General features: G+C 42.0%; 3 protein-coding genes across 11 annotated transcripts; 1 reads left to right on the top strand and 2 right to left on the bottom strand.

Moving 5' to 3' along the window:
- The first annotated feature begins 24066 nt into the window (after nt 1–24066).
- On the top strand, nt 24067–84593 carry ZNRF2 (zinc and ring finger 2). 2 transcript variants are annotated; one of them, XR_008448712.1, is made up of 6 exons: nt 24067–24958; nt 57183–57278; nt 76451–76556; nt 77277–77354; nt 78719–79348; nt 84263–84593. XR_008448712.1 is itself a non-coding variant. In XM_054059549.1 (5 exons), the coding sequence occupies exons 1-4, from the start codon at nt 24514–24516 to the stop codon at nt 77332–77334; spliced, it is 705 nt and encodes a 234-aa protein (XP_053915524.1). In that variant the 5' UTR covers nt 24067–24513; the 3' UTR covers nt 77335–77354; nt 78719–84593. The 2 variants fall into 2 exon arrangements, 1 of the variants encoding a protein (XP_053915524.1); XM_054059549.1 differs by having other exon boundaries at nt 78719–84593.
- A 7203-nt stretch (nt 84594–91796) lies between these two features.
- NOD1 (nucleotide binding oligomerization domain containing 1) lies at nt 91797–119283 on the bottom strand. 8 transcript variants are annotated; one of them, XM_054059542.1, is made up of 12 exons: nt 119164–119283; nt 112117–112455; nt 110079–110253; nt 107053–108856; nt 104542–104625; nt 103427–103510; nt 101790–101873; nt 99707–99790; nt 97485–97568; nt 96774–96857; nt 94629–94712; nt 91797–93191 (listed from the first exon to the last, which is right to left on the bottom strand). In XM_054059542.1, exons 2-12 carry the CDS (start codon nt 112330–112332, stop codon nt 93119–93121), a joined length of 2856 nt encoding a protein of 951 aa, XP_053915517.1. In that variant the 5' UTR covers nt 112333–112455; nt 119164–119283; the 3' UTR covers nt 91797–93118. The 8 variants fall into 8 exon arrangements, 3 of the variants coding, with proteins under 3 accessions (XP_053915517.1, XP_053915518.1, XP_053915519.1); XM_054059543.1 differs by lacking the exon at nt 99707–99790; XR_008448707.1 differs by lacking the exon at nt 91797–93191 and having other exon boundaries at nt 94648–94712; nt 96774–97022.
- Nucleotides 119284–121112: 1829 nt separating this feature from the next.
- Nucleotides 121113–132583, bottom strand: GGCT (gamma-glutamylcyclotransferase). The gene is made up of 4 exons (XM_054059550.1): nt 132389–132583; nt 127798–127943; nt 124545–124680; nt 121113–122593 (listed from the first exon to the last, which is right to left on the bottom strand). The coding sequence occupies exons 1-4, from the start codon at nt 132527–132529 to the stop codon at nt 122444–122446; spliced, it is 573 nt and encodes a 190-aa protein (XP_053915525.1). The 5' UTR covers nt 132530–132583; the 3' UTR covers nt 121113–122443.
- Between the last annotated feature and the right edge of the window lie 11233 nt (nt 132584–143816).

Here is a 143816-nt window from a genome sequence, read left to right as displayed (position 1 = left end):
GTTATAACCATAGCAAGGAGAACCTTGCTACAAAGGGCTACGAAGACAACCAGAGAGCTGGAGCACCTCCTGTATGAGGACAGGCTGAGACAATTGGGGTTGTTAAGCCTGGAGACGAGAAGGCTCCAAGGAAACATAGCGACTTCCAATACCTGAAGGGGCTACAAGAAAGCCAGGGAGAGACTATTTACAAAGGCTTGTAGTGATAGGATGAGGGAGAATGGCTTTAACTTGGAGAGGGGAAGTTTTGGACTAGACATAAGGAAGAAATTCTTCATGAGGGTGGTGAGGCACTGGCACAGGTTACCCATGGAAGTTTTGGATGCCCCATCCCTGGAGGTGTTCAAAGCTAGGTTGGATGGGGCTTGGAGCACCCTGATCTAGTTGGAGGTGTCCCTGCCCAAGTCAGGGGGGTTGGAACTGGATCGGCTTAAAGGTCCCTTCCAACTCAAACCATTCTATGATTCTGTGATTCTATTCTGAGTAGGTAATAAATCTTTGGGGGAAAAAATGCAGAGAGAAAAACAAAAGAACCAAGCATTTAACTTGATAAACATATCGGGAGGCTTGCCTGAGATTAGTTGATGAATGGTTAGTGCTGTGCTTACGTCAAACTCTACTTTTCTTCTAGGGCTCTTCCTCTTAACCCATAATATGATGGTGTCGTATTTATTTAGAGTTGTCCACAAGGCTAAAGGGCATTTACTGATGGAAAAAAAAAAAAATTGAGAGAAAAACTCAGGAAATGCCATGTGCAATTAGAGGAAGAAAATAACAGTGACTCACTTTGAGAAAAGTGAACTTTCTGAGCCACTACATGATTATCTCTAGCCATTTACCCAGAGGTCTGATGTAGTTGGTCATTACTACAAAATTTTGCCTATGGAGCATTCTCACTTGCAGAGGTTCAGAACAATGCATTGGAGGGAAAACCAAATCAGGTGGTGTATTCGCTTCCATCCACGCTGCAAAAACGAAATATCAGTGAAACATGCAAAACCTCATTGGACCCCCCTTGGGTTCCCTACAAATGGCTTTGTGCTTAGCACCAGTGATGTCCTGCAACTCCTCTGTTGTACGTAATTTGGTGCTTTCATCACAAGCATGTATACTACATGCTATAGAATATAATTTTTAGTTTCCTCAAAACTCCTTCCTGTTGAAGGCTTTGCTTTTTCTTTAGAATTGCTTACAGGCTTTGAATGCACAGTGTACCATGAGTTTGACTTCACTGCTGCATTAGACGTAGTCAGGGCAGATCTAGGGATGGAATGGGACAGCAGATTGACTGGTATGTGTGCAGATTTGCAATTGCTCTGGAAAACAATGGAGGAGCAGAAGCAGCTGGTATGCAGAGACGAAGTGTGACATCTTTCTAGGAGAGCTGACTGCCTCAGTACCTCTGGTCCTGCTAGTCCTGGGCTGTACGCTGGAGCAGGTAAACTCAGATGTCTGTTGTTGAGGCTATAGTCTATTCCCATCTTTATACTACTTGTTAGTACTGCCCAGCATGGGCATCTTGCTTTGATCCAGAGGGTGTTGTTTGCTGTGCGTTGCAGCGCTTCTCCATGTGTTGGATCTGAAAGTGGTAGCAATGACGCTGATAAGATTGGGTGTCATAAGCTGCTTGACAACCTTGTAAGCCAAATTTGGCCCTTGGCATGTTACAAGGGGAAGACAAACAGCATGGAAATCACCAAAGTGCTGTTTATACTAAAAGGCTCAATACAGAAAAACCTTTCTCAGGTTCTCAGCTGGACTTGGTGTCTTCATTGACTTTAATGGAGTTATTCTAGCCTATACCAGCTGAAAATACAGACCGTTAGACTATGCATTGCCATATAAAATTCCTGTGAGTGGTATAGTTTATTTTCTCATTTGTTGATTCTGCCATCTAGCACAACCTACCTATATCCTTCTCCACTTGCTATCCTCTGAAAACATCTTTTGTGTTGCCCATAGATGTGTCACTTTTCCCTTGCCAAATATTACCTTTATGACTGAACACCTCTTCTGGTTCATTTTGAAATCACTTCACAATCCACATCACATTTTCCTTCTGACAACACCCTCAGGTGTCTATTAAGCAATGATGTATTGTGTTTTCAAGTGCAGTATGGGTTAAAAGAATACAGCTCCATTTTTGTAAACATTTCTGCAGCCTTGCAGCTTTAATGGATCCCAGTGACCACAAAAAATAGAGGGAAACTAAACAATGCACTCTTTCCTGTGAGTCACATGCAGGTTCGCTACATTTCTGAATTTACCTGGTGAAAAAAGCAGCTTTCTCTCCATCATAAGACAGATGCATATCAGCTTGTGATGGCACCGCAGGGTCAGACTGTAGCTGATGAAGTGTCGTGGATGCCATATGTACCATAACGAGATGTATAAACAGAAAACTCTTGCGATTGATACAAAACGCAGTCTCCCACCAGGGCCTGTGCTCATCTGCTGAACGATGGGATGAGGAATTCTCCTGCAGAAATTCTCAAACTTAATTTCCTTTGACTGGATAACTACAGGATGTTGTTCCTGAAGACCTAGATGCAGAATTCTAGGAAATTTCCTGGCCTTGCCTCAGTTCTCTCAGTTCTTCTCAGTGCCTCTGACTTCGGAGGCGCTTATGGTTGTCCACTCCTCTCAGGAGTCAGTGGCTTTGGACTTTGGGCTTTCAGGCTTTGGCCTTTCAGCTTGATAAGTATGCTAGATGATAGCCTTCCTCCCTCAGAGTGAATTGTAACCTGCTCCACAAATGGCTCTGCTGATGTCAGTGAGAGTACCTCAGAACTAGTAACCCCTTTGCAGTGATGGAGGGCACCAGATTCTGATGAAAAATTAAATCAGATTAAATTTTCTTCATTTTGAAGAGAAATAATTATCTCCCTCCTTCTCACAGGGGCTCTGTGGACTATGGACAAAGATAAAAGCTTTTCAGACAACATACAAACACCATCTCAACCACTTAATTTTATAATACTCATCTCACTGAAACTACTACAGCACTTTTAACAGGACTGCACGAATTGGCCTTCATGGCTTTTTTTTTCACGGCCACCAGGATCCTGCACACAAGTCTGGAAGAATGATTAGAATGGAAGGAAACATGCAGCCACAACCCAGTTCTGAAGCCCTCGAACACTGAAGTTAGAGAGAGTTTTGCTTCCATCAGGCATAAATCTTTGTCCAGGAAGAACTTGTCAGCTAATGATTTCATAAGTGAGAGAAAGGTAATCTAAAACAAATCTCTGAAAACTGATCTCTTCTGCCAAAAAACATTTATTGTTCCTGGAACAGATACTATTTCCTGCCATCATGAAGGACTTGTAAACAAGAATTATCAGGTATGGCAGCTCTTCAGAAAGAGGTCATTTACTGGTAATTTCAGTCAGTACTGCTTGTTGTTTCCTGTGTGATATTGCTTGCCTTTTTTGGCTGACTTGTGACCCCTGGGAAGAGAAGGCAGCAACCCCAGATTGCTCTCCAGGCCCCGAGTGCCAGAGTACGGAGCAGTGAAGGAATAGCCAATTCTTAATGGTACCTGCATCACTTACCACTGCAGTAACAGGTTTACTTTTTCCTTTAGATGCCAGAGTGGATAGAAAACACACGAGAAAGGTCTCTGTATCCAAAAGTGCTGCCGAGTTCTTCTCTCTTCATGATACACCTGAAGAATTGCATTGCTCTGATCAATCAGCTCTATCAGCTGATGGTTTGCAAACAGCAAAGATGGAAAGCAGATGCATTTGGGTAAAGGTTTTCAGCGCTGCTCTGGCTCCAAGAGCTAAGGCACAGCATAGAGAGTTACTTTGAACCTTCAGTTTTCATGGGAGTATGAAATGTTCAGCAGCCCCTTGAGTGGTCCTCCGCATGTTTCAAGATCAGGGCATTTTTTAGGATAAAATGTAGGGGTTGAACCGCTTATAGGAAATAAGCAGCAACCAAAAATAAATTGTGAATGTAATGTGTAGGGTAGGTGACCTATAACAGCAAACAAGACAGAACTTCTAGTCTTAAGGCAACTTGTTTCTCCTCTGAGGGTGTCCTTTGATTCAGTCTGTGTTTGTAAAATGATTAAGGAAAATGACATCTATTGCAAAAGATCAAGAGCAGCAAGAATGAAACAAAAGAAAACACATAAACACAAAGGCTTTGCTGGCAGAGGGGCCATAAGGAGAGAAAGCTCTTCTTTCTCACTTTTTAGTACACTGCTGGGAGATTAACTGAATGAAGTGTAAACGGGGGAAGGACGTAAAAGAAGATCTGTAACTTATTTCTGTGACTCCCTAATAACTGATTGGCAAGCTGGCATAGTGGATCACTAAAAGCCATGAAACCTTTTCTTAGTAAAGAGACTATAGTGCAAGTAGTTGGGCATTTGTGCAAAGCTTTGAAAAAACATTGGTTTTTCTCTTCTCACCTCTAACATCTTTTCACCTCTGTTTCCTTCTAGATTCAGTTATTTACTTCTTAGCCTACCCTTAGTTCTTACTTCATCACATTAACCAAGGAGCAGAATTTCAGCTCATTTGGAATTATTTTTACCTAGAAGAAATCAAGCTTTACCTAGAGGAAATCAAGGTTTCTATTGTTTGTTCCTTTTCTTCCAAGTGCTGAGCCTTATATTGAGTGAAATAACAAAAAAAAAAAAATCCTCTCAGGTAAAATAAGGATTAGCTGGCCCTGTACCTGATCCTGTTTCATATTTTGCCTCCTTCTGAATATAGTGTCTTGTAATTGGAAGATCTATAGAACCAGCAATCAAATTATTCCAGTGTATAAGCAGTTCAGATCTAAATAGCTAGATATGGCATCCCATAAAAATAAATCAAATAAATCTGTACAGCAGGAGAAATTTGTCTTACCCAGATATCCAGAGCTGTCAAAATATGTCTGAGACCTCTACTAAAATGAAGGTACGATGCATAGCAAATAGCTTGGAGAAATAGTAGCAATCGATACATTAAAGACAAGAAATGGAAAACAGAGCTGTAAATTTAAACATCCCTAATCCCACAATACTTCTGAAGTAAGTTTGACAGACCTGTGGTGCTTTTATGGATACAGCACAGTCATATCTGAGGTTTTCAAAATCTCCACCGAAGCTGCAATGGTGTTGGAGTCTAAACTGACCTAGATTGCCGTTATCTCTTGACTACCTGCCCCTCTGCCCTACAAAACCACTGGCTGGATTTTCCAGTTCTCCCACACACTGGCATCACACACCTAATCCTACAGTTAGTTGATTCAGAGAGCTAAATTGGAAGAAAATGCTTCCCTTTTTCAGTAAAATGAATTTCTCTCCCTTAAGAGGCTCACTATATGATCAGATAAATGTCAACGAAGAGAAGAATGGGAAAGTGCATCTAAGGAAAGGCGGAGGGCAGCCCCATCCGAGATCATACAAAACTAGTGTGGAATTGCACCTTTAAGAAAGCAATCCCAGTCCAAATCATGCCTATATGCGTATATGTGAATGTTTCAAAAGACTTACACATTCACTTTAGTGCAATTGCATACGATTACTTTGATACAGGATTCTTGAAACACTGAGCCCACTTGCTTCATGAGTTGACTGCATGGAAACACTACACTCTATGGCATTTAAACTTCTGTTAAAGAACAAAATATGCCCCTACCCATCATGGTTGTTCATGAAATCTTCCCAGTAGGACCCAACTGTGCAGTTTCCTTTATTCAGTCTGAAAATAGCCTAAAACAATACTGACGAGAGAGGTAAACACTACCCAAAATGCTTGTCTCCATTCAGTCTTTGAATCAAAACCTTATTTACACCATTATAAATGTCAATGTTTGATACCTAATACATGAATACATTTTAGCAGATGGAGAGGAATGGAAATGAAAACAACATGTAATTGGGGCTGGGTTTGGAATTGATAGGAAAAGGAGGAGGAGGAAGAAAGGAGAGATGCCAGGAAGGAAGTAGAACAGAAACAGAGAAAGGAAGAGGGGACAGAAAGGAAGAAAAATCACGCCTACCGAGTTCTGGTGATTCAAGCCTAACAGAGTGAAAGAATAATAAACAGTGCATTACCTTCTGCAGCAAAATCTGAGGCTGTGCCAGTTGTGCTGTAGACAGAATGCAATATGCTTGCCACATCCTCCCAGAGCTTGCTCTCCACAGGATGAACAAGTTATGCTCCTCAGTCAGAAACAGGGTAACTAAAACAGCCCATTAAGCACCTATTTTAGATTAACAAGAGTAATCCACTGTCTAAAACCAATAGCTATATCAATGACACACATTGCACTTAACTTCTGAAAGGGTTTTGTCATAACTCTAAAACTATGATAATTCTAGACTATCTCTAGATAGGATATAAGCACTCAAGCTGCAAAGAAATTTATACTTTTTTAAAAAGCTCATCGCTATGCAGCAAAAACTCACACAGTAGGGATGAACTGCCTGCAAAATAGTCCTTCCGATCTGCCAGTGACTACATTATTAGAGTCTAATCAAGAGATTCCAGAGGACAAGATGAGAAAAAACGTGTGAACAAAAGGTAAACTTAAGATTTTGCACCCTGGGGACCAAGTCACCAAAAATAACTATCATTACTCGTGTATCAAACGGGCACAAAATGCAATTTTCAGAAATCCCTTCACATCTTTTCAGGAGGAGCTTCTAGGAATCTCCTCCTTTCTTCCAATTACTATATTGTTTACATGCTGAATATTCACACTTCTTTTCCTAGAAACATGTTAATTTATCCCAAAGTATCTGCATTTAAATGATAAGTATTAATTCATGATATTCACTATTCACACGCTTTTCTTTCTCAAAATATAACCACAACTCAATACTTAAAGCAAATTTCCCTGGGAAAACAAGGTGTCCTTTCTATTTCAGATCCTTGTTAGCTCCCATTTCATAGAGTGGATCAGTTTGTCTGCTTTCAGTCTCAGAATTGCTTATCTAGCCTTCAGCAAGTGTTATGCACAAGCGTAAGTCTGACAAACTTGATTTATGTTAAGAAATTATTTTTCTGTTGTCATAGAAACCACTGCAAGATGATCCAGGCATGAGTAAAAAGTAACAAAGGTAAGCGGGTTGCTGGTTTCACCAGTGAAAGTTCCCTTTTTGTTGATGTCCGATCAGTAATATCCTTGCATCCAGGGCAAACAGAGCAAAAGGTGGTATTTGGAAGGAAGGCTGAAAGGGAAAATTTGCCTCAAGAATAGCTTGTAATATATGTAATATGGAAGGCACATTTTCCAGTCCAGAAGAGAATGCACAGCCAGCACCACTACTCCTGCCAGGCTGCAACATGGGGAGCAAAGTAAATGTTTCTTTTGAATAGGAAGCAAAAGCAGACTAGAAATCCCTGTTACAGAAACCTCCATGCCACGGTAGAGAGAGAAACGGAATAATTTGCTTCTCTTATGCTAGGAGTTTTCTTCCACCAGCACGAATGAATCATATCCACGTTTTAGTGCTTGCACAGCGCTATCCACTGTGCTGCATATAAACAATTCTTGCTTCAGAAAGATGAACCAGCCAGCTGGACAGTAACAAATATAAGGGAGTAAAAGTATCAGTGAACACTCACAAGTCACAACATTTTCATGCAGAAGCATCTTTACCCGCTCCAGCGCTGCCTGCCCATGAGCTCCGTGCCCTAGTGTAGGTAATTATACTCTACCCAATATAAGTGATCATTCATCACCATTTTAATGTAACAAGAGCACAGGAATGTATATCATGTACTACAACACACTCTATTCAATCTCCACCATCAGTCATTGACATTTTAGGGACGTTTCTCCCCAAGATTTACAAGAGCAATGAACACTGCTAGTACATGCCACTACAGCTGTCAGACTGACTTTACATTCTTTCCCAAGGGAAATCTGTTTCTGCATCTGCATCTGCTGTTCGGTTTACAACAGGCTTTCAGCTAAAGGATTATTGCTGTGGATCCATGGACTCACAAAAAAAAAAAAAAAAGCAAGAGGACAAAAGTGTTACTGCAAAAAAGTCAGAAAATCTGTAACTTTCTGTGTGGCCTTAGAGTTCCTCTAAGCAATGAGTGGAAAAGCCAGAGGATTCCAGACTGGAATGATCCTCTCCAGCAATTAGTACTGGAAACAGTCCAAAAAGAGGAGGACTTGGATAGATTACAACTTCTTTTTGCCTTTAATGCTGATTAGTTGCAATATGTCAATAATTAGAAGATAATTTAGTGAACAAATACTGCCTCTTTTTCTGATGGTGCACTGTCCAAGCTGTTTTATTTCCTCCTTATTATCTATCATTTGAAAATATTTGCCAGACAATCTCTTCAAGTCCTTTCTAATCCAAAGCTTGCTGATATTACTTTTGCAAGCATTAGATATAGAGGCAAGTCTGGCGTTGCTTCTGATTCCTGATAAGGTGAAAGCAGCTTTTATCTCTAGGTGTGCCATGGATTGTGAAAAGTGAACACCAAACTGATATTTTCCAATATTCTCTGTAAAGTGCATACTTGTAAGCTTTCCGTGCAACTTTCTCCTTATTAATAAAGGAAAAAAACACAGAATACAAGGGGCAGGAAGACAAGCTGAAGTAAACTTGCCCTATGATTTAAACGGATATTAGTGGGTATTTTTGGCAGTGCTCGCTGGAGCCTAGCTACAGGAATTTGAATAGGAAGCTTGGTTATTTGTTTCTTTTTTTTTCCAGATATCCAAAGGTGCATGGGGGATGGAAAATGAAAGCAGAAGTTAATTATTGACATAAATTATAAGAAAGTGCCTATCTCCGCTTCTTCCCTATGTGCACATGTACACATCTCTTTTTATGTTCACTGCCTGTCCGCAGCTTGTCTTAGACATGCATCTCATTATGTCTCATTATCACATCTCATTCCCATGCTCTTTATAGTGCAAAACAAGGTGTGTATTTGGTTATGAAAATGCTGGAGGGGGTGAGTGTATTTTTGCATGGGAGATGCCATATTACTATGTCAATCATTGCTCCTTCTCTTTTTTTAGTCTGCAGATTAATTCTGGATGAGCCCCAACTGGGATGCTTCTGGCACTGGGGAAGAAAGATTTAGATAGCAAATTCTCAGCCCAGGTCCACTGGCGTGTGATTGACACACTGTTATCAAACTTGCACTGAGGGGCCTAAATCTTTCCTCCCACCGTGCTGAAAATCTGCTTTAGAGCTAAGCATAACTTTTGGGTTGCTGAGGGAAGATTGTCTTTCCCAGTTGAACTCTTTCACTCAGGGCCTACATATAATCCCTCTTCTTATTTTTTTTTCCCCCCCAGAAGAAGGGCTGTTGTCTATTAAGCTGCTTAGCTACCAAAAAAGGAGTGGAGGAGGGAGAATGTAGGTGTCTTCTCCAGCATTACAGCGCACACTGATGCTGGTTGGGCATGCCATTTCTGCAGGTCATCCAAGCTCCCGCTACAGTTTGTAGAACTTTCTGCTGTTGCAGCCTTCTGCTGAGATGCTTCTCTCTTTCTCATTTGAGGTGAGCTGCGAATTTTGCTCTACGTTCAGCAGGAGCTACCATTGAACATTGGGACCTGAAGGGTGCCAGCGTCTCTTGGAGGAAGCTTTCTTTCCTTGGAGGCAGTGGGACATGCAGATGGACTGTACTGAGAAAGATCTAGGCATCTTGCCCCTGAGACAGGAGTAAGAATGGGTGGAAGCAGAACAAGAGCAAAAGCAGCGTGGCAGCATGCCTACTCAGAAACTGTAAACCAAACACCATTCAACTGGAATAGTGATGGCTGCCGATCAGTGATGGTTGCTGCGACTTGAGGTTCGGCTGCATAACCTATACTCCCCAAAAGGCAGTGATCCCTGAAAACAAGCGCTTAAGTCACTTACATGCTCATATAGCACTGCCTTGTCTGCTGCATCCTGGGGCAGTTGCAGGTCCAATATATTCATCAGCTGTTGGTAGAAGATCTGTTGTGGATTAACAAGGAGGAGGTGGAACAGGATAAGGGTGGGATTAGGAAGAGTCACAGCAGCAGGCAGGTCTGTGGCAAAGAAAGGATGTTGCATTTGCTGGGACGTGAATATAAACCACTCTGCTGCCAAATCAAACTGTTCCCCTTGGTTGTTTCCTTTTTTTTACCTATAACCAGTGAGTTGAAGACAGAAAGAGATAATAGTATGCCCTCCTTTATATTCTAGAGCACCACCCTTCTCCTTGCTGTTTGGCACCTTGCCCATTTGCAGCAGGCACTTTCAGATGCAGATTTTTTCGCTCAATAGGTATGGCAGGGCTCTTTGTCCTCATCCTCCCCAGTCTTCATTAGCTGATCTGTTGTTGGGGGTCTTGCTCAGATTTCAGGGGACAGGGCTGGGTAAGAAGCAGCACAGAAAAGGTCCCCTGAATGCTAATTCATTACCATGCAAATGGAGGAACAGCCTAGCTTTGCAGAGGATGGTATCTTTATAAAGCATGCCTAAATACCACACAAAACAATAATTACACAGTCCTTATGCACCCGTTAAAATTCATCCTGGTCAGACTGGATAACACATATCCATATACCCTAAATTGGATTCGGTTAGGATCTGCAAATGGTTTATAGATTTCTCCTGAGATAAAGGCATTGCCTTTGGCATGGTGGACATATCTGCACAGTATCGGCAAGCTGTGACAAGAAGACAGATGAGGACAGGCAACTCCAGACGATTCCCATTTGTCTGTGCATGTGGGGCTCAAAGGCCAGCTGTCCCTGAGGATGCACTCGTGGTCCTAGCTGGATGCTATGCCCAAATCTCTGGTGTGTTCATAATTCCGGATCAGTTCATCTGAGCCTTTCCTTTGCATTGCAGTAGGCTGGGTTATAACCCTAAATCCTTGTGCTGACAACAGCCACACTGGCAACCTGGGGGTTACATTTTGCAGGAAAATTATTTTGATATCTTTAGTGCTAGTTATGGCCTGTAGCTCATTGGAAAGGAATGACAGAGCAGCTTGGGTTAGTATAATGCTGAGAGTCGTGGGATATACCCACAGCAGCTCCAAAACCACATACAAATGACAACGAAAGTGCTTGTACAGTTCTTCGACCTCTGTTCACCCATCCTCCTCTCCTACAGGAAGGCGAACTAGGATAAAGATGAGTGATGGTACTTGAATGCAATCCTGCAGCACCGCTGCACATGCTCTGGCTGGGTCTGCTGCTTGCTGGAGTAAAACCTACAGTGGAGACAGATCCTGAGGTGCTGAGCCTGAGCAATTTGGCCTTGGAAAACTTGGTTCATCAGTTCCAACTTCTTTCTTGCCACTGTGGCAACACTTTCTGGAAGCATTGTATATCTACCTACACAAATAGCCATACAACATGCTGGATTTGCAACCATAAAATTACATCTTCCAAAATAATATATTGCAGCCCCCTAAGGAGCCGAACAGGTAGGTAACAAGTACTTTGATGACAAGTACTCTGGAAGAACGTCAAAAGCACTGCCTACTGTGGGGGGTGAAGAAGAACTATTCACCCTTTCTTGATCCTCTTTGATTCGTGTAAAAGAAAACATATCTCCGTATTTCTTTGAAAATCAGCATAGGCAATACTGCTTTCTGCCTTTTCAGGTTCTCACTTTTCAGAAATATCCATTCGCTGGTATGTAAAACACATGTGGGCCTCCCAGTAACAACTATGTTTTCAGACCCTTATTAACCAGTAGATCTGGTAGGTGGGCATATCCCAGATCTGGAAGAGGAATATAGGGAAAAGATCTTCTGAGCTCCTTGAGAACGAAAATTTGGAATATAATTCAGGATTTCTTGCAAAAGTTGACCGCTTGACCTGCTCATTGGACACATGCCAGTTTGTAGCCTCATTAGAAGATTCCAAATTAATCATACGCCTCTTAGAAGAGGCTTAGTGAGCTTTTGCTGCAAAGACTATTAACGTAGTTGCAGTTATGTTGGACTCTGGTAAGCATAACGGCAGATTTTCAGAAGAAAGAGGTGAAAAGGTATGTCAGGCTAGTTTGACCACAATTTCAGCACCAGTCTTGCTGCGTCTGATTCTAAATGAATCTAGTCCTGCTACCTTCCTGATCAAGCCATGCACAGTAAGGCCTTAAGAACTGAAATGATAAAATCCAAAGGAACAGCAAGTTATAATGGAAACAACAAGGCCGATAATTACATTTCCACCAATGGTCTGAGTTGGCAGTCAGCTCAGTTAGCAAACAGTAATAGAGTGAAACAGTCCAAATTCTTCACTCTGTCTGTGGGACTGATCAGCCTTGACAGTGTTTGACTCTACCTCCCTAAAATGAGGTGAAAGGCTCTATTCAGGCAACAGGCAAAGCTGTTTCCATCTGGCATACTCCTCTTTTCTCATGACTTTACCCCAGGTGATTATTATGGAGCTGTTGTATATAAACCCCTCCAACCCATTTGCTTCTGGATTCCCAGCTCATTCTTGTCTTGTAACTTCGGTTTTCATGATTGCAAGACATTTTAATAAGAATTAATTTCCTACACAAGAAAGCCCTAATGTGCACCACACAGTGATGTTAATGAAAAAACTGTAGGTGCTATAGAACCTGATTCTTGGGATTTTGTGATTAATTGTGACAATAGCATTAACAGTGAACATATTTCTTTTCTGTCAGCTGCTGATTGACAAAATATTCATCTATTATATTCCAGTATAGGGTATATCTATAAATCTCCAGGTGAACTCAGTAGTTGCTTCTCTAGCCACTACAGTCTCTACATGATAAAGTATTCCTGTGACCATTTTTAAGATATATCCTCCTCTATATGATTTTACAGGGGATTTTTGCAGAAATGTTTATTGCATGTTCTGCATTTCACAGCTGTGCTTAGCAGGCTAGCATTAATGGCAAATTATTTGTGACTGCCATTTGTATAACTTGGGTACCGTGGCTGCTGTATGACTTCTATGTTTTCAAAGCTCTTCTTGTCATAGGAATCTAGTATAAAATATATTGACCTTCTGAGCTTATAAAGGTCCTTTTACTTGTTTGAGCTTCTTGCAGTTTGTGATGTGCTTTATCCTGACAAAATGATAAAGAGGCAGAGACTAGAAAGGGAGGAATTGAATCAACAAGAGACAAAGTGACTTACAATTTGCCCAAAGAATCAAGCCAGATAGCTGATAAACATTGACAAGTTTCCCTGTGACTTATGCTGCTTCTCTCCAAGCACTGCATCCTCCCTCCAGTTTCTGCCGCTGTAAAAAAAAATTCTTCATGTGAATAATTTTGGATTTAATGACACATTTAAAATTGTTTTTAGAATGCTTATTCAGTTTAACTTTTTCTCTTTCCTTTGCAAAATGTCCTTCACAGAAATGGAACTGCATTAAGATTTCTCCTTTAGTCTCCATTGCGAATAGGGACCTGAATCAAAGACCTGGTTTGAGCGCTTTCAGTAGAAGCACATCAGATTAAGTAAGTTACAGCTGATGAAAACTGCGTTGCAATATTCTCAGACAGAGCAAACTATCAGATGATCAAATATGATTTTAATTGAAGTATGAAGTCTAGAAGTATTCTGGAAAGAACCATTTTCAGATAAAGGCAAGAATTACTCAAAATATAAGGAGGGGGCTATGAAAAAAACCCAAACCTCTTCAGTTTCTTTAGCTCAAGGGTTTTTATGTATTTGTGAATTTTATAAAGCATTATTTTCCTCCGGTATTGCTGTCTGAAATACTGGACTGCCCTCCATAACTGTCGTGGTGCATTTACATTTTTCTTTGTCGCTGAAGACAGCCAGTTTGAATTAGAAGCTGTTCATAGCCAAATTCATAGCCATAGCTGTTCATAGCCATCAGGATATCAGCTCAGATGCAGCAAGGGATTAAAGCAAGGCAGCTCCACCCCTTCTCCTAGTCTGGCAGGGGAGGGAATTGAAGGGCCATGCAGCATCTCCTGAACCACCACTGTTCCTGATTGACAGCCTTTTCCCTTTACTCTAACACGTCAAGCTGTCTGTATCTCTCTGTCAGCTCCAGGCAAAGATGGTAGCCTCTAAGATAAGGGCAGTACATTCAGGCAAGGCTGATAGTTGCGTCAGCCACCCCAACTTTGTATGTTGCCCTGGATCTGTACACTGCCAAAACTCTGTCATTCCTGTCCCACGGGCAGCGGTTGTTCATAAAACCAGTCTGCAATAGCACTGACTCCTTTATAAAAGTTATTCCTTCATGCTAACTTGGAGATTTGTCAAAGTCCTGAGTCACTGAGTCACGACAAGGCCCCACAAAAGCTCTCTGACTCGAGTTGTGATCCCACAACGCTTGCTGACAAGTAGCCCTGACTCACACTCTCTGCATATACAGCAGTGTTCCTTTCTTAAACCACACTCCTAAACACAAGGCAAAGATCCAGTGGGGAATTTAATATTAAGCACAGAACACTAAATTATTACCATTCAACCTAAGTCACTGCTTCCCGAAATATATTTGAAATTTCATTAAAGCAGATTGTGTTCTGCACAAAGCAAATCGCTTCTCTTAGTCAGGATTATATCCGTTATTGCCTAGCACTGTACCGAAAAGAACCATTGCTTTTAATACACTCTACTATGTTCCTGAAGGCTTAAGAACCAATGTCAGTTGAATAGATTCATACTGCACATTCATTCGCTGCACCAAATATGCTCTGCAAACCAGTGACCGTTAAAATGTTAGTGGCACCCTCTTGAATAATTTGCTATCACCACATTGCATGTCCTTTGAATCCAATAAAAAGCTGAAAGGACTGACAAAAACATGATATGATCACACCAATATTGAAGAGATTTAAGTCAACGTTATCACTACACATGTGGATTTTTTCCTCATGTTTTTAAATTTCACAAGGCAATTTTCCTAAGTTCCTGCATTCTTTTCTTGGCATTTCTTTGAGTCTTTCATTTTCTGTTCCTTTCTTCTCTTTTTCCTCTTTCTTGTTGCCCTTCTTTTCCTTCTTCTTTACCTTTTCCTTGTTTTTCTATGCAGCTCTAGTCTAGTCTACATTTTTAGTTTTTTACTATTCCAGTACTTTTTATTTCAGAAAAATTCCAGACATGTGATACAGTTTTGCATGCTTTTACTCCTAATAATAATTACGGGTCAAATTTTGCACCCTATAAACCTGGGTGGATAAATTTGGTGTAACTCCACTGATAATAGTGGAATTTAAACTGACATCAGACTCTAACCCTACATTTTAATGACTGATTTGCATGGTCTCAGCTGTGAGACAATTTGTCTTAAGCCTCCATTAAATCAGAAAATGAGTGTTTCTGACTGAGTACGCCAATCATTCTTGCTTATCTAGTGAGAGATGCCACATGCTTTCTCGTGCTCTAGCCCTATTTTTTGACAGCTACTTATGCTACTCTTTGTCTAATTGGGCCTGCCAATCCTCCCTGCACATCCCAATCTGTCCAGCCCAGACACAAGAGTCTGAAACATTTTTAAAATCTGTGTATGATTGTTGATTACAAAAGATGGGGGTGGGAGAATACAGCCTAGATGTGACAACACACTTGCTTCTATATGACTATTGTTCAGGAAAAAAAAAAGAAATGCAAAGACTAAAAGAAGAAATTTTACCTGAGTACTTGGGCTTTCTGATTGTGAGGGGAGCAAGGGTACTATGGTCAGGACGAAATCCACATTTTCATCTGAGGCTTTCACACTTGCAAGGCAGTAAGGGCTAAATCCCACCATTCGTTGCTTGCTATGCTGTGAAAAAGGAGCAGGTAAGAGATATTCCCAGGTGGTACCAAATGACAGGAGAAACTGCCAACGCGCCCCAGTGCACAGCGTAGAGTTTCTGGAGGAAGAGGATGTCCTCACACGTAGCAATGGCTAATAGGTTAGGACCTGCTTTGCCTCCATGCAGATAAACAAGAAGTACCCCATGCTGGATCCCACTGTGAAATCCTGCTTGTCAACACCAGGGTTCCCTCCACGGAGGATACATCTGCCAACCTCTTCTTAACCTTACAGTTATGACTTGCCAAACAGCACGCCAGCATTTGGACTACAGTTTCTCAGTAGGTCTGGCAGAGGTCTGACATCTGCTGGGACCTGATCCAAAGCTCATGGGATTCAATGGGGAAAAAAAAGTCCATTGATCTCAGAGGCTTTGGATCTGTTCTTTGCTCATCTCCTTTGATGATTTATACAACACTGATGTGCATATCTCTGTTCTGAAGCACATGGTTTTAATCTCACCATTTCCCTGGTGACCAGGAAGGAAGTGTGCTGGCAGCCAAGACACTAGAAAACACCCGTTATTCTGTACGTTGTTATCATTATTTTTCACTTCCACATAGAAGACAGAAATTACAAAGAAAATCACAAATGTTTTGTTTTACAGCCTTTGCCTGCCCTTAAAAGCATTGTAAAATATCACAAAGTGCAAATTCGCTTGTGTGTGTAAAAATGATGAGAATGATTTGTAGTGAAATGAGAGGTAAAGAGAACGTTAACAACTAAACGTCACTGCTAAACGAATGACCCCTTTCCCTAGGAAAAGCTTAGAGAAGAAATATTTCCAATGTACCAGGGAATTTTCTTCTCAGATTGGAAGGTGAGAATATCTCCTCCTTGTGAAGTCTTCGTATGTAAGACCAAGATTATAGGGCTATTGTTAGCAGTGCTCTATGAGTTATGCTCCTTCGGACTAAGTCCTACAGTAACAGTGGCTACAAAACAAAGTTAAAACCTAAGTCACAGCTCAAGATTCCTCCTGTCCTGAAAAGCAGTTTTGAGGGGCAGTCAGGGGTTGCTCCACTGCGTGTCTCTCTGGCAGGCTTGGTACCCCATGCAGTTTTCCAAGAGGTACCTCCACAGCATGCAAGTTCATGGAGCCTCCTGCCCATCAGAGAGTTTCACAAACCACCAGTCTCTTTTATAAAGCAGGGGTGATGATTTGCTATATTTTTAGATTTTTTCATTCCAATCCAACACCTTTTCCCTTCTTTGTTTCCTCACTGGCTAGTGCAATTTTTTCAGCACTAGATGTCAGTGTGGACTTGCAATACCAGATTGCACTGTATGGTTTTCCTTTTAACAAGAGAGGAAGAATTGCCATCCAGAGTGAATCCAAGTCTCTCCAGCATCATGATGTACTTCATACAAAACAGGTCTTTTACTTACTGCTCGAACTCCATGTGGAAAGTGTAGAACTGCATTCTGTCCTTCATTGGGATTCATATGACTGTAAAAGGGTCCTGTCCATTCTGTAATCACACCATGTCTGCGATAAAGAGGAGCTACTATGACTCTGGCAGAAAAGCTTTGTTAAGAAAAATAATAGAGAAAAACAAATGGTTCTGATTTTTCTTGGGAAGTTGTGACCCTGCTAAGATAGCATTGGACCCTGATGCTCCACAGGGATGATTAATCCTTTAGCTAATAGTACTCATCTCAATGAGAACTTACTGACAAGAGGGAGTCTTTGCATTCCTTCTTTCTAGAAAGACATTGGTTGCATCATCTCCAAATGTTTTGCTACACCAGCTTGTTACAAGGACTGCTCTAACTTGAACCTGATTTATTATTTGCCTGGTATTTTCTGAATACTGAACTGAAACCAGCTTGGGGCAGAGCAACCCACCAGGAAGCGTATACTGGCTTTCTGAAGTGGTGAAATGACTGGTTTATATCACTCTTCAGAAAAAAAAAACAAAACTGTTTCTTTAGAAAATTTAAGTTCCCTAGTTTAAATTGTGAGTGGTCCCTCTGATGATATGGGAGGGCTGAGGAAGATGCATGAAGCACCCTGAATCCCCTTGTTTTGCAAGCTGCAATCTAGAATAAGACACTACTCCTGGAGAAGTACAAACAGGGGAGGGGCAGAGCAGGGAGAGTAGGAAGCACACTTCTCATTTCCCATCTTTTACTCTCGTGGGTTCTGTCGTCTGTCAAGTGGATCTGATCCAACACAACAGATGGAGCCTTTTACACCACCCTCATGCTTGGTTTACACCAGGCAGGATGCACAGAAGCCGAGGCAGAAAATGCTTCTGGCAGAAGAACGCGACGCGAAACTCTCTGACATTCCACCTGACTCGGTATAGTTGTGGCTGTGATCTAGGTCTTCAGAAAAATCCAGTTACACGATTTTATATTCTTCACTATGCTTTAGTTAATAGCCCAATACATACAATAGTACACCCTGCTTTTATTACACTTTAGGGTTGTTACTGTCCCTTTGACTTCTGTTTCAAGAAGCCACAGCCACACATGTGACTGTCCAAGCAGCTAAATTTAAAAGTCCTATGAGTAACAACGTAGTGTGGTTTTGTTTCTTATTATTAGGCTCATCAGTAGCAGACTGTAAGTAGGAGGCTATAGAGTACTAAAAGAATAGTGCTTAAGACTATCAATTGAAAATATTAGCAAATACTGTGCAAAAATAAGGACAAAGGTATTTTTTCTCCTGGATTCTGAGAAGGTAAGGTAATATTTGGCAGATAGTACAGAACCTGAGAGAATACAAATTGTACTTGGCAAATCTACTGTCACATGGCTCTACCACTTGCTGTCACTCCTACATATTCCACTTTGTTATTGTTTCTGAAATAGTGCTTTCCATTTACTCACTTATTTCTATAGTTGTCTAGCATTCAAGCAATTAACACTGGTAATGTGAGGTATGCTGTAAAAGAGCTTGCCTGCAATCAGCTTTGAAGACTGATTTACCTAAGTAATATTCACTGCATCAAAACTTGAAGTGTCTTCTTTGTTAATTACCAGGAACTGTTGAGATAAGGCTTTCTATAAAGCCTGTTGCCTCTGTGGGTGCAGAGGGCTTTCGTGGTCTCGCAGCATATTGCACAGCAAAACAATGTCACTCAGGAATATACCTTGAAAGACTACTATTATTTCCTTCTGCAGAAGTAAAGGGAGCTAAGGCACTCAACAGTCCTCCCCGACTCCTGAATCCATATTCAGCTGGCATTGGTGGGTGCTGATACACGAGATCTGGAAACAAGGGAGAGTAAACACATTTCCCATCTGTCAGTTTGTTCTCAACCTCCTCTTCTTAGAAATCACAGAAACAGAAAAATTAGCTGGATGGGACCTTATATGTTAACTCATCTACCCCCGGACTCTCACACCCACAGATCCGTGTATTATGCCTGGCCCAGATAAACACGTGTTGACGTCACTTCATTTATGAATTGGTGTAAATGCCTTTTATGAATTGGTGTAAAAGCGTAGATATGGGCATAGCCTAAGATGCCACTTGTCTTCTGTTATTGCTTGAGGATGGCCTGCACAGTAGCTTCTGAAGAAAGATAGCACTGAGGGGGCTATAGATGCATGAAAGATCAGTGAGCTACACGATGGGATAATTCATGCAAAGCTGATAACAACAAAACCACCAACAAATAAAACTAACACAGTTTATTAGAGAACCAGTAGCAACACTAGCCTGATTATGCACTAAAACGGCAAAATCATATGAATGGCAGTTGGTATTGCATCTGGTCATCAAAAAAAGTACTCGGTTGCTACGATAATATAACTGTGAATGAAGAACAGCTTAGAAATTGTTATAGTGAATACTCTTTCCTTTTATATTACAATTGTTAGACTAAAGTCTGTTTCTTATATAGCATGTAGTAATGGAGTGCACAGCACAAATTGCCATTTCTTCAAATGAGTTATTTTCAAGTATTTCTTCTTGTACAAAATGCTCAATCAATAAGCCCAGTCAAAATGCCAGTTTATTTTTAAGAGCATGTTATCTTTTCTGTGAACATCAGTTTTCCCTGTGGGTAACACCAGTGAACACAATACAGCATATTGTTTACAGTGTGACAGAAACTTCAGAAAAGCATAAACTTCAAACAAAAGATAGATCTTTTTAAAAAGAATTTTTATAAAGTAAGGATAAACTTCCTTATCCTTGTAAGCATCACCACACATTTCCAGCATAATCTTAGGAACCAAACCTCAGACTTACTGAGCTGCTTAGTTTTTTCACTCCGTGAAGGCTGATTACAACATGTTGCAGAACCGTTTTTACATGCTTCAGCATAAGCACATGCATAAATCTTCATAGGATTAAAGTCAATATGTACAAAGACTTATTCAAAGCAAAAAAAATTATATCTAAGATACTGGATAATATGGTCTACATCTTTCAAAATACCAGTTACCAGCTGAAGATACATTGGTACCAAAATATATCCCCAAAGATGCCTACAATAGGTTTATGTATAATTCATAGTCACATTGACAGGGGTAATATGGGACCTATTTCCCTTACCATACAGATGCGAACGTGTATAAGTTAACAGTCCCATCTGCTGGATGGCTTACTCTAGCTGCAGATGCAAGGCATGTCTATTTTACACATCTTATTTTAGAGGACAAACCAGTTCTGTTTTGGTTTCTCTATGAGCAGCTGAACACTGCAGGAGTCTCTGTTTTCAGCATCTGTGAAGAAACGGCGTGCCCTGCTACTTATTTTAAACAGCTGAAATAGAAAGTCATGTAAAAACTGCACTGGTCTCATTCAACAGCAATGTGTACCTCTGGTTAGTTATCTGATCAGAAAATCCAGTTGGCCAAACCTTATTAGGAACCCACACTATCTATTATAAAATTGTTATATACTGTGAGTGTGTGCCATTGTTTTTTAAACCTTTCTCCTCTAGAAAGGAGTGCCTGACCAGTTCTGAACAGAATGTACACCTCTGGCTGGCTCTATTAGTTCAAGGTCAATGCTTTTGTCAGAAACAAAACCTTGATTGAAATCTTGTTTTTTCAGCATCCTTGTAAAAGCCACCAAAGAAGGGGGCATGAGCTGAGAGGGAAGATGATCTGCCTGCATAGTTCACTGTTGAGCAAAATTCAGAGCCCTATTCTGTTAATCGGCACACACTCTCCAAAACATACAACATCATGAATTTACAGCTATTTTTCTATGCTTAGGGCATACTTGCCACCTGGTATTTTCAAGCAAACTGATCAAGAAAATAGTTCATTATTTTCACTTGCTGATGGACAAGGTAGTGTAACCAGAACTGAAGTGGAGGTATGCAGCTTATAACAAAGAACAGCAAGAATATTTGCCTGTCTAAACCAGTTTTTTTCCACTCTTCAGGACAAGGAACAAAAAGGTTAGTTCTTATTTCATGCTTATTTAATTATGAATAAGTTTCCCTAGATATGTTTCTACAGGAATAACGAAAGCATTCACCCCTATGGGCCTGTAGAAGTAAATTTTTATATAACTATCTGCTTTCCACTGAGTCCTTGAGATTTGTGGAAATATAGTCAGCAGCAAGATGTTCTACTTTCTGTACTGTTTCCCCTTGTCACTGGTTATTTTCTACACTGGGTAGGAAATCGAAATTTTGATGCAAATGACTTCTGGACTGTATTAATGAACAAATGGGTGGAGGACACAGTGCCAAGTACTTGCCTCTACAAGACTTAACGGTTAGCAGACAGTCATTTGTTAGAAGAAATATGAGTGTGAAAACCTAACTGTACTGTTGGCTATGTAAAGCAAATTTCCATGTGCAGAAAAATTTCTGTTCAGCTGTTTGTAAGAGGGACTGGGAAGGACAGAGGGGAGAAAGCTTGCTCAGAAGCATGTCACCATTGCTTTTCAGAGGACATAGGTGTTCTTCGAGGTATGTGTCCTGTTTAGACTCACCTGTGATAGTAAGCGACCTGCAAATATATGTCCTAGATGCAAAACAACAAAAAAAAATATGAAGCCCCTCCACCCAAAAAAGAAAAAAGAACATCACATCACACTGAGAACAGCCACACTCTCCAAGAAGGTAACACAGGCTGTCCTGTTGTTGTCACTTCTTTTCTCTGAAATATTCTATGCCATTGAAGGTAATGTTCTTCTTGTAAGACCGAGCAACTGCTTGGATGTCTTGAGGGCTTTTTTTCCCCTCACAGGCTATAATTTAACCCTAAAGTGGGAAAAAAAAAAAAAAAAAAGTTTATTCACAGCCAAGTATAATCTGCATTTAATACTTTTTCAACTCTTAGATCCATCGTAAAGAAATAACAGAGAGGACCAAGGTAGCGAGCAGCAATGTACTATTTTAAAAATGCTGTTTATTCTAGCAGCTGACCAGCTCCCCTAGTACTCAGTAGTGGAAATTTTAAAAACTCCATAGAACACTGAGCGTGCTGTCCTCTGAACCTGCTTCAATAAGGCTGAACATGCCACAGGCATTCTGCGAGCAGCAGAAATTATGAGTCATGTCTGCAACATCCTTTGCCCGTGCAGATTCTTGGAATCTAGCAAGAGAGGAATTCTTACGGTACCTTTTCCTTCTGTGGGAATGTTAACAGGATCTCTGTCTTCTACATAACTGCTTCTTTTCTATACTGTGTCTCTGAGAGATTTGGCTGAAGCTGGGCAAGGCTCTCAAAAGTAGCTGGTGGCAGAGCAGAGAGCATAAGCCCTCTGGTTTTCTTTCTGCGGGAAATCAAAGTAGAAAGAGCTCATGCTTGATCTGCCTTGAGGTATCTACCACTGGTAAGAGAGACTGCAGCTTATAATTCACAAGTGGGGATGGCATAGCTTGGGACGGCAGATTATCAACCCCAGCTGTCTGCCCGGCACCCAGCACACAAAAGACCAAGCTGTTCATGAGACAGCTGGGGAATCACTGTCTCTTACTGAAACTGGCAATGGTTTACAGCAGCATCCTCTAAATGGGGTTCAGATTATTTGCAGAATGTCTCAGCTATCCAGAAAAGCGGTGTTAGAACAAAGAGTTAGGGCCGGTAACCTCCTCTGCCATTCCCAGCTACGGCACCTCTTCTTGCAAACTGAACTGTGAGCTACGCTGATGCCAGAAAGGAACCACATGCAGTTGTAATGCAGATGGCAAAAGGAGGAGGAAGGGGAGGCCTTCACACCTATTTGCATCTAAGGACGAGTATCAAAGATACCATTACATGTAAAGGTTACATTTGTGCATTATGTATACATAATATACATAACAATGTAGATGTGCTAATTACATGCACATGTATAGTACAAATGATACATAATACTTTGCATATTAATTAAGGATTGGATCTGTTTTATCGTATTAACTGTAAAACAGCTTAGGTACTATGCCATTGTGACATAGGCATGAATGTAGTTGGAATCTCTGCCTAGTCAGTAAGATGGAGGGTCTGGAGATGGTGTATAGCACTGCTTCATGGTGATATCCCTTGGTTTAGAGCATCCTTAAAAACAACCAGTTTACCTCAAATGACTGATTGTAGAAATCATGTTCATATAAATTCAACATGCACGACAACCAATACCACATACCTTTCAAGAACAAAACAATTTTATGCCTCCGATCATTTTGCCATGAGCAAGCTGAGCCTGTTATCCACATCAGCACCATTCACCGGGCCAAATTTTTCAGCCGTCAATCAATCCTTGCGTAAAGCTCTCACCAATAATAACAGGAGGTTTTCTCCTGTATCGCCTGTGAAGCAAAGAATCACAGAATGGTTTGGGTTGCAAGGGACCTTAAAGATCATCTAGTCCCAACCCCACTGCCATGAAGACACAAGATGTTCATACTTCTTGCCCAGCATCTGCCTTTCAATCCCCCTGCCATGGAGACAGAAGAAGTCTGTCTTTCTTGTCCAGCATTTTCCCCCCAAAACCCCTGCCACGGAGACAGGAGATGTTCGTCCTTCTTGCCCAGCTCCATCCCCCCAACCCCCTGCCATGGAGACAGGAGATGGTTGTCCCTCTTGCCCAGCACTGGCCCCTCCAAAAACCCGAGACTTCCCACCCGCGAAGGCTCCCGCGGGAGGCAGGTGCCCCCGACGCCGACCCCCTGCCAAAACCCGGGCATCCTCGGCCCCATCTCCAGACTCTCCCGGAGGACCCTGGGGCTCTGCCGGGCCGCGAGGGCAAAGCGGGGGGCGGCGGACTTCGGTGACCGAGGGCAGCGCTGCCGGTCCCCGCGGGGCTGCGGCGGGGAGAAGGAAGGGCGCCGCTATGCCCGCTCCCCCCCCCCCGCCCGGCGGTGCCGCCCCCAGCATGGCGACACGGGAAAGGAGCGGCTGCGCCGGGGCGACCGCCCCCTCCCGCCTACCCCGGCACAGCGCGGCGCGGGCGAGCGGCCTCGGCGGCGCTGCTGCCGCCGCTGCCCCCGGCTCAGCGCGGCGGAGGAGGAGGAGGAGGATGGCGGCGGGCACGGCGGGCAGGACGGCGGCGCGGAGCGGCCCCGCGGCGGGAGGCAGCACCGAGCCCAGCAGCTCGCGGCGCCGCGCACCGGGCAGCAGCGGCCGCGCCGGGGCCGCCAGCTGAGCCCGAGCCTGGCGGGCGCCTCTCCCTTCTCTCCACACCCAGCGACACCTTCGCCCTCCTCTTCCCTCGCTTCGCACCCGCCCCGGGAGACGCGGGGAACGCGCCGGGCGGCGAAGGGCGCCGGGAGGCAAAGGGCACCGTGCGGAGAAAGGCACCGGGAGGCGAAAGGCAGCAGGAGGCGAAGGGCACCGCGCATCACCGTGCAGCGAAAGGCACCGGGCATCCCCGGGACGATGGGCGCGAAGCAGAGCAGCCCCACGGCCGCCAATGGCCGCACCCGGGCGTACTCGGGCGGGGATTTGCCTTCGTCCAGCAGCGGCGGCGGCGGCGCTAACGGGACCGGCGGGCGCTCGGCGGGCGGGCGCTACGCGCACCTGGCGGCGGCGCCTCCGGGCGCTCCCGGCGCTGCGGCGGCCGCGGCAGAAGGAGCAGCGGCGGCCGCGGCGGGGTCGGCGCCCCGCAGCCGGTCCTTGGGGGGAGCCGGCGCCTCCGGGGCGCGGGCGGCGCAGTCCGCCTTCAACATCCCCCACAGCAGCGGCCCCTACGGCTCGCAGGACTCGGTGAGCAGCACCCCGGAGGAGGGCGGCCGCGAACGGCCCCCGGGCGGTGGCTCCTCCGGCGGGCCCCGGCTCGTCATCGGCTCGCTGCCCGCACACCTCTCGCCGCACCTGTTCGGAGGTGAGGGACAAGCGCGGGGGGGGGTGGGGCGGGGGGATGGGGAGGTCCTTCCCGGGATGGGGGCTCGGGGAGGTGATGGGTTCCCTTCCCCGGCTCCCGGGATGGGTAGGAGCGGTGATGGGTTTCCTTTCCTGGCTCCCGGGATTGGGGGCTCGGGATGGGTACGGGTGGTGTTGGGGTGTTTGTGTCCTTCCCGGCTCTCGGGATGGATACTGGTGGCGATGGGGTGTTTGTGTCCTTCCCCGGCTCCCGGGATGGGTACGGATGGCGATGGGTAGAGGTCGTGACGGGTTTCCATCCCCGGCCCCCGGGATTTAGGCTTGAGGAGGATAGGAGCGGTGATGGGGAGTTTCCTTTCCCGGCTCTCGGGATGGGTAGGGATGGTGATGGGGGGGTATGTGTACTTTCCCGGCTCCCGGGATGGGTAGAGGTGGTGGCGGGTTTTCTTCCCCGGCTCCCGGAATGGGTACGGGTGCTGATGGAGGTGTTTGTGTCCTTTCCCGGCTCCCGGGATGGTGGCTCGAGGGGCGGTAGGGGTGGTGATGAGTTTCTTATCCCGGCTCCTGGGATAGGGGCTCGGGATGGGTATGGGTGGTGATCGGGGGTTTCCTTTCCCGGCTCCCGGGATGGGTACGGGTGCTGGTGGGTTTCCTTCCCCGGCTCCCGGGAGTCGGGGCTCGGGATGGGTACGGGTGCGGATGGGGTCTCGGGGACACAGAAAGGGGCACGGGAGGTGATGGGGATGTTTGTGACCTTCTCGGAGTCAGGGCTCCAGGAGGATAGGGGTGGTGATGGGGGCTTTCCTTCCCCGCCTCGGGGGGGTGGGGGTCTCCTTCCTCGACTCCCGGGACTGGGGGCTCGGGGACGGAGGCTGTAGGGGTGGTGATGGAGGGGGTTCCCTTCCCCGGCTCCCGGGACGGGTGATGAATCATCACTTTGGGGAGAGCGGAGGATCTTCCAGGGGGGGAAGAAACACGGTTTGGGGACGGTTTTTTTCAGGCCAGCGCATGCCGGTGTTTGCAAGGAGGGCGATGGAAGGAGGAGGTTAAAAATGAACCGGACCCCGCGGCGGTGCGGGCGGAGGGGAAGCGGAGCCTCCCCGGCCGGCGACTTTAGACTCTAATAGCCGTAATCGGTGCCTGTGTAAATACTCTTGCCTGCTACTTACATAATTAGAATTTAATTGGATCATGTGCCTCCGCCGTTTATTCTAAAATCGGACCAAGCCCCTCTTTAGGTACTGATTAACACGTGGCTGATGCTTGTTCCTCTTTCCGAGTTCTCCGGCTCCCGCTTCTGAAAGTCGATTAAGAAAAACAGAAGTTAAAGGAAAGTTTCTTTGCTTATTTTCCCCCGAGACATGCAAAGAGCCGCAGAGCTGCCCGTCCCACCGGTACCGTATAGTCTTGAGGGTGGATGTGTTCCTGGGGCAGGAGAAACGCTCAGCTGAACTCTGAATTAGCCAAGAAGCTGAGGCCCTTTAAGAGGCACATTAAACGTGGAGCGAGCTGTCATGGTGTTTGGTGTCTACTGCGATCTTGAGATGAATAGGGCTGATATAGGGCTTGGGCTTTGCTGCCTGTGTTCTTTACCTTAAAGTTAAAACTCTGCCTGTAAGTTGCCAGCTGCTTTCAGAGTTGCTAACCACTGTCAGTACTGCTTATTCATAAGGTCGTGGTTTGTATAAGTCAAATATTATGGTACAAAGTGACTTTTAAGATGGATTCATTCCCTTGATAGTTCTAATATATATATATATAAAATATATACACATATATATATATATATGTATGTATTAGAATCATTCTGAATACTAACCAACTTCCCCAAAAGCTTTCTTTTGGGAAAGAGGAGGCTACTGTAAAACTCATGCGTTTCTGTTTTCTACTTAATCTGGTCATAAATACTATTTGTAGCGGGCTGGATTTTCTTCTTTTCTGTAGTGTGACCTGCAAGGCTTCTTCAGTCTGATCCTCGCAGGATGCACAAGGTGTCCGTCTCACGGCCTGCCACCTTTATGCCGTTGGTGTGTTGTGAAGATAGCATAGCTGTTACTTCCTAGATCTAAAACTGCCTCCTCCCAGCACAGTGGTTGAACATTAACCAAAAGCTGTCAAACCCTATTATAACAGAGGAATATTTGCCCTTAAGAAAGAAAACATAACTATTCTCACGGTACCAAGCTGCTCAATAGGAGTGCTTTGTTGCGAAGGTGCTCATTATACGTCAGGATAGCTTTTGGGGGAAGAAGGTACATGCCTTTCTCTTGGTGATGAAAGGATGCCCTATCCCGGAGTATTGAGCAGTTTATGCTAAGCTCAAGGGAACCATTAAAACAGGTAGCCAGTAAAAAAAAAGGTAAAACTTCTTTTTTTTTGCCCTCCTTGCTTAAACATTGTCTTGCAGCCTGCTTTGCTGCCAGGAGGGAGTGGATTAAATGTTAATGCAGTGATGAAGATCAATAACCTAGAAAACTGTTCGCAGGCAGGAAGGTCTCTTCAGAATAACTGAGTTTGAGCATACTTTTCTGTGACACGTAGTAACCTATTAATTGCTGTACTACACTGTATTTTGTCTTTTGCAAATCTCTGAAATTGGCATGTAAGGAGGATATAGGCTGTAATGATGCAAAGCTTATTGCATTTCCCAGTGCAGGAAAAGTGCCAGGAGGGGTGCTCTCTCTTCATCTACTGACTAATAAAAAAGGAATGTCGTATGTTAGGAGTTTTAGTAGCAAATTTCAAAGTACACTGTCCTTATGTGGTCACAGGGTGGTCATGCATCTACTTGCTTCTTCTCTTCTAAAAATCTTAGTATTTCTTATTGGGATGAATAACTGTTTAATCATAACACTGCCACACCTTTGAGGAAGGCCTCATGAAAACATAATTCTTTTTTTTGCAATTTAAATATTCTGTGATATCAGTGATGCATTACTCCACATCATATTGAATGTCGACCTGATTGTTGCAGTCTCTGTGTTTTCTCGATTCCTTGTAGTAACTAAATGCTTGGAGCAAGTAGCCGCGCTGGAGATCATCCATTAGTACCATCAGCATGGTGAAAAATAATTTGAAGCATTGTTTTTGTCCTGATCATAACTAGCTCAAGCTTGTCTAGGTGTGGTATCTAGCATTTATCTTGTGTATCATAAGCATGCTTGAAGTCCCCTCCCTTGTTTTGTAACTTGCAAATTAGCTGAATTGTTTATTTTTATTTTGAAAACTGCTGAAATTAATTTTGAGGATTAGCATAGCAATTCTATGAAAATCGAAATAAAAAATAGCAAGAATAACTTCCATAAGTTGAACTAAGTCTCCAACTGTTTGTGTTTTTAGGCATACTACTTGGCTTCATCGATCAGTGACACATGGGTGTTGCATTTGTTAAATTACTATAATTAATTTGCCATTAGTGAGTTACATTCTATTGTCACTTTTACTGAGCAGCTTTGTATGCTGAAATAATGTAGGAATTTTAACTGTCTCATGTAACAAACTTAAATCTGTGCTGTGCTTGCTAATAGGCCATTTGAACAGGAATATAGAAAGTGCTATGTTATTGTATGTTAATGTATTGGAAAGCATGATCATTAGTTCTCTGTGTTCCTTTAATGGGAACGGTAGTAACAGCAGCCTTTCCTGAGTGTGAGGGTCTGATGCTCCTGTCTGACCTCAGGCTACTGCACCTTTATGATCAAAGTATAGCAGAGTAAATATTGCTATGTAACCTTATATCTAATCTCAGGGAGAGTTCCATTCAGTGAATGACTGGGGCCTTGGTTTCATGTAAAAATAAATATATATGTGTTTAACTTTGTGCTGCAAGCATGCCTGCAGTAGGCTTAGAGCATTAAGCAGAGCGAGACCCACATTCCATGAGATCTTATGGCACTCCCAGATGCAGAGGCCAAACCTGTGTGTGACATTCAAGCGTTTTCTTGCAACACAGCACTGAGATCCAGCTTCCTTTAAGGTGATAACCCTGTTATTGGGAATTTTGAGCAGTACTTTCCTGCTCTGTTCCTCAGTGAGTGGGACTTCCCCTCTCTCCCAGCCCCAACGTAAATATTCTTACCTACTGTGAAGAACAGCATGTAAAAGAGTTGGCCCCAAGATCCACAATTAGTTTTTCCGTGGTGTTTTCAGACAGCGAGTATTCCTGCCTAGACTATGAGCACTGCAGAAAAGCTACTGCTGTAGTTACAATATAGCCTGCTTTTCCAGGATGCTTGTGGCAATAGGATCAGCTGAAAATGAGCAGTCTTTGGGAATGTTCTTTGCTTTGGATAGCTGCTGATGTGTTACTTCCTTCACATAAAATGTAGACAGCTCTTCAGAACCCACTTTGTGGTTTTGATCCTATTTCTGGGTGGTCACAACAGGGAGAATTCTTGGTGAAGGGTCCTAGTATGACTATCCTGGTGTTCAAATTTAAATCTCTTATTAGGAAATTTGCTATAAGATGCAGATAAAGCCTTTAAATATTTGGGTTTGTTGTTTTTAAAAGTCTCTTAGGGAAGTATATGTAAAAAGTCAACCAAAGACAGCAGAAATGTTACATGTTGAGTCTTTTAAGTTTGCACATCGACTCTTCATTCAAGTTCATTGAGCAGAGATTGTACGTGTGTTATGCAAAATCTCAGATTATGTTAAATATGGTCATATACAATTTTTTACGTTGTATTTATAGATGGCTTTTTAAATATATGGTATTGTTGGATACAACTGTTGACAGCTTTCAGGCCTATGTCAAGACTTGGAGTAATAATTTGGAGATCGAGTTACATCTGTTTAACTTTATTAGGAAGAAGAAGTTTGTTATGTCCATCTCAAGCCAAATAATAATCAGGCTTTTTATGAAGTACTTTACGGTGCAGGATTTATCGACAGCTACTGAATGCATTCAACACAGTATGGGTAGAACATTATAGCTAAGTTGTAGTAGCATTTGTTTGTAATAATAGCTGGTAGAATTAATGAATGAATTCTTCATTCAGTAGAAGAAAGTTCACAAAACTCTCAGGTTGTAACCTGAATAACTTGTTGGATTGTGAGAAGCAGATATCAGAAGAATGAGGTGAAGTCTTAGAAAAGAAGTTTTTTAGATGTCTTTCGAACTGTCTAGAAAGCTGCATTTGTTTTGTTTACCATTTGATCCATTGAGTTATACGGTACATTTGAACTGGTTCTTGAGGATTTCTTCATCTTTATAACAATTTTTTTTGGGGGGAGGCGTATTACTATCCTTTGTTCATTTAATTGCACTTCTCTCCCAGTGTCACACTAGTGCTATTGCTTTGAAAAATTGTGAAACTCTTGAACACTTCAGGCTCCAATGCTGTTGCTTTCACTGCCAGCCAGAGTTGTAGCCCTGGGGTCTTTGCTTCCTGACTTGGGAGAAGTGATGGGAAGGGAGTTTTGCAGTGAGACTGTTGGGATCACCTGTGTGTGAGAGTCATGTTAGAAGCAGTGAACTTGCCGTTGCTGTTTCAGCCTGTATGTCTTGGTACCGCCTGACATACCTTCTCTTCCTGGCAGTTGGAAGGTTTGTTTGAAGTTTGAGGAAAGCCAGTGAATCTTTGATAATATATATATATTTCTCTAAATGTCTTCCTAGCCATTCAGAGTGAGGAGGGTGTGTAAGGTTTTAGGCTACTAAAAGCTGCAACTTCTCCATGCACTTTCTGCCTTGTTTTAAAGGTATGTTAACACTGCTGTTTGCTGCTGTTGCACTAAAAAAAAATTCCCATGTGCGTTTTCAGATAGTTTTGCTGCTGTACTTCTGCTTGTTGCAGAACAGTGAAAGCTGAGAGGCTGTCTCTGCTTTGGTGTTTTGATTTGTTTTTATTCACTTGGCTGCAGCAGTGAAACACAATCATATGCACGTTTGTCCACTTTGGAAAAATGAGAGCAACAACGAGAGGCTGGCTGAGTGAAGTCTGGTGATGGTAGAAGAACATTAAAGTGGAGACCAGTCTGAAAGCTGAGAGAAATACAAATGTGTCTGTACTCATAACTTCACATCGACCACAGATTAGGGGGGAGATAGGTATGTGCCTTGTTTTCTCTTCAGTTATACCAATGCGTTGACTCCAAAGTGAATCACTTTTGCAGTCTGAAGATAATAGGGAGGTTTGGAAATGTGTTAGCAGTCCATTAACCAAAAGAAAAAAACCAAATTGAAGATTTCAATGTGCTAGGAAAGCAGTACAAGGAGAAGTCTATTGATAAGGGCTTTCAGAAGAGCTGTTTTGACAGATGGATTTGAAGAATCTGATTGCTGTTCAGGTTCTCACTTTTCATGTGTTTCGTGGGCTCTCCTGCATGTGAACAGTGGGCAGCATACAGTTCCTGGGCAGCAGCAGAGATGTAAATTCCCGTAAGGGAGGGGACAAGAAAAAGTAGCAAAGTCCAACACTACCATCCATCTGCTCCACCTCAGTCAGGAAAGTGCTTTTAGTCTCAAATGTCAAGTGGTTGGACACATGATTCATAAGAACTGTTTGGATATTCTGGTAGTGCTAGTGAAGCCCCTGGGAGCTATGTTCTGTTTCCTTCAATCGAAAACATGTCTCTGTGATGATGAGAGGCTTGGGGCACTGGACTAAAGACTGAGGTGAGTGATAGATGATCTCTGGAGAGCTTCTTTTGCTTCTCATCCTGCTTGGTAAAGAAAAAGAGTTAACAGAAACCAAATCATAAAATCTGCAGCATTTGAGGAAGAAATGCGAATAGTTAACAGTCTGAAGAAAAGGAAACAGCCTCATTATAATGGCATATATAAATATTTCTTTTGGCTATCTAGACAGCAATAATACGTGATTGAGTCTTTGCAGCGCCACTTCAAATAGAGGCCCTCCTCTTTAATGTCTTCTGAATACCTGTCCAACCCTGGTATCCTGACAGTGTTCCTCTCCTTGTGTTCTTTCACTTAATTGTACACCAGTCGCCAACAACGTCTCACGCAGTTTCTTTGTCTTATAAAGAAAGACTTTTTGTCACTGCTAGAAATTCAAAACTATTTTTAAATCACATTGCCTACCCATCTGTTTGGGCAAGTTCTCCTCTCTTGTTCTTGCCAGCTGTTCATGGAAAAATGTCATCGTGTAAATGTTCTTGTTATACTGTCTTAGTCTTGCCTGAGACTTCTAAGTTTTGAATAATGTTGTGAAGATTTTTGGGTAGGTTTTCCCTGCTATTTGCAGATGCATGAATCAAATTTGTATTATTTTCCAGATTTTTCTCCAGTGTGTCTACTGCTCATGAATGGTTTAATTAGTTTCAGGAGAGACGTATGGTCTTTTTTTACAGATTGTGTTCATTTACTGTGGTAATGGAACGTGTTGCTCTTGCGGATGTTTAACCCATGAAAAGAAACAGTGAGAAACCCTTGAGTGCTCTGAGTTTTTATTGTGGAATATTTTTAAGGACATGCATCTTATAAATAAATAGTGTTAAACCCACCCCACAATTACCTGAGTAAGACCAGGATAGCACTTCATAGGCATTCAGGAGAGTTTTTTTGCTGTCTACTCTCTGGTTAGGTATTTCCTAACCAAGTGCCTGTGTTCCCAAGGCCACCTTTCCGTTGTAAATCATCATTGTGACTTTCATATGGATGCCTCAGTGCGTATCCAGAGCTATTTGGCACCTGTTATTTGGTAGCCTTCAAATTCCTGATGCTTGTAAAAATGGGAGGGTAAGCTATAGCGTGAATGGGGCTGGTTCTCACTTTCACTCAGCACGTGCTTCTGTTCCCTGCATGGAAATTTCCTGCTGTTGACCCGGAGTGATCAAGAAGCACGTGGGAAAATGCACAGAGCTCAAGCTGTCTGACTACCTGACAAAGGGAATGCAAATTGTTGTATGAGATTCAACTCCATTTCTCTTAGTCATCTTTAGGAACTGACCTACCTGGGTGTTTTCTTCTTCCTTGTGTGCTCTGTCTAAAAATCAGACCACCAATTCAGCCTTTGAATAGTCCCCAAAGGGTGGGTGTGCTGCATACCATTGTGGATATTTTTAGTAGATTCTGTTTGCTGACTGACTTAATGTGCTATAAATACAGAGTTCTCATCTGGTATGCGCTTTGCATGTCTTCTAGTAACTTATAATAAATTCACCTAAGCATAATGGCAAGAAAAAATGAGCTGTTATAATTTATTTGGCTTTCCATATGAAGTGTCACTTATATAAAGCAATTATTTAGCAACGTTTTAACTTTAAATGGCTTTTAAAACTAGTGGTGTCCCAAAACACTTCCTAGTCTGGCTACCATAATTACTCTGTGTTAGATTGATTTACACTGTGATTTCACTATGTTTTTAAAAATTGAGGGTGGAGTTTTCAGATGTGAGAGGTTAGTTTAGCATCTGGAGTGTTATCAATGCTAGTAAATGACTTTGTTATATCATCACCAGTACGTTGCCTGATGCATGAAGGCTGTTCTGAGGTGAAAAATGAAGCTTTAGTTATGATTCTTCTGGATTTTTTTTTTTTCCATAAAGTATAGGTGCATATACATTTGCTTGAGTTGAAGTAAAGTTAAAGCACTTACCACGCATTTGAAATTATAAGGACTCAATGCAAATAGGAGGAGGACTCGTATCTTATTAAAATGCATCTGTCTTTGAGTACTGCGTTTGAAACAAAAATGAAGGATGAGTTCCTCCTGAACTGCGCTAAGTGTAACCTAAATGCAGTTCTTCTGTGCTGCAAAAATAAAAACTGTCATAGTGTACGACTAACAGATGTAGCCTTCACAAAAGAAATTTAAGACTGGTGAAGTTTTCCGTGTGCAGCAAAAGAAAGGTCTGCTTAGAAGTGCTTCCTGCAGATTGCCTTGACAGACATTGTTTTGAGAATCTTAAAATATTTTCTTTTATAATGAAATCCGGACCAATCTGATGATAGTCTTTTAGAAAAGTTAAAAAAGAAACTGTCTCCCTGTCAAGAATTCTAGATGATTCACTGAAAATCATGCCACTTTTGAAGCCTAACTTCCTGCAGCTATCAGGAATTTTGCTTCTTCTGAACTGAAGAACATCACTTCTCCTTGATTATTGAGCATGAATATGGATAGACGTTCCAGTACATGGGAGAATCTTTTCTGTCTTGAGAAAATGCTGTGACCCTACCAGATAGAGCAGAGCATCATCAATTAAGTGAGTTTTAGAGAGGCAATGATGGATGGCCTCCAGAATAAAGAACAGCGACAACAGTAAAATGTGGTTCTCTCTGGTCATTTAACTGCTTTCACCTTGAGGCAGTCTTCTTTCTTCTCATTATGTTTGCTTCATCAGCAAGGATGAGTAGAGTAGCCTAGAGCAAGGATGACTGACATAATCTGAGATGTCAGACTTGAGGATTTGCTCTCCTTTGGGAAGAATAAGTTTAAAATCACACACCTACATTCTGAATGTCGGAAGGCGTATTGTGCTTGTGCAGCAAGTGGCTCAGGGTTCCTATAGTCTCAGACCGGATAAGCACGATTATCTTCAGAGGTGATTTTGATGAAGTGTCCTGAGAGATAGTATTGCTGGGTTCAAGCGTGAAGTGCCCAAATACAGGGTTACCTATGCAACTTTATTTGAGAGCTTTTTAATTTTTCAGTGTTGTGATTTTGCAACCATAATGGTCAATTAAGGTTGGTTTGAGTGTTTTGGTTTGGGTTTTTCCTCCCTCTTGTCCATATGGATATAGTTGTTAGAGGTAGTCAGGTCAGTGTGGATAGATACTCATTTGAGAGTAGTACTAAATATGTGACAAGTAGATTGTTTGTCTGAGTTGAGAATGAAGACGACCTTACTTTTTGCTAAAGGTCTTAGCAATCTGTTAAGAAATTACAATTACGTAATTGTAAAACTATTCCCATATTTTTCAAGGTTTGTATAAAGAAATAAAATACCTGTTCTGCCCATGCAGTAGAGCCATAAGGCTGTTGCTGGCTGAAGAGAAATGATTCACTGGAATGAATGAAAACGCGTGAATGAAAACAGCATGAAATTCACAAATGTAAAAGGGCTGCATGGTATCAAAAAAACACCCTTTGAATATCTAATTTAGCTCTCCTAACATTTGAATGCTAGATGATTAACATTTAGATACTAGATGACAAGCGTACAGGCTTTACCTCATTTCTTAAGGACTGAATTATATTACTTTTAATTTAGCTTTAAATGTATGTTTGCTATGGCTCAGCCTTGAATTAGTTTACATCCGAATGTCTCATATCCGCGATTTTGTGTGTTTTGAAAGTGATAACATTTTCAAAGACAGATGATACCAGGCATTTTTGTAACCATGGATGTGAAAAACCAAAATGCTTAAAATGCTTTAGAAGTAAAATACAATACTGAAATAGCTTCCAGTTTGGAGGAAATATAGATTCCATTCATAGCATAATGAACCATCTGCTAAAATAAACTTTGTTTTCACACATATGGTAAGACCAAGATCCAGTGACAGCATACAGCTAGGAAGCAAAGGAAATGTTCCTTGGAAATCTGAGACTAGTTCTGCTGCAAACAAAGAAATAAGAAGGCTAACACAAATAATGTGTTTTGTGTTGAGCAAGTGTGGGGGCGACATGTTCAGCTCAGGTTGTTCTCCTTTGTGTTCAGCTGATCAAGTCAAATGGAGATGATGAACACATCTGGAGCTGGAGGGCAAGGGTTCTTTCTAGAGTGTTGGGTTCGTATATATGTCTTCACTCTATGGGTATGCAGGCAACCAACATTTTCAGTATATTTAATGATTGTACATTTTGCATTAAAGCTTTATTCACAAGAAATGTTCAAAAGCATTTTAAGCTTGGATGATTTAATTTCTTGACATTAAACAGTTTAATATGTTGGGGAAATGTGTTCATTTGTGAAACGTGGACTAGAATTAAGGTTTAAGACGACTGCTTGGGCTGACAGCAGTGTTCAGATTGTTCCTATCCACACAGATAAGGCAAGTTGTTGTTGTAGTGGAACCTGAGACCATGAAGCCAATGTCAAACGCATTCTAGTTTTTGAATTCTGGTCAGTATTGATTCTCTCTTAGGGCCTTTGTAGCTGTAATTTTTGATCAAGGTTATTTTGATCACTGGTTAAGTAATTTTGTTTTTAAATTGTTAAATATTTCACTGGTTTTTATTATTATTAAGTGACAGAGCAAATAATTCCAGGACCTCTTCTGCAGCCCTCACTTTTAGTAGTGCCAGAAAAGTCAGTGGGAGTTAATTTCTGTAAGGTTTTTTCAACTGTTAGGAAAAATTATCCTCTGAACAGTCTTTATCAACGATAAGTATGACTTGCCTTATATTTGCTGTAACAAACATGGCAGTCTTTCTTTGCAAAATACTTGCTTATCTATGGCTGCTGCCTGATTTTTAATAGTGGATTAATGATGTTGGCATCCATTTTTGCTGAGTTTTAATTTACTGATGATGATACTGGTATACAGATTTTGTATTTTATCCTGTTTTTTTTAATTTTTTTTTAATTGATAAAAGACATGCTTAACAGCAAAGCTAGAAGTAGCCAAAAGCATCCAAAAAATGAAGTGGATCCGTATTGAAGTGTACTGGAGAAATGGTTCTTGTATTTTGCTATTTGCAGGTTGGTGTTCCATCTCTGCTATTCTATCAATTGTTCTTTAGTTTAAACTAATGAAAATGGCAGGTATAGTGTGTAGGATGTAGTGTGGTATTGAATGAGAGCGTAGCATGGTATTGAATGTTGTTGGCTTTTTGAGTCTGAAAAGCTGTACAGCTCTGTTGGTGGTGGTGCGTCTGGATTGCTAATTATGATGAGAGGTTGCTGGGCTAATGTAGCTGTACTGCCTTGTAATAATGGATATTACTCTAGCTACAGCTCTGTTATAATGAGCTGAGAATGGGAGAGACCTGCAGGTATTCTGGTTTAGATGAGAGAGATACAAATTAGGGGTTATTCTGATTTTCACCTTGTTTTGCTCAACAAATACCTTAGCCTGCAGGTTAAGTATGCAAAAGTGATGCATGATTTGTTAACATCAGGAAGGAAGTAGTCTGAAGTCTCTCCTTTTGTTTAGCTGTAATACTTTTAAAACGTTCTGCATTTTACAGATTGCTGCAAAATACTAATTAGAATATGCAGTTCTAAGGAATCTTATTTTTCTTCCTTTTCCCATCATGGATTTGGGCTATTTTCTGGGCTGTTTAACAGCTGTATCCAATGGCAGCCAGTTCTTAACTGTAAAACTGTTAGCTGCAGTATGCAAGCATTCTTTGCAATATGTTAAAAAGCAAATGTTCATGGTCAACATGTGCCTGACTTGATACTATCCACAGAAATGCAGAATTAAAATGGGAGAAAAATCATAAGCACCGCAGGAAATAGTAGCCTCAAAGGAAATCCACAGAAAAGGGCACCAAATTAGTGGGTAAGAGAGAAAAGGGGGAAAAAGTCTGTATGCAATGGTGACGTTTGTTATATTACTGCTACTTAGAGTCAGGATGCACGGATATGTGTGCTGGTACAGTTATTTTCTAGTCTCTTTAGCTGTGATCCCGTGACATGCTAAAGCCTATCGAAAGCCTCTTCTTTTTCCTTCCTTTTCTCTGGCCTCTTGCTGTTTTCTGTGCAGATGAATCATCTTACTTGCAACACCTGTACTAGTAATGTAGATGCTATTAGGAACAAAAATAACCAACAGAAATACTGCTTTAGCTGTATCTTAAAAATATTCTTGTTGAAAAAAAAAATCACTGTCTTAGTTTAGGACTTTTTTCTTTTTTTTCTAGAAAGACATAATTGAGTATTACGTTTAATTTGGATTTTAACTTAGCTATCCTAACTTTATCTAGCAATATTTAAATTTATAGTGTTAATGGAGGAGTAACACTGGAGGAATGCACTGAAATAGATACTTAGCTCTATATCAAAGAGAAGAGAGGCCATTTTGATGAAATTCTTTGTTTTAGCATATCTATTTTTTGGTATTTTCTCATCTCCAATTTTTCTGACTTGTATTTCCCCAAACTTGAAAATTATGATGTAACTTTTTCCATCAGCAGCATTTTGACATGCACACAAATTAGAACAGATCAAACTTGCTTCCTCAAAATCTGACTGGGTAGATGTGCTATAGCGCAAGGCATTAAAGCTCAGAACTTAAATGTCAACACATTAAATTCTAATCCTAACAGTTTTCTGTTTATTCTTTACAGATTTGTACATTTACAAAATTACACACTTGTAATTCAATTTCAAACAAGTGAAATTTCATATAGAAATAGGAAAGGAAGAAAAGCCTCAAGTCAGTACCTTTGATTTATACCTGCTATTTTTCTTGCATTTTCCCTACTCTAGTTTTTCTCCGACATACTTAGCCTTGTGCTTCTTCAGGCAATGATGATAAATGTACTGGAAAACAACGTTTTAAGCTACTAGTACAGCTTAAACACTGAGGACAGCTTTATTCAAGTCACTGAGTCTTGCTGGTGCAGAACTTTTGGTATATTTGCAAATCTGCCTTGAAGAGCATGATCCCATTTGCCAGGAATTGTCATATATAACTAACAAGAATTCCTTTGTCTGCTGGAGGAAAGGAGCTCTTATCTGCTTTTTTTAAAGATTCACATCTTTAAATTGTTAGTTTTATAGTCCTTTGCAGAAACTCTTAAACTCTAAGCTATTTTTAACGGTGTTTTCCTATGAAAGTGAGTGAATGGTGTGACAGTTGAACCCTATAACTTAGGATTTGGAATATCACCACAAGTACTTGTACATAGGGGGGTAATTACAGACGAGAGATTCTTTGTCAGCTATTACAGTAAGTTACTCTTGTATGCAACATTTAAACATTGCATTTTCCTTTCTCACACAGTGTGTTGGTAAACAATGGGCCTTGCTCTCAACATTATAAATGGATTTTCTTTATTATTTTTAGGTTAGTAGGCATACAAAGTCTTTTCCCCAAAAACTTTACACAAAAGGGGTTACAAGAACAGATTTAATACTAATGAGTGACTTGCGGGTGAAAGTCTCTTCATTTATGATCATAGCACTTGAAGGTACCTTGAGGTTAGCAGGTCCTTCCCAGCACTGGAATGCAGGATCAGCTGAGTTCAGCCCATTCCGAGCAGATGGTGTTTATCTAGTTTTTCTGAATTTCTTAATGGAAAACCATCTATTTCCTTGAGTATTTTATTAGACAACTGATTTTGCTGTTGGAACACTTCCTAATAAGCAAATTATTCTTACTGTTTCACAACTGATGCCCAGTTTTGAATGCAGAACTGTGCTATTGATGCATTTTTATTAAGGGTTAGTTCTTTCTTCATTATAAATATGAAGGGCTCATTTTTCTTCTTTAATTGTGCTTCACTCCTTCTAGCTTCTAGATACAATTTCAACAATGTATTGCTGAAGTTTAACTGGAAGTTAAACCTTGAAGTTTAACGGAAAGGGCATTTATTGCACGGTTATGGTTTAGTATCTCTAAATTTCTGTATCCACTTACTTTGAATTAGGCTTGTAGAAAGCTCTAATTTGCTAGATGTGTCGGGAAAAAAAGGACCAGGGTAGTAATAAGGCAGACAAGATTTAACAATAAAGTAACTGTCTTAAAAGATTCAAGCTGCTCTTTCTGTCAGTGACAGTCTGCCTATCCAAATTTAGGAGGATAGACAGATAACAGTATTCATTAAAAATAGACATGCAGAGAGTTAACTGGTATTACTATTTGTGTTAGCTAGAAAACTAGAATCTACTCCTCCTTGTATAAGGAAGGAAGCTAGTTGCAGTTATTCTTTAAAATTAAAAGCATCTGGCAGGGCTGTAAAAAACCTTTCCATAACATGGACAGAAGTGCAATTGTCATTCTGCATACAAATTTGCACTAGTACACTAAAAACTGAGGGATGTTTCAATGCTTTTACATCCACATATGCCTTATCATCCTTTACACAAACTGAAATGAGCATCTGTGCAATTTTAAGCCATGAATCTTGTCCAAAGACCAAGAGTAAAAAAAAAAAAACCCAACATTAAAAGAGCTTGATTCTGGTCTGGCTGCAGAAGACAGAGCTCACACATTGATATGTCTATTGGTGTCATTGTTGCAGTATTTGGCTAACTGCGCTTAACAACTGGATGAACAAAAGACTACTAATCAAGGGTGAATTGTTCAGGAGGGTTTAACACACCGAAGGTAGGAGCCAAAAGGAAGAAAACCCACCAGCCCAGCGAAAGCCCTCGAGGTTGGAGACCCGTTCAGCACCCGTGCTCTGGACAGCTCAAGCGAAGCCCCTTCGAGGCTGTTCCCCTCCACGTGCTCCTCCTGCCCCACGAGGTGCCATAGGTTCTTTTGCTAGGAGGTAAAAGAAGGTACTTTTCAAGAATAGTACGTTTCATACTGGCCCAAAGCTTTCTGGTTGGACCACTGGATTGTATTTAATCGACCCAAGAATTTGTGGTAGACTCTTATTTGTCCCAGTTCCTTGGGGTACAGAAAGCTGCTCTGGCAGCTAGAGATTAGACCAGATAGACTTCCCTGGAATTCTGACTCACATACCTACAGTTCCTCTGTGTTTGATTTTTGTTTGTGGTTTTTTTTGTTTGGGTTTTTTTTCTTTGTTTTCTTTTTAAATCTAATTTGGTTTTTAGAAGTTCAATCTTCATCTGTTATCCTAGAAAACAGATTTCTTGTCATAGCTTTCTCAAATGCTGGTAAGCTGGCTTCCTTGTTCTTAGTTTCATATCTCTTGTTTGTTTTTCACGTGGTTCAAGGACTTTCTGTTGCTAGTTCTTTTTTTCTGCTAAAAGTTTTGTTAGTCTTGTAGTTTCGACTGGACTTCCCTGCTTGGTTCCTTCCAGTAACTGGAAGCAGACAAAGAAAATGCAGGTTTTACAGAACCTTTTTGTTATCACACTGTCTTTGATACTATGTGACACCACAGTTTCGGGGTTTTTTAAAATGAGGTGATTGAAATATTTGGCCTTAAATGTTTAAAAACCTGGAGAAACTTCTATTGTGTTTTGAATTAGTATTAGAAGGTGCCTTCAGCAGTAGGACCCTTACTGAAAGATTAACCTTTCCAAGTAACATTCGTTTTTTTTGACAAGAGGTTAAAATCTAGAAGGTGGTATTCTGAAATATTTACTTTTGAAATTGATAGTTTTCAACTAGTAATGCTGAAGTAACAAGATAAGGTCCAACTTTTGTTGGGGGGGGAGAAAAGAACAAAACATGTAAATATTTAATTTCACCTAATGTCTTTCAAAGCCAAGATGGAAAACACAGTAATACTTTGATTCATGTGTGAAAACAGGGTTTGTAAATACTGTAGTGACCTTTCTCATTTGTTTTTATGACCCTGCTGCTATGTGGTTTGAATATTTTTTCCCTTATTGTTAGGTGCAGTTTATTTAAGATAGTATGTGCTTTTTTTCCCTACTTACTGTTATCTTTTCACAAATGTCTTGCAGGATTTTCCTTAGGGGTAGGAATCTTAAGTACTTATTATTTCATTTTTACACTGAAGACCTTTCAGAGTACTACTATACCATTACGCTAGCTTCTGCGAGAACATCAGCTGTATTCATTTTACTACTAAACGAATAAAAAAGGAAGCCACATGCATTTCTTGCACTCCCTCTCTACTAGAAGATATAAGGTGAATTTCAGGAGGAAAAGAATAGAAACTGGGTTTGCTATTTTGGTTGTTGGAATATGTGTACTTCAAATTCTAAGTGAAAAATGGAAATGCTATCTTTAAACAAAATTAGTATTACAATTTCCTCAAGGTCCTGGAAAAGTTATGGTTCCAAAGCAGTTGTCCCTCACTTACGAGTAACTTTACTTTGTTTAGGTTGGTGCTCTGCCACGTATCTGGGAACTGTGGCAAACTGTTGGGTAATTCCAGGGTTGCATTCCACGTTTCCCCACCCTTAAACTTGCTTCATTGGAGAGGTGATATATAACATGGTTTTACTTATAAGCTGAAGGTCTTTATGAAAGTTGCATTCTCGAAGTTTTCCCTGGTATTATGATTTTGTAGGTTTGGTATTGGAACAGTTCCTTCCTTGATTAATTATAGGAACATACGGAGATTGGATAGTGAACGAAACACTGCGTGTGTTTGCTTGGATGGGGGAGGACATGGTTGGGGATGGAACCCACCATGTACATTTACATTTAAATAAATTTAAAACCTACTTTAACAGATTAGCCAGTGCATGACAAAAGCTAATAGTTTTCCAAGACCTTTTTTTCCTTGCCATGCTTTCAGTTTATTTCTGTAAAACACTCCCTGCGGGAACAGGGATTGATAATAAAAGTTGTTGTAACTAGTACTTTAGAAGAGGTTCCTGTATCTTTTATGAATTTCTTGTATACAAGACACTTGTCTACTAAAAAACCCCAAAACTTTGTAGCTCTCCATATTAATTAACACATTTGAGATCAGAATTTTTATCTAAGTGGGTTTTAAAGACTCATATTTGTGTATACGCTTTCTTGCTAGAATATTAGTAAATGAGAAGACTGGGTTGTCCTTTTAGTACTTTGAATTTATTCCTAAAGGCTTGCTGTTTTATTTTCCTGGTTGCTACTGCCCTGAACTTTGTGAGATACTAGGGTAGGTCAAGAGCAATAATAAAATACTGCAGGATTTATAATCCCACCTATGCTGTAAGTTGAATAACACGCTGAATTGGCATAAATGCATCTGAAACATATAATGTATTTATTTAAGAGCTTTTCCCTTTTGAAGCTGTTGCTGTATGGTTCTAGACTTTCTTGAAGCATATACATGTGTGTAAAATATTTATATTCCTATATTTGTAAAATAATCATTCTACTGCATCTGGTTGTTCTGGGTTTTTTCTTCCCTTTTGGTCGTGTTTAGGCTAGCTTCTTAACAGTTTTGCTACTGTTTTAGCTAAGGACTGGTTTTATACCAAGGGCAGAATTTCAGTCTGTCCTACAGTGTTCTGCAGAAAGTATGATACCAGACAGACAGTATATCACGCCAAAGTCTTCTGTTCACAGAACAGATTCAACATTCACTTGCTTTTCAACCTATAGCTGGAGGATCTCCCTGAAAGGTTAGACAGCTGTTAGTCTTCTGTAGTCTGCCTGCTGCCCTGGAGAGATGTTTTCCAAACCAAAAACTGCTGTTGTAGATTATAGGATTAATAAAATGAATGGTACAATGTCTACACATTTCTGGAAAGCAAAGGCATGAGTTTAAACACTTAAAGGGCATTCTTGCTGCACAGGAATTGTATTGAGTGTTGCTGCTTCTCAAAGAAAAAATAATAAAAGTAGATTTCTGTTACTGACACGTCTCCCCGTTTACTGATTTCTGATTTGGTACAACTGTTGTAAAGGGCACATATGGCGAGACCTCTGCGAGAGAGGAAAATTGTACTTTTTTGATGACTGATGGGAATATCAAGCTCCCTTTGGAAGCTTTCGTTAGGTGTTCCTGAAAATGGCAGTTAATAGCAATTTCTAAAAGAAATTACTTGATGAAACAAGAATGCCTGGAGGCTGAGGCTGTCCTTAACATGCCTGTGCCTTACTTCTCGGTAGTCTTTAATATAGCTAGAGTTTACTGGAACAAATCTGTCTTTTCACCAGAGCTGAGGACTTGGGCCTGGCTTAATCTCACTGAGTTGTTGGTGGACATACTGTGAAATTTATCACAGTTGCTGTGACTGCACTCACCTGTGTGCGGTGGTCTTGCCTTCTGAGGGCTTCTGCTACAACAAAAGGGGTGGATTTTAGCAGGTGTCTGTGTGGGAAACAGCTATTTTGACCTTCCCTAAAATCCAGAATGAGAAAGCCTTCTAGAAAACTGGTAATGAGGTTTAAGTGTGAGAGGGTTACCCTTTGAGAGCGTCTTGGATATTTTTATTTTATAAGATATAGGAAGTAGAGCTTCTCTCTACTGAAATGGAAGTCTTTTTGACGGACTAATGCTCCTTAGGTAAAGGAGGAGATATAATTTGAAACAGACAAATGCCTGTAAATTATGTTCTTTGCAGTTTTTAAAACCTGGTCTGTGAAAAGTAATAATGTGGTGTTTTAATAGCCAAGTACTTGGCAGTATAAAATCTTTCTTGCTTGCAGCATGGTTTGTTTAATTGAAAGTGCCTTTCAAGAACTGTTTTTCTTTCAAAGAAGATTTTGGGAAGTTGCGAATTTCTTTTCAACCTAGAATGGAAGGCTACAATGGGAACAAAGATATAAATCTGTGTATCTAATCTTTTAGCATTGACGTGGTGGTAGAAGTAGTAGCAGTCCTGAGTAGTCCTATGTCAGCATTTTAGACGTCTAAGGTGATGGAAGATTCATAAATTGTTCTTAATGAGTGCCTTACACTTAAAAAAAAGTGGGAATTGTAAGAGAATTAGATCTTAGTTGTTTGAAAAGGGCTAGGTGTTGGGTTATTTAACATGCATCATGGAAGTTTTTCTTCTTTAAATAAGTAGTTTGCTGCTGAAGCATGAATATAGCACAAATTTGGGCTGCATCCTTCACTAGCTTGTTTCTTGTTATACAAGTCCACAGGTTTTTTTGTTGGTTTATTGGTGTCTTTTTGTTTATTTTGCCTTTTTTAATATCATGGAAGGGTTTACTTTAAAGCACCTTACTTGTCTTTGCTCTAGCTGCTGTTTTGATCGTATCTGAATTGTTTTATATGCTACTGGCAGGCTGTCTAGTACAGCAAGGTGCAGTCAGCTGCTCCAGTCTGTCACTCGGAAATCTCGGAGTCCTGCTTGCTTGGGCTGGTCCTCACCAGCTGACACACACAGGCAGGAGGAGACAGCAAGAGCAAAGGAGGTAGTGCTGCCAAGAGAGGGAAGGTGAGAAATGAACATGTGAATGAACAGAGAGGAGTGCAGGTTCAGACTCTGGTGTTCTGTATGCTGCCCTCAAGAGCTGTTCTAAAGAGATTTCTTCTTTAAAAAAAAAACAGATTTTTTTTTTTGTTAGAGCATTTTATTCTTTATATTTTAGCTGCTCAGTTACTGATTTTAAGGATCTTAAATAGAGCCTTGCTAACTTATCAGGTAAGGCTCTGGTTAAGAAGGCAGCGCTGCATGGAAAAGCAGAGCAAGTTTATGTCGTGATTTACTTTTTCTGTGACTCTTTTTTCAATGTCATTGTGGACAAATAGCATTTTTACATGAGGTGACGCCTAAAGACTTATGCGAATTGTCTTTCTGTGTGAGCTAGGGCAAGTTTCTAACTGCTTTTTTTAAAGTATATAATGGAGACATTGCTCCCATAGCCTTTTCTTGTCTGTTTTAGAATATGTGCAATTTAGATTTAGTCCCTGTTTCGAAGAGGGACTAATACATATATGCTAACAAATGTACTTGCAGCACTTGCCACGCTGTGATCCTGATTTATAAGGGTGTTTCTGAAATAGGAATACTAACTATGATCACTCTTTAGTCAGTTGTTTAAAAAAGCAAACAAAACCAAACCACAAAAAAAAACAAACTAACACCCCTGTCTTGTTATACACGTTGCAGGTTCATGCTATCTCAGTATTCAGACTCAAGACTGCCTCTCATTTTTCTGTGTATAATGCTTATATATATAAAAATTGACAGGTCATGATTTTGTTTGAACAGCGAAGAACAAAATATTCTTCTTAAATAGTTGCAGCTTCTATTACATTCAGTAGTGTTACGGATGAGTAAAGCAATGAAAGCATATACTTCTTTAAATGAAAGCCATAATTATATAAGTAAAAGCATTTGAGTTACAATGTAAGTTTTCAAACTGCTGAAAAGTCAAAATATCTGTCACTTAACTAATTTGTTCGAACTTCATATCCCTGTTAAAACTTATTTACAATCTATGCTCAGTGTGTGTATGTATGCATGCATATATGCATCTTATTAGCATGATTTGGTTAATATAAACAAAGTGTTTTTTCCTAAGTGTAGATGTTTAAAAAAGATAACTAGTCAAATTTCCCAACAATCTGGCTGATAGACCAATGCAGCAGTTGTAAACAGAGAAATATAGAAAATACCCAGTAGCATTCTCTACAAAGCGCATTTAGAATGTGAGTGATACACAAAGTATCTCTTAACAGTTTGTTCAAACAGTGGCGTCTTAACTATGAAAAAAGCAAGAATTACATCACTAATGTAGTTGTTGTGGAGGAAATAAATGTGCACGTCATTTGAAAGTTTGTTTGGTTTGTGATTGGTGGATGTTCTGTAAGCTTTTGCAGGATATGACATGGGTGTGAGGTATTCTCTCTTAAAAGAGGTGAAAGACTAAATATAGATGAATCTGTTATGATTTATACATTTAAAGCATGTAAGTCAATAGTTTGATTTTCTTCAGCTTTTACTGACAATAGTTAAGAAAACTTGGTTTAGGTTTGTTTATGGGTTCAGTTCTATATTTTTCTGAACCAATTACACATCTTCTTTACTGTTCCTCTTATTGGGCATTTTGCAGGCTTTCTTCACTATTGTACCTCCACAAATGTTAATAAAAGGTTCTGCCTTAGAAATAGAAGCCTTTGCAAAACTTTTGCATTATAATACATAATTGTGTATCCTTCCAACCGTTCTCACATTTTATCAAGATATGTACATAATTCAAGTTGAACACTTAAACTCTGTTAATATTGAAGGATTTAATGATCAAATTCCAGTGTACACCTTTCTGAAATTATGTATTCTGGAACCCTTGGTCTCTTCCCCCTTTTTTAAGGTTCTCCAATTATTCTGTTAGAAGTCTAGCTTTTTATGAACGTGCATCATAGCTTCTGCAATAGTCCATATGCTGAGGTAAATATTTTCCAAACTGGAATAATAGAGGGGTCAATGCAGAGCGAATTTCTTAGTTGAATTTTCCATTTAAAACCAAAAGGCTGCTTTACGATAAGCAGAGATGTCAGTGATTAAAAGTTATTCCTTAAACAAAATTCCTTTGTGCTAAGAATGAATGATACTTTTCAGCCCAGCCTTTTCTATTAAGCTCAGACCTTATTCAGAAGTCATTCCTTTATTCTGGGCAAAAAAACCAACAAACCCAAATACAAAAACAACCATTCTTGCTCTGCTCTCACCAGTTTCAAGTGAATGACAGTAAACTAGTCCATAGGTTCGATGTTTTCCTGCAGATTTAAGAAGTCGGTGCCTTCTCTGGGGTACTGCTATTTTCAGAGCTTAATGCAATAAAGTCTGCTGTTGTGCTTACATAATAAAAACTCTTGTGTGTGTCATGAAAGAATAAGATGAAAAGCACAAGAAAACAAGTATGCTTTGAAACATTTTTCCTTGACTTTCTTGTAACTGTACTTTTTAGTAGGCATAATTTTTCTGCTATACTGAATGATAAATGTAACTTTAATTACTTTTAATATGTCATTTAATGGTGCTGTGGAAAATTGAAACAATATTATGGTTAGAATTAATATCTAAACTCCTGAGAACTCCCCTCATAATAATTTAACTTCTTACTTACATATATTCCTCCCAGTTGTAATCTTTAGTATTTTGTACTTTGACTTTTTTGTCATTGATTCGTTTTCCCCTTTTTTCTTTGTCACTGCTACCTCTATTTCTGCAGGAACAAGTAGGTTATTGGTAAGTATTTCAACTAAATCAGACTTTACAAAGTTTTGCCTTAGTGAGGATTTTTTCTTACCCTCACTTACTTTGGTAAAAACTTTGTAGACAACAGACCAATTGTCTGTAAATGCTGTGCTATCTCAGGTCTCCATTATCGCCTTGTTTGTGTAGTAGATTAATAGTTTTCAGATTCTCGAGAGACTTTGTCTTCTGCATGCTTTCAAGCAGCATCACTTTCTGTGCTGTCTTCTAAGATGCTGCCTTCTCCTGGGGCTTGCTCCTTTGTTCCTGTCTGCTGCGTTTCAAGTGCAGTGTTTACTTTGTCTCTCCCATTTCTTTTTTTTCATAAGACCTTTTATGCATTTTGGCCAGTTTGCTCAGAAGACTTCTCTGCGTCCAACAAGATGCTCTGTTTCACGTGTTCAGTTTAGTCATCCTTGTCAACCATTATTCAGCCGTTTTCACATCATACCTCTTCCCTGTTAGCTATCATTAAATATACTCTCAGCATGATATAGCCACCCTCTCCTCTCTTATTATCATGCTTTGTGTAATTTTAATCAGATTTGTTGCATTGTACAGTACAAGTTTTCAAGATACCGATGTCTGTGCATTTTAAAAAAATAGGACTTCATTCTTTCTTCTGATCTTTGTGCAGCTCTTCCTAAGCTTCCTTTTTAGATGTTGTGGTTTCTAATGGAAACATCTTCTGTAGCTCTAGCATATATTTGGAAGTAGGGGCTTTACTGACAGTGTGAAAAAGGGGGGGGAGAGGCATAGAAAAACTGATTCCTTGTACTTAAAAATATGTAGCTGTCTTGCCAAATTACTCAGTGACTCCAGAAGGCCCTACTTCTGACAGTAGAACACTGTTACCTGTCCTCCCCAACTTTCATTGTGAAATGATAAGTGGAAAGACCTTTTTCTGATGTTTGAGGAAAATACCGCTACAAGCAATAAGAAAATATTGAGGGAGTAGGAAGAGTACAGAAGAAAGGAAAAATATGAATTTATAGCTTCAGAGAGACTAGGAATGAGAGAAAAGAATTCTTCCTCCTTAAACTTTGATCAGTTAAGAAGGAAAAAAGCAATGGGAATATGCAGGATCTCAAAAGTAAGAGTTTAAGGGATTTCATTTACAAGTTTTCAGACCTCTGAGTCAACTTGCAGTGAATTATTTGTCATCATCTGGTAATGCAAGAATTAAGCTTGTTTGAGAGGTTAACCTTGCCTTCTATGTGTAAATAAAATACATTTGTGCCCAAAACTGCTGGCCATGCTCTCTGGCTAGTTGCTTTCTGAATAAGATAGTTGATTCGGCTCCAAAATGTGTCCAGCCTGGCCTAACAGCATTTTCAGAAAACTTTTGTCATCATCCACACAGCTCCACACAATTTCTCCGAAGTGGCAAGAGCCCACTTGGGTACAGAAGCCTCTGAAACGGAGATTGGGCTTGTTACTTCCCATACTAATGGTATTGCTCTGCCAGTATGGCTAGAAAGGCCCTGGCTCTTATTTTCAGAGATCTGATGATGAGTAGATATGAGAGAGAGGAAGAATTTCCTTCTTTTGTTGCTCTTTATTTGGATTTTGGAAGGGATTCATCATACCTATATGAAAGAGAGAGAGAAAGCATGTTTCCTTGGGTTCTCTCCCCCTCCCTTAGGAAAGATGCTGTGGAAATTCATGGTACTGAGAAACTTGTGGTGTGGATCTTAGCTGATGGGGTGACACATCTGGAATGCAGTTAATGAAGCAGTAAGGTAAAGAGTGAATTAATAGCTTACAAGTCACTTTATAAATTGGTTTTGTGTTCTTGTCAATTTGAAAGTGCAATGACTCTAGGAGTTTGGATGAAGGAGACTTGAGCAGTCTCTCATCTGCCTTGACTGCAGATTCCTGTGGATGATAGGATGGAGGGGTAACACCCACCCACAAACACAGTTCTAGCTAAGATCTCTCGTCCTCCCTTTGAATGCTTCCATTGGTCTAAAATATCACTCTTGAAAAGCTATTCATCTGATAACAGCAGTTCTTATTTTATATTAAGAGGTGAAATCAGTCTTTCCAGAGGTCTTTCCCACTTGTAAGTTCATCTTCTGGTTTGCAGGATATTTTAACATGTTTACTTTTTTTTCTCTTTTAATGGTTGCATTTATTGTTCTTCAGTTTCTAAAAATGTGTAGCTGTCAATTATAATCATAATTAGATGTCTTTTTACATTGGTATTAGACACCTGAAGTTGTGCAGTTGATAAAAGCTTTATTTATGAATAAGAAAATGTCTTGTTCAATTTATCGTCTTCATTCTGTACTGCATTATTTTTCAGTCATTGCTACTGAAGATCTCACTTTGCCAGTTACCAAGATGAAGGGAGCTACAGAATTTTAGTAAGAATCTTGTTTTTTGTTAGTTTTTCTTTAGGAGACGTAGGATTATTCAAACACATCTTCTCTAATTATTTCATGGGCTCCTTAACGGAAATAAAGTTTCAAGTTTGGCTTTATTCTGCATTTGATATATCGTTTCCTTTCCCACCCAGTGCTGTGGGAGATGTAAATAAGAAAATGTAAGAGAAAATCCCTTGTTTCCCTCAAGGAATTCACAAGCATGTTTACTTCAGTTTTATGGCACAAAAGTGGGGAAGAAAACACCTCTAGGTTTTGAGCACTAAATCTGTATGTGCTGAGAAGAAAATACTTATGCTTGCCCTGGTTCGGTTTTCTTGGAAATGTCAACAGTTTAAAACTTCTGTATTGTGCTCTTTATTTATATTTGACTTCCTATTCTCTCCCAAATTGAGGGGAATATTATTTTGTTTCTTTTCATCTCCCAAACTCTTTCGGGATGGTGCTGTGTTCTCCCAACTAAGGCCATTGACAGCATAAGGAAGGACAGAAACTATGTAACGAGGTGTATCTTTTCAATGATTTGCTCTCTCCTTTAGTAAAGAACTTCTCTACCTAAAATGGCAAACTTTCTCCAAGTAGCCACTTGTGTTTGGAGCTATAGCACCTAGAAATTCTCCTACAGAGGGTTCCTAGGGAATTGGTAATGGACTTTTTTCTTTTACTGTCTAACTTAAAGACATTTTTTAAATGTCAGTTCTCTGTTCTTGAATTTGGTGTGAAATAATCTCATATCCTCTTCGATGGAAGGGTGAAGTTGCCAGGTGAGATGTTAGCTGTGTTAAAGCAATATGCTTTCATGTACAAAGCTTCACGGTTTTGAGCTTAAGGAATTATTCATTCTTTCTTTCCATTTCAGCTCTCTGAGGAGAAGAGAAAATTCCGTGGCCACGTAACTCTGTTAGACCATGTAGTCTCTACTGGAGCTATTTTTTTTTCGTCTTTTAAGTTTTGCAAATTAGTTTACAGAAAGAGGGAGTAATACAAATTTGACTTGACCAGGACTATTGTTGCTTCACTGAGAATCTGAATTATTTCCATCTTTTTCTGCTGTTCTTACAATCTTACTTCATAGGCTTCTACACAGTTGGAATATAAAAGGAAGAAGCGGAGACATTATGCTGTGACTTGCATGAAATTTTTATACTATTCTACTTTATATTCTTATTAGCAAACTTAAAATGTGGTCTGTAGGTAGATGATGAAATAGTTGGAAAAAAATCCTGTACCTGTTCTAGGAGTGCAATTCAAATTAAGTATCACAGTGGTCTACTTTGGGTCTGTTTTCGATCATCTTTTTTTTGGACGGTGAGCACTTTAAAAAAGGAAATACAATGCCAAACTTGTAAGGTCTGAAAGCACTATGGAGGGCAAAATTGAAGTCCTTGATTTTAACGTGTTAGGAAGGTGATCAAAATTGAGTAAGAGAGACAAGTGAGAATTACTTAATATGAGGAGAAATAAAACACACCACTACAAAGCAAGACCTGGCTAGCAACCATTCTGCTGAAGATTTAGGGATTGTTATAGGTCACAACCGGAACGAGCTAATAATCTGTTGAACTGTTTAAAATGTACATGTACCTAGATACACACACATAAAGGAGATATCTGTACGTATAGATATACCTATACGTACAGATATATATATATATAGAGAGAGAGAGATCTGGTGTAACAGAACGGTGTGATAGGTAGCTATTAATTTCTGCTTAGGACTTTTGAAGTCTCTGGCTGTAAGCTCTGCCCAGTTCTTGGCAATGCAATATGTTAAGGTTGGAGAGAGTCCAAAGGACAGCAATAGGAATAAAAGGTTTAGGCATCAGGGCTTACGAGGAAAGATTAGAGTAACTCTTTTTTTTTCAGGCTAGGGGGGAAAAAGGTGAAGGGCACGCATTTTCCAGTTTGAACATGTTTGTTCTACTGAGGACAGTTATGGACTGCTTTCTGTGCCTACTGAACACACAAGAAGTAACTTTTTTTTTTTTTTTTTGGTAAGTGAAAGCTACCAGATTAGAGATAGGGGAAGATTTTTCTGACTCCCTAGGAATAGCCAGTCAGCATTGTAAGTTGTCTAGATGTCTGTAACATCTTTCACTAGTTGATTTTTTAAGGCCAGATTAAATCCTCTAAGTGTGTTTAACCCAGTTTCCCAGTATGGGATAGACTTGGTGACCTCTTGAGGTCTTTCTAACATGTTTCTCTGATTATGTGAGGTGTCTTCTGTTTATTGAGGGGAGGGGATTATTTGTATTCTTTTTGTTTTATTGTCATTATGCAGACTTTATTTGTGTGACAGTAATCTTTTATACCACCCTTATACCATCATATTTACTGGATGCTATGCTTCCAGATTATCTATACTTAGAAAAATAAGTACTGAGAAACAAGTATAAGTAACATTTGTCAGGCTTCTTATTGTCAAATACATTTTAGAAAAGCACATGTATGCAAGGATTTATCATTTCTTATGACTTCTTTAAATGTAAACCAGCACGAATTTATATCCATTGTGTTTGAAAACACAAGGATGCAAAACCATAAAATGCTGATAAGTTGCATACTTGTTTTAAGAGAACAGATGGTCTTGTTATATTTTTAATTTGGTTCTAGTTGTGTTGCAATTGAGATATTTTCTACTGAAAAGTTACTCTGATCAGGCTGATGCAGTCTTTTGTGTTGGTACCAGTTTTATTTGTGATTGTTTCTTGCTACGACTGTTTAATATTGACCAACAGGGTCATCCGTTCTTCTATGCAAGTCTAATAATGCTTTAATGTATTTCCTTTATGTGCAGTTCTGTGATACTTAGCACTGCATTGTCTGGAAGCTCTTAGTTCCATTTTTTCCCATGACAAAGTAGGTATTCCAGAAAGAGTGCCAACATGATTGTACAAAAAATTATAGAGGTCCAGGAGTTTAATTGTTGGATGGTTTTTGTTTGCTTTGCCATGAAGTGAACTGCAAGTTAAACAGTCTGATGTTTGCGAAGCAAGGCAAACACAGTATGATATCAATAAGAGGTTGAAATCAGTATGGATAGCCTGTCCCTGTGGATAGTTTTCAAGCCTGCCAGAGTTCAGTAGATGGATGTGAGATAAGTTGGCATTCTTGGCCAACCGGACACTTATTTGCAAAAAGATCGTGGAGTCTGAAGAAAATGGTACATTCAGGAGAGAATGAGAGCGCGAATTCACCTCTGAAGATTTGAGTCCTGCTACTTGTGCAGGTTCAGTTATTTCAAATTTTTCTGCCACTTTGGGATTTTCTATTAGCTGTGCTGCAACTTTCTGTTCTGCCTCTCTTTTCTTGTAATTGTGCGTTTTTCCAGGATTATTGTTTCATTTTAAGTAATATGTTACTTCCAGTTTTGTAGTCAGGGTTGTGCAACCAGATGATGGGAGCTTGTAAGAATTTGTCTCTTAAGCAGACAGTTGTGAAGGTCAGCTAGAGGCATGTGCTTGCTCAGTTTTTGTGCTCAGTTCTTTCCTGCAGTGCTGAGAGAGAATGAGGTGAGAGGTGGGTCTTCCCCTGGCTTAGATTTTTATCAGAGACAATGTCCTCTCTACTATGGGAGAAGGAAGGACCACTTTGCAGTGACCTAATACAAAGGTATTAGGTTCCTGATCTTGGATGAGGATAAAAGATGCTGTGAAACCAATGCTTTCGTAAGAGCTGAGGTTTTACCTAGAACTATATGATATTTCTGTGATTTTGTAACATATGATTTGGGTTGGAAGAGACCTTTAAAGGTCCTCTAGTCCAACCCCCTGCAATACGGGGACATCTTCAACTAGATCAGATTGCTCAGAACCCTGTCCAACCTGACCTTGAATGTTTCCAGGGGTGAGGTATCTACCTCCTCTCTGGGCAGCCTGTTCCAGTGTTTCACCACCCTCATTGCTATATCTTGTGTGCTCCTTGTAAAGGTAGCGAGAAATTAGTTAACTGAGTTTCGTAGTTTTTCATTTCACCTGATACCACCTCATCTGATGACCGCTTCCACTTTGTTGTCCAAAAGTCCGTGCATGCATTGTTCATCTGCAAAATGCAGTAAAACAAGTCATGTAGAGACCAAGCTATTTTTGACCTGTTGCTAATTGTTAAAGTCATGTGAAACTTTAAGAAAGTTATCAGAGTTGTTCCTTGAGACTGGTAAAAACAAACATAGTCTATAAATGTTGTTAGCCTGCTGGGCAGTGGTACAATAGAGCCTTTGTTCTTGTGGAGTAGTTAATTGTAAACTAGGTCATGAAACTATTGCCTCCTCATTTGAGGAAAGGTGGGAAAACAGCTTTTTTTAAGGACCCTTGACTGGCCTGTGGACAGTGTTGATTGATCACTTACTCATATTTTTCAAATACAGTTAAAAATAAAGTAAATATTGCATCTGCAGTTAAAATAATTTGTTCTTTGGGGTTACCAAAGGAGTTGGAAATAGTGATTTCCTTCACGTAAATCATATACTGTGCATCTCTTGGGTAAGATGGCTAAATCCAGGAACTGGTAATTGCAACAGAACGTTGTGAAGGAGTAAGAAGCAGATTTGGTGGTTGAACATTTTTTCAGCAGGTAGTGCAAACTCAAGGCACTTCTTCATCTGTAATGCGAGTCTTTGGCCTGAGCTGGTGCTAGTCACTGGAAAAACATCTTTTTCACAAAGATACCTTTACCACTGGCTGCTGATTTGGTCCATAAGGCTTAGTTAAGTGTAGTGCCCTCTGCTTGGATTCTTTAATGCACTGTTCTGTGTGCTGAGTAGAGCTGTAGCAGTCAGGCACCCCAGACTTGCTGTCTCAGGAGGATATTCCTAGTTGCATAACTTACCTTCAGATACCCCTTGACAGTGGACAAGCCACAAGATACCATATTGTTAAAATGTGGACTTAATATGTTGCTAAAATATGAGCTGTTTATTAGATTTAGGGGCAGGCACATGGTAGTGTAAACACATTTGGCTAAATACTCCAGGTAGATAACCAGAAGGATTTTTCACAGCTGCATATCTTTAAGCATGGTTTTAGGTAAAAGCATTATTATTCTTACTAACACATCAACATCTGCATACTGCTTAATTTGGATTTAAGTATTTCCTCCAAGCAGTCCTGGGATATATACCTTCTTAATAACACTGTTAACTTTAGCAGTGGGTTCTAAAGATCTATTCATGGTTTTCCCTGCCTCCCTGTCACTCCCAATTAGATGTACTGATGACCCTAGGGAATAAGCTAGAGAGGTTCTGTCCAGAAAGCACAAGGAACCTGTTAATGACTATCCCAGTGCCTAACTAGCCGTGACCATAATTGCTAACTTGCTGTGATGCAAACACTCCCTTCTGGCACAGCAGGATTCAGTCTGCAGTGTCTGAGGAAGTTAATGTGGGTTTTTACATCAAAATATGTTGTCAGTGATGCCTTATAGAAGCACATAAATGAGAGTAATGCATGGGTCTAAGGAAGTTTTGACTAGACTTACGAGTAATCAGCTGCATTAGGCTGATAAAGGTTGATAGACAATTTACTCTGAGTCAGTTTTGAAGTTATGAGTGGTTGGGTGTTCAGAGGACTGAGATACTAATTTCTGTTTTAGGCATGTTGAGATGCAGTCTCGGGGAAGGAGGCTACATGGTGGTTGAAGGGTCACTGACAAAGCTTTCTACAAGTAAATTAATCCTTTCAACTTGTTTTTTTCTCAAAATATATGTTTGGCTGTTGTATGCTTATTAACCTGTGGTTGTAACCGTTATTTGTAAAGATGTGAGTTGGAGGAAGAGGATTAAAAAGGAGAGAAGAGCGATATTTAAACTGAAGTGTAAGATTGGCATAAAAAGAAATAGATGTGAACTGCTTGTGACTAAAATGGGAAGAATGAGAACTGTACTTTGTCTCAGGAAGTGGTTTCCAGTACGTTCTGCTGCTGTTCAGAGGTCCTTATGGGTGTTACCAATTGTCTGCTTTGATTTGCTTCCTCTTAGCTACACTAATGAAATAAAAATAATTGTCTTGACAAATGAAGTGCGTTATTTCTATCAAGCGCAAATGCTTCAAGTTAGTTGCTTGATTTGTATCCAGATAATAATTAACAGGAATTCTCAGTCATCTGTAACTTGGAAGTGCAGCATCAAGTCACTTGTCATCCTTGACTGACTTGGTTCCTTGTGGATTCCCAAGGTTAGCAGTACAAAAGTGAGAGAGAGCAAACTAAAACATGTGGGAGCAGGCTCAGACGTGGTTGTTGGTGGAAGTTGCAGTGACCTTTTATGCATGCCTGCGTCATTACTTTTCAACAGCATCAAAGAAGAAGTTGCTCCTTTGCACTTGAACGTGGATTTAGATATTTTTTCCACGTGTTGTCCTGTAGGTGTATTCCTTAACAGCTGTTACACGTCAAGATCCCTGTTGGTGGCTTTTTGTCTGTCACTTGTGTGTTAATTATTCAGCACAATAAAAAAAAGTCAGACTTTCTCAGAATTTTTTGTGGACTGTAAAACTTGTCCAACCAATCTTTTCCCTTAACTGGAAGACTGCTATCTTTGGTAATGACAGAAATTAAAGTAATTATCAGTTTTGTCGTGCACTACTGTGAAGTTGCATCCCAATCCAGACTGTCGTAATTATTCTTTACCCCCTGTTGTCTCAGTCTGTGACCTTACAAGCTAAACAAGGCTTGGCTAAGATGAGAGAAGTCAAACAAATTCAGCACTACAGGAAATATTAATGATTCTGTAGGTGGGGCAACACCCCTGAGTTAAAGTTCTCCCTGTGCCCCAGTCTGGTAAAAGATGCTGCAGCTTGTGATGAGATGTGAAACTAAGATCTTTTGTTAACATTTCAGTGCTATTCCTGGTAAAAATGAAGATGTTAATTCAGGACTCCTGCCCAGCTTCAGGTTTTAATGGCTGTATTCTCTATACATTCCTAATTCCTAGTGTAATATTATCCTCTTGTTCCTATGTTAAACATTCTTAGTGTTGCTGGGGAAGTTTGCATTGCAGAGGTGCCGACATGTTTGCAGTTGGCAACAGATCAGTTTGCAGAAACAGTGGTCCATTTTGAGAGCTTTTGTAATCAAGGGAATTATATTAATGTAAATATGTCATGTCAAAACTGGAAAGCTGCCAGATATTTATTTTCTTTTATGTGTGCAGAATAGATTTTTGGCCTCAATATACATATTTGCAATGTAGTTGAGTGTACTCACACTTATATATTTTTATTTTCCATAGGATTCAAGTGCCCTGTATGTTCAAAATTTGTATCTTCTGACGAAATGGATTTACATCTTGTGATGTGTTTGACAAAACCAAGGATAACCTACAATGGTAAGAAAGAAGTAAGCTGATAATTATTTATTCATTTTAAACTTCAATGTGTGATAATAATTCTTTATTTAATAAGGTACTCTGGTAACTAGTTCAGTAGACTCAGAAATTACGTGTGACTTTTGCTTGTATTTTATTTTTTCAAAATAATTCCTAAGGAACTGGTCTTTCTTTTATATACTGCATCCAGATATAATTTGCACTGTTGACTTGTTCTGCAAATATAAAATTATTCTTATTTGAGTGTGTTTATTGACCACAAGGTCAGATACTGATCAGTGTGCATTTATTGCCCACTTGAGGTATTTGTAGCTTAAACATCCTCTCATCTAATGACATCAAGCAGTAAGGTAGGGCAATCAAGTCTCCTTCTGGGAACATTATTAAGGACTGTTAGTTGACACGCTATGCATTTGTACTTCATTTAAGAAAATTACTCTTTCTTGAAGGAGCTGAAGAACTTTCTTCTTCGGCAGCTTGCGTATGTGATACTTCAGAGGGACTGGTAGATATGTATGATTCTGTGATTTTAGTGAGACTCGCCGATGTCAAATGAATCAGCTGTGGTAGCTTGTTTTTTCCCCTACTACTAAACCTCTTTCAAGGCAACCTTTGATGCAAAGCAAACAGGACTTTTGCCACTGTTGGATCAAGCCTTTCTGTCACTAGGCTGACACTCAGTTCTATGGCATGCATACAAAACAGTTTCAGAAAACTAGGAATTAGAAAATCCTACTGAACCTTACTGCTACCAGGAAATCTTACAGTGCCTCCTGAATGAGCTTATTGCTTATCAGCCATCAGATGTGGAAGGCAATTAAAAAGAAATTGTAGAGGAGAGGGAATCTGTCTTTTTTTATAGGTGCGCAGCAAAAAGTTCAGAGTCAATGGCCACAAGCTGCATCAGGAAAAAATCCGATTCAATGCAAAGAAGAAATGCCTCATAATGAGGGTAGTCAAACACGGTAGCAGGCACCTGAAGAGGTTGTCCAACCTCTATCCTTGGAGATGATCAGAAATTGACTGGACAAGAGCCTGAGCAACTTAGTCTAGTTTGGTCCTGCATTGAGTCAGGGGCTGTACGAGAAGACCTCAAGAGATCCCTTTCAACATAATTTACTTATTGTATAAATAACGTGCATTATGGGTTCTTTGGGGCTCCTGGCATCCTTGCTATTATGGTATCCTAGACTGGATTTTTTTTTATAGGAACAAGTCTTGAAGGATGATTGGGCCCACCTTAATCTGTCTGGATAGCATAATGGTCACCGTTAATTGCAAAAATTATTTGAAATCATACACTTACAGTTGCGAAATACATTTCAAAGCATAGCACTCAGGAAGAGTAAATATTTTTTTTCCTCCTGGTGTTACCACACATATGTTTGAAAAGGTTGACTTCATCTAACAGAGGGGGCTTTGTTTCTCTTTGTTTTGCCTTTTTTTAATTTAGAATTGAGCGTTTTCCAAGAGAAGTTGGTAGAAATCTGTGTGCTGAGGGATGTTGAACATCAGGGAGAAGCGCAGGCTACTTCCCCAGTCAGGGAGGGGTAATGTACCTGGGATCAGTTAGGTTGGAGAAGGCAGAGGCACACTGGCAGAGGACAAACTCTGGTGGTAGCCCAGCTAGTGGGATGTGTACAGGATGTGTACAAATTACGAGTTGATCTATTGAAATCCTTTGCCCTTGCTGCTTCTTTACATGTACATATGGGCACACTCGGCTAACTTTTTTCAGGGAAACGGTAACTACATAAAGTAAACCTCACAGTATTGTTTGTGATGTTCGTTTGTATCACAATGGTGCCGTATTCAATGTCTTTTTTTTTCCCTGCACTGTTTCTCACAGGTGGCACACTGCTTGGTTTTGCTCCTTTAGGCCATCTTGTTACCTTTGTGCAATCCATTATGTCAAAGTACTTCCATATAAATGACCAGAAGTAAAACCTGATTGTGGCGCCTGAAGCTACTCCCTTGATAATCTGCAACACAACAAAAGCAGTTGTGGACAATGCAATATGATTTATTACCAGCAGCATGGAGGAGTGTGTCTGCTGTATAGAGAGCCTCGGGAACTCATTTTACAAAATGATTGTATAAGTTTGAATGAAGAAAACTAGTGAATTACGTAGGCTGGTTTGAGAGCAACTCTCCACTAGAGGTATGGTCTCATTCCTTCAAACGCTTAAAAGAAGCATGCATCGATCCTTGTAACTCCAGTTGCTTAGCCTCTGGAGTTGTGGACTAAATCTTAGATTATAACCTGCCGCTGGTTATTTAAATTTCTGCAGCGCAAAGAAATTGAGGATATGGCTTCAGAGTTGTGCAGCACTAAGTTATTAAAGGGATCGCAATCACACCACAAAGTAATAAGGCTAACAAAAGAGAATTAACTAGCAGATTGGTAACTTAATGTTGCTATGATTTCAGGCCCAGAATTGCGTATGAATGTCCATATGCATGGTGGGGCTTTTCTTGTGCGTTTGCTATTTGCCGTGATGAGGAGATCAGTGATGGGTCTCCCTTTCCGTCGTAAGCCATAAGAAGGGCATCTCAAGCTTTGCCTTTTCTTATTGTTACCTTGGTCTTATGCCACACATATTCAAATAAAGCCAAGTAGGCATCATTTGCTTCTGTGGTCACTGCTGGTTCCCAGTTTTCTTACCGCTACAAGGAAAATATCTTTTTGATTTTCTTCTCTCCCCTGCCCCCGACTTCTTTTCTCTGTGAATACTATGTTGCAAGTAGCTGAAGGGAGTCTTAGACTTTGCAGATGCCAAGATGTTTAAAAGTTGAGCAATTGGATTAAACTGTGCTTATGGCTATTCTGGTTTAGGTGTGTTTCTTCATGATACTGTATTAGTTGTTCTTTCTAAGAAACTGCATGGAGCGAATTGTATATATTTTGTCATTCTGAGAAGACTGTGAATTTATTTTAACTGTGAATCTGAGGCATACAGTCTTCCCCAGGGAAATGTTATAAGACTGTTTAGTTGTGATTTGAAGTTTAAAAAAATTAATGAGTCCTCCCAGCCAGTCTCTAATTGCTTTCTGAGCTACCTTTGTGCATTGCATTTGGCAATAGGAAGGGTCAGTGAACTGCAAACTCTGGCAGATATCTGATTTACACGTGTTTTCTGAAAGACAGTGATCACAAATTTGTCCCAGTTCTATGCTGGAAGTTGTGCTGACGTTCATATAAATAAATCAGTATATTTTATTAGCCATATTTTTTCAAAATCCTGTGACTTGCCTGCAACAGACATCTCATTGCTGACTCAATTTGACATGTAAAGAGAGCTCTTTCTGTTTTCTGTGGGACTTTGTTCCAGTTCTCTTAACCTGTTTATGGTGCTCACACGTGAACCACTATCTAGGCATTTTGATACAAAATGAATGGAGTTGTGCAAAAATATTGTGGTGTGACTGTCTTAAATAGCCTTGCTTTTTTTAGCAATTAAAAAATCTTTTCATAGTGTTACTGGCCGAGCTGCTGCGAAGCAACAGGAGGTCACATGTGCTGGTTAGCCACAGGTTGCCAAAAGCCAGCGTTATGAGGAAAGTGGGTTGCTTGCTAGCTAACAGACTTTTTTTGAACACTACTGCTAAAGTATTATTTGGCATCCCAATTCCAGTGAGCTTCTCCAAAGCATTAAATGAGGCCCCTCACACCATCTCATTCGAGTTTGCCATGGCGAGTTATGCAGGGAGCCCACTTAGGGACTGCTCTGTGAAAGATGTTGCTTACAAGGTAGTCCTGTGTTTTGGTCAGGCAGAGGCATTTACTCATATTTACTCAGTGCTTTGGAAGCAACTTGTCTTCAACACCTTACTGATAATTAGACCTATCTGGTCAAGTTTAGATTTGGAATATAATTATTGCTCATTTTGTATTGTTAGAGTATTGGTGCTTTTTCTTCCTGGAAGGTGTCTGATAAAAATTGAGAAGACGCAGGAGAGACTCATGTCTTTAGGGGCACAAGTTTTAGATGCTTTGCAACAAATGCAACCAATCCCTCTTGAAGAAACTTTCTGGTTGGTTCCAAAGTAATTCTGGTTTTCATTTTGAAATTCCTTTGTTTGTTTCTTGGAAGGCTGTGTAAGACTTTTTATTATTATTTTAGAATTATTATTACTATTATTATTATTACTACTACTACTGGGAGAAGGGACTAACAGCCTGGCTCCTGGCCAGATGGGGAAGCCAGTCACCATGGAGAGCTGGGGAGAGCCAGTCAGCTCACTAGACTGGTTAGCAGGCTTGGCGAGCCGGCCTGTCCTCTTTCAAAAGTTTTGATTGAATTAGCACATTCCTGTGGAATATTTTGGGTTTCATCAAGTCAGCACTTTTGTGTTGGAACGCTGTTCTACTGGAAACTTTCTAAGCGGGTCTCTTCAAAGCCGCTTGCCCAAGGGTGGTGCTGCTTTGACATCAGTGCTGCTTTCACTCGGATCGCTCTGCATTTAATTCAGATATGGCAGTAGGTCTCATGGTTGGCCAATATATTTACTGAGGTTCATTTTAAGGGGAAAAGCTTTTGCTAGTGTAATTTCAGAGACAAGGAATGCTGAGACACCCAGTGTGTGAGCTTCTGGAGGTTTTTTCCTTACTCAAGATAACGACTTTTTAATTGTTCTTTTTAAATTGCAGTAAGTGATATTTTTTTTTTTTAGCCCTATCACACCAAAAGAGAGGGAGGATAAAGCATCACAGATAGCAGGAATTACATATACGTTTTAATATTTAAAGCTTATCCAGCTCTGTTTTGCATAGAAGGTTAGTGTGGAAAGATTCTTACAGACAGAATATGAAAAATTAAGGTAGGTGTACTGGAGGGGAAACATGAGTGAAACTCAGTGTGCTCTTCCTGTCTGGCAACGTACTTTGTCTTCCTGGAGTATTTGAATCTAATGCAGTGATGGCTAGCCAAATACTCCTGTGCCATCTCACTGAATTCAGAGTGACCTGGGCCACAACTGATGCAGATTAACAAGGATGCAAAGCAGCATTGTCACAAGGATTTAAATACATTTTTTATTTTAAATCATTCTGAGGTATTGGAGTAAGTTTTGTCTTGTGAGGAAAGAGAAATGCTGGTACTGCCACATCCTGAGGCCTGAGAGTCAGAATCCTGAGCTGGAATCTGTGTAAGCAATAATCCTGGAGTTGTCAACAGCTGAATGTTAACATTTTGATCAAAAGTAGAGACTTGAAGATTGGCAGTCACCTAAAGGACTAAACAGAAATATTTTTTGAACTTTTTTTTTTTTTAATTAATGAGACTGATCTATTTTTTGCTGACATAAGTTAGAAGCTTTGTTCATTGGTGACTGTTTCAACATCTTCTGGAAAGCTACTTGTGTCAGAACTTACTTAGTTTATATTTCTCAGTAGAAGGGAATAAAAATGTCATACATTAACCTAATGTCTGGACCACTGAGATGTGTGATTCTGGTAGTTCTGCCCCCTGCAGTAACTTCATTTCCTTGGTCATTTCTGTGCACAAAGAAAGGGACGGTATTTTACTCAGCGGGGCTGATGCTGTAAGCTGTTTTGACTGATGCACTCAAAATTTCAGTCTGAAATTAAAAGAATTGCTAACTTCAAGTTTACTTCTCTGCCAGGGTTCCTGAGATCATACCCCAAAAGACCTTGCGAGAGGGCATCTTGCCAGTCTGCCGGGAAAAGCTTAAGCCTTCCTCCTTGTCCTCATCCTTTAATAGGACTAGACTTTCAGCAAAGTAGTAAAAATAATACTAAGGCGAGTCAGTTCTTTCATTCTACTTTATGTGAGGTATAAACTTCTCCATAGAATTTCTCTGGTTTTCCATTTTTGAAATTTAACAGGATTCTTGGCTAAAAGTTTCTACTTTCTTGTTCTGCCCTGTATGGTTCTGTACTCCCAGGGATGCTGGGAAGGGAGAAGAGCGTACTTAATAAAGTAGCTTACCAGGACAAAGAGACAGTTATCCTGTGCTTGCAGTTAAAACAGTGACGTTTACTCTTATTTTGATCTTGTGTACTCATGAACATCCTCCAGAGTATGTAGGAAGCTCATTCAGTTTCCGTGATGCTTTAAAACAGTTTTATTCAGTATTGCTTGAAAATAATTAGAACTGCTGCGTATCTGTTGAACTTTGAGATTTTACTTAACATGGGGACCGTACAACATTACTACAGTAAGTACAATTTTATTCTGATACAGCTGTAATTCTGTGAATTGTTATAATATCAGCTCAAGACTTTTAATCATCGTTGCCGTTTCGAAGAACACAATTTGATGTTTGTACTGCTTCCCTTTGAGAATTGTCAGTAACATTTGAGCAAGGAAGAAACTTTCACTGATGTTCTCCAGTGTTGGACATGTATAGCGACTTGTCCAAGCCAGACTGCCAAGAGGAACAGTGGCAATCTTTAGCTCTTCCTCCCTTTTGTTCTGTAAAGCTGTATTTCTTTCCAACCACCCCAAATCTCTCCTTCAGCAGTTGCTGATACATCATAGACGAGCGTGACTACAAAAACAGCCTTTTACGGTTCAGGTTCACTAAGGAGGAGGTTGTTCATTTTAAAGAGTAATGCTGACAAATATCACTAAATAAAACCACACTCAAGTTCAACGTGTGCCTGAAAGAGGGGTAGCGCCTGCTCTGGTTGACCCCATTTCAGCCTCGGTCAGTGGATGAATTGGGTCAGTCCGTGATAGCATGGAGTTGCAGCACTTTTAGAGGATGCAGCCTCTTATCTTTACTTCACACCCACCAACTGTCAACCCTTTGCTACAGAATCATAAAAGCAAGCTGTGTATTTCTAATGGTGTGGCTGTGAAGAAAGCTCCTGAAATGTGAACACAGTGTAACTGAGAGGGAAATGCTTCAAACTTCTGGAACAGCAGTTCCTAGAACTGCAGACTACCCCTTTTATCTTGGTAAGATGTATCTTGGAGTTTTAGTGGTGGTAATAATAAGCAATAATAATATTGCTTATTATTTTTTTTCTCATGTAAGAGAAAGGGAGGCATGGGTTTGTAAAGAACCTATGGCAGCTCACTTTGATGGTTCAGGTTGGTCATGCTCAATAGATGACGCCGAATTTTCTTGCTGTAATGAAGTAAAGTCAACATGCTGAGATCCTGCTGAGAAGGGGGCACTGCAGAGATCACGTCCATTCACGTCTTAAACTTTTATCTGTTTTGTTGTAAATGGGACTGGCTCTTACAATGAGCCTTTGGAGAGAAGATTATTTGGTGAGTGATTCTCTGCATACTTTCCCTTGCCAGGCCTAAATCTGCTAGACTGAACTTTCTGTGATGGAGCCATCGCGAATCACTCCTGGCCAAAATAGTGGCAATGTCACCTCTTTCTTAACTTCAGTTGTAAACAGTGGGGCAACATCTTTTTTTCCTTAGTACATTGGAATTGCCTTTATATAAATGCATACATGTCCCACAGGAATAGTTTATGTGCAGCACTGGATAAATACAGTAAAGCTTTTGACAACTATAGAACAAGCCTGCTTGTTTCTGAAAGAAATAGAGAAAATAGGATCATTCATGTGCCGAATAGCTTAAGTTGTTTCCTTTCCTTATAAGCCACTCCTAACGTCAGATGCGGCCATTGTCTTGCTTTGGTACTGACAGTACTGCTAAAGTCAAGTGACAATTCTTGTCCTAGAAAATTACAGATACACCTGTGAACCCGTACCGCAAAGAACATCTGCAGGTGACGGGAGTGATTCAGATATGGTTAGAAGAGGACCCGGTATATTGCACTGTATGACATTGTGTTTCTCTTATATAATGCAGTGCAGTGCTGCATGCAGTAGAAAGCTAAGGGACAGTTTTGATTGCTTGGTAGCAAATGCTCACTGTGCTGTGACTCTGCATCATGTGATGCGGGCAGATAGGAGCTACCTTGCATGTCTTACACTTAATCAGTCTTTAGCTTTGAGAGGTCATTCGGAGGATGTCATAAATCGTGTCTGCAACTGCTGCAGTCTTGTGACTGCTGGGAATTTAGCTTTAGGGGAAATAATGCTCCTACTTTTGTATGGTAATTCTGCAGTCTTTCAAGCTGATTCCTCTGAAACCTTGAGATTTGACTCACTTGTTAGCAGCAAACTGACTTATTTTTTGTAGTTGCTTTGTGGAAACAAACCCCTTGAAAACACAGCTTTTCTTGATGTTGGAGAATAGTCTTCATTGGCTGGATTTTGAAATAAAACTACTTGGAATCTTGGGGTTTAAGAATAAGTGCTAAACTATTCCTCACTGAGATTGAGTGATCTGTGTAGGAATTTCACGGTATTTCCTTCCCTAAGTTTGCAGGAACTAGAGCAGATTATTTTCAGATCAGGATTTTGATCTAAAGAAATATAAAAGAATAAAAGGCCCATCCTCTTGCTCAGAAACTAACCCCAGGGTAGGTCAATTGAAAGAATTGCCTGAAGTGTCATTTGCATTTTTTTCAGATTAAAATGTTGCTTTAAAACATGCTAACCCTTGAGTGTTTAAACTGTCTCGTGCTTCTGAGTTGCAGATCCAACCCTTCAATGACAGAAGAAGTCAGCTCAGCCTTTGCAGGGGTTTTCAGTGGTAGAACAACTCTAACTCTTCTGAAACAACCTGGAGGCAAACACTGTTAATGTGATAAGAGTACTCTCCCATCTAAATTGAGGATTATTATCACTGCTTACATGGGAGAAAAATATTACCAAAGTGCTGTGTGTCTTAGTGGGATAGTAAAAACCTGTAGGTACCTGTTACCATCAGAAATATTGTATGTCTGTTCTTGCTGGTATAAGTTATAATGCTGGATTATGGATAAGTGTAGAGCAGAAAAAATGAGATAGCTTTGAAAACTCCAACTAAATATTTGATGTTATCGGAAGTATTTGCATTCAGAAATGTTTTGCATTCCATCTATATCGCAAGGATAATTGTATTTAAAATAGGAATAGCTTGTAAAAAGCAGTCTGTCTGCTGTGAACAGAAAGGACAGACAAGTAAAAATTATGCGGTGATTTATATCCCTGTCCTCTATATGCATGTTGATGCCAGACATTGAATTTTAGCTTGGAGAAGACTGATCTCAAGCCTGCTGGGAAAAGCACCCTGTAGGCCCAGCACCTGGCACTGGGGTTAATAAGCCAGACTTTATGCACACTGAGTTTTGGCACCGGTGTTTTCATTGTGTGTTGCTCAGTAATGCATTGTATCTTCCCTACAAATAGCATCTTAGTCAGACACACCTGCTTTTCTCCCCTCCTCCTGTTTCGAGCTTAGGCTCATGGTTTCGTCTTTCATGCCATCTTCCTTAGTGGTCCCTTTGCACTCATTTTGCATCAGATCAAACCAAACTCCTCTACAAGGTCACAGAGAAATGAGTCAGTTATTTGGCCAATGTTAAAAGACTGGAAAAAAGACTTGGCAAAACCCGTTGTGCTTGGGGCACCTGTAAGAAGCTTGAAATAGGATCTTGAAAAAGGGTAAAGAGAACAAAACACTCAATCAGATCCTACATCCAACTTCAAAACAAATTGAAGTTGAAGTAACCCACGTTGCCCAGAGTAATAGAATAGATAACTACATCTGAGTTTCTCTTCATTCTCTGTGCTTCTGCTCTTCAGGGACACTGTTGCCGCACCCTTTCCTTCTGTGAAGGTTTCTAGTGGGCCTTTCTCACCTATGTTGTATTACATGAGAGTTCTCACAGATTTCATTAGACCAGCATGTCCCCATCGCACACTCAGTTTGTTGCAGAGCATCACTAGAATGAAACTTAACTGATAATTGTTACAAAGCAATTTCTCCATGGTTTCAATGATGATGAATGTTGAAGCCTTGCCATTTGGAAAAACTGTGTTCTGCAATGTGTTTGGTATCCTTTCGTGTTGGAGATAAAACATGCTTAGTTACCTTAAAAAGCTGCCAAAGCAAGAGGGGTTTTCTAACCTCCTTTTGTACAGTTACACTAACATCCTGCACTTACAAGGTCTTTTCCAGTTTACATCTTTCTTTCATCTTAATCGTAGACAACCATCTTCTGTAATGCTTGCTCTGCCAAGTCCACACTCTGCTTTACTTTTGCAGTCTTTGTGAACACTGGTGGTGATTGCATCCACTCTTGACTTGGAAAAGTTGCTCCTTTTAGCAGGTTTACAGCGTCATAATTAAGTGTTCCTTCTGACCATAAAGCAGTTTGAAGACCACGATCTCTGCATGGTATATGAAAGGAACTCTTCACCCTCCTCCTAACCACAACGGTATCTTCTTCTCATTAAATCATTAACTCAGATTCCCTTGGTTTTGATTTGTGATTTTTGATTTGTTCTTTTTTTTATCTTTGGTAAAGGAATCATCTGCTATACAAGGCAAGTTGGACTTTAGGCTTCTCTCATTTTTCTTAGGTGTGCTCCCTTTGGTGACAAGACTTAATTTCTTCCTGTTGCTCAGAGGGAAATGGTATGATTCAGCCATATTTGGACTGACTCTCTGGATTGCAATCCCCAGTTCTCAACAAGCCTAAATCAACTTTTCATCTATTGTAGCAGGTTTTTTGTGCTGGTACAAATTAGCAGGTAAATATAGGTAGCCCTTAAATATCTTGCTTTGTTTTATTCCTCAAAGACAAGATGCATTGTTTAGCAAAGAATAAAAATGATAAAAGCTCTGCATGCCTGGATCACTCACTGGTATTCTTTCTTGCCTGCTTCTGTAAGTTTCCATCGCCCCAGCTCTCTCCAGTTCCCTGTAAGAAAACAATCCTCTCTAACTGCAGCAGACTCTTTGTCCGCGATATGTGCTTATTGCCCTTGGCCATTTACTCAGCCGCTCCTTCTTTTGTAGCATATTTGCGGTGTAAGATCCTCTTTGATGGTAAACTCAGCCTAGAGAAGAGTAAATCATTCTTACCTGATTGAGGCAAGGAGGAGACATTCCCTAAGTGATAGTTCCTTACATTGTTTCCTAAGGAGTTTTATATTGCTGCTGGTTTGTTTCTTGTGAGTTTGCCCCTTTACATGCTACTTTTGGTTTAGCTTCAGGCATTTAAGGTTAATACCCATTAACCTGAGACGTCATGTAATATTGATTAAAACCCAAGAAAATAGTCTTACAGGTAGCTTGCTTGTTCCATGCGCTGCAACAAGCAGCTGTTGTTTCAGATGGTATGTATCAGGGTACGCTATTCATGATGGGGTTTCAGTGTTTGGTACTGCTGCATTCAAGGCTTTTTCACCCCTTTTTGGCCTCCTGTTGGGATAACATTTAAAAGTATTTTCATTGCCCAGGAATGGTGTTTCTGAAGGAAGCAGGGGAAGCCTTGGGACAGATACGGCATGCCAAGGAAACTATTGAAGAACAAGCTACCCTTTGGATCATTCAAAACATACATATACATCAATTGAGTTGGAATGGGGACTTATTGCAGGATGGGTAAGGTTGACACAAAGTCTCTTTACATCCTGTTCTGGAGGACAAAACTGTTTGTGGTTCACTTGTGAACAGGTGCAGCTGTTTGGCCTAAAATTTGACAGTTTAAGAATATGATACTTAGAAATGCGGTGAACAAAACTTATCCTTAGAAGTCAGTGCAACCGGAGAAAGATGTTTGGCTATGTTGAGATGATTTAACATTCAAGGGCATCTCAAAGAGCAAGCAGACTGATTAAACAGAGGTTGGAAAGACTGTAGCTTAAGCAGAAGCTTCGGAGTCAATCAGATAATTGTCTCTGTATCGAAAGCAAATCTTGAATCAGTGGAAATGCATAGTCACTATGGCAATAAATCTCAAGACAGGAGCACAAGATGTTTTGTGTCCAACTGAGTTCATAAATTTTACCTTGTATAAATAACTGTTGCACCCCAATGCTTTCTACCAGAAGCATGAAGGTGGACTGAGAAGGTTGGTGCACTGATCACGATAGCTTAGGAATGGCTGTGGATGTTGTTGCTTGGAAATGAGGAATTGTATTTCTCAGACTGTTTGGCCCTTTTTCAAAGTCTGTCTCTTCCCTGGAAGTCCTGGGATGCAAACTTGAGTTTGTCTATGTGCAAGATATCTTAATTGGACTTGATACAAAAGCTGTGTTTTTAAAGTTGGAATGTATATTTTTTTTTTTGTAGAACTGTAGCTTGTATTGCCACCATGTATCTTAAAGTTGCACACAGATATCCATTGTAGCCGCTGAAGCAAACCTCTTTATAAAAGAACTATTTCCCTCAGTGTGCAAAGCCTTTTCCTCTCTATGTTATTTAGTTTACCAAATTAGAATTGTATCCAGGTAGCTAGGATTATGCAGGCTTGTATACTCATCCTGCTCCCTAAAATGTATTTCTGTCGCTGCTGTTTCAGTTTTCATCTTTATTCAACAAAAAGTAAGCATTTTTTTCTCTACCTCACGCGATTGTTATCTGGAAGCATCTAGCTGTTTCTCAGAATTCGCTTCTGAAAGCTGAGAATGACCCACAAAAATCTAAATCCAGGTGGGTTAGCTGAAAAACAATGACATTTCTGCTGCTACCTCCTCCTAGCTCAGCATGCTGTTGCAATATGAGTATTACCACATAGGCCTTATTCTGCAAATATTTTTCTTGTACAACTTTCACTTTGTTTGGCCTCTTTCCTCCCCTTTACCTTTGTGTTTTAAGAGAAGGGAGTACCAAGGGATGTAGGCAATGTTTGTGCAGGAAGTCTTTCATGATGGGTGTCTGTTTGTATATAAATATCTCAGTCTTAGACCAACGCTGAGCAAGGTGAGAGAGAAGGGGAAAACAAGGGTAACGCTTGGACTTTGAACATTGCAAGGGGTGAAGAGTGAGATGTCAAACAAAGCCCTCCAAAATTCACCAAAAGCTTTGTCAGTGTTTGAGGAAGTGTCACATTTGTCATAGCTGTTTAGCTCATAATAGAGGGGGTATGTTTTTGTGTATTGTGGTGGTGAAGGTGTTATTAGATTGGTTAAGTTCTAGGTATTACCGCACAAGTCACGTGCTGGTGTTTGGAGTTACTGTGCCTGTCAGAAGCACATGAAAAGTTGCAAGATGTAGGCTTGATTAGTGTATCAGTATTACTTTGTTCAGCATTATAAAAGGAAATTTAGGTTGAAGTTACTCAGGAGACCTGAATTCTTGATTTCTATAAGCTTACCTTTCTGGTATTGTGGATCTCCAAAACCACTTAGCTGTGGTCCAGGTAAAAACACTGGATGTCAAAAGTGTTCCCTTTTGCATCTGATCTGCAGGAGGCTGCTTGTATTAGAACAATAAGAAATATTTCTGGTCAGGAACCCACTGTTTCTTCAGAAGATATGTTCCTTACTGAGGGCAGTGCAATTTTAACTTATGGATGTGAAGGTTCAGCCTTCATAGGTCAACAAAGCTCATGGCTTAACACTGCCTTGCTAAATCTGCTGACAGACCCTGTAGCTTGGAAAGCGCTGAGTGTCAAGAAAGTATCTTCTGCAGTGACAACTGGATGTCTTCTCTTGCTGTTGAGGGCACTGAGCACCAAAGAATTGGGTCCCTTTCAGAGTGCCTTTCTGCATCAGTTTTTGAGCAGCAGCAGAGGGCTGACCTGGTCATCCAAGAATGAACTGTAGCTGGAGTATGCTGAATCAAGGATGTTCCTTTTGTGTCAGCCAGAATACTGAAAAAAGCAGGTAGAATGCCAAAGAAACTGCTTGTTCTCCTAGTGCTTGGGATGGACCAGGATGGACGGCTTTTGCTTGCAGCCAGTATCAAGCTGGAAAGACGAATTACTGAGCTACATGAGAGAAGTGTGTCCTGCATAGTGGTCCCTTTTCCTTCCATTCCTATGTCTACTTCTCCCAGAGATATTAACCCAAGTAAGAAGGCTGTCCATTATTATTATTATTCGTACTGAATTCATAGTGGCTAAAAATGTTAATGTCTTCCTCCTTTCTCCAATGCCTGCGTTGCAACAGTAAATGAAATAAGATGAGGAGGGGTAGGAGGAGGGGTAGAAAACGTACATCTAGAGAGGATTATCTTTTTGGGAAAATGGGTTTGAAGAGGGGGAGAGCGTAGTAGGAAATATCTGTAATGGAATGGAGAGGGAGAAAAAGATGTGACAGAAGCTGGAAAGATTTAGTAAGTCACGCCAGTAATATTTAATAAGAGTATGTTAATCACACACGCACATACTTGCTGGCTACCAAATAATTACCTATGGAACATGCAAGTCCTCGTCTCCTTGTTTTTGTAGCAATGTAAGAAAAAATTTGGATTGTCACAGAAGGCAATGTCAGTAAAAGTGTATAATAAATTCTGGAACATATATTAATTCATACCGTACTTGTGAAGAAATATGTTGGCTTCTAGGTGCCTAGAACTTAATGTACTCTTTAAAAACAAGCAAAGACAATCTTTAGTACTTAAATGAGAGAACAATAGAATAACAAAAATTAATGAATGTGTAACAGATATATGGTAATATGTACTGTCTAATGAAGTTCATCACCCTTTTTTAACCTCTTATGACTTGTTTTACCAGTTTTAGTGTTGATAAGATACGTTTCAGAAGGTGTGTTCTGATAAAGTTTCAGTCACAGTCCTGAAAGGGTGAACTTTTGTCGCGTCCTTCACTATTAGGCTCTCTGCAGTGGCACCTTCCACAGACAATTAGGCTTTTAAGTTTTAGAAAAATGCCAGTATTTCGAAAAACTGTCATACTGGATTAGATCAAAGGTCTTTCTAACTTGATGTTCTGTTTTCCAGTGAATGCCTAGAGAGAAATAAAATACTGCATCTATAAGGTGATATCTCCCCAAATACTATTGCCGTCTCCATGATTTGTGTCTTGGGGTTTCCTGAGCCTAGGGCTATATCTATCTATGTTTTTAAAAGAGAAACAAAAAACAAGTAGCAGAGATTTTAGTGACTTAATCCATAAGGTATGTATTGCACGTGCTCTTGCAGTCTTCAGTTTGAGGACAGACTATTTTATCACAGGCACCTATATTTTTAACCATGGCTGAGTCGATGGCTTTGATAGTTGTTGGATATATTTTCAAAAGTTCTAGACAAAGTTTTTAGTTGGTAAAGTATGTGCAAAATTGCCAGGATGATCGTATTTTTAATTACACTACCTATTTGCTATAAAAATGGAGAAGTGGTGTAGAATTTATTTTTTGGTAAAGATAAAAGCAGAATATTACGAGGAAAAATTACTGGCAGCCAGAAGTTAAGATGGTTTTATGAGGAGGAGAGGAGAGGAGAGGAGAGGAGAGGAGAGGAGAGGAGAGGAGAGGAGAGGAGAGGAGAGGAGAGGAGAGGAGAGGAGAGGAGAGGAGAGGAGAGGAGAGGAGAGGAGAGGAGATACAGAGGAGAGGAGAGGAGAGGAGAGGAGAGGAGAGGAGAGGAGAGGAGAGGAGAGGAGAGGAGAGGAGAGGAGATACAGAGGAGAGGAGATACAGAAGGGAAATACTACTCTGTTTTGGAAGATTTCATCTTCGACACAAGTCTTTGGCCAGTGAGTGCTTGATCAAATGGCTGGGAAGGTGGAGGAGTGTTTATCTCCTGTTTGGTGCAAAGCGGATGGATGTAGGGGTGTGGTGAGTGTTTGTGTACGTACCCATGTGTGGGCAAAATGGAAAAATGTGACCTCTTCTTATTTCCTCTTGCCACTTCCATTTAGGTAATACATTCAAATAAATGTTTTAATCATAACATTGAAGAAATCTCAAATTGTTCTTTTTTTTTTTTCTTTAAAGAGAAAAAGAATGATACGTATCTGCTGAATCGCTCTACTGCAGGGAAATAGGAAAACAAAACAAACGCTCAGACTGCAGCGGTTCTGTGTAAAATGATTTACACACTTTTCCGTAACAGATATGTTTAAAAGTCAGTGATAAATGGCCCTTAAACTGACTTCCATCTGGTGTAAGCCAGTGTTGGTACATGCTCTACGAAACAATGACAGAACAAATTCTGAATGGATCCAGGTCTAGCAGGCTTTTTCACTCTTTTTTTCTTTATCAGGGATTGATGATCCAAGTCACCTGAAATGGTCAAAAGGGAGTCAGACCCAAGTGTAGACTGGTGAAGGATTTGATTTTGCTGTCGTCATTCTACTTGTGTAATGAATTATGAGCATAATTACATGGCTTTGGAGTCTTGTTCATGTTCAGCATCAAGTGCGCGTAGGCATTTAGCAGTTGGGTATTTTGTACTAATTCCTACCGTATTTATGCTTTTTCTCTTGCTCAAGAGCCTGGTAGGACTCATAAGGTTAACACAAGAAGCAGGGAATGCCAACCCCTTGTTATTTCAGAGGAAGAGCATTGAAACCTATTACTGAAATCTCTTGTGCAGGGGTGGCCGAACTCCACCACATTTCTGAGGCCCCGTCTATGCCAGCTGTCATCAACGTTCCCTCTGGCATGACTAGGCAGAGCCCGGTGTGTGCCCAGCAGCTCATCCCAGTGGGAAAGCCTGGGATGAAGCCAGGGAGAGTGGCAGGCTGTTCACTAGAGACTTGCGCAGCAGGGCCAGTATTGGCAAGAATCATAGAGGGGGGCTGGTGGCAGTTGGGGAGAGTACAGGGGGTACTGGGGGGAAGAAAAAGCATCTCAGGCACTTACGCCAGGGCTGGTGGGAGATACAAATGTTTGAATTGGTATCTTGCCCAAACGTTAGCCAAAAGGTGCAGAACCTTGTTAAATTGCTCGGCAGGAGTTCAGACCCGAGTGTTTTTCAGTCTGGGGAGCACACAATAAGCCAGACACGTACAATAGAGAATGATGAGAAAGCAGTTCGCAGGAATGTTTTCTTTCATAAATTGTATTTTTATTGGACAGATTTTTAAATTTTGTCATCAAAGCTTGACTGAGTGCTTCCTTCTTCACAGCGCTGCAGGAGGGAGGCTGGGGTGTAATTCACTGGAGGTATCTTAGTGCCATTTTGTTTTGGGTACCAGCTGCTGATCTGATAAAGTGACTGCATGGAAAAAATGACTTTTATTAAGTTTGCTCTGTGTATGATACAAGCTTGAATTATTATAGTGCTTCTTCCTGCAACCCAACTCTGGGAAGAGAGTAGATCTGCTCACAAGACTTCTGGCCAAATACTTGTGCAAAGAGACAGTCTAGGAAAGTGGTGTCTGAGAGCCTCAGGCAAAGATTAATATCTCTGTAGCAGAACAATACTGTCTGGAGAGTCTTTGCCTCCTGGTGTCAGATATTAAAGTATCCTTTAATTAAAGGGGGGGAAAAAAAAAACCAAAACACCAAACCAACCTCAAGGAAGTATTTATCCTTAGCACCCTCTTCTGGGCAAGTTCTTAGTGTCAGGATTTTGTAAGGACAGATAAGAGTTCTTAAAATCTTTTATATTGTTTTAAATTGCTTTTGCTCTTAGGTACCTCTGATGTTCTTGGAGGCTTACAGCTTCTGATAAAACAACAGGAGCAATTTCTTAATGCGATGCCTACCAAGAATGTTACAATATTCAAAAAACTTTTTTTTTTTTAATTTTCTTCATTATGATGTATATATATTGTTTTTTATTTTGGTTTGAGTGTTTTTCTTTGTAACAGTTCAGCTCATGTTAGATGGCCTTCATGTATCCTCATGAAAATGCCACACGTGGCATTACACAGTATTTTTAGCATAAACAATGGATATAGCAGAAACTGAGATAAACGCTGTTTTAGAAACCCAAGCACCTGCAAAACAGCTTGCTGCCATTTGGAGGAAAACAATGTATACCTAATTTCATTTCACTTTTTGCTGCCATGATAACCTTTTAGTTGTCTGCTTGTCACTTCCTATGTGTTTGGAATGCCATAGCGATGAGTATTGGAGCCACTAGAGAGAATAGCATAGAGCTGGTGGTTTCTCAGTCCTACCTGGAAAACATACTCTCCATGAACAGTCCCATTAGGCTACTTTTGGTTAAAAAGGGGATGCTGTTCCCATGGAAATTTTTGAACACATGGGCTTTACTTTGCCAACTGTGCACCTTTCTGTTCCGTCAGAGATTGCCAAGCTTGGTTGCTACGTGGTCTCTTGTTGGGAATGCTCTGTGCGCTGTGTGAGGTCATGTCTGACTGAGTCTTTTAACCTGCTTCTGGCAAACAGGGCCTTACGTGATCTCCTGTTCTGCTTTGTGCTAAGACTGAATTCTGCATCCCATGTTCTGCCCAAAGGAAGTGTCCAAGAGAGAAGGTTTTTATTAAAAATAATATATTTTCCCAGGAAAGTCCATGTGAAAGCTGGCTCTTGTGCATTCCTGGTAACTTACTTTCTCCTCCTTTGTTATGGGACTCAGTAACGTTGCAAAAAAATTAGCGTCTCCAGGAGTTTAGGGTCATTTGAGCTGATCTTTCCCTGATGGAAAACTCCCACTCCTATTGCTAACAGCTGCATACTTTACATTGAGGAAAAGGTGGTTGGGATGTAGTAGAACATGCTGACATGGTCAGAAGAAGGGGTTGAAGATGTGAAATATTGAGTACTGTTAAGGCTGGTAAAAGAAACCCAGATGCCTAGAAGAGAGGTGAGTAGGAAAGTAGAAAAAGCAAATTATAGGCGCAGTGTTTAGAAATTAATGAGATCTTTACCTAGTTAATTACCTGCAGTGCCCTGTCCAGAGAAATGTTATATTTGGGCTTGAACTTAACCTCCATAATGAAAACTGAGCACAGGGAAGACCAGCTACAAAAACCCTACCCAGCATGAATCCTGAAAAACCTGGAGACAATATGTGCCATCTGTATGAAGAATCCAGCTTCTCCAATGCTCTTGGGGTTGGCAGCACAGCGTGTGGCTGCGTGGTTCAGAGTGCAGGTTTCTGAGGTCAGATCAGAGCAGCCATGAGATGGGGTATGGATCTACTGAGAGATCCAAAGGGATACTGGCTGTTGATTATGTCTACCCCTCTTCTCCCTATGAGCATCTTCCTACAGGACTTCATTTTGAGCTATGGCTGTGTTGTTCAGGCAAGAAACGGAATTTCAACCATATTTTGATTTGAGCTTCTAAGAGGTCTCCCATCAGGAATCTTCAGTCAGGTGGTGTGTGACTGATCCTCACCTTGACAGGGCTTTCTGCAGGACAAGAAGTCTCTTCTGTAGCTGTCCTCAAGGTACTGAATAAAGAACGTTTTGCCAGTCATAGTTTGCTTTTTAACTATTTAACTGTGCTCTTTCTTCAGAGGATGTGCTGAGTAAAGATGCTGGGGAGTGTGCAATATGCCTGGAAGAGCTGCAGCAAGGAGATACTATAGCACGGCTGCCTTGCCTCTGCATATATCATAAAGGGCAAGTATTCCTCAGGATTCGTATGAAGTTCCAGAAGGTTGCATTTATTGTGTTACTCCTTTAAGGATTCCTAAAATTTAGTTGCTTTTTACATTTAAAAAAAACCCCAACAAATAAAGAAACAACAGCATCAACCCTAAAGACATTTTTTAAATGACATCTTTCTGCATCTTCTCCAAATGTATTTTAGGTCAGTTTTCCTTACTCTGTAGTCTTTCTCAAGAGCCCACAGGATCTATAAGACAAATTCACCTGTATGGGGAAGGAACACACATCATGTCATGGCTAAGGAGCTTAGGTTGTATGTACTGAAGTTTTGTCAAATGCTAATAGACTTGAGGGGAAGAAGGAAGAACATTTTTTAACCCTATTTTGTATTTGTTTACAGAAATGTCTGTAAGTCCAGGAAGTAAAGTGTCAATGATTGCAATAAACAAGATGATAGTGTTAGTAGCGAAGTGGTCTGTGTATAAAAGCTGGATAGTAACTTTTAAAATGCTTCCCTAGAAAATTTAATTCTTAGGAAATTTCATTTTTCAATGTTTGATATCCAGATATTACTGTGGTTTATTAAATTTTCCAATGATGTGTGTATATACATATACTTCTTTATATAATGTAAAATTCTACTTATGGAAATTATGAGAAATTTATATTCATATCTTACTGTTAGCAAGATTTTCATGCCAATTGTTTTCATTTTTGTTTTGCATCCCACAGCTGCATAGATGAATGGTTTGAAGTAAATAGATCTTGCCCTGAGCATCCATCAGATTAAGACAAGATTCATGTTTTTAGGTAATATTTCTTTTTAGATGCGTACATTTCAACAATAAGTATCTTGATTATCTGAAATAATTCTTTGTGCTATCTTTTTTCAAATTTGTGGATTTGTTACTCTGTCTCAGAACTACAATATTAATCAGTAAGTATTGATGCATATTGCAATATATAAAAGGTTTCTGCATCCTTAAATGTCATAGTCTGAAATGATGTTTCCAGTTTTAGCACTGGAAAATGGCAACTCGGTGCCAATAAAGCTTTAGCATCAACTTTTAAAGAGTATTTTTTTCCATGGAAATGAAACAAAATAATACAATTGTGTAATTTTGGATTGTTCCATGACTACTGGCGTTTATTTCTGACGGAAAGCTTTGGAATCATATGAAAAAGTTGAAACTAGGTGTTTTCAAAACCACTGTCATGCTAATGTATTCCAGAATGTTTAAAATAAATAAATAGATAAAATGTTTACATGTTTTTATCCATCCCATTGTGGAGCTTCACATTTTTCCTGGCTTATGTTTTGTATCAATGATCGAATATCTGCAATCAGTGGTAAAGGTTTAAAGGTTACATTTATTCTTTTAGTTGACTAATTTGAAAGCTCTATCTTCCATTAAACTACTGCCCCTCAGCATTTCAAAACACATACACAGTCATCATAATTCCTAGAGAAATGGAGGTATCTGAAATTCTGGCTGGTAGCTAAGGGTTTGGTTTTGTTGTTCTGATGGAAATAAAAAAAAATAATCTGAAGACTTTATCATTTCCATTTCATAGAATCATAGAATGGGTTGGGTTGGAAGGGACCTTAAAGATCATCCAGTTCCACCTCTCTGCCGTGGGCAGGGACACCTTCCACTGGATCAGGTTGCTCAAAGCCCCATCCAGCCTGGCTTTGAACACCTCCAGGGTTGGAGCATCCACAACTTTTCTGTTATTCATTTCTTTGTCCATTTGTTTCATCTGGCGTCAGAGCATGAGTCTGTGTTTCAGGTCACATTGCAGTGCTGTGGTTGTTGCAGAAGTAGCAGAGAGAACCTGAATGAAGGCATCTTGCTACAGGGACAATTGGTTTTAACCTCAGGGCGCTGTTAGCTGAAGTTAATAACAAACGCATTTCCTGTATTACCCCCAGCAACTGAATTGGGGAGGAAGTCCGCATGCTGTTTATGAACACATTTGTCTGTATGTGCACATGGGTGTCTAACCTCATGTTAAATTCTGTTTGCTTTTTTTTTTTCACAGCAGAGATAGTGATAAGCGGGGGCTTAGGGAAGAGGGAAAGGAAAATGTGGTGGTTGTGCTCCTGCTGTTTGTGTGTGTTCTATAGTGAAATATCTGAGATGATGGTACTTTGTCTTCTGCTTTTTCAACAGCTGCTTCCACTGATCAGAAAATATAGGAGATGTGAGGTTCCCTTGCTGAACACAGCGTGCCTGCCTTGAGACTTACAGTTCTTTGTGGCTGATAAAGGCAAAGATGGACAGTGACATGGAAAAAAGCGTTGCAGATGCCGGTTATGTGCCAGTAGTGCTCGGTATACCAAACGCTCATGCAAAGGACACACAGGGATTTTGAAAATGCTGCACATTCTGTAACAATCGACTCTCCACAGACATTACTGACGCTATTTTTTATTGAAGGCCAAAGTTCCTTATTTCAGCCTAACTTCTGGTTCTGTGAAGAAGCGGGTTATTGGACATGTTTCCTACTGCCTCAAGTGGAAGCGGAGACGTTCGATACGTGCTATCTGAGACCCTTGCAGGAGGATGGCCCCAGTTTTGAATGGGAACGTTCTCACCTTCTTGTCGGCTGAAGAAGAGTAAATGGCAAACTAAATGTGATCTAATAGTGTGACCTTAATTTACTGAATTCACACCCTGTTTTACGTTCTTCACTTTTTTTCAAGAACAGAAAACAAACTTCTCTGCGTAGGAATACTATATTTCAAGATTTTCTAACCAAACCTGTGTCACAATGCAGTCCAAAGAGTAAAACCAAGACAGGTAACTAATTTATATTGATCAAGCTATAGAGATTGTTGAAATCTGCACATTGTATTGCTATTTAAGTAACTAAAACTTCTCTTTTACTGCTTGTGAGTCAAAACAACAACAACAAAAAATGCAGCAAAGCAAAATCTTACAGCTATGCAACTTTTTTTTAAATATGAAAAAAGAAGAAGTACTGATTTTAAGTGCTGCCAGTTAAAGAAATTTGTTTAACGGGTATTTTTTTAAAAATGTTTCAGGTAATTATTTTATTGTACTACTCTCATCTCCAGGCTGCCTCCTGAGTGTAAATGAATAACTGCATATGTGGGCACAGCAAGAGGTTTTTGTAGGCATGGGTGAGATAACATCGAGGTGGGATTTGTGCTTAGTTTTTACAAGTTTTTGTTTTCTTGCTTGAATGTTTTTTTGATGGCAGGATCTGTAGTACTTGCATTTAAATCCTTGGTCTCTTCATGTAGAGACCAGCATTTGACAGCATGTCTTGGTTTTTTTTTCTTTTGTTTTAAATGCATCTGCATTTGTTAATTTATTATTATTTTACTGTATTATATTGGTATAACCAGGGCTCCGCAAAGCACAGGATGTCTCTGCGGGGGGTACACCAAGTAAAACTGTGGATAAGTATTAGTTCCCATAAAGTATCACAGTCCATGGAAAAAAAAAGAAAGATGAGGGAGGAGGGGGGAAAGACTATAAACTGGAACAGATATCAGGGCTTAGAAAGCATACTTTTTGTATCAAGAAATAATCAGTAGCTTCTGAATTCACAGCACAGGGAAGAGTTTATGAATATTTATTAGCAACAGCATTTTTAGTGGGTTTCAATAGTTAAACGAAATTGCTCAACACTTCGAACATTTGTCTTGTACATACATAATTCTGCTTTTCTTTTTTTGTTTAAGTACGTATTTCTCTCTGTTGCTACTGTGATTCATATCAAAAAGGGTAAAGAATAGGAGCAATTGCTGCTATCTGGAGAACAAGGGCAGTGCGTGTTAAACTCTCCTGTCTTGCTTGCAGAGCAGTTCTTGCCTGGATAACATTTTCTCCTGAATGTTGCTCTGTAAAATGCCTTTGTTATGGTGCAAATCTAAAGGAGTCCAAACTAGATAATTGTAATTGCCAGTGCAGTTTCTACATTTTTGGGCTTGTATCACCAGTGTCAGCTGAACCTGTTACTTATGGGGCCCTGTTGTATTCTCTTATTCAGTGGGAGCAGCATCATTTTGTCACAGTTTCAGTTCTGTAGTCACATGAAATGTACAGTCGTCCCCTGTACAAATTCCTTTTTAGCCGAGAATATTTGTGTTGCCTTGTATTATCATGGGGGAGAGGGGAGGGAAGGAGGGAGGGGAGGAACTACAGCACCTGTAATACTCAAATAGTGGCGTTGCCTGCAGGCCCACTTTTCCAATGTTTTACTTTCAGAAGACAGCAGGAATTTAAAGCTTTTCCATTTGCATTGATATAACGCTTACGGTTGGCTTCATGCCTACAGAAACTCACCTGTAATAATGTAAAGGGGGTAGGTAAGTATTTTGGTGTCCTGTGCTCCGAGGTCATAGGTAGCCTTTGGCTTGGGGGTTAGGTAGGTAAATGTTATGAACATAAATCTGTTTACAACTTAAGCTCAGTTTTGGTAGTTCATATTTCTCATTTATTTACTGGGTTTGGTTTTTTTTTTCTTTCCCAAGAACCTTAATTTCATGTATTCAGATGCAAGTAGCTGATTTAAAGACCCAGCAGTTATCACTGCTGTCCTACATTCAGGACCAATGTTTGAAAAGCACTGTTAGCAACCATGTTGACGTGTGGCTTTGTGGGCAAGAGTCAGTTTCTGCTTTCATTGGCATGGTAGAGCAGCAATACCTTGGATTATTTGAGGAACTGATACAAGGTCAGCCTTAGATCCTAGTTTGGCATTCTTGGTATCCATGAATCTTTCCAGAAAGCTATGGGAGGTTTTCTTGTATCAAAACCTGTAATAGAGACCAAGCCTAGAATGACCCTGGAAGCATCAGAGTGGTGCTTGAGTTTGAAAATGCCTGTGAAAATTCACCTATGTAAGCTTTCTATCACCAGTTGTGTTGGCCAATTGGTGAAGATGATGCTGTAGATGTAGTTCTAGTCATAGGGAAAACCTTTGTTTTAAAAATGTCCTCACAGTGGTCCTGAGTCACTGTGCTTCAGAAGGGGAAAATAAACACCAAGCAAGTCCTGTTTCTCAATCAAGGAATACCACACTTGTCCACAAGAAGCAATAACTTAAATTACGGTGTGATATGCTTCTTTGCCTGTGAACATCTTGAGATTGCCAATTCTGTCCTATTTCAGAGTATCTTCTCTCATCTGGCCTATATCTTCCCTAAGTATGTAAGGGTGTGAAATAATTTCCGTACTCAGGTCTGCCATAAACATGCTGCTTGCCAGAAGGGGAAGAGTAGACTCAACGCTGTCTTGAAATGTGAGATTTTTCTGAACTTGTAGCATACCCATGTATCTTGAGTAGCAACTTGTGTTTGGAAGCTCATAGTGGAGGTGGCTGTCAGTTGGACTGTACATAACCCTCCTCCTCCATATGATACCAAGAGAGCCATGCTACTGTCAGCACAGGGCACCCATTGGCCCATCTCTATAGTAACAGTATCTCTATAGTAACACTTTTCTTTTGAAGGAGGTAGCTAATTTTCTTTCAACGTGTACATTCAACGACGAGTTCAGTGGGATGTAAAAGCAAAAACGCAAAGTGCACTGCAAACTTGTGGTATTTTACTTTTGGGAAGAATAAAGTGTAGAACAGATGGTCTTATTTGTAATGAATTTAAACTTCATATTCAAGGATAAGTGTACTGTAGTATTTTGAAATGGAAAATGTGTAGGTAATGTACAAAGATGTGGGTGGATACTTGTGACCTTTTTCCCTCTGCTCCCCCTCTTTATGATGTGAAGGGGATTTTATGACTTACTCTTGAGATTTATACATTTATCCTAGTTCTTAACTCTAGGAGCACTGGCTTTTTAATTAAGTCTTTGCTGAAAGGCTGGGGAGCTGGTAAAACCGACTCCCAGAAGACTAAAATCTCAGCAAATGTGGGGAAAATAATTTTTAATCAGAAACGTGGATCTTTGGTGTTTCAGATTGGATAACATCTAGTACATAAGATGTGCTTATGTATGCTTTTAGTATGTTGCCTTTTCCATGTGATGGCTTGAGAAACTTGCTCCATTTCTTCTGTGTTCCACCAAAAGCAGGGTACGTGGTACTTGAATGTCACTGCTCTCTGCACCTAAACAGCAACAAAGCATAAGTTGGTTTTAATGTAGGCAATGATCTCTCTGAGTTTTGAGTTTTTTAGCTGTTTTCCCATATTGAAAGAGAATTTTTTTTTTTGTGCAAATCTGGTATTGCTGTTTCGTACCTCCTAAATTTGCTGTACAGTTGGAAGTTTCCTACCAAGGAAAGACTTGGTTTCCTACGGAGAGACTACCGTGTACCTGGGAACGCAGAAGTGCTACTATGGATCTTGCAGCTCACCTTTGCCAGCAGAGTATTATCTAATTTTTTGATGAGTGCTGTATTTTTATGATTCACTTTCCACCCTTCCAAGCTCAAAAGTCATTTGAGTATCAATCTCTTCACCTCTTCCTAGCTGAAGATAAGATACATTTTAGGCCATATCTCCTCAATTTTTGAACAGGCTTTCCATTGGCATCCATCAAAGTAATAAGAGGTTGTAGCTGGAAGTGGAGGGCTCGTTAGGGGTTTTTCTACAGTCTAGCCAAAAGTGTGTTTTCCTGCAGCAGTGTCATCAGCTCATACCACTTCTTGTCATTCAAAATACTGTGTGAGAAATTCACAATAGAATTGCATCTAGTTTTTGTTTCCTGTGTTAAAACTTCTACGACGTTTCTGCCTGTAAATCAACCTGCTTCGAAAATCAGGTTGAAGATGTTTTAGCCTGTTGAGGGGGGTGGAAAACAGTCCTTGCTCTCAAAATGTCTCAAGTTGTATTTAGTTATCTCACCACACAGTTCAACTGTGTAGTTCCCACAGTAGCTTCCTAAGCCGCTGCATCATGTTTTGTAAAGCCATTTCTCAAGTAAGTAAGAGCTGCTGATGGTATAAACTGTCAAATGACCTCACTGTGCGGCATTACAAGTTGCTGAACATTTGCCCATGTAAACCACTGTAGGAATATCCTGTACCTGGAAAAGGTTGGACTTGGTTTTGTCTTCAGACTAATAAATTGCCAGTGTACAAGAAGGAGAAGGCAGCAAGCCCACTAGCTGGTCTTTCTGGCAGGTTTTAATCTACGTATGTTTGTTTGAAAGACTTTTGCCCTTGGGTGTGCTTTGGCAAAGATTTTGCAATGATAAGTAGGATTTGCTTGATTCTGGCAGAGTTTCAAGTGTAAGTAACCCGACGTTGCAAGAACATAATCTGTTGCTGAATCCTGTTCCTCTTGTTTTCCCTCAAATCTGTCTCTTTTATTGCTAATTTGTTATATTTAATAGTAAACACTTCTCAACATGACTGGTCACAAGCTCTCAAGGTGTGAAATGCAAAAAGGTAGAGACATCAAAGCGTGATTCTGTGCTTTTCCTGTATATGTTAAGATGAGGCTGAAGTGTTCATTATCATACAGTCAAGAATTCTCTCCTAGCTGATATTGCCAAAGCACTGTAACTTTCAAGGAAGAAGGGAAGTGGCTTAGTTGTAGAGCGGATGTTCTAATGGAATACTTCATTTTCAAAGCTGCAGCATCACACAGGACAAGTGGTGATCCAGCAGTAACCTTACCACTTGATTGCGAATCTCATTCTGGCTCTTCCTACCCTTTGGCAGGTACCTGCTGGTAGGGAGCGGAGTGTATATTCCCTTTTTTTATACATCTCTTCCCACAGAGCTAACCCTGCCCACAAGTTAGAGGAAACTCCGTGCTAGCTTGTGAAATGCCACCCGTACACGCAGTGGTAATGGACAAGATGTCTTCCTTCATTACCCGGAGCAGAAATCAGAATGTAATTTGCGATGTCTAATGTAAAACATATTTGTATTTTTTTTTAACTGAGCAGTATGATTGCAAGTTGACTTCAGTTGTTCAAAGGTACTCTTTTCAGCGGTTTGCCAGTACATAATCATGAATGAAAATATTTTTTTATTGATTTTTAGGTTGTATGTTTTAACATTCCATTCATGTAAAATATGTACAAATATATGTAATAAATCTTTTGAAGCACAGTTTTCTTCACACTTCCATGTGATTTTTTTTTTTTTTTTTAAGCATTAGTGAAAGCGGCATCGCTGTGGGGCAGAGCTTTTGTAGGTGTGTGCTGCAGACAGACCAGGCTGAAGCAGAGGGCAGAAAAGCAATGCGTGCTGAATAGTCACAGCTAGAAAGGAAATTATTATCTCGCCTGTCTGCAGTTCTGCAGGTAGGAATGCAGACCCTCTGGGCCAGCCTCTGGCCCCCCTCAGAGCCCTCTGTGCTCTTCACGTGTCCTGTGGAGCAGCTTTTATCCACCTGGCCAAGCTGATGTAGCTGCTGTTTTGCTACAGGGGCCGGTGTCTATGGCTGATGTGGCCTCTGGTGATGTTCAGCAGGCATGATGGCCTTCAAGGTTAGCATAAATTATAGCTGCTAGGTCTGGTGGTGGGAAACTCATGGGTGGTTTAAAAAGAAAAAGGAGAAGTGGAAAGGGATTGCAAATAGCCCTTTTTCATCACTAGGGATGAGAAAGCTCTATCAAAGCATCAAGCTAACTTAATACGCTGCTCATTCATCCAGTGTCCTCTACCCAAATACTACTCTAGCTTCCTTACAAAGCGCTTTGCAGTTTCCTCTTTAAACCTGACTCCCTACCAGTGTACCTGTAGCTGGACAGTGCATGGATTTTCTCATCCCCAGTAGTCACCAACACAGAATCACAGAATCACCAGGTTGGAAAGGACCCACTGGATCATCGAGTCCAACCATTCCTAACACTCCCTAAACCATGTCCCTAAGCACTTCATCCACCCGTTCCTTAAACACCTCCAGGGAAGGCGACTCGACCACCTCCCTGGACAGCCTGTTCCAGTGCCCAATGACTCTTTCTGTGAAGAATTTTTTTCTGATATCCAACCTGAACCTCCCCTGGCGGAGCTTCAGGCCATTCCCTCTTGTCCTGTCCCCTGTCACTTGGGAGAAGAGGCCAGCTCCCTCCTCTCCACAACCTCCTTTTAGGTAGTTGTAGAGAGTAATAAGGTCTCCCCTCAGCCTCCTCTTCTCCAGGCTAAACAACCCCAGCTCTCTCAGCCGCTCCTTGTAAGACTTGTTCTCCAGCCCCTTCACCAGCTTCGTTGCTCTTCTCTGGACACGCTCCAGAGCCTCAACATCCTTCTTGTGGTGAGGGGTCCAGAGTATTCAAGGTGCGGTCTCACCAGTGCTGAGTACAGAGGGAGAATAACCTCCCTGGACCTGCTGGTGACCCCATTTCTGATACAAGCCAAGATGTCCTCCTTCCCATCTGTCCCTCAAAAGCTGGAAGGATGCTATTACAACAGGCTCCCACAGAGATGCAGTGCAGAAGGAGGGAATTTCTGCCCAGAGCCACCAAAGAGATGAAATGTTTCTCCAGTTGAGCTGTTGAGGTCTCTGGCAAGGGCAGAGAACCACACCATCAACACGGTGATTTTACAGCTCTTCCACTACACTCATTGGGAGTGGAACTGCAGGTGATTTGAGCAAAACCAAAGTGCATTTCACCAAGGTCACATGCAGGTGAGGAAAATGAAAGGAGCTCACTTTGCAGGCAGAGAACACCTCCCGTTGGTGTGTTGCAGCTCAACCTGGGAGGCTGTGAGCAGGCTGGAAGTAGCTGCTAGTGGAACGTGATGCAAAGATTTATGGCATAGGTCCCTCTGAGACTGGATGTCGATCCCTGTTTGCCTCATTTCTGGGAGAAGCCAGGGGTAGCTGAACCTGTTGTTAGAGTGTGACAACTGTTATGACCCTTGCAGTTCTCTCTGTGGGACATGATAGTTTTAATTTGTGAATTACTCAAGTCTGCACCAAGAGACAGTTGGATATAATTACTAAGGAATGTGTTCATATCTCTAGTGTAACTTCCCCTCCGCCTCCCCAGTCGCCTTCTGGGAAGCCCAAATTCCTTTTTTTGCCAGCAATTCCTGTGTTTTTCTCCTTGGTCTCGAGCTGTGTTATGGAAGCAATTAATAACCTGTTAGAGGCTTGTTTGGCTTTGCATCAGGAAAATCTGCTGGAAATCATTCCAGTTCAGTAGGTACAGGATTTCATGTGTGGAATTTAAATTAGTGGCATCTGTTGGTATCATTTCCCAACCTTCCTGCCTAGTGCTGGGACTTGGGACATGTCACTTCTGCCCCAAACTGCTTGCCCCGAGGGGGTGCCTTGCTGGCAGCAGTGCCAGCCATGGGCTGTTCCCGGAGGCTGTCAATGTAAGATGGTGATGCTGCACATTTGTGTGCATCTGACCCTGCTACCACACACCGTTACTTGGTGCAGCCAGTGGTCCGTGTCTGCTTCTGGATGCAGCATTACTTTTAGCAGGAAGGGGACTAAAACACACAGCTTGCAGCAACAAAAGCAGGGAGGGATAGGAGAGTTCCCTGCAGCAGCTGGAGGTAAACAGGAGCATTTTCTCCCCTGGCTTTTGTGTGTCCTGTGCTGGAAGCTCTTGTGCTCCTTCTAAGGCTACAAGACCTGAGCAATGTCCATGCCTGGCGGGGGGTGGGGTGGTGGTGCAGGGTTAGGCTGGAGCCTGCTGGTCTCTGCCAAGGTCCCCTGGCAAGTTTATTTAGCTGAAGAGGTGCCCAGCTCCATCCTATCCTGCAGGGAGAGGTGTGTCCATGTCCAAAAAATCCAGACAAGGCCAGAGGACACTGCTTGCGAGGTGCTGCGCAGCTTGTGCCCGCCATCTCCTCACCAGCCAGTCACTGGACAACAAGGAGCCTCAGCAAAAGCCAAGTGAGATGGAGTTTTCCAGCCCTTGTTTAATAAAGCATCTGTTTTCTGAGGGGGATGAGATCAGGGATGCGTGGGGGCAGGGAGTAGTTTGACATAAATAAATAATTGTATAAAGCCCATCCTCAGTTGACGCAAGATGACTCACTTCTCATAAAGGCAAGAGCGTAAGAGGAGGCAGATATTAAAAGCATCGGGATGGATCCTCGGCTGAGCTTGGTGGAAGCTGCAGGTGCTTGGTGCCTCTCTGGATCTGGCCCATTATCTTTGGAATTATATTTTGCATCGAGCTCCTGCCCCGCTTTTCGTTTTCACCCTGCTTACGGATTTCTTTGTTTGAACATTTGTTTGAATTTTAAAACAGACTCCCCCCGTCTTTCTCCTCCTAGTGCCTTCTTTAAGCCGGCTTCAAAGAGTAAGAAAACACCAACCCTCTGTCCAACCCAGACCAGTGTGGTCACTGAGGAAAATGACAACCATGCAGCTGTGGGGTCTCCTCACCTGCTCCCTGCTTCAGTGGACCCAGGTGACCTCAAAAGGGAGCAGCTTTCCTCACCACAAGTCACTTGGGCTGGGATTAACATCCACTAAACTCAGGATTAAAGAGTCTGGCAGGTAACAGGAGCATGAAAACTTGACAACTTTATTTGCTCCAGCCTGTGAGTCCAGGTCTCCCAGCTCACGAGGCTTTAGCAGCTAATTAAGTTGCTGCTTTGAGTGTACAGGATGAATCCCCACACGCCTGTGGTTGGGCATAATTCAGTTGTTTGCAAAGGGCTGGCTAGAGCTGAAGCTCCAGCTCTCTTCCCTGTGGGAGCAACTGAGACGCTTCTACTCCGGGGCCTGTTTTCTCTCACGTGCAGCCACTCACTGCAGTGGTAGAAGTGGCCATCAGCTGTGCCACCAGTGGCCACCTCGTGGGCCAGCCGCCCTCGCTGGGGGTTGGAACAGGGCAGGTGCCACACCTCTGAGTGGAGGTTCTCAAATCCAGATGCTCCTGTGCTGCACAGAATGGTCACTGGCTGAGGGCACTAAGCTTGGGGAAAGTGTCTGCCCCTTCCTTGTCGGTCCCACTGGGATGGCGGGAGGGGCTGTGTGTGAGCAGGGAACGATAAGCAGGGTTGCTGTGGTGGAGACTGTGAAAGCGTGTGGATCTGGGGCAGGAGAATGGGAGGAGGCGATAGAGCAGGAAAATTGTGCCTGGTGAAGTGATTCCCCTGGGAATGCCCCTGAACTGCCCCACGTACAGGGTCAGGGCAAGGCCAGGGGGAGGCTGGGATCTGGATCTCTCGCTTTGCCTTAGCAGCTCTGCTGGGTGAGAAAACAGGATGGCGGTTACCAGCAGGACGGCTGGAGCAAGGGAACTATCTGGTTCCTCTTCTTCTGTACCTGGCATCCATCTCTGCATCTTCCATTTCTGCGTTTCTCCGGAAGGTCCCAGCCTCCCAGGGCTTTTGGGGAGTCTCCCTGTTCAGCAGCCCTGGTGCCAGCAGCAGCTGCATGTGTCCTGTGTGCCAAGGGTTAATGTATCCCCATCTTAACACACTGCTTGGGCCCTGAGCCTTTGTGGGTGAGGTGGCATCTGATTTCTGATGCAGTTACCCAGGGATTCCCCACCAGCACGGGATGTACGAAGGTACAGACATCCCATGCTTCCCCAGTATGAAGTAATGGCTGCAGTTTTTGCGCCCAGATGACTACACAACCAGTTTTCATTTCCTAACCTGCCTGCTGTGACCTCTTATGTCTTGATGCTCCTGAAGCCGAAGCTGTTGTTTTACCTGAAACACCATCCCTCCTTTCAAGTCCTACTCTGTACCTGAGGCAAGTTGTTTCAAAACTTTGCAGTTCATGCCCTCACCTCCTATTTACCTCTGGGAGCAGAGACCAAACACTGTTTAACTTTGATCTTGCTGAGATTCACAGGGGATCCAAACACAAATTTCCCAGTGTAAAACAGGGATGTCCCCAGCACTTGTGGCATGCCCTGCAGCCTCTTGTGAGGTGGGACTCACCACTGCTTTTATGTCATGTTTTTAGAAGCCTCACCCATCCCACAGGGCAACTGAGAGCCCCCAGTAAGTGAACAGAAACTGTCTCCTGTGGGTAAATTCAGGAGTCCCTGATTGCAGCTCCTCCCTTTTTGCCTAGCATTATCCTGCTATTTTTTTTTCTACTTACCAAAGCAAGACTCCAGCCTTTTGCTGCCAAGATTATTTGTTCCATCAGTTGAAAACTGAGCGTCTGCTGTAGTAACCTCTCCTTCCTCCTGGTGCCCCCATCCCTCGCAGCCTTTGGCCCAGCTCTGACACCTTTGCTCCTGACTGTGGCCATTTATACAGTTTTGCAATAGGCTTCTGTTGTGCCTCGTCAAACTGAGCTAAGGGAACACAGAGAGGCCATAGGGAACAGGACTGCATCTCTCAGGGCCTTTCTCCTTCAGTGCTTCTCCCACAGGATGGGACAAAGTGACTGGGATCCTGCACCGGCTGTGGTTGAGGAGCAAAGAGTGCATGGTTTTGCACCACCCTGCGAGTCTTGAACTGGTGTCTTGACACCCAGCTAGCAGCACTAAACCAGGCTCAGAAAAGCATCCTTTCCCAAAGACCTGGTGGTGTGGGACCAGAGCAGGACAGCACTGCGTTGCAGCAGGGCTCTCTTGAAGGACGCGGTATTATCTGGCACCACATAAGCAGACAGCTTGCACCAGCCAAATGCAAGTGTTGCACCTCAAGCCAGCAAGAATTTACCCGCAGCAGGGGGTGGAAACACAGAAAGCTCCTGCAGTCAGCATGGCAGGAGGACGACAGGGTCACAGCATAGCAGCAGAGTGTGCGTCTCTAAGCCGCTGTCGCACTTTCCCTCTCTGTCCCCAGCTAGGTTGGCACCTGCTGCTGGAAAGGTCCCTCGTGGAGGGCGGTGGCAGTGCATGCCCTTCTCCAGCTGTGGCAGCTCCTCTCTCTCATCTACAGCCAGAATTAGGCTGTCATACTCCCATCTCAATCAAGCCAAGCGTCTGCTTGACAGGGCTTCAGCAAAGCCAAAGCACTTGCAGGCAGTCTCTCCAAGTTCTTTAAAAAGCTGTTTATTGTTACAGTGGACAAGTGGAAAAAATATAACTCTGTGTACAGAGGTCTTGGGAAATTACAAACAAGACTTTAAGAAGTTGCAGTTGTCTCTGAATCAGAGCAAACGGCTCTCACTGCGAGCTGGAAACGTGTTGTTCTGATGCGCTCTACAAACAGTCCAGTGAGACTACAACAAACTGCAGCCTGAAACACTGTGCCAACAAACAAGGAAACTCCGATGGCTCCCAAAGCAGCAACCCATTTCCTCAGCAGAAGATTCTCAAAGCCATGATGTGCTGTGTGAAGCAGACCCTCTGCCTCGGGTGAGTTGGGAGCAGGTTGCTCTGAAACCCTTTGGTTTTGCCAACACCAGACAGTCTAAACAAGCGTTCACAACCTAAAATCACCTTTGAAAAGAGTAGCTATGACTGGCATAGTCAGTGGCACCACAATCAATGCCAAATATGGTCCTGCACGGAGCTGGGCTTGATCCTGCCACAACTTACTCTGAAGCATCTGCACCGGAAAGCTCAGAGGGAATTGTCAGGGTCACTTTATTGCGGTTTTAGTCCATCAGTGAAATGAGGACAGGAGCTGGAGTTTTAAACTATATTTTCTACCTGGTAAATGAGCAAATAATTCAGTGATAAGAGCAAATGGGGGGCACAGGTCCCTCCAACACAGGCAAATGACACCTCTGGTGAAGGTTCTTCCTGTACCAGTATCTCCTTCCCTCCGTAAGGGCAGTGCTAAAAAAGAACATTTTGACAAGGTGCATAGGTGTCTGCTTTGTTAAAGTCACTGAGAAGTCTTTAAAGCTTTTATTTTGGCAGATGTTTTTGCAGTTGAAATCCAGCTCATCTGTAATTGTGTGCCCTTTTGCTTCAGTAAACAAATGGCTCAGGTGCAGAAATCATTCAAGTTAGCCAACTTTCCTCTGGCACAGTCTAAAAGCCTCATCTGTCTCCCTGTGAAAAATCAGTGTTGATATCATGGACAGAGAGCAAAAAACACTAAAACACTGACAAAGAAAATAAACACCAAGTTGGTTTTATTCTCTTTTCTTTTCTTTTTTTTTTTTTTTCCTAAACTATGAGTTTTGTGAAAAGGTTTATGAGTCATTTTAGAATGTGTCAGCTGAAGAGAGCAGACAGAACTGGGGACTGGGAAAGGTCTGCTACCATGTAGGAAATGGAGAAACTCTGACCTACAAGGCAAGCCTTTTTATTTTCACATTTTCCATTATGGGGCAGATCTGTGAGATGGGAAGGTGAGGGTTCATTGGTTTGGCATTTTAACCAGTGATTCTTCTTCCAGCCTGCCAAGGTTTTGTGGGTTCATCAGCAACTGAAGAATTGTTTCTTGAAGGATTTTTATTTTGGGAGAGGTGGTAACATGGAAGAAGGAGGGAAGGAAAACACATCATGCTTTTCCATTTTTGGTTCCTTGTACGCACTGTGGTGTGGAATTTGAGTTTACGTTTATAAAGTACACCTAATTTGCGCACACAACAAATAAGAAAATACTCCACTCCTTTGCAAATTGGTTTCTTTTAAGGGCATCTAAAGGCCACTCCCTAAACTAATTATTTTGGGGGGGATAATGTTTTCTTGCTGGTCCTTACCATTGCTACTTGCACCTTGCTTTGCTGTTACTGATTCAAACGTAGAATAAAAGCTTTCCAAGCAAATCTCAATCCTTCTCTGTGCTTACATGTTACTGGGAGAAGGGATTTCTACTTATTGCAGCTGATTTTCAGTCAGTCCTTTCTCCCCACTGAAGCTAAGCAATTTAATATTGGTGTATTGCCACCAGCAGAGTGTCTAGGCCAAGAGCCAAGGCAATGAACAGCCTGCTAATTAATATTTCACATTTAACTCCAGACCCCCTCCCCAGAACAAACACTGTGAAAACAGGAGGTGGCAGTTTCTATGCAGCCCTCAGGAAATTTTAAGCAGAAGTGTTTTACTGCCAGTTTTATGCTTTTGCAGTGATGGCAGTTAAAGACTTCTGGTTATATAAAAGAAAGAGTATTGGCTCCAACATGGAAAAAAAGATTATTGAAAGCAACCTGAGCCCTATGTATCTATTTCTCAAAAAAAACCAAAAAACCCAACCCCAAACACAGCGTCTGTAACTCTGCCTGTACTCAGTGGAGAAATAAGGGCCTAAGTTCTAGGCAGGAGGAAGGTATTCCTGTTGAAAACAGTACCATGCAACTATTACAGATGGATTATGGTTCCAATGAAGTTACATATTTTCATTTTCAGTTATGAGACAGATAATACATAAGCTTGTGCATCTTGCACCCTTTCTTGCATATATGTGTGTGTGTGTGTGCATATTTCCGTAGATAAATAAGTTAAGAGATTATTTACATCAGTGTACAGAATAAATCTAAACTCAGTTATCAAAATGCATACACCTGCCAGTGGATTTGGTCTGTTAACACTTTGCATTTCATCTTCAAGGCACCAAACAAACATTATTTATTTACCTAAACAACTTCCCACTTACCAAAAAGATTAAGAATAACAGACAGGATAAGGGATGGAGCTGAGGCAGTGCAGTATGTTCATAAAAAAGCAGCTAATCCCGTATCTCTCTCCTGCCATAAGCACTGCAGATTTATGCCTTTATAAACTGTACTGTCCAAGTAAAAAGTAACCTTTGTAATATGAAGCTTGTCAAAATGGGGAAGTCCTCATTCAAAAGCAAATGATCCGTTCTTCATTTTCAAAAGCTTTGGCCTCTTCTTGGCTTATCGGGTTCCCATTCAAACTGGAGGGGAAAAATAAAAGGGATGTAAAAGTAAGGTAGTGACAGTTGCCCACCTTCCATTTTCCCAAGGTTTTGGAGCAGAGATCACAGATCTGCAATGCTGTATGAGCTGCTTGCTTCTCAAGGGCACACAGTCAGGAATTGGCCTCAGACGGGCGGGCTACAGCACAGCCATTTCCACTGCACGAACAAAGACCAAGGCTACTTCTTCAGAAGTAAAACTGAACTAACCCCTAATCCTCGCTGAACTAAAATCTGAGTTGGATACCCAGCTGTTTGCATTTCGGCAAGCAGCACAGAGCTGGCAAAGGTTCTAACCATGCAGTGGGCTTGTTTAAAGGAATTTAAATAGTCTTCAGAGCATTTTGTGTCTGCCATGACTACACGGGAATGAAACCGTTAAGTGCTCAGGCATTATTAATGTGAAATGACTTAGGGCAAAATTTTCAAGTCTGGCTATGTAAAGTTAATCTTCATTGATATTTACAACCCTGAAAATGAGCAGCTTTCAGAAATGTTGAAATCCATTAAACCGCTTAGACTTATGAAATTATCAGGGTTAATGAACACCTCTGCAAATTCAGCCAAGAAACAAAAGATAAGTTTCCGTCTGAAAATTCAGAATGTTTCAAGCAGGAATTTATGCCCTTTGTGTTGATGAAAGCTGACAGTGGCCTTTGGAAAAAGCATCTCTTCTACATCTCCAGGGAACCCTCTAGTCAAGTAGTGACTCATCATCTTTCTAAGCAAGAATTCAGTGTCCTTTCACTAAAACAAACATATGTATATTTAAAAATAAATTTCATGTTCAATAATAAAGCAGCGATGCTAAATCCAGCTCAGTTCTATTGACTTCTGAGCTCCCTGAGGTGAGGGAAGGAATGTGGTGTTTGGCTTTGTGCCTTACAATGCACATGCGTGACTATGTAACGCCTACCTAATTGAAACCAAGCAAACCTTACAAAAAGTTAATCTTCTCATATAGCCTAGCACTTTTGGTGTGTTTGGAGCACTGCCTGAAAGAAATCCAAGCACAAATTCTGTGAACCAAATTAATAATGCTAATTAAACGTAACCATCTCCTTCTTGTTGGGATTTAGCTCCTGAAAAGCATGAACGTGTGCAGAAGTTTAAAAGTAAATCAGGACAAAGAAAATTTGATTTATAAATTTGGGCCCAAATTCTGCAAACACTCACATTCTGCAAATCAGTGGTACATGCAGATGCAAACTACCGAAAGTGCTTGACATTTGTAACACACGGGGAAACATTTCAATGACAGACACTTATTACGTATTTGAAACCCACAGCTGGAACTACAACCCCTGCCTCACATAAATTTGCTCTGAATCTTTTAGACTGGAAAGTAATGATGCCAGAAGTGTTTCAAAGGGAAAGAAAGTTTACAAAGTGGGCCTTTAAGGAAGGAATCTTTACCAAATTTCTTTAATAGTTGTGTTCTCCTTGAGAGCTTCGCTGAGATACTTCACCCCTTTGGACGTAATTTGATTCTGGATAAGCCTAAAAAGAAAAATGCATGTCACGTCAAACTAATATGCAAACTGATTTACAGCGCATGCACAACCCACACTGAGCTTGACGTCAAGCAGCAAAGCTGTCTCTTTGCCACAAGATGATGCTTGTGATTTCTATCTGTGAGGATGTAAACAGCATTGGTCAAATGCCACCCATGCACTTTCAGAAACAGAGCCCAGAGTATTAGACTTTTCCTTTTAACCTTGCATGTACTTGCATGCTGGAGATACTGAGCTTAACTATACAGATGACAAGTTTCTGCTAAGAAATGGTATGTGGTTGTGATATTTGGACTGTTTGAGATGTTCTAAACTCTTTGCTCTGTCTTCTTCTTAAGAACAGTGGGAGACATTTTCAAGTGATGTACAGAAAATTCTAAGTACAGAACCCGTGTAAGCCTAGTGTTTTAGCAGTTACGATCTAGAGGCTGCCAAATCCTTCCATCTTGTTTATCAGACCCGCAAGATCTGTGAAAAATAAGGCATTGAATTTGACTCTGGTTTTAGCAGGGGCAAGTCTCAGTGAAGCCACCTAAGCAGCTATAAAGTACATCTCATCTAAGCTGAGGGGAAAAAAATGATACAAAAGATCCTGAAGTAGCACAACTGATGAAGCAGCAGGTGACTCTCATGAGCCACTGCAGACCATCCCTCTAGCTAAAAATGAATAAAGCCCCCTCATCTGTAGAGCATAAAACTACTCATCAGCCTAACCTAATTCAATACTTACCTTTTGGTCTACCATGGTGTACCCCATTGCTGTCCTATTCCATGTGACTGACTGCATGAATCCCACAGGATTCAGGATGGGGCTGAAAAACTAGAATGAACTGAATGACCTCTTAGGGAGGGAAGGAGGGGAGCAGGGAGGCATTCCCATTACAGGACTTTTCTACACAGGGTAAATGAATCCAAACGCAAAGGAATCCAGCAGATCCTTTCAGCTACTGGGAAAACACTTAAATTCTGCCTCAAGTTCAGCTGCCTATATATGTCACTACCTTTTGGAGACATCCACTGGTATAACCAACAAAGCAGGATATAAATTTGTCTGCTGGCAGAATCCCTTGGACAACACTGAGCCATGGTAAAGACATGTATCTGGATTACTATGCCTGCTTCAGTTGGGAAAAGTTTTATTATGAATTCAAATCAAACCGCTCAGTGAAGCATATCTGCAGCTGTGTGTAAATGAAAATCAAGCTCTATCCCCTTTTTTTTTTTATTTTCAGGGTGATGGACACCAGAATTTCTACTACCTTCAAAAGAGGCTACAAGTACTTGGCGCCTGTGACAACCAAAACACTCCCTAAGTGACAGGAACTAGGATTCATACAGGGAATGCTAGAGAATGGTTAGCAAAGCCTTTGTAAAGCTTATAAAGGGACTCAATTTATTATGTTCTCTTGAACACTTCAAAAGAATGGATGGTTATTTGTTTCACAGCTCACATCTGCCCGACACCATCCATGGACAAATCCTTGCAAGCCTCTGGGTTTGAACAGCCAGTGTTGTATTTTCTTAGATGTTTAAATCCCTAGTTTCCTGGGGATTTATGTCCTATAGATGAATGTCTTGCTTAAGTGAAAGCGCTAGCCCTAGAAGAAAACATCAGGCAAATGGGACATGGATTTAAGTGTCTGTCACATAGGTTCTTGGTTGAAGAGTAAGAGTTGAGCTTGCTACTTGCATAGTATGATGACAAATACTAAGAACTATAACAAGATTATTCTATTCTAGCTGTCTGCTTGTATTTTTTTGAAACTTTTGGTTTTGAGGCCAGTACTGTTTCCCCTAAGGAGAAATGAAATCAATTAGTAGTTCAGAAGACATCAGCACACACAACAGCTTAAACTTTTCCCCATGGGAAAGCAGGTTCAAAATACTAGACAGCACCTTTCTTAACTTTCTGCTGGAACTGTCTACCACCAGTCAGTTGCATCTAGACCACGCACAGAAAGCTTACTGTGACCTACAAAGACTTGGAAGGTGAAACTTTAATGCAGTGACTGCCAAAGAGTCTGTGCCTCTGTGGAATGTAACTCACCATAAGTGCACCAGTTTCTTGTTGACCTTCAGCATCTCTGCAAAACTCATTGCTGCCTCATCATCCAGTTCATTTTTAGTCAACCTAAGTGGGAGAGAAAATGTTCCTTTAGGATATTATCATTATTTTTCAGGCCCCTATTTTTCCAGCTTGTCTGTGACTTAGCTTTAGACAGCCAAGGGGGAATGAGCTGTTCCTGCTCTGAGCAATTTCTAAAGGCTGGGCACAAAGAGATACTGAAGAGAAGTCCTAGAGGTAGAAGAGACAAGAGTATCAGAACTTTATTTCCCACAGCAACATTCTAATGATACATTTCATGATGTTTCAGTGTCTAAAAAGTGGATGAGGTGTAGTGGAAAAAAGGTAGAGAGGTAGAGACAACACTGAAGAGGTGCAAAAACTGAGGACAAAGAACTTGACTTCAGATGGTGGAAGAGAGAGAAGATGAAGAAAGCAAGATGGAGGGAGCAAAGCAAAGCATGACACTGGGACATGGGAATGTGTCCCAAAAGACATGTGCTGCTGATCCATTACTTATGTCCACATTCTTCCAAAGAGAGAAGTCTTATAGCTTGCTGGTAGTAAAAACATAGGGGATAAGGGAAGGGAGGGAAGGAGGAGGGGATAGTAGGAAGTGGCAATGGGATTGGAGGAAATAAGGCTGCCGCTTTTTCTGGAGAAAGAAGAGAAGTAGACCACACTGCCAATTACCAGAATATTTTCACAGAGTTGTTGTGTTGCATAGCTTCAGCAATACTTTTGCCTCCCTCTGTTGTAATGCCATTGAATGCAAGACTGTAAAGTAAAGACACAAAGGTGTAAGAAACAGCCAGCATCACTTGGTCCTCCTACTGCCAAATGCTAGTGAACATCGTGGATGATCCGTTTCCCAGTTGTACAGTCCAGTGTTTGGGTGTTTCAAAGGCTCACATACTTTGCAAACCAGTAAATCCTTACGAATTTCACAAGTAAGAACAGTTCACAGGCTGTAGTCTGAGTGCGGGTGTATCCTACAGACCATAATGTTTGCTGTCAACAAGTTGTACTCTTGGGACTGACAGCAGAGCTGCACCCAGTGATTTTGAGTCAAAGCTTTTAAGAAGGACAAAGAGGTGTGCTTAGCACTACACAGGTTTTACGTGAATTTGTGTCCCAAGTCTCTATACAAACTGGCCACTTTGTTCTTTACATGCTTCAGATGCCTGAACATCTCATTCTTCTTCCAAACACAACACCTTTTGTTGTGTATGGAGAGATGAGCTTGTAAATGCACACTTTCCATTTCAAAGCACAAACGTTTCCTAGTCTGCCCTTCATTCTTTGAATAGACACTGGCAAAATCAACCAGTTAAAGCTGTGCTCCAGGCTTTGAGAGTGCAAAAAGCTTTTCCACCTCAAAAGCCAGGTCAGACGCTGAAAGTAGTGCGAGGTCTCAAAAAACGGTAGAAACTGGGCTAAAGTCGGGTAATGGCACAAATACGAGTTAGCCCAAGTCCCTCCTAGCTTCACCTGAAACTAGATATTCTCAATTCATTGTTAGTGGGCCTGAAAAACGGCAAAGATACTGAAGTAAACTGATGTAGCAGAGACTATCTTCTCTTAATCTTTGCATAAAGTTATCACTGGTGCTAACTATGAACTCAAATCATGAAGCAAGATTAACCAGCGGAAGACAAGAAATGAACCCAAGTGCATGTACACTTTGGAGCATAAGATTCACCCTGCACAGGTGCCAGCAAAACCTAGCTCTAGCCCACACAGTAACTCCTTATTTTTGCAAACACATTCATCAGCATATTTGCTCCTGTCTGAGAATCACTCAGCTCTGATTCAGGTTCAAAATCTTCTTCCAAGTCTGATGCATCTGGATGGATTCTGCAGTTATGGGAAGATGGCTATTACAGATAGCTTTTAACTTTAAATATATCTAGGTCACTGCACCTGTTCAGATTTTAATTTTTAAGCCCAGCTATCTGCTCACAGAAAGGAGGACAAGGCACCAGCTCTGAAATCCCTGGATCTGAAGTGGCAGCAATAAGCTCTCCAGAGATCGCCAAACTCCCCGGGTACCGCATTTCTAAAGTTGCTAGTACCATGTGCCACCTTGTGGGGAAACCATGGAGCCTTGTCTGTTCCCCTCACCATGGAAGCCAGTGAAACTGGGAGACATATCGAAAGGATCACCACGAACCCAGTGCTCCAGCTGTGTGAAGGGATTCCAAAAACCAGCAGCAGCAGCCACAATATGTATCTTTAAATCCCTAGCCAGCATTTCAAAGTATGGCGGGGACAGGCTGGTTTACACCACTGGCTTCTCCCTGTGCTGCGCCACCAGCTTCACCCATGCTAGGGATTCCAGGAGGTTAGTTTGAGATGAATCTCCAAACTCCAGTGAGAACTACAACTCTCTAGCACTCAATGTGTACTGTCATAGCTCTACTGGACTACAGGATGAGCCTGAATTTGAGAATGTGCCAGCCTCTACCCAAATAGTTTATTGCCTAAAAATTACTTGCTGTACTCGCCTAAAAAGCTGTTGTACCTTCACAACAGAAACTGTTAACACTGAGCTGACTGGGAGCCTGATTCTGTGACAGCTGGTGCATCCTTCTGCTAATGCTCCCAGATCAAAATGGCACCCACTGACCATGTGCTTTCACAAATGCCACTAACTTTGCGCAGCATGAGGGGAGGAGGTGCAGATAGAGGAAAGCATGCCAGCCCTGCAATATTTTTAACTTGCTTAATGGCTGCACGGGGCTTTTTGATCCAATCTGGCCTCTTGCTTGCACCAGGAGCCTGTTGGTTACACAGCAAAGGCTGCAATATCAGATGGCGTTCCAAGCTAGTACCTAGTGGGAAGAGTCACCGCTTCAAAGCATGATGGAAAGGCCAGCACTACACCGAGCTGCCTGGCTCTGCTGGTGTTTTACCTCACATTTGTTAACCTGGGATGGTTCCTCAGGGCCTCTGCAAATGCTTTTGCTCCTTCATCTCCAACTTGATTACCCCACATCCTGGTGAAGAGAGGAAACCAGGAGAAATCAGGTTATCAGGTGTGCTGCCCTACTTCACCTCAGCATTGCATTCTCCTTTTTCTCTTTCCTTTCCCATTACTTCACAGTCTTTCAGGCTTGTGAGACACCTGGCAGGTATCCTCCTGGCTGAGCAAAGCATGTTCCACTCCCTGCACACCACACTACCAGCCTCTACTGACTCACCAGTACCCTACGGCCACAGCACAGAAGCAGCTCTAGGAGACAGCAGGACTGTGTTTGGGATCACCTTGCTGTTGGCCACTACTTCTGCAGCCCTGTACCCTTATAGGATAAAGGGGTCTTGTGGTCCTGTACTGAGCTGCCATGACAAATATACCAAGTCCTAAATCCCACCATTTCCCTGCTCAGCATTTTCTCCCCATGCCCCTGCTGCAGTTTTCCCATTACCTGGTGGGGATGGATTGGCCTTTACAGAGTGCAAAGCACAGGTCTTAGGAAAGACTCCCCAGATGCACAACTCCACAGGGATCCACACCCAAGTGGGTGACTTTCTGAAGTGAACTGCTCTACAAGCTCCTCCCTGTCCTTTAGAATAGTCAGGGAAAAACAGTTACAATTCCTTCAGGGTTACTACCCAAGTGGTATCCCCTCTCTTTCCAGCTGACAAGAGAAAGATGAAGATCTCACAGGGACAGTATGACCCTGGATGCTTCCATACATTTGTAAGGAATAGCATATCCAATGGCAAAACAGCCCATGGTAACACAAAGGGTTAAGAGAAGGTAATGTGGTAGAAGCTGCAGAGATTTGATCAACATTTACTAGCAGATTCTGGTCAAATCTTTTCTATGCAGATCCACTACTTTGAAAATTCACCCTCCATTATAAGGTTTGAAGGCGTAAGGAGTTTTTTTAGAGGGATCATGGCTTGATGACTCAGACCCACATTCAGCTTGATGGGTAATTAGTTGGCAGCTCTCTTAAAATCAATTGAGCTTTGAGGTATCTAAATGCGTCCACTTCCAGTAAATTCCCTGGAATTTCCTTGTCCTTCAGTCCCAATGCAGTTCCTTACGTAAATGTTGAATATATCTGTTTAAACGTTTCTGCTCAAGCGATCCTAAATCTATTGGGAATGATTATTTCCTCCAAGGAGAAAACAGGAGTCCTTCCCTGAAATTACTGCCCAGCAGACCCAGCTCTAGGACAAGGGAAGCATGTGTGCTGTTGACTACACTTGTGAAATGCTGTAGAACAGCAAAATTATAGGCCAAAAATCTGATTGTTTAAATCTGATTTTTGTATTTCAGGGTTATTGTGATATTCCAAATGGCCAAAAGGAGGTTTTAATTCCATGTATTTGAGCATTAGATTTTGGGGAAAAATGTTCTCCTGAAGAGTGGAAAGAGAAACTGGGATTTGCCAGGGGAGTGAGGGAATCAAACGCTCAAGTCTAGCATCTCTTCTGAGAAAGAGGATAGGGGTTAAACATTTACATTACAGTCAAACCTCTCTCCAACAACAGCAGATTGTCCAGTTTGGGACAGACTAGAGGGAAGGATAATGGGAATTCGTTCTTATTCTCCCAGCTCACGACTTTATCAGAACTTGATGCAGAAGGTTTGACAATTACAGCAATGACACTGAATAACTAGGAACATTGCCAACAGTCATAAAACCACTGAGACTTTTAAAGATGACCAAATATCTCTAGAACAGCTGTGCTGCCATAAGGCAAGTAGCCATCTTTACCTACTGTCCTCTTGCTAGTTTGTCTCTCCTTTAAAGTTCTGTCAGAACTCCAAACAAACATTGTTTGAACTCAAGAACAATAAAGAAGCCCTCGTTTCCTTCTGAATAGAAAATATGGCCATGCCTTTGCACCAGTTTGTTCTAATGCTGCCATGGGGAGAATGGCAGAAGGAAGGAAGGTGAGAATGAAAGAAGGAATCCTAAGGGATTTACAGGTGCTTTGACAAGACCAAGCCCTGAATTCTGATCTTAGCATTGAACTTACCCAATTTCAAACATTGTCTTGCTCTTCTGGATGGCCTGGGCAAGGCACTTCCCTCCTTCACTGGTTATTTTGTTTGCTCCTATTCTGCACAAAACAAATGAGTTGATGAGGTACATCACTTACAACAGTACAGCTATTTGAACACCAGCTCAGAAAGCAACACAAGTATTTAAGGCCAATTAACTCTGAAGGCTGGCTACAGTTATCAAACATTAACCTAGAGTAAAACAATACTGCAGGCATTTGACCTTTGTTTAAAAGACATCATTTTATGTTGTCTTTTACGTATTTTGCACCACAGCCCTCTGTGTACTACTGAAGTACTACTGTAGAATCTTGGGTTTGTGCGTCAGAAATGAGCTTTAGGAACTGATCCTCAAGACAAGGACCCCTGCCTGGTTTTTAATATAGTTCATAATATCAGCAGTTGCTACATAGTACGTGAATTACATGCAGCATGTTTCATGATGCCACAGGGAACAGAATATTTCTTGGTTGTGTGGCTCCAGAGGAGATTGCAGCTGATTAAGCACAGGTTGTAATAATTTCAAGTCTTTCTGTTCCGAGCATAGGCTATAGGTAGTGGTACAGGTCAGTGAAGCAGTGAGTGCATCTGGCATTCTACAGAAGACCTTTTCTTTTTTTTCAGCCTACCTGGGGATATCAAGTACCTAGAATTCAAGGAAGACATAAGTCTCAATTGCACACACATTGATATAAAGAACAAACCAAACCCAGAAACTCCTCAACCCACTATATTTACATAAAGTAAAACTGGCTTGTTTGACTGACTTCAGTCACATTAATATGCACTCTATCTCAAAATGATCTTTGGGGTCACTACGCAGCCTGAAAGCAACCATCTTCCACCAGGGTTTTTTTTTTGTGAATGTTAGATTAAATAAGAAAAGCACTGCGTGAAAGGATCAGAGCGCTTTTGGCTTTCAAAACTGCAAATATTTCAAGTGGGAAGGATGTAGCTAGTGTGGGGATTCAGAGCAAGTTACTGGTAGATCTAGGACTAGAACCCAAGAGTCCCTGGCTGCCAGCTGCTACATTCATACCATCAGCTGACATTGCCGTAGTTACCTCTATTTTCTGCTATGGACACAATTAAACCACTGGTTAATGATCTACCTTTATGTCAAACCAGTGCTATGCATGGCCCAACACTCTCATCTGGAGAAGTTCCAGGAATTAAAGAGAATTCACTCACCAAGTGAATTTGGGGAATTCCAAAGTTGAGGTATGACACCAGCACAGCCTGACTCCAATTGCCCATGAAAGGCGAGACATAAAGAAGCTGGGTACTAAACACAAGTGAGTTCACCTATTGCAAGGGGCAGCAAGATTCATGCACCACTTAAGCCTTACTCAGGTGCTCAGACTGGATTTAGGTAAAGAACAGATTCCATGCTCTCCTTTTGCTTACTACTATATTCCAGTAAAGACTATGGATTCAAAAGTCTCATTTGCTGCCATTCACTGCTAGACTACTAGAAAAGAATGTAGATCTGCAACCTAAGTTATATTTTATTTGAAATACAATTTTGGGGTTTCTTTCCCAGTCTCCCTCCCATTTCAAGCTGCTTTCTTTTAATCAGGATACTGTAGAAAGGAAAAAAAATCCAACCTACTTAACATATTCAAGGCTTGAACACTCTTCAATTAGTTTTGCAACATATTTGGCTCCAACATCAGTGATTTGATTGTTGTACAAGCTTAAAGAAAAATCACATTGGTAAAAATAGGTTAGTCTTGATGTTACTTTAATATTTACAACCTGAATGTTTTACAATGCACACCTAGCATCTCATCTTTTTTGTATGGCTTTGAACACATTCACAGTCACTTGCATTTCTATTTTGATAGAATTCATATTCTGAAGGGTAAGATATAAAATACAAGGAGACCAGACTGTAAATCATGGGAAAATATTTACATGATTCTTTTAATAAATGCTCTCCCCAAGCAAATAAAGCTTCCCTTTATTCCTCTGTTAGTACAGAAATATTGCCGCCAGAAGAGAAGTCAGAAGAGAAAATACCATAAGAAAGTATTTGTGGTCTTTCAAAAGTCATAAAATCCCCTTGTAAATATTACTGAAGATCAGATACCTGAGCAGATGTACTTACATTAAGGCACTGAAGGAAGGAGGCGATTTGTGGTATTCATGTTCACTTCTCAAACAGTCATTTTTATGTAGCTACTTAACCAAGAGCAGGAAGTCAGAGCTAACATGCCTTCCAGCTTCAACTTGATTTAAGAACTAATAAAGGTCTTAAAGAAATGGGTACCATGAACGTGACACCTGAAACCGTATGTTTCTGATATTAGTCTCTACTAAGCTGTATCTGCTTTGCATAGCTGAAATAAACCAGCTTTTAGCAGAGAAAACAGGAGGCTTCAGCTATAAAGTACACACTCCCTTGCTCATGCTCCCTCCTTAGGTACAAAACTAGGATGTCCACACAGTTCAGTAATCTGACTGTGGTCTGCACTGTGTTATAGAAGGGCTTGATGCCTGTGGAGGCCACCCTGTGAGGCAGTGCAACAGGAGAGGAAGCCGTAGCCCTTTTCCCAGTGAACAGGGCAGCAGCTAAATAATTTCCGACACAAGATGTGGCCTTGCTTATGTTCATTAAATGAGGAGGCACCTGTGGTTTCCACCCCACCTTTGGTGTGTCAGTACCATCAGCATTTTTATTTTCTAGTGCCAGTGTCTAGTGTTTTGCTCCCAATTGATACATACCCCAAGAAAGACACAATTTGGTACTTGGAGAGTTCTTCATACAAGATCCTTACTCCGTGATCCGTGATCTGATTTACACTGAGCCTGGAATGAGGAGAAAGAAAAGAAATTTTGAATCAATACAGATTAAAAGTATTCCTCAACCATAAGTTAACGAATGACTGGAGGTCTATGCCTTTTCCTTTGATATTTTAACAGTTTCTTATGCCACATATTAAAAGCCATTAAGGGAAATGTGAGCTCAGTTTCATATAGCTCACTTGAAAACCAACAGAAAACAAAAAGCCCCAAATCCCCAGGGTAATGCTCTGGAAGCTGTCCATAGAACTGAAAACAATAAAAAGTAGTAAGTCAAAAACCAGAGACCAACACCTCCTCCTCCCCTGTTTACTGTAACTGCAGGAAGAAACTCTGCTTTACATCCCAACCAAAGCAATTCACCTAGTGAAGGCCAGGCATCTTGAAAGCTATAACACATTCAGGCTCTACTAAACAAAAGCTGTGAAAAGCCCTGGCTGGGAAATAAAACTGCAGTCCCTTGGGGATGCTAGAGGTTTCTAATTTTATTGTCCCAACTAGACATGAAATAAATCAATGATGTCAGTCATCCACAGAATAAAAATACTTCTTTTCATAGTTGTTTGGGTTTTTTGTGGATTTTCTTTGGGGGGTAGAAGGTGGGGAGTAGTGTTTAAACTTCTCAAGCTTTTTCACCTTGCCTAGATGGACAGGTTCCCATGGAGCATTTCAATTCTGATGAATCACATCTGATGAATCACCCCTCTGCTATGAGGACAGGCTGAGAGAGTTGGGGTTGTTCAGCCTGGAGAAGGCTCCAGGGAGACCTTATAGCAGCCTTCCAGTACCTGAAGGGGACTTAAAAGAAAGCCGGAGAGGGACTGTTTACAAGCGCATGTAGTGATGGGACGAGGGGGGATGGCTGTAAGGGGGAAGATTTAGATTAGACATCAGGAAGAAATTCTTCAAGATGAGGGTGGTGAGGCACTGGCACAGGTTGCCCAGGCAAGTTGTGGATGCCCCATCCTTGGAAGTGTTGAAGGCCAGGTTGGATGGGGCATTGGGCAGCTTGGTCTGGTGGGAAGTGTCCCTGCTCATCATCTGGACTGGATGATCTTTAAGGTCCTTCCAACCCAAACCATTTTATGATTCTATGACATTCTGGGTAAAGCTGTCCCTATGAAAACATTTTGACTAGCTTTAGTTTCCCCACAAATTCTGAAGCTGAACATTCCCTGCTGAGAATCCATTACCACTAACAGCCTGCCTGGCTCTTACTAGTTAGCAACCTGGTCACTTTGGAATGCACTAGGACGCAGGAGAAATCAGAGCCAATTTCTACAGAGCAGAACAGTCTGCTTCTTTGAAAGGGGTAGTTAAGCTTTCAGAAATAAAATTTCCTTACCTGCAGAAACTGGTCATTAGAAATCAAAATCCTAACATCAGGAGAGCCATAAAACAAAAAATCAGTCTAACAGATCGGTTTGGTGCTGGGGATGGTATTAATATCACACTGTGCATGGCGTAATCATATGATAGGGACAGAGAATGAAAGACTGTCCTTTTCTTCTTTGTTTTTTCTTACATATTTAGGCATTTTCCCTCCAAGATTCTTTATTGCTTTCTCTTGGAAGGTCAGTTGATTTGCAACTAACAGAAAAAATTCGTTTCACTTGCTTTGATCTAGTCCTAGAGGAAAACAAGGCAGAGAACATACAACCAGAAAGAACAAATCCATCTGTTAAGAAAAAAACAAACATAATGAGGCCGAAGGGACTTCAAAAAAGATGCATTTGTAGTTCCTGGTTTTCTGTACCTAAATTTTGGGCAAATAAGGTATAGCTATATGGCACAACCTCAAAAGACTGAGGTGGAACATTCTGGCCTGCCATGTTAGAGGTAGAGTTAGTTCTCCCTGATCACACCAAGCCATGTCCTCCCTTCACATCACCTCAGGTGAACACCACATCTAAAGACTTCAACTACATCTTTTCATGGACTGCTACACGTTAGCTTTTGTTCTGTGAAAGCCAGATATCTTGGCAGGATGTAGAAGCATGAAAACCACAGCTTCTGAACAACGGTTATCGTGATTACTAGATCCTCTCTTATCCTCTATGACCAGGGACTGGCTCAGGAAATCTTCAGATCATAGAGAAAGCACTACTGCTTCCTTTTATTTCCCTTAAGCACTTTCTCCCATAAAAATCCTCTTCTGAGACAAAACAGTTTGTCATGAAGCTAACTGAATCTACATCTTTAATCTGTCCTAGCTTCTATGGACTTGCTATCACCCTTCCCATCTGGTTTTCAAATTCATAGCTTGTCCCTGCTCTTGTGACAGGCTGAACAAGTATTTCAGAAGGTCTGAAATTAATTTCCAGGAGCAATAAGAATCCTCATCTTCCACCACTTCTAAGATCAATTCCTTCACTCCAGCAGTTTGTGGAATAAACCAAGGATAAGCAAGGACCTGCTTGCACAGACTCCTACCTGATCACTGCAAGCTTGCTAAAGCAAGGTAGCAGCTGTTTTACTCCATAGTCATTGATGTTGTTATTGTCTAAATCCAGAGCCAGGCGCTTCTGAAAGTGATGCACAATGAAGGAAATAGCACTGCAGTCGGCAGAGTAGGCATTGCAGTATGTGAGCTTGATGTAATTGGCATGCATGTGTTTGGCAGCCAACTTCCCCACTTTCTCGCTCTGAGTCTCATAAAGGCACCTCAGCATCCAAATAAAGTTAGGCTGGACCTGTATCTGGTTGTAGTCTGGAAGCCTGGACCGAGTGAGGCCTTTCAGGTGGGATTTCATGCTCTCCACAAGGTACATGATGAGCATCTTTCTCTTTCTCTTAATGAGTGAAGGCAAAACTAAATGTCTGAATAGCTTCTGCTTGGATCTAGAAAGCAGGCCACAAAGAAACAGGTTGGTAAAATGAAAATGTTCATTATTTCTGAAAGGATCCTCTCCTGCCAGTTGTTTCTTCAACCAGGGAATACAAAGGCAAGTAGGCTGGGCAGTCTCAGTGGAAGAACATTCATTGAAAAACTGAAGTAACTCCTTGGCACTCACTTTCTCTTCAAGAACCAGGAACAGGGCTGTGAAAAAAGACTGAAGGGTTAAATGCAAAAACTCATAAGTGGACTCACTGTCACAGCCACTGTAACCTTTAACTGCTCTGAGAAAGCCCAATTGCAAATCTTCTTCAGAGATGTTCGCTGATGAGACCTCCTCCTGATCAAAGATAAAGGAAGAGTTCCCCATCCCTTTGTACGCCATTTTACCCAAGGCTAGAAGAGTTTCCTTTCTTGCTTTGAACATCTCTGCTTGGCTTCTAGTGTTGTTCTTCAGCAAACTTGTTTTCAGAGATCGGTTCAGATGGACTTCAATCATGAGCAAAAATACATCTGTCAATGTAACAGAACAGTCTGGAAGCTCGTGGCTGTCAAACATGGAATGGAAGTGTTCATAGCATTTAAATATAATCCAACAAAATAAAGGCACTGAACACAAACTGCACAGATTGGGGTTAGCTTCCAACTGGTTCAATACCAGGGTTCGTTGCCCCTCATCTTTGAAAAACATGGCAGTGTATTCCTTCAGGTTATTGCCAGAGAAACCACGGAGTAACACTTTCTTTCTAATGATGTTTCTTTGGATCTCAGTTCCTGTCCTTGCTGTAAGAATTTTCTTGGATCCCTTAAGAAGCTTCCCTCTAAGAAGGCTTACCAGCAGCACCAAGGGGTGGGTGGGTTCATCGGGCGAACACATCTCAGGAACGCTGTTGAGATCAAAGTTGGAATAGATCTCATCGAAGCCATCAAACGTGAAAAGAACTGTATGAGGGAATTGCAAGATGTGATGGAACACCTCTGTGGGGTCCTGGTCTGGGTAGCAATTATATTTGAAGAGCAGGTCTTTCAAACATACGGCTTCATTTTCCTTAAAGCAACTAAACATCCTACATCGGAAACGGAAGAAAAATTTGGCTCCTATGTCCAATTCTTTTCTGGCCCAAAGGCTTTGTATCTTTTGCAGCAAGATGGATTTTCCAATTCCTGCATCGCCACAGACATAAATAGTCTCTCCATCTTCATTAATCAGCCCAACTTCATCATCAAAAAGGGTTTCTAATCGACACACTTCACCTAGACTCTCATTGGTAAAACTGACCAGCTCCATACTACTGTTAGAGTAGATTTCGTCAAGCAGCATCTCCTCCCTCTGAGCGTATGACATAACAAACTTGGAGTCCCGTCCCAGTTCACATCTGAGTTTCTCGCAATACCTGCTAACTGAAATTACAGTGAAAGACCATTATTAAAAAGCCTATGTACACAAAGACCTGCTTCTCCATTCTTGGGAACTGAGAGAGGGTAATCAACTAAAAAGTTCTTAGGTAAAGTTGGTTCTTTGGCACCTTACTTCTATTTCTTTGTGTTGCCATCACCAGTCTCCTAAATTCAGGTGTCAATGAAAGTGGTAACATGTGAGCCACCGTTTCCTGAAAGCCAGAAATAACAGTGCTCGCTTTAAGGGGCTGCTGTCTTTCAGTTGAGACTGAAAGCCAAGCCTCTGACCTTTTGTTAAAGACTCTTTTACCCTCTGAAAAGGCAGGGGTTGGTGGTCACTGATTAGCTTCATCAACTGCCTTTTCACCAGATTTATATTCTACCCCCTATTTCTATCAGGTTATTCTTTCCTAACTTGTTTGGTAATTTTTATTATTGTAAATGGAAGACATGCACTTTAGAAACTGGGTGACAGACATCTGAAATTTTTAAAGGTGACAAAAAAAAAGAGGGTCTCAGTTACTGTGCAGTGTTGGCTTGTGTTTCTATTGCAATAGAAATTTTGCTTCAGATGGTGGGGAAATGCAATTCTTATATTTACGTAGCATGAAAAACTTCTCAAGAGAAAAACATTTATTTCTTCAATACTTGAAGTTTCCTTGCTTTGGTATAACTCGTCATTTAGGATTATAAAATAATTCAGGTTGGAAGGAACTTCAGAAGGTCTCTAATCTCACCTCCTTCTCTGAACGGGTCATTTATGACGTCAGATGTGGTTACTCAGGTCTTCACTTGAGATCGCTAGATCTTGAAAACCTCCAAGTATGGAGATTGCACAGCCTGTCTGCTTTACTCATGAAATACTGGCTCTTACACTGCCAAAATATCACAGTGTTGCTAATAAATTGTAGCAGAGGCCTAGAAAATACTACAGCTGGCACAAGGTGGTTATGCCACAAGGATAGATAGGGCACAAGGTTATGCCATAAAAGAATGCAGAAAGAGCTTGACGTTAGCAAACCAGGATGTAATATATCAACATGATTGCTGCGTTACACAGCAGGCCTTTTAATTATATGGCTACCACTGCTAGCAAGCACAGCATGTGTACATTTATTTTCCCTGGCTGTGCCTGCCTAGACTCTCTTATTCTCACATCACCTGGTTAGAGCTTCCTACATAGCGGGGTATTTCTAAGGAAAGGGATACAGATGTGTGACCTTACCCGGATCTGTATTTACCACAGGTTTACTACAAATATTCTCTGAAGGCTCGTAACCTATTTCTTCCAGCCAAGGCTGAAGTTCATAGTAAGCATCAGCGACTTTCTGTAGGACACGGATGAAATATTCTGAGACTTCTTCTCCCTTGCTCTGAACCAAGTCTAGAATTTTGCGAACCTGAAAAAACACCACATGACAGATCACCGATACACAGCATTTTATCACAGTTACACTTGTAGACTGCTTTAGGGTCCTTTTTGGACAAGATCAGGGCACCAAAATCAAAACTGGTGCTTCAAAAACTTCAAAATCTAACTCTGAATTTGAACCATTACAAGACTGACTTTCTGTCTGTATTCAGATGTCTCGAGAAAATTGGCTCTGCGAGTTAATATCTGAACTTGTAGCTAACCCATACGCTAACTAGAAACAAAATGTATAAATACCACTCCTCAATAGGGAACCTAAAGGATTTCCTCAGCCTAGCTATATAATATATTTTAAGTTCCATGCTGGTTAAAAAAGAAAGGAGTGGTTTCTCACTGCCCTACACTGACTTTCTGGTTTCTAAATATTCCAGTCACATTTTGATTTACCTCGAGACACAGCCAGATCCAGAGCAGGGTAGGCAGAACCTCTCTTTGGATCTTAATGCAGATCCAGAAACCTACAAGTCTTCCTTTAACACAGCAACTCAATGGACTCTTTGCCTTCAACTATTACTAAAACTAATAGCTACCAAGCAGTGGCTGGGGCATTCAAGACTAGGTGTTAACTCTAAAAGCAAGGCAGAACCTGATCTCTGTGCAGCCAGTATGGGGTAACCCTAATACAAAAGCCTCTGCAAGACACAGCAACCACTTGGAAACCCATGTTGAATGTCTGGATCCTCTTCTTGCTGGAAGTGAAGGACGAGTTCAGTTCTAAACCAGACAAAGGTTTTTAGAGACTGTGGTCTCTTGTGAGCTTAAAGCAGGGAGAACTACATACAACACAGCAAAAGCATGGTATTTTTCAACAGCTTGCATGCTCTAAAAAGCAATTTTATGCCTTCCAAAGAAGCTCCCACTTTGTGTACTGCTGTGGCCTGCTCTCTGTCTCTGCTTAGACTCCTGATGCATGGGCTCCCCCTCAGCTCCATTAAAACAATCATGTATATTATGCTGAGCAATAAGAAACGGAGATGATCATACAGGGTGCATTTATTCAGCTTTGACCTTGTGCACACAGTGAGCACTGTGAGACCATTTCAACTTGCCAGCAAGAATTACTTTTTTATGAAAATCTGCACTGTTAGTGAACTCCAGGGTCTCTGAATTTTTTATGGTTTGCCTCCTTCTAACTGTGACCCTGTTCTGAAGCTGCTTGACTGGCTGGTCAGAGAAACAGATCAGGAGGTTTTTTTTAAGTCACGATGCAAGGAACAATTGTGTACACGTGACAATTTTCTCCTATCAAAACACCAGAAAATAATTTTTGCTACTGATGCCCAAAGATGAATCAAAGCCTCAAACGTGTCAGGATGTATCAGTTTTCCATACAAACATTTATGATGTGCGTAGGCCTTTAAAGAGAGGGGAAGATGTGCACGTGGAAAACACACAGTAATTAACTCCTAAATAATATTTCATTTGTTTCTCCTCCTCTAAAGCAGGTTCATCAGTCCCACAGCATCCAAACTAGATTTTCCTTGCACTACTCTGCACAATAATGAAGGCTTTAGTGTAGCAAGCTGATCTCTAACAGCCACTGCAGTCACCTCCTTAACAGAGGACAAAGCTGCAGCTGGGGGACACAACAGCAATTATCACCCTGCTGCACTTACAGCTGCCAATGGGTATTACAAGCAGTGCCAGCCATGCTGGAAAGAGATGTGCTGGAGACACTTGTTCAAAGGAAACAGGCTAGGGAAACTCCAAATTAGTAAGAATGAGAAAAGACACTAGACATAAAATTGCCAGTTAAAACCCATAAAACTTAGTCGTAAATAAATTGAAGGTAGCAAAAACCTTTTGCTGGTTAGTGAAATAAAAAGAATACCTTATCTGCTTGAGTTGGAAACTGGACAACAATCTCTGCATCTTCAGTTGAGAAGTAGTCATTCTTAATCAAGTTGTCAATCAAACACTGCGTGTTTCGGATTCTACTGACCAGAAGTTCTCGGGATACCTTCAGCAAAGCAACGAAGGACAAAGGACTTGCTCCTAGAGATTTTTCCACTGAAATCTCCAAGTTAGCATAAAGTTGGCCTTCCATAATTCAGATAGGAAGAAGCTGCTCCGTCCAGCCTCATCTTTGACAAACTGTCCATTTGCAGTGAGAAGTCAGCTTGGAGTTAACTTTGTGGAAATAGGCAGCCTGTCCTCCACATCACCGAGCCTGTAAGAAGTTAATTGTATAGAATCCCAATTTAAACCTTATCCTACGCAGATATGTCCTTCGATTAGCAGTCAAAGAATAATTCCAATCTCTATCTAATATCACGACAAACTTTATTAAAACTTTTCTTCCTCGGTTACTTCCATTTATTTGTTCAGGTTTTGCAAAAACAATATCTCCAGCAGGCAGCCCCCCTTCTGCACCAGTACATTACTGTTGCTTGCCTCAAACACCACCACTGGCATCAGCTTTATCAGCTGCCTGTTCTTAGTGCATAATTCAATATTTTTTATTATCTTGCCATGTTTCAACAGACAGGGCATCTGTCCAAACATATCTGGACAAGGGAATAAACAGAATAAAATTATACTTCACAGCAATTAATTTTGTAGGATGAATTAATTTATAGTAGCAATTCACTTTGCTTTTTCTTTGTTTCAACAACAGTCCCCATATAAAGTGTTGCCAACCATTCCTGGAAGCGAGGTCTTGTGAACTGAGACAGTTTTAGCTAAACTAGGAAAAAGCCTTTACCTTCAAGGCACCAGGTTCGAGAGGGGGTAGTGAGGCTGTGGGAAACCCACTGATCAAATGTTTCTGTTAAGACAGTCCAGAGTAAAATGACGCTAACAGTGAAAATGCTGCTGTAGATTTCAGAGCTGATACACCACTTAGAGGCATGGAACAAGCGTTTCACATCTCCTAAATCTACTGGTTCAGAGAGCATGGAATAGAGGGAAAATACAATTGCATTGGTTTAACTTGATTAATCTTACCAAATTCAGGTGAGTAAACATACAGTTTTTTAACTGTATTTTAACATATGTTAAAAATATGGTTTTTCACAATCTGAAAAATACCAGTGTTACACAAAGGACTGAAATAAGAGATTTTAAATATACAAGATTGCATCTCTAGTGATGCATGCAAAACTTCCGGGCCTTTCCTTGAGCAGGAATTGTACAAAAAAAACCTGAATTCACAGACTCTTAGCCCACATGATTAACTAGGCCTGGAAGACGGCATCACAATTCATATTTATTACTGCATTGGGGTCCAAACCACCTCTATCTTCATTAAGGAAAGAGACCACACACAATACAGGTTGTAATGAAGATATCAATTTAAAACCTGTGCAAACACTTAGGCTTGAATGCTTGACCTCAGCCCTCGTATGGGCACCTAGAAAGACAACATGATCACCAACTCTGACAGCTACAGGCTCAGGAAACTCTCTCATTGCTGTAGAGATGTTGTGTAGAAACTGTACCCTTTAGCACAAATGGTCTCTCCTTGTCTATGAATATATATGCTGTGGATGGCCTCCTTATCTGCATTTTCAATACAGGAAGGGAGATGATGTGACTGAGAGCAGCCCTGCAGAGAAGGACTTGGGGTGCTGATTGATGAGAAGCTCGACATGAGCTGGCAACGTGCGCTTGCAGCCCAGAAGGCCAACTGTGTCCCGGGCTGCATCAAAACAAGCATGGCCACCAGGGTGAGGAGGCAATTCTGCCCCTCTATTCCTCTCTTGTGAGACCCCATCTGGAGTATTGCTTGTCACTCCCCTGACAAGCTATAACTGAGCCCTGACAGCTCACGGATTCTTCTAGTTGACCTGACCTGGTACTGGAACAAACTCATTTCTATGGGTGTTCCACACCAGAAGCTGCAGTCTGCATCAGTGTAGCTTCTCCTGCTTGAGGCTGGAGAAACACATGGCTTATACTACTGCCATTTTAGTGATACTAGCTATCTACACTTAAAACCAGCTTAGCTCCTCTGATTTCAGGAGGCTAATAGGTCCTAACTTACAGTTGCTGACCTCCACAGATGCAGATAACTACACTAAGAGCTGAGCCCTCCAAAGGCTGAGACCAGGCAAATCCCCAGCACAACTGTTTCGCATTATGGCCAACTCCCAAACTACAAAACTCTTTCAACCAACAGGAACATAACCCAGTGATCTGACTTTCTTACCATATGAGTGACTGCATTTACTCAGACAAATCAACCCTTCATTACACCATTCACATGACTCACAAGATGAAGTGGCTGATTTCTGAGTCACTCAACTTCCTCGAAGCCACAGAGGCACATCTCTTTGTTCAAGAAAGCTCATTCCAAAAATGAACTCTATCATGAAGACCAAACAATGTTGAAAACGTCATTTACTCTAAAACTTTTGAAAGCTTTTAGTGAAAGAGATAGAGTCACCTTAAAACACATAGAAATGTTAACACTTTTCTTTCAAGATACTGCATCTACCCAATGTTCCCTGCTTGCTTTGGTTACTCTAAGACCACATTATCCTAATGCATTTTCTTTCTTCCTATGTTGTGAGACAAACTGACACAAACATCCAGGAAACCATAATAATTAACCAAAGTGCAGTCATGTGTACAAAACAAACAAATATTTTCTTCACTCTTTCAGACCCATCTACAAAGAGGATAAGAAAAGAAAGAAGAAATAACAGTAAAGGGACAAGAACATGGAAAGTATGAAAAGATCAGAAGGTTTCGAAGATTCCTGCCCTGCACCTGACTGTATCTAAGTCAGTACAGAACCTGGTTGCTATTGGAAGGGTGTACATACATATTGGGAGGCTGACACTCCAGAGGGAAGAGCAACCCTCCAGGAAGACCTGGATAGGCTGAAAGACTGGGCTAGAAGGAACCTTATGAAGTTCAATGGAGCTAAGTGTAAGGTCATGCATCCAGGAATACACAGCCCTGAGCACAGCTCAGACCGAGTTCCACCTAGCTGGAAAACAGCTCTGTGGATAATGCCCTGGGTGTCTTAGTGGACAACAGGCTCATCACGAGTGAACAGTGTGCTGCAGCAGCAAAGAAGGCCAACAGGATGCTGGGGCACATCAAGAAAGGCATCATCAGCAGAGATAAAGTCATTACTCCACTCTACTCAGCACTTGTCAGGCTGCACCTGGAGTACTGCATTTAGTTTTGGTCCCCGCTATATAAAAAAAGATGCAGACAAGCTGGAGAGGGTCCAGAGAAAGGCTACTAAGATGATCAGAGGACTGGGAAACCTACCCTACGAAGTCAGGCTGAGAGAACTGGGTTTCTCCAGCCTTGAGAGGAGAAGGCTTAGGGAAGACCTTATTGCCACATACCAGTACATAAAGGGTGTCTGCGAAGAGGATGGAGACTCCCTTTTTACGAGTCACATGAAAAAGACAAAGGATGATGCATGTAAGTTGCTCCTGGGGAGATTCCAATTGGGTTCCAGAAGAATATTTTTACCATGAGAATATTTAAACATTGGAATAATTTTCCCAGGGGAGTGGTGGATTCCTCTACACTGGACACTTTTAAGGCTCAGTTTGACAGGATTCTGAACCACCTTACTTAAACCATACATCACCTAAAAAGGTTGGACCAGATGATCCTTGAGGCCCCTTCCAACCCAGCATTCTATGATTTTACAGGCTCAGGAGAGAACATGTTTCTTTTCACAAAGGGTGAACTGCAAGAGTAGAGAAAAAAGAGAGCAATCAAAAAAGGATACAAAGTGAGGCTAACCATCAGAGGAGAAAAGGAGAAAGAGCAAAAATGACAAGCAGGAAGGTCTGAGCTTGCAATATGAATTCTGTGCATGAAGATGTACTCGGTGATATTTTCAGGGGCAATATTAACTCTAAGGCAAAATCCCACAGTACCTGGTACTGCAGAAATCAGTAATTTTCAGCAGTCTGTTTTATTAACAAAAATTGGAAATTTCCACCATCCATAGACTAAGAAAATGTCACATCAGATGAGTGGCTGAACACCTTAAACAGTGCTGAAACAGAAAGGCTTCCTGCCACATGCAGTTAAGAGCAAGGCAGGCATGTGCATGTTGGTAGCATAGTGTACCAGCAGAGCACCTGAAAGTCCTGATCAACATGGGAAACATGCTTGTTCTCTTACAGAAACACACTGTCCGTTAAGACTCTGACATACACCATTCTGTTTTGCTGGAGGGGGAGGGTGAAGGTGTGTTTGTTGTTGGTTTGTTTGGTTTTTTTCCTTTAAACATGAGGCCAATGTATTGACACCATGAGGTCTACAAGTTATCTGCAAATCTATCTCCTCCTTCTGGGAGGAGTGCCAGCTTCCACAGTGCTTTAACTTTAGGTCTTTTCAGTGAGGAATCACACCGTTACAAAGCACCGAGAATCTGTTAGTTTTACAATGCTAGGTTACACATCTGGTGTGCTTAAAAGTAAATGCTTATACAGTTTATAAATAAACGTTGAAAGCATTTGCTTGTTAGAGTGCATATATTGTTCTTTGCCTTAATCTTGGGCATTCCAGATACTGGATTCAATTCCAGTGCAATTCTTGTGACTGACGTGGCATCAGTCACGGGGATGCTACTGGAGAATAAAGAGACATACATTAATGTGAGACCCCTCAGTACACTGACCAAGGTCTAAAACCAGCTACCATTGAGAACTACTGCTTCATTTCTGGAACTGTTCCATTTCTGAAAGGGCTAATGAATAAAATCATTTTCCTGAAAGCCACACTAAGGCTTTTACAAAGGCTTCTAAGAACAACTAAGAAGGAACAGAGAGAGATGAGAAAGATGATATTTGAGCAGAGCAGCAGTCTAGTATGGAGAGACAATGGGAGAGATGTTTACAGGGGGAAGCTTCCTGTGTGGGAACACAATTGACTTCTTGCCTGGAGAGGAAAAATAAAAACACACAATTTACTCAAGAGACTGACAATGATGCAGGAGAGGAAATTCAGTTAACCATTCTGAGGAGAGCAGCTTCAGCCAAGTGAAGAAAACAGAAAACATGCTACTAGGAATTCAAAAGAACTAGAGAGCAGAGTGTTCACCCATCAATTGAAAAGGCAAAGAAGAGATAGAAGATGGGGCCTTGGCCAAATGATGTGTCAACAGGGACTGAAGGGATGTGAGAAACAACAGCAAGTTTGGCAAGAGATGCATATCATAAGCTTTCAGAACTAAGAATAACAAAGAGGAAGCAAGATGGGGATCAGGCCGAGGATAAGGAGGGAAATGAAAAAGGGAAACAAAATTTGTCAGAGTAAGGGGTACAGTAAAAGTTATCAGTGCTTACAGCAAGGTTTTAGATAATCCATGCCAGTAAGCTGCAGCAGCACTGATGGCCTTGGCTTGAAGGCACTGGTACTTTTATCTACTGGTTCTTCTCACTTCTCTCTGTTCTCAGTGTTGTGCAAGCATTTATACGTGGAGTCAGTTGTGCCTGCACATCCATCATAGAATCATAGAATGTCCTGCGTTGGAAGGGACCCACAAGTATCATCGAGTCCAACTCCTGTCCTTGCATAGCACAACCCCAACGTTCACACCATGTGTCTGAGGGCATTGTACAAATGCTTCTTGAACACTGTCAGGCTTGGGCCATTACTGCTTCCCTGAGAAGCCTGTTCCAGTGCTTTACCACCCTCTGGGTGAAGAATCTTTTCCTAATATCCAACCTAAACCTCCCCTGACACCTCTTCCTGTGATTCCCTTGCGTCCTATCATGGGTCACCAGAGAGAAGAGATCAGCACCTCCTTCTCCTCCTTCCCTTGTGAGGAAGCAGTAAACTGTGAAGAGGTCCACCTCAGTCTCCTCCAGGCTGAACAGACCAAGTCACTTTAGCTGCTGCTCATACGGCTTCCCCTCCAAACCCTTCACCAATTTTGTCGCCCTCCTCTGGACACTGTCTGGCAGCACTGCTGTGCTTTGTTGTCATAGAATCATAGAATGGTTTGGGTTGGAAAGGACCTTAAAGAACACCTAGTTCCAAGCCCCCTGCCATGGGCAGGGATACCTCCCACTAGATCAGGCTGCCCAAGGCCCCATCCAGCCTGGCCTTGAACACCTCCAGGGATGGGGCATTCCCTGGGCAACCTGTGTCAGTGCCTCACCACCCTCATCGTCAAGAAAGTCCTCCTTATGTCCAGTCTAAATCTGCCCCTCTCCAGTTTCTACCCATGGCCCCTCGTCCTATCACCACAAGCCTTTACGAATAGACCCTCTCCAGCTTTCCTGTAGGCCCCCTTCAGGTACTGGAAGGTCCCTATAAGATCTCCCCAGAGCCTTCTCTTTTCCAGGCTGAACAACCCCAACTCTCTCAGTCTGTCCTCCTACGGGAGGTGCTCCAGTCCTCAGACGACCTCTGTAGCCCTCCTCTGGACCCGTTCCAACAGCTCCATATCCTTCTTATGCTCAGGATTCCAGAACTGGACGCAATACTCCAGATGGGGTCTCACAAGAGAGGAGCGTGGTTTGGGTTGGAAAGGACCTTAAAGCCCATCCAGTTCCAATCCCCTGTCGTGGGCAGGGACACCTCCCACCAGACCAGGCTGCTCAAAGCCCCATCCAGCCTGGCCTTGGGCACTTCCAGGGAGGATGCTCCTATGAAGGCGCTGTTTCCCTGGACCAGGAGCTGCGGAGACATCGCTGCGGGCTGACTCCGCTCCTCGCTCCCTGCCACCATCCCGGAGGAGAGGGAGCAGCTGAAGAAACACGAAAAACACCCACAATTTCCATTTGGGCAACGCAGGAAGCTCGCCGAGAGGGAGCCGCCCCTTCCACGGCGCCGGGAACAAATAAACTTTGACTTATAAAGAAGCAGAAACTTTGTTCCCCCTCGTCCCGCCCCGCTCCTCCCGCCCCGCACCGACCCTCCCCCGCCCCGACCCTTCCCCGGCTCTCACCGCGGCGCCCAAAGGACCGCGCAGCGCCTCCCGCCCCGCTCGGGGCTCGCTCCTCCCCGGGGGAAGGGCTGATAGCCCACGCAGGGGCGGCAGAGGGATTCTGCTCCTGCACCGGCACCGCCTCGCCCTGCCCGCACCGGGACCGGGGGAGGCGCTGGCACAGGCCGCCCGGGGAAGTGCTGGGTGCTCCATCCCTCGAGCTGTTCGAGGCCAGGTTGGATGGGGCTTTGAGCAGCCTGATCCAGTGGGAGGTGTCCCTTCCCATCACAGGAGGATTGGAACTAGATGATCTTTAAAGTCCCTTCCAACCCAAACTATTCCATGATCTTTAGAATCATAGTATCATAGAATAGTTTGGGTTGGAAGGGACCTTAAAGATCATCCAGTTCCAACCCCTCTGCCATGGGCAGGGACATCCCAGTAGATCAGGCTGCCCAAGGCCCCATCCAACCTGGCCTTGAACAACTTCCCTTGGCAACCTGTTCCAGTGTCTCACTACTCTCATGGTGAAGAAATTCTTCCTTATATCAAGCCTAAATCTGCCCCTCTCCAGTTTATACGCGTTCCCCCTGGTCCTATTACCACAAGCCTTTATGAATAGCCCCTCTCTAGCTTTCTTGTAGGCCCCTTTCAGGTGCTGGAAGGTCATGATAAGACCTCCTCTGAGCCTTCTCTTCTCCAGGCTGAACAGACCCAACTCTCTCGGCCTTTAAGGTTCCTCCCAATCCAAACCATTCTATGACTCTATGATTCTATGGTGAGAAGGCTTCCGCCACCAGGAAAGGTGCCGAGGGTCCCACCTCAGGGGATGGGAGCATTCCCCAGGCCCTCCACAGCTCCCACTGTTTCCCTCAACAGGAGGCATCATGGACCTGATGTGGGAATTGACGATCACTTCCCTCCAAGGAGGCTGCCAGAAGAGTATTTTCTGTTTTCTTCTTGCAAGAATATTCAGGTAAAAGTTCAAAAGCCCCAAGCAGCGCAGTGAGCAAAAGAAATGGTGCTGATGTTGAGGAGTGTAAAATCAAGTCAAGGATGATTTAATCATAGAATCATAGAATCTGAGGTTGGAAAGGACCTCAAGGATCATCTGGTCCAACCTTTCTTAGGAAAGGCACAGTCTGGACCAGCCTTTGGCCCAGCACTTTGCATCTTAGAAGTGTCCAGTGTTGGGGAGTTTACCATGTAGCCATTCAGAGAATGGTTTGGGTTGGAAGCAACCTTAGAGATCATCCAGTTCCAACCCTCCTGCCATGGGCAGGGACACCTTCCACAGATCGCTCATAGCTCAATCTACTCTGGCCTTGAACACCTCCAGGGATGGGACATCCATGATTTCTCTGGCTAACCTGGTCCAGTGCCTCACCACCTTAACAGTAGAAAATGTCTTCCTAATAGCTCATCCAGTTCTTCCCCCCTCCCAGCTTTAAGCTGTTACCTCTCATCCTACCACTCCACTCCCTGATAAAGAACCCCTCCCCAGCTTTCCTGTGGGCCCCCTTCAGGTACTGGAAGGCTGCTATAAGGTCTCCCCCTAGACTTCTCTTCTCCAGTCTGAACAACCCCAGCACTCTCAGCCTGTCCTCACAGCAGTTCCTCTTGAGCCGAGGACACCAGATTGAACACAGTACTCCAGGTGAGGCCTCACAAGAGCAGCGTAGATGGGCAGAATCACCTCCTTCAACCTTGCACTTAGCCTCGTTGAACTTCATGAGGCTAGTGCAGGCACACCTCTCAATCCTGTCAAGGTCACTCTGGATGGCATCCCTTCCCTCTAGTGTGTTGACTGTACCAAACAGCTTGGTGTCATCAGCAAACTTGCCCTCTATACTGAAATTATAGCCATTAAAAAACGCAGCTTCAATCACATTTGTATCTCCAACTTTCGCATACATGAGCAACACTGATATTCTTGACGTATGCATTGAACAGACACAAGAGATGTTTGGTAATCACAGTTTTATTTACGCAGTTTCAGACTAGATAGTGCTATTGCAGAAAGTACCATGTTTTCACTGTAGCCACTGTGCCCAACCATGGGGGCATACGACATCAGGACAGCACCTATACTTCCCTGGCAGAAGTAGTTTACAAAATAACTTTATGCAGAGAAGACATGGCAAGTCTGTTATTTTGTCATTTGTTTCTCTAGTCACACAGTGACGCTGATTGTATCTCACACCCTCTGTACATCGAAAGAAAAAAATACACTGTACAGAAGATAAGCCAAAGTTCAGTTGTTTGACATCTTCCAGGCTGTCATTTTTAATATGTCCCCCACAGATTACCTACAAAAGTTGCCAAGTACCTTGAAGATAAGTACTCTAAACCTTACAAGGGCTTCCAGTTTTGCAGATTGTCAAAGCTGTGGGGGAAAAAAAAAAAAAAGAAAAAAAAAGAAGAGGCCAAGTTTGTTGATCCGGGGTTTAACAGACAACCAAAACAATGACAAATGCACTAGAACTTACAGGAGACTTCCCAGTTTCACTGGACATGAGACCAAGGACTAGATAAGCAACAAGCCAGTCAAAAAGGTAATTAAAAAAACCCTAGCATTATCTAACTAAAATGAATCCTATAAAATCTGGTGGTTCTAGCTAACCAGTTCAGTTCTGATGATTAATAGACATAAAGGAGGAGGCCATTATACTTCGAATGAGATCCTTTGCTGAATGTTGTCTTCAGGCCTGGGTTGCCTTTTGAACTAACACTTAATAATATGAAGATAGGTTTTTTTAACTGTTACTTTTCTTTCTTTGTTAACTATATAAACAGAAACAGGAAAACCATAGCTTCAGATAGACTGGACTCTAAACCATTAAGAGAGGCAGCAAAGGAAAAAGTTTAGTCTTGGTTTAGAGTTTTGAGTCTACTTGGCATCTAACAAATCTTTAAATTCTTGATAATTATGCATACAATATTTAAGAACAAAGGGCCCGATCCTGCAGCCCTTATTCTTCAGAAGGCAACAGATGCCAATACTCACTGAGACAGCCTTTTTCTTTTAAGGTCAACAGGATACAAATACATGTGCAACACTGATAATTACAGAAAGATAATTTCTAAATCTGCAAAAGCTTCAGTGTGTACTCAAGTCATACATACACAGAACTGAAGTTACCAATGTCAGTGTGTCTTCAGACTGCAAATTATGTCTAATGGCTTTACTGTAGATGCACAGCAAACTCATCTTTTCTTGATACATAAAGAAACTGCTGATCAGCCCAGTAAGGACAGGTATCTAAATCAAGGTGAATGACCAAGCAAGTGCAGATGTATTCTACGCAGAATTTATTTTCTTTGCTTTAATAGCAGCTTCAATTTCTTCCATGATTGGCACTGGCCCTGCATAGTTATTAGTTTCAATAGCTTCCAGTTTCTTCTGATAGTCAGTTGGCAAGCCATTCTGGTTTGCACCCATGCAAATAACCTAAAAGGAGGGGAAAAAAGCCATCCGTAATCATGTTAGGCATACAGGAAGAACCACTTAAGGTAACAAGAGAATTAATCCCAAATAATGTTATTTGTACTTAACAATAGCCAAAGGCTTCTGGAAGATCACTGAAGACCTTAATAGTTGCCAACAGAATTATTCTGAAAAGGCTTTTAACTACCAAGGCATACCCCTAAGATTCTGAAACGTTGCTAATGTGCACAAAACTGTATAATTAAGCCATTACTCAGTTACTCCACTCTTTCTTCCAGCGAGGATGAGAATTACTTCCTGGCTAAAGGCATAGAAAGTAGTTCTCATCCTCACTGGAAGAGCACGGCATAGTTCTCATCCTTGTTCAATGAGAAGCAGCATATAATACCGAACTTCTTTAAAAATAAGCTGTTCGAATCCAAAGCACAACAGTGAGTACCTAGACAGGCTATAGGAGTACCAGAAACAGAGAGTCAGCTTAGTGAAAAAGCACAGATTCCTTAGAGTTTGGTACTGCATCTTTCCTATTACATACAAATAAGTATTGGTGCAAGAGAAAAGAAGTGACAGTCAGAGGAAAAGAGGATGCTGCAGGAGGCTTTAAAGAGAGCTCTATAAGATCTCACATAGAAATGAATAGATTACTACACAGGTTTTAAAAGCTGACAGTATTGTAAATATTCTTTCATGCATTCAACAGGCAGGAAATTCAAGGATGAGGCATCTAGAAAGGATGAAGTTTGCCACAAAAAGTGCACAACAGTAGGTGGCTGTAGATCACTGTGGGCTGATGCAGTCATCTGTACTAAATTTTTAGCCCTCTTGCCTGGTTAACTTAAACAAATAAAAGGTGGGGGCAGGGAGGAAGAAGAGAACTAACGACTGACCCTGAGAACAGCAGAAGGGAGTATTTGGCTCAATAAAGTTGCCCATATTGGAGGTCTGCTCTTAGAGCACACTAGTGAGAGCTCATGCACAGCAGCAGACTACGTATCAGCTCCATGAAACTCTCTAGCCTTGACAAAAGTAGGTTTGCAGGGAGGAGGTTTGTGAAGTCGCAGAGCCTGCTTTCTAAGCAAGCTTTCTCTTCAGAAGTCCTGCAGCAGCTGGCCTTAGTTATGCTCCAGGAAGCTGATTCATAGGAGTGAGTTCCTCAGTTAAGAGAAGGTGGCACACTTGGGATTTAAAAAGCTCAAATCTTGTTTTCTTTGCTTTTGGTAAAAAAAGTCGGTATGTTCCAGTGATGTCTATTGGCAGCTGCTCACAGCTTCACAATTCCAGACACGCAGTCATGCCACCCGAGGCTAGGCCTGCATCAGATCTCGGAAGCTAAGCAGGTCAGGCCTGCTGCGTGACTGCATCACGTGTGTCTACAGAGTCAGTGTGTTGCAGAACAGTGTTGAAACACTCCTGCCTCACCAGCCATCAAGTGGGAACCTGCAGTGCTCTGCAATGTTGCTGGAACTCCTGTGATATATGCATGATGCACCTGGTAAAAAGAGGCAGGTGGACTCCTGTATTAAATGACAGTAAGACAATAGAGATAATCCACGTCCTTGAGACTAGAAGCCAGGTGCAGTACTCTTCCCACAGAAGCTTCCCTCTGTCCTTTTTATGGAGTACATTAATTTTTCAAATGGAGAACTGCTGCATACATGTAAACAACATCCTTCAGAAATACCTGTGTCAGTCATAACTAATTCATGAGTTAAATCAAGGCTTCGGGTAAGGCATAACTAAGCCAAAAAATAAAACTCACTAAGCAGGCCTGTAAGAGCTAACAAAGTCCTGCAAATATCATCACACTACTATATTGCACAAGTATTAAGTTATACCTTTACATTCGAGTTACTCATGCCTTCCATCCACTGCAAATAAAGTATTTATTAAACAGAAGTACTGCGTTATATATTTCTGTTCATTCTTTCCAAAATCACAGTGGTGCAACACCTACCTTTTTATACTGAGGAGAAGGAGGACCACAGACATAGTCCTTCATCTGGTAGCTCCGACAGGTCAGCACCTTTCCTGCTTCAGTATGGACATGAACTTCTATCGGGACATAAATGCCATCTTCAACTCCCTCTTGCCTGTAAAGGACACATATTCCTTTCATGCCAAATGACTGATGCATCCATCTTTCAAACAAACTGTGCAATTAAATATATGCATTTCTTATGACAGAATTCAAGGCAGGACATTGGTCTGCACTGTTAAACAAATAAAGCAAAGCATATTCCAGTCCTTTTTGTGCAAACTTGTTTCATATACAAAAATAAGTTTCTAAAGAAGCAAGCAGCATTCACTTTTATCATTTCAGCTCTGTAGGAAAGACAACTAGTGGTTAAATTGCAAAGTTAGAGAGAGAATATTCCTTGGGAATTGTGCAAGTCTGGGAATCTACAAGAGAAAGACAACCAGGATTATCAGAATTAATGAGCTAGGCACATATCACTCATTACCTTGCACTCAGATAATGAAACAATAGCAAAGTTTTATCTTGCCCATTGTGTTACATTTGAATAAGGGGAAACTCGCAACTCTTGCAATATGCATTCCAAAGAATAAGCCAGGACACCCTTTAATTTGCAGAAGAGGTGTACAACAACAATGGGACAGATCAGGGCAAAACATATTTCGTTACTTATTTTAATTAGCAAAATCAGGCTGTGTTAGGAAAACAAAATTAAATTCAGAAACCAGGCTACTTGTTGTCTTTAACCATTAGCATTTAGCCACGAATAGAAGTCTGAGGAAATAGTTAACCAGTAAATGAGAAGCTTAAGCAATGCAAGACAGACTTTATAGCACAATTTTAGAAGTGCTTTAGACATGAGTGAAAACATGGGGTTTAAATGCTACTCGTCAAAACACCATTTTGACAACTTATCTTTCCTTCAAAGATTTACTACCATTCCAAGTTAATTAATGTACATTACATGGGCCGTGTTATGTGAATAATGAAGTTAAGCGCAAGTAGAGACTGGAAGCTAACTGCAGACTCAAAGCCGACAGACTGCAAAATAAGTCACACAGGTGTGAGAGAGCAAGAAAAATGTTACAGTTAACTAACATCCACTGCAAGGACATATGATTAAAAAACATGATTTAGTCTGTAACTTGGAATTGTGAAGTACAAAGGACAAAAAGTAACCTGACCATTAGGCAGCACATCTGGAGCCAAAAAGTTAAGCTATCTAAGCTAACAATTCCCCTCAAGTATTTGTTTTCTACATATATGATGTTCTTTTAGTATCATTTCAACTAACAACATGCAGCATCAATTACATGTTCCCTCCTCTGCTTCAGGATAACAAAGCAGACTTATTTATCCAGATTGGAGGAGGAGGGAAAGAGAGGAAGAGCAAATACCGATTTTTAATTTTTTTCTTGATACATGGAAATTCGAGGAAATAACTTGGTTAAGAAGTTACAAATATGTTTGTGCACAGCCAAAGAATCTCAAGCTCTTCAGCAGCAAAACATGCAAGCTCTTTTGAGTTTATTAGGAACAATTCTTGGAAGAAACCTATCAACTACTGTCATAAAAGCCGAGAATACATCCTGTTTCCTTCGATTTTCAGTTTACCTTCATGACATCAAGGAGGCAACTGGGGAAAAGCCATCTTTAATGCTAGTGTGTCCTGCAGTTTTTTGGTGATGGTGTGGCACTCAAGTTTCTAGCATCATAGCTAGCATTAAACTTTATCCCACCAAACAAATTCCAAGGATCCGGAATTCTATAGTATGGAAACACCACTTCCACAAGTTAAAAATACAAAATGCTGCCCCCAAAGGGAGAACACAGAGATACTACCAAAGCAGATGCAGCCAGACAGCTTCTTTATACTTCTGCACTTTACACATCAGGAAAGCGTAGTAAATCAGGAAATTTTAGTAAAGGTCAGCAGAAAGGGGACCAGGAGGTAAGTGCTAGTATAATCGGAGTGGGGAATTAAGGAGATAATAAAACATGGACATGTGACTCTCCCCAACCAGAAGTATACCAGCTAGATGCACTCCTGCTTGGGACTAACACTCCCAACTAGGACTTGAGAGTGCTGAGAGTGCCCATTCCCATGATGCGCTAACAGAACTTGGGCAACAGTTTCTGTTGTATTTCAGGTTCACTGTAGGCAATGAAAAGCAAGTTGGAACTTTGAGTTTCATGGCCAAGGTTATAAGGACATGTCTACACAGCACAGTGCAGCCACAGCCAAAATTGCAACAATACCAGAGGCAGAACTGTACTAATGTAATGCTTTCAATGGGTTCAATATGCCCTGCTTCCTTAGCCTCACTAGCCTAGATTTCTGATGGAATTAACAGACAGCGATGAACTGCTCTGAACAAACAATCCTTGTGTACCAGAAGCACCGTGCTGTGCAGGCGCATCCTGAAAACTGCAATAAACACGTGACACCAGCCAAATTTCTGGAGATTAAGTTCTAAGCCCTGCCTTAGACCCTGCAAGAAGTTATGCTACTCCTTGATTTGTTTACTCTGGTCCTCCAGACTTCAGCCTGGGAACAGCTTGCTCAGGTTGCCTTAAATATGTCTTAATCATCAGTCACAGGCAAAACGTTCTCTGCCATGCATTGCTATGCTGCAAGCAGCCTCTGCCATACAAAAGGGAAAACAAAACCACCCCAGCTCCTGGCTTGGATCTACCTCAAGTTCAAAAGAGTTTGAATCCTTAGAAGGGAATACATGCAAAATAATCTTCTCAAAAGGTGTCTCTGCCTGTATTAAAGATCTCCTTCTCTTCTGCAAAGTCTTGTACTCATCCCTTCCTTTACCACAGCTGGAGTCTACAGACTTACAGAGACAGAAATTGATGGCAAGTTCCAAAGGACATTCTCCCTAAAGCAATTGGAAAAGTCTTGTGGGACAAACAGAACTTAAAGTAATATAAGGGACAGGACACTGTGAGGACAGGTATTAAAAAAGGAGCCTAACCAAATACATCAGCTCCAATCCTTATTGAAATAGCCCTAAGTAGTTTTAGTTGGAAAACAAAGTCATTTTAATCACAAATGCATTAGAAGCCAATACTTGTACTGTGAAATGAAATTTACATATTAAAGTTCCAAGCACCATCTTGATTCCAACACCAAAGCTTCCACACAGCTCTTGGCCAAAAATTAACTACTACTTTTCAATTGCCCTTTAAAATAGTAGAATACAGCAAAAGTTAAGTCACCTACTTATCCAGTGAACTTAAATTGCTAGTGTTCATTTTCCACACTATTCCCCATACTTCGTCTCCAGGGCTCTGAACAATGGTAGCAGTACCTCCATGCCAGACAGAACTTGTCCTGCCTTGATGATGGCCAAACTCGAGCTTAAAATCCTGCAAATAAAACCAATGCAGAGAATCAGTTTACACATAAGATGAAGGCTGTTGGCTACTCTTGATATTAAAGGGGAAGCTAATGGAGAGTTTACAAGTAGTCAGTTGGAGCAACAGGAGGAGGAATGGACAGGTGGGATCTAACCCAGCTCTCATCTCATGATGGACTGAAGTCAGCCTTTTCTACCTCCCCATGAGAAACAGCAGCCTTGAGACAAAGAGAAGAGAGGTCTGGCAGAGTACTACTGATAAAAGTCTTGGTCTGCAGAGATCTAGATCAATGTCTAAACCTCTTGGTAGTCTGGCCTGAACGTCAGCTAACAATTTATAGCAGTGAGAAGAAAGGAGAGGCGGCCTTTTTTTAGCACACATACCCAATTCTGCAGTAAACAGTAGTGCTGAAGAAATGTCAGCTTGATTTTTGTCCAAGCTGGCAGTAACAGGATTAATGATGTGCCTCCCGTTAGACAGTCTGAAGGCCCCTTAGCTAAGGTGTACCACGAAGGAGGGAACTGGTTACTGCTGCCTTCTTGTTCTGCAAAAGACATGCTTACCTGTTGCCTGTTCCTTTGCAGCTTCTGGTGCTGTTTTAGGACTTAAATGTTACCATGCATGGTCCAGGAAGACAGTAAGGGTTAAGAAGCCTACAAGACAGTGAGCTCTTGGTCTTGTCCTCACACAGTAATAGAACTGCCCAATTATGAAATACCACCCTGGTTGTTTTTTGTGCCACCTCATCACACAACAGTACTTTGCACACAAGTAAATAGTCCTAGACTGAAGTTACAGATGTGGAGGGCAAATGCTTGCAGGGCAGCCCCGAGGAAACACTCCTGTAGAGCTGACTACACTTACAGCAGTTTATTAAAACAAACAAACAAACAAAAAACAACAAAACCCATCAATTTTTATTTTATTCCTCCATTTATATTTTCCTGCATTGAGTAACGGCAAGGAAGTGCATAAAACAGTCAGACACCTCCCAAGAAGGACAACACAGACTGTTTGGAAATAGCGTGGTTAGCTTCGGGAGTGCAGGGATAAGACAAAGGCTAACAGTTTTAAGCTGAAAGAGGGAAGATTCAGATAAGGTATTAGAAAGAAATCTTTTACTGTGAGGGTGGTGAAGCACTGGAACAAGGTTGCCTGGAGAAGTTGTGGCTGCCTCATTCCTGGAGGTGTTCATGGCCAGGTTGGATGAGGCTTTGAGCAATCTGATCTAGTGGAAGGTGTCCCTGCACATGGCAGGAGGGTGGAACTGGATGACCTTTAAGGTTCCTTCCACTCAAATCATTCTATGATTGACTGATTCTGAAAGCAGGAAACCCAACTTCATGCCACATGGGCAATTGTAGCAGGCACTGCAGGGAAGAGGGAAAAACCACACTGGACACTTTCTTGGGTCAAGAACTTGGTCTTTGGCCCTTCTGCGAAGTACCAGCGTAACGCCCTTTCTGTGTTTGCTGCACATCTTATTTCTTACAGCTTTTGATAGAAGATTAACAAAATTTTGTAAAATAAAACCAGAGGGAAGTGAATTTAATATTTTAGTTTAGCATCCAAAGTACTCCGGAATTGCGAGCCTTTTCCTCTCATTTTGCAGAGGGGTTGGAACTGGATGATCTTTAAGGTCCTCTCCAGCCCATAAGGAAGGATTTCTTCACTATAAGTGTGGCGAGGCACTGACACAGGTTGCCCAGGGAAGTTGTGGCTGCCCTATCCCTGGAGCTGTTCAAGGCCAGGTTGGATGGGGCCTCGGGCAGCCTGGTCTAGTGGGAGGTGTCCCTGCCCATGACAGGGGGGTTGGAACTGGATGATCTTTAAGGTCCTTTCCAACCCAAACTATTCTATGATTCTACTCTGTTTACAAGCTTTTTCCCCCTTTTTTAAAGCCAAAATGGTACTACCATAGAGCAATTAACATAAATCAGTTTCAACGTTTGTTTGTGGCTTCCTCACTGGCTAGTATCAGTGATTTTCCAGCTTGAAGCAAGGGAGTGAAGCCACCCAGTGTTAACAGGGAGCACAGCAATCGTCAAAAGCCAGCTAGAAAAGCTCTTGAACAGCTAACTTGCAGTGTTGCAAGAGACGCTTAATGTGTAACCTAAAAATCTACCTGAAAGCCAGAAGGAGAGCTGAAGCACAGGGGTTTTGTTTATTCAAAGGTAAGCATGGAATACTACTGCTTTCCTCCTCGCCTCCGAGGTCTGATCATGCATGGCACTAGGCCCTCAGCACGTTCAGCTCTGCACTGGTATCTGTAAGCGCCTCACTCCTTACAGGAGCAGGCCTAAATTGCCAGGTTGATAGTCCCATGAGACACAAAGTATCTGACTATAGAGAGCTCATTAATTACAAGTTTTTGGAACTTCTTCATTCCTGCTGTCATAGATCATTTCCTGCAAGTTATCCCAAGAGAACCTTCAAGTCATCCTTAAATGGAGTTGATCAATTCTCTGCTCCTCCAAGGACCCTTCCAGCTGCACAGATCTGTACATCAACAGCTTAATGATCACAAGCTCTTACGTCCAAGCCTACATTAGGGCCAAGTGGATATCCTAACATTTAATAGCCCTAGACAGGGGGAGATCTGCTGGGGCCTAGGAAGGCGTCGGATGTGGTACTGGGTGAAAGCGTACATCTGCCCTGACACAGAGCACAGGGAGGGCTCCTTGCTTGCAACCAGCATGGCACTGGGCAAGGAGGAATTTTCATTTTTTAACCAAGCATCATTCTTTTCAAACTGACAGAGGCTCGTCCCACAAGCCCAGACGAGCACCTGTGTTCTGGTTTGAGCTAAGGTAGAATCAATTTTCTGACTTCATCTAAGTCTCATCTAAGTAACTTCATGTCCCGAAAGTTAACTGCAAGTTTTTCAGTGTTTCTCTCTAGAAGTGAAAAAACATGGCATTGGTATATAGAGGCTATTGATTATAAATATTCCCATAGTAACCAAGACTACGCTCGAGCTGACAGTGCCGTAAGACAAAGGGGCAAAAAATGGTTGCACCTGCAGGGAGGGACAGGACAGGAGACCCCAAACTGACCAACAGAGCGTTCCAGACCAGATACATCATACTTGGCATAAACTGAGGGAAAGTATCGCTCTTTTCTTTGATGACTGATGTCCAGTGAGGATCTCATTTGCCTGCTTGCCACTCATCCCAGATCCATGCATTCCTGAATCCAGTTCCTGAGTCAAGCTCCCTCTTAGCCTAGACTCTTTTCTGCTCTGTGGGATGGTGCAGTCACCAGGGAGGGAGGCAATTCCATATATTTCTACATATTTAGAATCATAGAATAGAATCTTAGGTCTCTATCTTTTCTACAGTGAGCTATGAGGAACCAAAAGGAAAAGTATATCCTCTCAATATCTAGCCACACAGCTGTCCTCTGAAAATGCTGGTGAGTGATTTAAATGGTCTAGAGTAAGGGATCTAGAGTAAGAATCTCAGGTGAAAAGAGGTCATATTTTTTGCTGCTGCCCCACTACCATGATGCCAATGGGAGTCTTGACTTCATCTAGATTTTATGCATCTTAGAGATAATTAGACAGAGCTCAAGGAAGGATTTAGTCAGGGTTTAAATCTCTGTCTCCCTGAAGGTGAGTTGCAACTCAGACTATGTCCCAGATTATTTGGGATTAGGTAGACTTCATTTAACTTTTCTTTTTTTTTTAATTGTGCTTGTTTTGGTAGCATCTGCTAATCCTACAAAATCTGAAAGATTTAATCATGTTCATGATCTAAATCTTGATATATACAGTTCTGAGATCTTATAGGTTAAATGTCTTGCATTTTATCACACTGTTGTATGCCTATGACAAACCTAGAAGAGACCTTAAAGATCAGTGAGTTCCAACCCTTCTGCTGTGGGCAGAGACATCTCCCAGCAGATCACGCTGCCAAAGGCCCCATCCAACCTGGCCTTGAACACCTCCAGGGATGGGGCATCCACAGCTTCCCTGGGCAACCTGTGCCAGTGCCTCACCACTCTCATGGTGAAGAAATTCTTCCTTATGTCTAATCTAAATCTGCCCCTCTCCAGTTAATACCCATTGCCCCTCATCCTGTCACTACAAACCTTTGTAAAGGCTTTATCATTATTTTCTTATTAATAGTATTTTCTCTACTATTATAATTCCATTAAAGCTGTTCCAGTTTCCAGCCTTTTCCTCTCATTTTGCAGTGGGGATGGAACTGGATGATTTTTAAGGTCCCTTCCAACCCAAACCATTCTACTATTCGATTATTTCTCTTTCCCTGAGGGGGCGGGAGGGGGAAGGGAATCGGCGGTCCAACTCCTCGGTTTTAGCCGCCAAACGGGGCTCCTTGGACGGCAGCGCTGGTGAAACCCATCGAGAGGAGCCCCGAAGCGCCGTGACGTGACCCTCCCACCCACCCCCGCGCTCCGTGGATCCCGCCGGCCCCTCCCCGCCCGCACACCTGCAGGCGCGCCGGGGCGCAGAGCTGCGCCGAGGGGTTGCGGAGCAGCAGCCGCTCCCGCAGCAGGTTGCTGCCGTACGCGTAGTACAGGAAACCCCGGCAGCCGCCATCTCCCTGCTCGGCGCCGCCGCCCGCCTCCATCCGCGCCGCACCACGCCGCCCGCCGCGGCGCCTCAACGCCTCGGGGCGGGGCCTCCGGGCAGCACCTCCCACCGGGGGGACCGGGGGCGGGGCCTCCGTGAAGCGCCGCTCCCCATTGGGGCAGTGGGACCGGGGGCGGGGCCTCCCGGCAGTGCCGCTCTCCATTGGACACTGCCTGCTCCCCATTCATCGCTGCACGCTCCCCATTGGACACTGCCCGCTCCGCACTGGCCACTTCCCGCTCCCCCTTGGACACTGCCTGCTCTGCATTGGACACTGCTTGCTCCACACTGACCGCTGCCCACTCCCCCTTGGACACTGCCTGCTCTGCACTGACAGCTTCCCGCTCCCCATTGGCTGCTTCCCGCTCCCCATTGGCCGCTTCCTGCTCCCCATTGGACACTGCCTGCTCCACATTGGACACTGCCTGCTCCCCACTGGCTGCTGCCCGGCTCCACTAGCCCCGTCCCCTGGGGGTGGTGGGATCTGGGGACAGGTCCCATTGCTGCTCCCCATTGGTGGTCCCCCACTCGCCATTGGTCGCTGCCTGTTTTCCATTGGCAGCCACCTACTCACCATTGGTCGCCCCCCACTGTCCATTGGCAGCGCACTGCCCTCCATTGGTCATTCCCCGCTCTCCATTGGTTGCCCCCTACTCGCCAATGGTCGCCTCACACTTGCCATTGGTGTCCGTCCCCCCCCCCGCCATTGGCAACTGAATGCTCTCCATTGACAGCTGACTGCCCTCCATTTTTTGCCCTCTGCTCGCCATAGTCACACCCTGCTTGCCACTGGTTGCCCCACATTCTCCATTGGCAGCCAACTGCTCACCATTGGTCATCTCCTGCTCTCCATTGGCAGCCACCCACTCTCCATTGGCAGCTGACTGTTCTCCATTGGTTGCCCTCAGCTCCCCATTCGTGGCCCCTCATTCTCCACTGGCAGCCGACTGCTCTGCATTTGTTGCCCCCACTCTCCAATGGTCAACCCCCACTCTCCACTGGCAGCTGACTGCCCTCCATTGGTGGCCACCCGCTCACCATTGGTTGCCCCTCACTTGCCATTGGTTGCCTTCCGCTCTCCATTGGCAACTGACCGCTTGCCATTGGTCACCCCCTGCTCTCCGTTGGTCACCCCCTACTAGCCAATGGTCACCCCACACTCGCCATTGGTTGTCCTGCGCTCCCCATTGGCAGCTGGCTACTCTCCACTGGTTGCCCCCCACCCTCCATGGTTTGCTACATGCTCCATATTGGTCTCCCTCTGCTCTCCATTGGCAGCCAACTGCTCTCCATTGGCAGCCACCTGCTTTCCATTGGCAGCCGACTGCTCTCTGTTGGCAGCCAGCTGCTCTCCATTGGTCACCGCTGGCTCACCATTAGTTGCCCCACACTTGCCTCCTCTCACTATTTGCCACCGTCCACTTGCCTTTGGTTGCCCCCCACTCCCTACTGGTCACCCCTCACTCGCCCCCCTTCACCATTGGCTGCCACCTGCTTGACATTGGTTTCCCCCATGGGATTTGCAGGCTGTAAGCACAGGTTCCCCTCACCTGTCTTGCGGGAGGAGGGAGGGATGCACGCTGCCCCAGCACCGGTGGCCTCGGCAACCACATGGGGTGCAGCGTTTGCTGTGGTGCAGAGCTGTGATGTGTGAGCACGTCAGCCGCTCCCTCCTCTCCCAAATAACAAGGGAAAGGACGAGAGGGAACAGCCTCAAGTTGCACCAGAGGACGTTTAGGTTGGCTACTAGGAGAGTGGTGAAGCATTGGAACAGGCTGCCCAGGGAAGTGGTGGAGTCTCCATCCCTGGAGGTGTTAAAAAACCCTGTAGATGCAGCACTTTGGGACATGGTGTAGCAGGCACGGAGGTGCTGGCCTGATGGTTGGACTGGATGAACTTAGAGGTCTTTTCCAACCTTAGTGATTCTGTGATTCTCTGCAGGAAGGACACACTGTCAGTGAACAGCACTGGCAGCCCCTTGTACCAAAACAGGGAGGGTTAGAGCCTCCCTGCTAAATTCCAGGCAGTGCATTTTGCCTGTCAGCCTCACGACTGCCTCTGAGAGGATTGTAAACTGTGACAAATATTAGATGTGTTCCACAAGATGTAAAATAGTGCAACTTTTCACAGAATCATAGAATTGTTAAGATTGGAAAAGACCTCTAAGGTCATCCAGTCCAACCATCAGCCTAACACCACTGTGCTGCTAAACTGTGTCCTGAAGTGCCACGTCTACGTGCTTTTTGAACACCTCCAGGGATGGAGACTCCACCGCTTTTCTGGCAGCCTGTTCCAATGCTTCACCACTCTGTCAGTGAAGGAATTTTTCCTAATATCCAATCTAAACCTCCCCTTGTGCAATTTGAGGCCATTTCCTATTGTCCTATCACTTGTTTCTTGGGAGAAGAGACCAACACTTGCCTCACTACAACCACCTTTCAGGTAGTTTTAAAGGGCGTTATGGTCTCCCCTCAGCTTCCTTCTCCAGGTTAAACAACCCCAGCTCCCTCAGCCTCTCCTCATAAGACTTGTGCTCCAGCTTTTCCCATCACGGCAGAGTAAGCGGGAAATACAGAGGAGTAAAAGGCAAGAAGGCGTTGTCAGGCAGACTCACAGGCACACCAGGGGTATTTCTACTATTTCCCTAACAGAAGTGAGGCTCTAATGAGACAGAAAGAGGTCTTCTCGCTGCCTATCCCTAAGCATAAGCTGCTGAATAAATATATACATACATCAAATACAGCAAAACAGCCATGGAGGGCTGTAATTAACAAAAGTGTGACAATTAATGGTGAGGTTCCATTCATTAGACCTTATTGCTCTCTACAACTTCCTAAAAGGAGGTTGTAGAGAGATGGGTGTTGGTATCTTCTCCCGAGTGATGGGTGATGGGACAAGAGGGAATAGCCTTAGGCTTCGTCAAGGGAAGTTTAGATTGGACATTAGGAAAAATTTCTTCACTGAAGGGTTATTGTGCACTGACACAGGCTGCCCTTCACTGCCTTCACGGATAGCAGTTTTCTATTTTTAGAGGGTTTTGTTTTTCTTATGCAGGAATAAATATTTTAGAGCGAGAAGGAACCATTATGTTTTGCTACATGGGTCATAGGGTTATAGAGCAAGACTTCCTCCACCTTACTCCTTACAACAGCAAGTAGCTAAACAAATCTTTTGAAAATCTGCTCTAGTATCTGTTTTTAGTCTCCTTTCCCTAAGGAAATGTGAACTCTGTGAGGAGAAGTGTATCTCTCCTCTTCCAGCATCTTCAGGATCATTGACTACTTTCAACCAGAGGTGACAGAAAGCAAGAACTTTCAGAGAATTAAGTTTCTACCACTTCCAAGAAAACAGGCAGAGATGGCTGTGAGATGGTAGGCATCCCGTGGGAGATGCTGTTAGAGGGCCCCTAGGTTTTGATTAAAGCTCACAGCTTTTTGTACCCTTAAATCAGCCAGCTCCAGCCTGCAGGAGGACAGAATTTCCAGGCATTAGTGCATGCTGAAGTGCCCATTTGGGTTTGCTGTCAGCTGTCCCTTGTGAGCTGAGCTTGACATTTCTTTCTAAAGAGAAAAAATCTTTTGTAGGAACTGGAATGAAGCATGTAGCAATTATTACTTTTTAATCTCAAAGTGACCTCCTTCTAAGAAAAATCCCCAACCAGCCTTTCATAATGCTCTTTACATTATTGAAACTTTGGACATTCAGCACGAAAACCCACTATTTTTTCTTAATACTCAGAGTTTCGACAACAATTTTGATGATTTTTCATTCAAAAAGCATGTATATTTTGAACAAGGAGAAACTCTTAAACTTGTATCCTTTTTTGTGCTCTTCAAATGAAGACTTACATGTTACGAAGTCAGGTGTTTGATAAATAAGGAGATCGAGTCCCTGATCTCATGGCTGGGTTTATGCATATGAAAGCCTTCATTAGCATTGTGTCCCATCAAATTACAGTTAAACTTATCGGACAAGAATTTGTTTAAAACACTGCCACTGGCATTTCTAAGTATTTAACCACACAAAAAGACATCTTCAAAATAAAATATGTGGAGGTTTTCTTTTTTTATGGTCTTTACTACATACCAACCTGTTCTATGGCCAAGGAGCAGTACTCAATATTTCCAGCAGCATAGTTTTGGTGCACGTGGTGTAAGTTGGTTTTACCTGTTCTAGACATAGCACAACACGAATGCAAATGCTATTGAAATAAAACCTAGATTTATGGTGTTTAGATTAATTTTTAATTAAACTTAGTCAATCAATTTGCATTTCTGAAGCCCATTTCTTCCCCAGCATGGCCCACGGCAATTCAGAAACAGCACATTGAGCCTCTCAACTATTCATGAGGGTGACAGTTGCGAGAGTTTAATTGGAAGAGCCAGCACTGATGGCGTGGATCAGTATCACAGTAAGTTTTGGCTTTAAACTATCTGGAAAATACAAACCTCTATTCCCAACAGCTTTTCTTAAGTTCTTTTTTATTAAAGCCTTTATTAAAACTATAATTAATAGAACACCCAAATGTGCATTGTGTGCTCTGGTGAGATGGCCAATATCTACTGCAGAGCACTGAGCACCTCATAGAAACAAAGCCTCTTGAGTCTGTGCAGCATGCAAAGCGTTCTTTAAAGAGGGAGTGTTAATTCTGAATCGTACTGTCAGAAAAAGCAGGTTTACATTGCTAATCCAAAGAGGCAAAGGCCAGCATTTGTGTTCATTAGGAATTGACCTCTAAATTGTTTGTAGCTTCTTGCCATAGGACTGTGAGGTGGCACAGCTTAGATCGCTTTCTGTTTTCCTACTCTCAAGTCTGAGATGGAGGAAAATACTCCTGCCATGAGCCAGAAAAAGGACAGAAAGCCCCAGGCAGGCCTGCTGAGGCATGCTTCATGCATGACCCTTGGAGGGACCCCAGTCTGGGTCTCCACGAGCACCAGTGTGACCAGTCTGACAGTAAGGCAGCACCAAAGGGAGGTGAATCTGGTCTGGAAGGAAAGATTTGCAAGCCTTTCTGCTGATGTCCATCCAAATCATGGCTAAATGGCTGTATCTGCATAGGAAATACTTGGGCACTGTGGGCAGACCTTGCTTTGAACCAAATTCCCAGCTGAAAAAAAAGAGGGTGGAGAGTTGGAGGACATTTCCTGTAGCCATTTGAGTAGAAATCTGCAGGGCTTTGGTGGTAATAAAAGATTTTACACTTCTTCTAGTGCATGACCTTTTCAGGTGACAATTAACTCTCCTGGAGAGGAGGGTGTAGAATGAAACCCTATGTTTTTTGAAGTTAAATCAGTTCTGAAGTCGCAGGCTATCTTTGGAGCTGCTGACATGAGACCTGTGTTAACCTGTTGGAAGCCTCAAACAATTTGGAGGCATTGTTTCCCCTTGGATGTAACTACAAAACCTGCGCAGAGTAAACAGTCAGGAGTATGCCTCCTGTTTGGGAGCTTCCCAAACATGAGGGAAAGCTCTGGATAGCCACAGCAATTTGTGCATTGTCAGTGGAGGAGATCAACAGGGTTATTTATGCAGAGAAAACAAGAATTTGTTTCCATCAGGTTTTTATCCCTAGATGCAGTATATTCCTGAGCCTATGCTACTTAGGTTTTTAGGAAAAAAAATAAGGAAATTAGAAAAAATAAGATGTAGTGGGATAAGTTAAAACCTGCTGAAACGTCTGCCAGTCACTCAGTGTGCCTCCTCATCGCCCCTTCTGTGCCCCATGGTTGTCACAGCATGAGCTTTAATTAATATTGAAGAAAAAAAGAGAACCTGGAGGAATAGTAAGGGCAGCTGAGGCAAATGAACCGCATACGCAGTCCTCCCCACAGCTTTTCTCTCCTCCCTGAGGAGCCATATTAAGATGTGCTCTGCAATTAGTATTTCATTGAAATGGTACCTTTTTTTTTTTGCTGCAAGATGGTTACAGCTGGTGGTAGCTTCTTAATGCAGTGTGCAAGGTCTGGGGGTCTGCAGAGATTTCATGTTCATGCAAATGAATGCAAATGATTTTACAGCATCTCATGGTGTTGGAGGGCTTGTTCCTTCCTTACAAAACAAGGACCATGATGTTCTGCCGAAACCTAGACTCCTTCCTTGCCCTGCCTGATGGAATAGCCACCAGCCCAAGGGGCTTGTAACCCTGCTGACCAGGAGGAATATCATCCACCGTTCATTTTGTAATCTTGTTTTTGCACATTTCTCCAAATAGCATGTACAGTCATTTAAGAGAGATGACCCATGAAAGTGGCCGTGTCCGTGCACGTAGACACCTGCCTTTTTTTTTTTGGCTCCAGCCAATGCCAAAGTGATTTTGGGGCCCTTCCAGAGGCAAGCCCAAGCTCTCCCTGGCTGCTGCCCACTCAGCACGTTCCTGAGAGGTCACTGTGTGGTGCATGCTGTTCGAGGTGGAGGAGGTAGCAAAGGGAAAGGAGAGCCATGCTGAACCCCTCCTCCAGATTAGATATAGGGAAAAAGGGAATGTGTATCTACATCTTGCTTTTGCATGTGCCTCCTGGAGCCTGCATCTCTACAGACACACTGTGACAGGCTTCTTGCCACCTAAGCTCCTTCTAATTCCTGGAGGGGTAAAATATATGAGATCTTTCAAAAAAATAAAAAGCTAAAAAAATTATGTATATGAAATGGAGACACTTGAGAGGATGGGAGAGTGCTTTTACAAACAGACCTCAGTGCACACAGTCCTGGCATGCAGCTGGCCTTAGGCACTTTGGCTTGTGAAAGTGGCTGCTTTGCTCACAAACCTACAGGTACTTGCAGGTGTGAGTTCAGCAACTGGTTTGTAAATCTTGCCAAAATTACATCAGTTTGCAAAGGAAGAGTGCTGGGTTGTACTGCTCAGGCTGTACCCAGGCCCCAGTTTTTTATCTTGTATATGAATGTACAGTGGGAACATCTTAATGTTGAGTTTCTGCTCATATTTGTGGAAGGAAATTAAAAATCTGACTTCTTTCCTACGACCTAGTGTTTTACTTCTCTCACTATAAAGCTCTTCTGAATGATAACAGTTCTTTAGTAATACAAAGAAAACGGTTGCAAGAGATATTGTCAAAATAGTTTCCCTTGTCGCTGAAATCTCTTAGTTCACTGCATCAAGAGAATTTTGTCAATGTGACGTTTTTGTGGTCTGTTGTCTCAGGGTGCATTAGCACCTCCCACCACAGAAGTGATTGCTCCTTTCAGAAGACCAGTTCATGTTGCTGTCCTCCTCCGGTGGAAATTTGTGTCCCATCAAACACCAACCTGTTTGTTTCTCCAGGCTGTCAAGTACTTGAGAGCTTTTTTACCCATGAATGTTATGACTATTGAATGTAGACTGGCAGATGAAAGGGGTGTATTCTACTGTCTTTAGGCAGCCCTGCTATTTAGTGTCCATTTACACTTTATTTCTGATTTTTTTTTTATTTAATATTCATTATTATTTACAGTTTAATGTTAATTTGCTTTCTGCCCATCATTTTATCTTCTATAGGCTGGGAGCACTCTTGGTTTCTTACTCCTTTCAGCAAAGGGAAACTGTAGAATAAATTCAGTTCTGGATGGTATTTTCCAGTCCTGTATTAACCCTATGGATTTACATTTCAGCCCTGCAGTGTACTTCACATGAAGAAGGCTGGTACTTCTTTTGCACTGAATGTCTGTAACCATTCCTGTGCTGCTAACCTTCAGCCTGCAGAAGACATCACATAGCTCCCACCACCGAGCAGGAACATGACTTGTGGCTGCATACTTTCCCAGAAGCAGCATCATTGCCCTTCCTGAGCCCTGCTGGCAGCTTTGACCTGGGAAGTGTTGGGATAGAGAAAGGCACTAGCGTTTCCCTGTTTGCATGTGCAGTGCTAGCGCTGTGGAAGAAGCATGTGGCACGAGTGCCAAAACAGGCCAGCGTTGTTCCACTCCTAGTTCTGCACAGACATCACAATATGTGGTACAAGTAAGTCCCCCGAGTGATTCTGGGCAGAAACGTCTTAGCAATTACTGTTAAATTTAATTCAGTCCTTCCACTAGGATGTGGCCTATGTGGATGGTTTGATTGGGGAATAAATGTAGCACTTTTTGTCCCCACTTGTTTTAAACTCATTTCAGCATGACATAAGCTAAGCCAGAAAAAAATCGCCGTGTGTCAGAAAAAGAGGTCAACCTTCAGCACTGCGTTGGTGTGACAACAGCAGTTTGAGCTCGTGCTGTGGTGTACTGTTGCCCTGCTCTTTTACGTAAGCAGATCTTCAAATCAGCAGCAAGACCTGGTCCAGCTCAGCTACGTGGGACGTGACGGTGGTTAGGGGGTTCGCAGTGTTTTCCTTGCTCCAGCTATGTGATTGCAGGGAGGGGAAGAGAGCAGCCTGAGGCAAACTCTGTGTCTCTGGAGAAGATGGAACAAGAATATTAATGCTTCTCTGCCATCTGTGGGCAGATCTCAAGGAGGAACAAAAAAGAACGAAGCCTTTGTCTGTCAAAGCTGTTTTTCTTTCCATCGTGTGTTCCTACATTGTTGCCTTTGAACGACCACATTCTTAGAACTTGTTCACAGCGATGCAGCACTCTACCTGTTATTTCTGTCCCCTCATTTACCTATTTCTCCCACAGCTTCTGTCATTACATCAGGGTTGCAACTCTTGAAGCAGGACAGGAGAAAAAGCTTGCCAGAGAGAAGGGTGCTAGTACTCCTTGCGTTCTTCACCAGATGAACCTTCCAGGATATATCATACTGTCACATTCCTATTACCTTAAGGGTCTCTTGTGTAAAAAAGCCAGAGTAGCCATCCACAAGCTGTACCTGCAGATCCCAGTCTTCAGTAAAATTGATTGTGGTGCTCACATAAAGTAACTTTCTCTTTGTTGTCTGTCTGTGTTGGTGCATGGTAGTGCTTACACCCTCTCTGTTTGCATTTATGGTGTCCAGGAAGGTGAGCCTGGCACACAGAAAAGCCAAACCCAGTAGCTTTTCCTCTGTGCTGGTTGCTGTACAATTGCTTCCTCTTTTATCTCGTCGTTTTTTTACAGAACAGCAGCTATGGAGAGCTGGATTTTGTTTCATAGAGCCACAGACTTTGTAGTCTCTTTTCCCAGGGGAGGACAGCTTGTGCTATCACATTGCGTGCCTACGCCACTACGTGTGCATCCTTCACTACCCATCCTAGTGACTGCTGAACACATTAGGCAACTCCTGCCAGGCCTGCAGACAGGGGCCAGTCTCCAAGATTATATGTTCCTGTGAATTTTAGGAAAGGGAGCAGCTGAGCAAAAAAAGGTCTCAAACACAGAAAGGCAGCAGTTTGATTATAGCTGCTCTTAGGCCGCAAAGTCCCTGCTTAGGAGAGAGGTGGTGGCCTAGCTGAAGAACAGCTTCCAGTAGAGGTTCATTTTTGTCAAAAGTAGGGGGACAGACAACCCCCCTGATCTCTAATAAATCACTTATTCTCCAGCTGTACAAAAACCACTCAGCAGCAAGATCTGAATCGAATGAAAACAGGCTGTCTCAGGTTCACTGCTTTGTGTGGGCTTGTTTTTCTGTTCATCTCTCAGGCAGAGCCCTTCTACACCAAAAATTCAGCTTGCCAGACAAGTCAGTGATGTGAGGAACACCCCTGGCAGAAGTTCTGTCTCAGCACACATCTATTATTCACAGGGTTTTCAGAGTACAAGGTGTTACAGAAGTTGTGTCCTGCCGAGGGATGGAATGTCTCACAGAAAAACAGAAGACAAATAACAACATTTTCTTCCAAGGCACATGTGGCCCTAAGCGTCTCTAGGGCTGCACATTTTGTAGCTGATAGGAAACAGGCTTATTTTATCTCTCCATAGGAAGCCCTGAATATTTTTTTTGTTTTTAAGCAGCCAGGAAAAAAATAATATGTTTTTTTTCAGCAAGCTAGAAAAGGTCCTCATTCCTTCCTTCCCACTCACAGGAGCATAATGTTGTGGGTAGGGAGGCTCGTGCAGCCGGCGTGCTGAAATGACAGGTTGTGAATTGGTGCTACTTGCCTGACAACGGGTGTAGAAAGTATTCCTGTAAGAGACAGAATAATTTGGGCCAGCAGTTGTCACGGATCTAGTTAATCAAGACTGTCTTATAGCAAGTGCTTCCCTGTCATTTCCACTGTACCAAGCGTTTGAAAAAAAATAGTAATTGAAAGAAGTCTGTGGCTAGTGAGAGGAGGATGTGACCACCAGGTGCCACTCTCGCTCCACGGGGAATACGGGGTGGCTGTGAGGCCAGGCATAGTTTGCTGGAAAAGCCAAAACAGAAACTCATCACTAATTTTATCCATCTCTGGATTTTGGTACAGGCTGGGACAGCAGCTTCTTCTTCCCTTCTGGTAACGGATACCCTGGAAAACCACTGACACTGGAAAACTGTGGGTACTGCTTACCCTGGTCTAAGTTTCAGTTTGCCAGCAGCATTTTTTGCACAGGGAGGGAGAGATGTGGACCAAAAACTGCCACTTGGGAAGGCTGTTGGCATCTTTCGCCATCTCTTCATTCTGCTGCACATGGGAAAAGCTGGTTCTTCCTCCAGCCCATGCCCCCCCTATGGTGTTATTTAGCACTGAAAAGAGATTTAGTAGTAGCTTTAAGTGCAACAGTTACCCCTTCAGTTTTGGCTATGGAATTCAAGCTAAGGTTTCCACAATGTAGCCTTCTCTGGTTTTGCTCATGTTCTGAGCGTTATTTTCTGTGTCTTAGGGAACAAGTTCCTGGCATTTCCTGGTCCTCATGTTCACTTGTGAATGAAATCAATCCCTTCTGGAGCCACAGCCACTGCCAGACTCTCTGGTCCTAAGCAGACTTTGGTATTCGCGGAAAGAAGCAGGCTTTCCTACCTCCTTGCCACTAGGACAGTTGCTCTGAAATCTGACTGGCACTGCCTGTGGCCCCAGATGATGGCTTATGATGAGGTGCTGTAACCGTTCTCATTTTTCAAAATAAAGTGAGTAGGAAGGCGCAATTTTGCTTCCACTCTTGCTGTTCTGGGTGGTCTGGGCTGATGTTTGAGTGCAGTAGTGCTTGAGAAGTAAAGAGCTTTTAAATCTTTTAGGTTCAGGTAGGCATCATGTATATTTATCACATGATCCTAAATCACATCAATAAGCTCAATTTTTCCTCTGCTTCTCCTTGCCTTGCTCTCCCATTCCACAAGCCTTCATTCTGTCCTGCCCTTAGATAACTTATTAGACTTGGATTTGGCAGTAGCTTATAACATCTTGCTTAAGTCCTCTAATCAGATCTCTTTTCATTTGAGCTCCCCATGGACTAAACGA

The sequence above is a fragment of the Cuculus canorus genome, chromosome 2, assembly GCF_017976375.1.
Source record: "Cuculus canorus isolate bCucCan1 chromosome 2, bCucCan1.pri, whole genome shotgun sequence".
Classification (NCBI taxonomy): domain Eukaryota; kingdom Metazoa; phylum Chordata; class Aves; order Cuculiformes; family Cuculidae; genus Cuculus; species Cuculus canorus.
Note: the sequence above shows the minus strand (reverse complement) of the source record. Positions and strands in the feature narration are given on the sequence as shown.

What these genes read in the sequence shown, in the direction of transcription:
- ZNRF2 (XM_054059549.1), top strand. Translation starts at nt 24,514, where the DNA reads ATGGGCGCGAAGCAGAGCAGCCCCACGGCCGCCAATGGCCGCACCCGG. An exon ending in ACCAAGGATAACCTACAATG is followed by an intron (nt 57,279 to 76,450) that starts GTAAGAAAGAAG and finishes CTCTTTCTTCAG; the next exon opens with AGGATGTGCTGAGTAAAGAT. An exon ending in CTCTGCATATATCATAAAGG is followed by an intron (nt 76,557 to 77,276) that starts GCAAGTATTCCT and finishes TGCATCCCACAG; the next exon opens with CTGCATAGATGAATGGTTTG.
- NOD1 (XM_054059542.1), bottom strand. Translation starts at nt 112,332, where the DNA reads ATGGAAGGCCAACTTTATGCTAACTTGGAGATTTCAGTGGAAAAATCT. An exon ending in CAAATTGTGTCTTTCTTGGG is followed by an intron (nt 103,511 to 104,541) that starts GTATGTATCAAT and finishes TTTTTCTTTAAG; the next exon opens with CTTGTACAACAATCAAATCA. An exon ending in ACAACTATTAAAGAAATTTG is followed by an intron (nt 93,192 to 94,628) that starts GTAAAGATTCCT and finishes TTTCCCCTCCAG; the next exon opens with TTTGAATGGGAACCCGATAA.
- GGCT (XM_054059550.1), bottom strand. Translation starts at nt 132,529, where the DNA reads ATGGAGGCGGGCGGCGGCGCCGAGCAGGGAGATGGCGGCTGCCGGGGT. An exon ending in AATTTAAGTTCACTGGATAA is followed by an intron (nt 124,681 to 127,797) that starts GTAGGTGACTTA and finishes TGTCCTTTACAG; the next exon opens with GCAAGAGGGAGTTGAAGATG. An exon ending in CTTCTCCTCAGTATAAAAAG is followed by an intron (nt 122,594 to 124,544) that starts GTAGGTGTTGCA and finishes CCCTCCTTTTAG; the next exon opens with GTTATTTGCATGGGTGCAAA.